Raw genomic sequence first — 144,179 nt, 5'->3', positions numbered from 1 at the left:
ACACCACAAAAAAAACCCAAAACCCAACAAAACAGCAGTTCCACTGAGCCATTATTACTTGCAGCCTTACCTTCTTGCTAACCTCCCTGCCTCCACCACGACCCTACAGCAACAACATCCAATTATACATGCCCATCAATTTCCCTCATTCTAGGGAAATTGCATCTTTTAAATTCAGAAGCTCAGCTCTTTCCTTCACCTCCTCACCTTAATACACAAGGTCAAATCTAACAGTTATATGATTTCTGATCCCAGAAGTCTATCTTCTTTACTACTTTCCCCCATAGCTGCCATTTCCTGGATTGCCTCATAGCCAGTTATTTCTTTTGTAACATCCATTCAAATTCTAGTGTCCTCCATCTTTCTATCCAGTAATAACCTGATAACCCAAGACAGTAGTTCTCTTAATTTCTTCAATGCTTCAAGAAAACCATGCTTTTAAGTACCTTTTTAAAAAAGCATATTTCAGAATAAGTGAAATCCTTCTCTCTGTGAAGCTCTGTTAATTCACCCATTAGTTGTATAGTCTCATTTGGGTCAAGACAAAGAGCACAAAAAAGATGCTGCTCGCCCACATTTATCAGTCTCACTTCAGGTGAGGAAGCTGCAGTGATAACTACAGGTGGAGGCTATTGCAACTTAATTCCCCACACAAGTTTGAGACAAAGAGGTAGAGATGAGTTCAGTGCTTCTGTAGCAGCTATTTGTGAGCTTTGCCGCATTTCCTACAATGCGCAGAGAAATAGGTAACGTATTGTTCACAGTTTTAATCGAACAGTATTTTCATACACACACATAATAGTTTGCAAGAAAAATAACCACCAATTGTCAGCCAGCCAGCTCCCCAGATAATGGACTTCTTTTATGCTTTCAGGCTCTGAACTCCCACAGTCACTGCTAAAAGGTCAGCATTTAAACAATTACAACATTGTTATTTAAAGGTGAGGTTTTTACACTTTGAATCATAATTAATTATCATAATGTTGCTGGTTCACTGGCACTTTCAGAAACCACCTGATTTATTACTTTATCAGGAAAGCTTTGCTCTTAAGCAAATAATCTCCAATTCTTTGGAAACTCTCAGATTTATACACCACGAGAAATCCCACAGCCTGGCTTGGAATGGCAGGATACCTGTCTGCTGTTCCTACTTCTCTTCTTGATCTCCTATGTGACTTGAGACAAGTTGCTTCACTCTGCACTGGTTCTGTCTTCCCTGTTTGTAATCAGGGCATAGACCATGTCCCTGAAAAGTGTCTGTGCAACACCTACCACAAACAGCTCTAAGTCTTAGTATCCATAAAAGGAGATGACAAAATGGTCTGACATCTCAAATGAAGTGTCATATACTACTGTTCTGTAGAGTATAAAAACTTCTTCTACTTACTATAAGGGAAAATAATAACAATCATTTCAATTCTCATTAAAAAATAGGACAAAACCTTTTCCTGCAGAATCAGCATAAACAGTATATTTTAAATGTGTGGTAGTTGTTGCATTCAAAATATGAATAAAGTGTATGAGAAACGCACTTGTACATCACAAAATCATAAATATTTTTTGGTTGGAAAAGACCTTTAAGACCACTAAGTCCAACCATTAATGAACTACCAAGTCTGGTACTAAACTGTGTCACTCAGCAGCACCTCTCTGTGTCTTGAATACCTTGAGGTATGAGGATTCAACCACTTCTCTGGGGACCCTATTCCAGTGTTTGAGAACTATTGTAGTGAAGAAGTTTCTTCTCATATTCTATCTGAATCTCACCTGATGCAACTTGAGGACACTTCCCCACTTCTTGTTACTAGGGGGAAGAGACAACTTCCACTTGGCTCCAATTTCTTTTCAGGGCATTATAGAGAGTAAGAAGGTCTCCCCTCAGCCTCCTTTTGTCCAGACTAAACATCCTCTGTTCCCTCAGCTGCTCTTCATAAAACCTCTTCTCCAGAGCATTCGTCAGCTTCCTGCCCTTCTCTGGGCACACTCCAGCACCTAAATGTCCTTCTAGGAGGGAGTGTTCAAAACTGAACACAGTATTCAAAGTATGGCCTGGGGACTCACTAGTGCTTAGTACAGGGCAACAATCACTTTCTCAGTCCAACATATATGAATAAGATGTTTTCTGCAAGGAAGACTATATTCCCTTTCTGAACAAATCGCAATGCATTTAGTATTGGGATCAGACTCAAACAAAACAGCACACGTCAGTTCTTAGTCTCAATAAACAAGACAACTGAAAACCAACTTCAACATTTTACAGCAATGAAAAAGAGTAGATACATTTTTCTATAGAACTAGAAAAACTGAAGAGCTTTAATATTTTTGGCATTTATATTCACTCTGCAATACATCTACATCAATCACCACCCACACATGCTTTGAAGACTGAAAGTAGCTAGTAAGTCTAGCAGAACTTCATAGTGGGAGTTGCAGTTTTTTTTCTATCCAACCTTAAAAGTAGGCTTGTAAAAGATAACTTTGAAAAGCTGTTGAAATCTCAAGGATGCTAAAATTTATGAGTGACTAGTTATCTCCCAAGGTTTGAATCAGTGGATTCATCATTTCAATCATTCTTAACTGAAGGTTGGATTATTTAATTTTATTTTTTAGATTACTGGTTTACTTTAGTTCAGGTAAGTATTTAATTTGGGAAGCATTATTGACTTCATGATGGAGGCGGTCAGAATAGATGACCAGTAATTCTCCTTTCTGGCTCTGCAAGTTTACAAACTGACTGCAGAACTGGAGCGTGGAAATGGGATGGAAAAAATGGGTCTCCCTGGACCTTGCTGAAAGACTTAGATAAAGCAAAATTGACCTTGCAGCCTAGTCTGGCTTCCAACCACCTGGGTGATGGTTCATAGAAGATCACCTCGTTATTCACATGATAACTACAAAGCTTCTGCTTCACCTAACACACAGCTTCCAGAAAAAAAAATTCAAACCTCATACTTCAACTTCAAATGATAGAGAATGGAACAATCTGGCTTGGCTCATTTCCACTTGGGTAGAAAGCAGCCATATGAGGAGTTAATCCTGCAAATCATCACAATGCATCTAAGGAAAAAGAATACCAGAACAAAAGGGGCTTCACTTTGATTTACCTGAATTTTAAAGCAAAATGAGTACCTGTTCTTTTCATACATGAACTAGCTCACTAACACCAAATATAAAAGCTTATGTGGCTTAAAAATCTTGGGTCCTGACTAAACTGTTTCCACATGCATAGCACTGAGGCAGCCAAAGATTCAGGATGAGCACTTTAGCTGGCAAATCTGAGTACCTAAACCTGAAGTCAGAGCTTTTAGAATTTGACTCGATAACCATCTACTCAATATTTTCATTTCTCTATTGCATATTTCCCTCTCTGCAGCATTGCAAGAAGTTTTTATTCTGTACTCTAACTTGTACAGAACAGAGCAAGGCAGCCAGCTCCCTTGTGAAGGAGTCCAAGATGATAAATTCACCCATATTAATGCAATCTGACTCCATGACTGCTACAGACTACAGCAGAAGCTCACAACTGCAGTCAGGGTGGGTGGGGATGTCTTTGTTCTTTTCCTTATGGAGCTCTTCTGCCTGGGGAAACCTTTAAAGGAGATTCTCCTTCTTCACAGTTAGTGGTTAGCCCCTGCCAAAGAGGTAATAATTCTAATCCTCAAAGCTGGTGAGTTGGAGCACCACAAACTGAGCAAAGTCCTTTGCCTTGAAACAGCTCTGCAACAACATCTCTCCAGCCCCTCAGACCATGACTTTGTTGTGGAAGCTGGTCAGCATGAGAGGCTGTTAGTGTTAGTGTGGTTAATGATAGTCTTTTCCCCAGCTGCCACAATCTTTGCAAATAACATACAGAGCAGGTCCTATGACCATACTGAACTGTGGGTTACCAGCTTGGGGCTTGAGCACGTGATGACACCACCTAATAATTCTGTCTGCATGTGTGTTTCAAAGGCCAGGAACTTCATAAAAGGCATGCTAGGGTGGTACTTGATGGCAGCAAGGGTCACACCATGCAGCTTTCTATAATATCTGTTGACAGAGCAAGACTGCAGAACTGGAGGTCCTGGACAACGTATGTGGGACACTTCTGAGATACTCTAAGTATCCGGAACTTGTCCATAGCCTTCCCAGGGGAAGCACTAAGGAACGTATGACACAAGATTTACAACACACAATCTGAGGTCTTAGTTTTTAGGACACAGATAGGCGTTTGTGACAGCATCTTATGAACACAATCAGCACACACACAAAAACTTGCTTGTGCTACAAATTATTGCTGCTTTCTCAGAGCCTTTAGAAGCACAGAACACTGCAGAAAGCATATCTGAACTATTTCTAGCATAATTCCTACCTCTAGCATCAAGCACATGGGTGCAGTGACAGATACTTAGTACACTCTGGTCGCTTCCATTCAGACATGTTCTTCAGCCATATGCAGTTAGAGGTGATTGCTCAAAGGGGCTTCACTGTCACACTTCCCTCAAGCACTGTGTCACTAAGTCTCCTCCTAGCACAGGCCCTATAGGGAATTTAGCTCAGACTTAGCAAGTGCCTGGAGTCTGAGAATCTTAGTTCTTGGCTTTTGTTTGTATTGGGATTTTCAATTCAATGTGCATATATACATACACAAAAATACTGCCAGGATATTGTCATAATAATCTTATGGGAAATAATGCTTTAGAAACTGAAGGTATTCTTCCTACACTCCCACATACTCTGCTTTTAAAAGACAAAGGAAGAAAGAAGCAAGCAAAATACCATCTGCATTCCCTACTGGGTATAGATTATTTGTCACAGACTAGTTAAAAACTCCTTTTTTTTTTTTTTTTTTTTTGAGAAGTTTATCATTTAAAAAAATTGTAGTAGCCCTTCATATTGTTGAATAAACCCATTTTGGGTCTGTACAAATTAAACCCATTCAACATGATCAAGTTTTGCTTATATTTTATCACTCTATGTCCCACAGAAAGCGTGAGAGCATATTCCTGCCTTCTGCAGGCTTTACATAGCAATATAACTTTGTTTTCCCTTTGTAATCTGTAACATATTTCTCTGAAACTGCAGACACACTGAATCATTAAGATTTGTGGATTTTTTGCAGAGAATAACAAAAACAAATTTCAAGCACTGACAACTTTGTAGTGCTTTCCTTGTATTTTCAGTGTTTCTGAATGATACAGTTTTAGTCTGCCTCATTGACGCCAAACAGAATTAACAGGTAAAACTGCTAGTCATAAATTACTTACTTATCCCAAATATCCAAGACTGTTACAAGTGTTAGCAAACAAGGCAAGTCGCTTATCTCTGATGTGAACTGTGAAGGAACAATTCTGCTCCAATTAGCCCCCTAAAACCAAGTTTTAATCAACCTGGGTATGGATCCAGGTCTGGCTCTGATGTAGGCAGCTCTCTGATGACCTTCAAGACAACAATAAAAATAATCAACAATCTTCTGGAGGGTACATCACATCCAGTAATGGTTTTCATAGAACCAAGACGAAATAGCAGCCGCACATTCAGCAGAGTCTTGACTAGGTGGGCACAAGAAGAGCAGTGTGGTGAGGAAATTACACCAATGATCACTTAAAAAAAATTAAATGTGAATTTCTGTCCTTAAAGCCTCAATTTAACAGAATATTTCAAAATGGAAGACACTTTTTATAGCTGTGATACTGCAAGGGGAAAGTCTGCACACCTCACTAAAACCCTAACAGGTATTAAAAGCTGTGAAGTTTGTCTGCATCAGAACTAGGAGGACAAAGACGGCCATTCATTGTGTGCAAGTAAATGAATAAGGCTCCAAAATCCCCAAATAAATGGGGGGAGAAAATAATCTCCTTGGTAAAGTTTTGCAGTATTTGAGCATCAGGAGAAAGTCAGAAGCAATATCATTGACTAACCAAGCTGACATTTGGCTACCGAAGTATTTAATTCTTACAGTTTCTGCTAGGTGAAAGGACACCATGTCCATCTCCAAGTCATAGTTTGGCACAGTGAACCAGACAGAATATCAGCATTTTTTCCCTCAGTGAGTTAAGAAAGAAAGAACCATCCTAGAAGTTTCTCATTTGCCCATTGTCCTTCTTCTCACTTGACTAATAGAATTTCAGCAGCAGCTGAGATCAAATTCTGCTGATCAGCCATTCCTATATTCCTTCACTCCTGTGAGGATTTAGGTGCAGAGATGGATGCCTAGAAGGACATGTGTGGTGGATGCTACCACCAGTGCTTCCTGCAGCTGGGTCAAGCCATAGCATCCACACAAGGGAGACTGGCAAGCTGGAAGGAAAACTTCTTCCTGGGGAAAAGCACATGCACAGCACAATGCATCAAGCTGGTGTCACATTCATCCCCCAGCAAGTGTTCAAGTAAGACCAGGTCTTCTGGCCTGGAATAAAATCCTATGTAGCAGACAAGTGTGAAACACCTACAGAGAGGTAACACGGATCACCTAGTACTGAATTATTGTGGGATGTATTTGTTGACATAATCAAGGTTCAAAGACTACGGTAGCTATAATTATAAATAATTATATCTGTTTCCTGAGAAAGCTCCAGCAGGATGGCAATTCCTACTCAGCTACCTGTGTTTCTTTGGCAAAGCCGCAGCAGTCCTTTATAATGTTCAGCCACAGATAATATACTGCATCCCTGTAGATATTTCACAATAAGCTGCCTAAGTTATTCTCCATCCCCTTGTTCTTGTTGGCAAGCTACCTACAAGCAGAGTATAGATTTATTATTATTTTTTTCCCATTTTATTCAAAGGGTGTTTGGTAAGATTTCCATGCACACTCTTTGATCCATGGATTGCTGCACATATTTGAAATTCCAAATATGGTCTGCGTCACTTGCTGACAGGGAAATTTCAGCTGTGGGACTGAAAATACAACTCTCAAGATCAGCTTTATTGTATGAATATTGAAAGTGTGGGATAAATTTAAGAAATTATAATCACTTTGGAAAATCATGGCATGAAAGTCATCAGGTTTACTCCACAGACTCAGCTGTCAGGAACATATATAGGAGAATTTATTCCAGTTCTCATTTTTTTGATTCATTAGCTTTCTGTTTTACCTGGCATTTCCCTTTCTTTTTAATTGACAACACTGAAAATCTCTGTTAATTTTCTTGTGACTTATGAATTCATGCCTCCTTGCCCTATTGTTTTTTCTTAAAATAACCTCTCTTCTCTGCACTTGACAGCCTCCCTTCAGGCCATGTTCCACACAAGAAGCTTCTTTGCCTATAAATATATGCTCACAGTTGTTCACTGAACTCTCCTAATTTGTCTTAATTCATCCTTTGTGCTGACCCATGCTTCAAAAAGGGACAGCATCATTCATGGGAAGCACATTAACTGCCTTACTCCATCTGCCCGAGAATGAGCAACCATATTACAAGCCATCCTGCCCATTTCCCAAATGGGAACCTAAGGTGCTTGTCTGATGCTCAGGGCCATCCTGTCCAGGTGAGGACTCGGGAAGCGGGGGCAGGACAGGTACACGACAGCCAGCCACATCTTCACTGGTCATCCACCCTCACCAGACTGCAGTCCCTGGGCTGTCAGGTTCAGCACCTTTCAGGAAAATTAAATTTACACCCACACATTTCCCCACTCTCTCCCTTTAAATATTATTTAAAATTCTTCTTTCCCTGATGATTCATCAACACCTGGGAGCAAGTTCTGCTTTTTGTTCATCTCAGACTAAATCTTTTCTTCCCCTTAGCAACTGAACAGCAAGCCTTCAAGACTTAAAAGAAATGAGAATGAGTGTGTAAGCGTATGCTCACTTCCTTGGAGTGCATGAAAGGCTAATAACAGAAATTAAATGCTAATTTCTCAAGATTAATATAGGCAAGTAAAAGGCTTCTGTGTTGTTTGCATAAGAGGCTACTTCTAAAGCTTTCTTCCTTTTGCTGCTCACCTGCAATTTCCATCCTTTCTCTCCTTGCTGGGTTACAACAGGTCAGGTTTCTAATTGGTGCTCATTAGCCAAGCTGTAGATGATACTTCTCTGGTCAGTCCCTTTGCCCACTGGCAACTGCTGGCTGCATCTCTGTAGTTCTAGGGAGAGGAAAACAGGCTCCCACTCCCAGCAACAACACTTTGAGGTCTGTCACCAGTGGATTTCTTGACATCCTACAGAGACATCTAAAGGAGAATACAATACAGAAAAGAGCAAAATTTTGCAGTCCTACTCCTCTATCTGCCAAGAAGACTAAAAACCTCAAAAGCCTGCATTCCTGAAATTTGCATTATTTTGTTGTGCTTATTACTGGATACTGACTTCTACAATTTCTGTCACAACTGACCATGCTCAGAACACTCCAGTTCAACACATTCTGTAAGGTGTCCCTTAAAGCAAATACCTCCATATATGGAGAGTCTAATAGATAGTTATACATACATATATTTTTAATAAGTTTTCTCATATAAAAGATTTGTCCAACACCATGGAAGGTCCTGGGGTATCACACTGAGTACAGGTCAGACTGATGAATACACGTAAAAGATCATAACTCAGATTGCCACTCTCAAGCACAGGAAAATACATTATTTCACTTGGATTCTCTAAACCACTTTTCAGCAGAACACCAACTCAGTGTAACCTACTGTCTAACTATGTTGACCAGGACTCTAGCAGGGATGATCTTCGAGGTCTGAAAGAACTCTGTGATTCTATGATGACCCTTCAAAAGCATCAGGCCTACATCACAGCACAAGTGGTCACTTAAGCAAGAGCAGAAAGGACCTAAACATATTAGGGCCTCACTCCATTTTGTGCCAGCGGGAAACAAGAGGAGGAGTGAATGTAATGTCTATGCTGTTCTCTTCTTACAGCACCTTGCGGTTTGATGCACCGAGCAGGAAAGTCAGTATTAGGCTTATGCTGATGGTCCTTACCCAGCAAAGAGCTACACAAATACTCCCAGGAACTTCACCAGAGAGACAAAACCAGACTGCCCCAATTCAGGAGCTATAATAAGTTAAAGGAAAAAAAGGGAAATCATTTGGCATACCTACATGCATATATTAATTAAAGATAACAAGAATAATTACACACTTGGGAAAGGCAACGACAGGTCCTCAGAATATCAAGAAGCCTATAAAAATTCTGGTGAAAGGCACTGAAACCTAGATAAAAAGGGGTGCAATTATTCCCCACCACCCACCTCTGCTGAGTGTGGGAAGGGACAAGAATCACAGCAAGAGAAAGCAAAAGTCACAGATGGGTATTAGGGACAACATTGAAAACACTCCATAAGGTTTCCCCAATAGAGAACAGCTGAGCTGCAAAGATCTGGCAACAGGATTTGCTCACAGGGCCTAGACAAAGCTGAGGGGCAGGTCACACTTCTCAGCAGTGGGAAATGAACAGGCAACTCTTGAAAAATCATTGGAAAGGGTCAAGATGTTAAAAAACTAAAATAAGTTTTTAGAAGGTTGATGATATTTGCATTTCACCTCTTTCAAGATCAAGATCTGAAAACAAAAGAGAAACTCCTACATTGCCCATCTTGTTAGAAAGCATGATACCTCTTCCCTACAATATTTCTGCAGCAGACATCGTTTTTGAGCTAGACATCAGAACAGGAAAATATCATTTACATTAACAGGATTGCATGCAAGCAACTTCTGCCTCAAGCATAAATTCAGGAAACTAAGTATACTAGATGATAAGCAACACAGAAAGAACAGGTTTACTGAGATGATACCCTATACATGCCTTTCTATATTCATTGTCCAGTAACTGCAGCTAGCTCCATAGGGACAGTGAAGAAGCTGACATCATTAAGAATGGAGAAAATGAGGCTTATAAAAAGACATCTTTTGAGCACCAGGTGGAGAAAATTTTCAGCAGTAACTTTAAACTCAACTGGATGTCTACACTGAGTTTAATCCTTGAATAATATACATTGGTATAAAATTAAACTCCTCTTACTTGATTCAAACACTGCACAGCTTCTCAAAACAGTTCACAGAGCAAGGAGAGTTGTCACAGCTCAGTTTGACAGTCTCAGGGATTCCTGTTGTTGCAGAACAGACAATATGCTACAGCAGTTTTAATGCTTGGTGCCTTGAGCAATTTATGCTCTTGCTAAAATGTACATTGTCTCTTACATACTTACAACTTAGCCAAAACCATACCTCATTTCCCCAAAATGTTGCAGAGAAAGTCTAAGTCCAAAGTGAAGATTATTAGCTCTACCAACAAAAAGCATCACTATGTGTTTCTGCTCTTAATCAATCGCCAGTTAGTAAATGTGAGAGTTTCCCTGTAGCCTTTGGACTATAATAACAGGAAGAACAGAGGAAAACATCCATAGGTGACAAGGCCTTGGTAAGACAAATACAGGATGGCTTGTTCTGCCATCCAACAGAAGGCTCAGGACATAACTGTGTAATGTGCATTGCTCAAAACAAGGATGCCAGAGGATTCTCAGACTTGACAGCTCTTAGTGGTATCAGGCATAGACACTTCCAACCAGCTGAACAACCACAGATATGCCCAACCACCCAAACAACACTTAGGAAAATAAATTCTGCATTATATATCCAATCTCCTTGGTTTCCTTAGGACCTATTTCAAAACAAAGGGCAGAATATGAGTCTGATGTCTGATTGCTCAGAGACTGTAAAAAACATGAGAGTTCTTGAAAGGTTTTTTTGCCAAATTACTGAATTGCTTTGCTTTAGATAGTATCTTAGGATACTTTTTGGCAGCAATTATACAGCATAACATACAGATGAGATGTGGCACACATTCCACCATATGGACTAGAAAAAAGCAGATGTCTAGAGAGTATCTTCAACTAAAAATATTATGTCTTATCTGACTAAGAGAATTGTAAATATTTTAAACGATAGTCAGAATATTTAATTGCACTCTTTGAAATACTTGAATTTACATGCAAAATAAACTGACAACTAGATAAGACACCTTGAAAATGTGCTTTCCAGCCCTTTTCTGTGACTGCATTACCATAAAGATATAGTCAATGTGTTAAAAAGGAGCAGAGATCTTCTGGACAATCTTCCAGTAAGAGCAGAGGCAAAGTGAAATCCTAACTTCTTCCAAGACAGATTTTGGTTGCCTTCTGGAAGACAGTGAGAAAGACCTGATGACCCAGAAGTGCTCTCCCCAGTGTCTGCCAGTGTGTGAGCTAAAATTAGTTTCCCTTGGAAGGCAGCTGCAGAATATTTGCGATTCCATGACTTAAGGCACATCACCCATATGCTAATTTAACAGACAAAAATGATTTGTCATGGAGGGTATCAGAGTGAGTCACAATAGAAATTAAAAATCACTTCCTACATGAAGATGCCTTGCAGAAACTGACTTGTGCCATCTCAGCACCTGGGCAGAGAAGGCTCAGTATACCTTACAAACCCCTATTTTTTCCCCAATGCCAAGTGGTACTTGTGCAAACAAGGAAATTAGGAATCTTAGTCATTATTTGCTCAGGCACTGATCTGTTTTGCATGTGAAAGCTAATGCTTATAGACAAAGGCATAGGACCAAAGATATTTGTAGACATCAAATAAGCAAAAGCAATTGCAAATATTTGTGTTATTTTAGCAACTAAGCTGCTTGAGAGGGACATTAAGATACAAATCAAAATTCAGTAGTAACTGAACACAACACCCACAGATCCCTACCCTTCCTTTGTAAACGTTTCAACTAGAGATTAAATAAAATTATCCCAGGTGTTTCATGACGAGGTAGATATGGATGCTGTTAGAGGGCTGGAGTGGTATGACCTTTGACATCCTCTGGAGAGAGGAGATGCAGCTCGATGTGTTTTCTACACCAGCTTCCTTTCTCTCCAGTGAACCACTGCAGGCAAGCACACTTACACATTTTTTTCTGTGTTTTTTCAGTTTACTATAATGGTGTTAATGATGTTTGTCACTTTTGGTGCTCAGAAGCACCAACTCTGCTTTTCTCATCTGTTTTTTTTTTTTCTCTGCACAGCTGGGCACAGGAAAGCAGAAGAATGGCTTTGAGATGCTGCTGTACTTCCAGATGTGACTTCTGAGGGCTGGCTCTGTATCCTGCAGCTGTGACAGCCACTGCTGTTCCTCCTGCAGCCCTGATGAATCGAAGCACACCAGTACAGCCACACTTCGCTGTGAGTTTACAGGTGCAGCAAGATAATTTTTAGCACTCAGAATATACAGTCAGTTATTTGCAAACCCTTTTCCTCCATCCCAAACTCATGTGTCCATGGCTCAGAAGATGCTCAGGGAAAAAAGGTTTTGCAGAAACACCTTTCACAATTACTGTGTGGTTAAATATGTACAGCTCCTTTACCAATGGAAGGAGTTGCCTCGGTGGTATTACTTTAGCCAAATATCTTTGTCCATGTGGAACTCCCTACTGAACATCTCACTGTTGAGTATCTTGTACCTGGCTCAGATGGATCCAGGCCAAGAAGAATATTTCCAGTTTCATTTCACATTTCTTCAAAGTAGGCTCCTCGTCAGGGATGAGCTATGAGCTTGATCTTTTTGAGCTAAGTTTTAGACAGGTGAGATTACTGCTTCTTCAACATATTATGAAAATATTCTGTAAAATGAAAAAAGAAATACATTGGCTAAAATAATTTAACAGCTTGTGATTGCAGTTTAATTTATTATGTCATAAAAACGCAGCAGCAGTGCAAAGTATCAAATTAGTAGTACAAGTTCAGGACAGTAAAATACAGGATTTAGCATGACACTCACTCCTTCATTAGAAGAGATTCCTGCAACAGCTCATTCCTTCTGTCCATACAATAGAATTTCTCTAGTTTGTCTGATTAAGGAAACAGAAAAAAACCAACAACTTTATGCTGTTGTTAAGCTGGTACTCACATCTTGAAATCAACAGGTTCAGCTAGCTGAGCTTTAAAAGGGAAGTTTGTGAATAGAATAATTTGCTACCCTTCTTCCTCAGTCTCAGACACAAGCATTTATCCCACTGGGCAAATATCCAGTTTGGAAGGAATCAAACCACATTTTTCTTCCTGAACTTTATTGAAAAGCGTGCACAAAGGGTGAAACATGAGCCACAGGAAAGCCATTTTTAGTCCCTCACACTTTCCTCTGAATTACACAATAATGGAGCAGATGAACACTTACATTTTCTTCATGAAAATACAAAGAAATTCAGCATTTAGAAATGACCCCACAACTTCATCTTTAAATTCAGAGCAAGCTGGTGAGGCTGTCTGGAGACAGCTCATACCAGATATCATTGAAGAAATTTAGGAAATACACCACTAACATTAACCTGTCCAATAAATAAAGACCCAGAGAGTTGCCAGTGTTTACTCCTGCATGAAGTGGAGCAGGTTTTCAGCATCACTGTGGACCTGCTTGTGCATCTGAATGGGCCAGAACTGCTTGGGAATAAAATATGGGATAGCATCCACAAGAAAAGCAATTGTACAGCCCCACTTCATGCTCTCAGCAACAATGTGCTTTGCTGTTGTGTTCACACCTTATCAGTGGAGGATGAGATTATTTTTATCAGAGTTAACACCCAGTTTGGCCAGTAATATCAATAAAGCCAAGGCCAACACTAAACAATTGAAAATTTAAATCCTATGGCTGCTGTTCCAGCCCAGTGAAACCTCATGATAATCTGTATAACAAGTGGACACAGACGAAAAGCTAATTCAATGCTGCCAAAAAGAGTCATAATTAACAAATTTATTTCCATCCTTATCTATGGAGCATAGACCCCTTTTAAAGGAAGAGAAGGAATAGATAGACATTTTAAATATAAGGTTTGGTTCAAAACAGAGCCTTTCCAACAGGTTTTAATGGGACAGAACACCAATAACAACAACCAAAAAGTACCTGGAGAACAAAAAGCATAAAGCAGAAATTATAGGAAACTAAAAGAAATAGCACATCAATCTCAGAAAAATATCTGAAATACAAATAGACACCAAAACTCTAAGGAATATTGAGAAGGAAAATAGAATCAAAGTGATTTCATAAATTAGTCTGGTTTTCACTAAATAGTTTCTTACTTAAAACGGCTTTGGTACTAAAATATTGGCTCCTCCAGAGGAGGTTTTTCAGCTACTACAATTAAGGCTGGACCTCTCTGCACCTCAAACACACTTGTTCCACTCTGCATAACACCAAATTCCAGAAGTACCTCAGACCTATTTCTATGCTGTGTGATGCAACAAGCCATGTCATCCTGCACAGCAAAAAAAAAAGGGGATTTAATCCCTTTCAATTTCCACTGCAGATCACTGAGTCATTACTGCTCTATTATGTTTTCAGGGCAGTAAATAAATACAGTTCAAAGCCATTACATATGAAGTCCATGAAAATAAGTCTGCTGCCTATGTCATCTCTTATTGTGTTGAAAAATCTCAGAAGGTAACTGAATGAAAGACCAGCTCAGAATTAAAATAGAGTAAAATAGACATTTCTTGAAGTATTAAGTTGGTTGCTCAGCCCTACTTCTGAGGTTTCAGTAGCTTTTCCATATTTATGATGGAAGCAGATGGTATAATGCACTGTGTAGCTCAGGTCCTCTGCTGTTAGAGAATCACAGGATCACAAAAAGATGAGGTTGGAAGGCATTTCTGGACACCACATCATTTAATGCCTCTGCTCAAGCAGAATCAGCTAAAACAGGTTGCCCTGTTCAGCTACTCCATAATTTTGGCAAGTCCCTGCACCCATCTTAAACCAACACAAATAAAATTATTCTACAGCAATTAAGAGATCTTAGCACTGAACTCTTAATGCTTGCTATTTCCACTTGACATTTAGTCACACAAGGTTTCATCAATGATCTCTGAAATCCTCCCTAACCTGCCATGGGACTTCTCTTTGCTTTGAGCCTCGTGTCCAGGAGTGCTTCAGAATTGAGCTCTCTCTGCAATGGTGCCTTTATCACTTCATACCACATGAAGAAAAGGTGATCTTGGAGAATCTGTGGTGCTGGCCTTCCCCAGCTGCAAGCAAATGAGCTTTAGTGTCCACACATTCTCAGCTAGGAGAAATAAAAATATTTATCCTGGGACAAACTGTCTTCATATCTAACTGGTTTTCCTGCAACTCTCAGCTCCTCTTTGTGAGGTAAAATAAGAGGCTCGTATTGACTTACTGCACTGATAGTAACTTCTGAACTTAAAGAAAAAAAGAAAAAAAAAAGAAGCCTGTATTAACTCTCTTGGAGATGATCAGGCAAACCTTGAACAAATTCCTAACACTCTTCAAGAAACCCTTTACCATTGGTCAGGAGCCAAACACTCTCAGTTAAAAGGACCTCTATTTAAACCACTTTTCCACTAAACAAGAAGTGATACACTCTGTTAGCTTTCATTTCAATTATTTGGCAAACTGAAACCTTCCTTTAATATCCACTTGCTCAGGAAATCCCTAACAGAACTGCAACACTGACCATAAATTTTAAAAAAACAAAAAAAAAGAAAAAAAAAGAAAGAGTGACTGAAAAATAATAGAACTGCAGGATAGATTGTAATATTCTTGCTCAAGAGTACCACTATACTGCTCCACATAACCAACACAGCATTTACATGCTGTCCATCAATGAAATGAGAAATTGTTACAGTTCTGTCTGCCACAAGCAATCTGCCCTTTTGTAATCACAGATCCAGTTTCTGTGGCACTGGGTCACAGAATTAGATGAAAAATCTGCACCTAGGTTTGAGGTACTGTAGACCTTTTCTGAGCTGGTAGTCAGCTTCTCTTAGCTGTATGGATAGGAGCCACTGCCAAATACAGAAGAGTTAATGTATGGCAGTGTTTGAACTTCAAATACAGCCAAAGCTTGTAGGTGTTCATAGCCAGAGTAGTGGCTTTATTTGCAGGTGAACTGTTAGCCCAGCATTTGTGGAGATACAATTGATGGTGGAAGGCACACACATGAAGTCACTTTCTGAAGGCTGCAAACCCTGAATTACTGATACACATTCTTCATTTCTGAAGCAGATGTAGGTATGAAGAGTGTTGCTCCTGGGCTAAAGAGAAAGAAAGATGCTTTGATGCTTTTACCATCAAGCAATCCTCCTTCAACTGGGAATTTCAAAATTCCTGATGGGAACTTCCTGAAGGGAAGTTTAGCATCCTTTGCCATTCCTGAATCACTTGGCCCCTTAGGCAAAGTGTATGAAGTCTTGCCCTTTCAATCCATCTGCTATGCAAAAGACGTGTTAGACCGTCACACTGACAATTCCCCAGGGCTTTGCTACCAACTGTATCCCACAAACTGGTATAAATTTGGTATCAACTCTGGTCCCAGCGCAGCACAGTGCAAGCTAGGGCTGGGGGCAGGAGGGGAGGGCTGAATAGTTCTGCTTTTATCATGGTCATCCAGTTTTTCCTGCAGTTGATGCCTTTTTTGCTGCAATCACTGCATCTCAAAACGCACAAGTTTTTACTTTTCTGTGCCTCTAGATAGTAGATTAGAGCAGCCTGGCTGCCAAACATGATTAATAACTCTGTGAGGGCCTTTGTACTGTATGCAATATTTGCCAAAAATGGCAGAAATCAGAAGAGAGGAGAGTGCACTGCAATGACAGCTATTTCAGAACCTGATGACTGGGGGGGCTTATGATTAAAGAACAAACCCAATTACATGAAGAAAACGCAGTGACATAAGTTCTTCTTCATTCCCTCCTCCTTTGGCCCCATCACCCCTCCTTCTTTAAAGTGTTACTTCACATTCCTGAGATTAATTTCAAGGCTCTAAAATAAACAATTCCAAAAATAGTAAGAGGAAATGGTAATCTTGGGAATTGGAATTTGTTAGCTCATTTTCCAGAAACCAGAAGCCCTGCCTGCTTGAAACCCTTATTGCTCTGCACAGCAAGTCACAAGAAGATAAATGACTTTCTGTATCAGCAAAGAGCAAACATGCTGCTGTTCTGGTGCACAGGCTCAAGCTTCAAAGTATGTGAAAAGCAAGTGAGCAACACAGGGCTCGAGGGGGCCTGGAATAAACTCCAACACAGAAGACAGTCTCTAGTCTAACAAACCCCATTTCTACTTGATGAACAGGTCGGCTACCGCAAGCCTAATATGTTCCTCAGAGCCATAGGTAGTCTCAGAGCCATATATGCTCCCATCAGCATCAACTTCAACTTGCAAGAAACCTTTTATCCTGGTCTGCAAGCACCAGCTATGCAGGTCACTATAATTTGTAGACATATGCACATCCTCATTCCCTACCATTTAAACTCTGCCTTTCCCTGTAATTACAAGCCTAGCACTACTTGTCTCCCCCACTATGACTTCATTATCTCTAATGTGAGAAAAGGAGTCAGCTTATGATGTCAGTCACTCCATCCTCCAGGATATCAAGCAACAAGGCAGCAATCACTGAAATGAATGTGGAAAATGTATCACTTCCCGTGTGATGTGAAGTTTCCTCACTCCTACAGCCAGTTGGAAGCAGCCACTATCCACCACATAATTACTTCAATCAGAATCATGGAAGAAAAAAATAATAGGGAAGAAAAGAAAAGGCAAGGGCTCCTAGACTGCTCCAGGCTTTAATTATTAAATTGTCATGTTTCAGCCTCAAATACCCAGCAGAGCTCATATAAGCTTGAGTGGTATTTGAATAAGCATCAGATTCTGTGGGATAGGGGCTGACATTTTTGTCTAAAGTCTAAATATCTTGTACAGCTAATTCTTCATCATATTTTGAGGCAGTAGAAAGGATCTGTTCTGCTAATGGAGCATCTCCATCTACTGTTGGAGAGTGGAAAGGGAGCAGCACATCCCCCACAAGGAAACAAGATGCAGAAGCAGAATCTGCTACCCAGCAGGACTAACAGGACATCTGTCAAAAGAGGGGAGAAGCAAGTGAGACCTACACAGAAACTTTGCTTGCCAGCTCTGCAGTGGCCTTCACCAGAGCTTGATTCTATTATTTATTAAGAAAATGAGTTCTAGATGTCACCATTTTGAAAGCATAATTTTAGAGAATGAACTTGCATGTAAGCAAAGAAAAAGCACTGCTTTCCTAATCTTGCCAATAGCCTCAAATAATTTCTTAAGGAAATTTGAAGTCTTGAAGGGGAATAGCCGATGGTGACACTTTATATGTTTAAGCACATTTAAAGGTCTCACTGCTGCTGCTGCGGATATGAAAGCTGCAACAGCCAAGAAATTTTAGCCATTAAAAAAAACCCAAACTTATCAAGTTTCAGATTTTTCTAAAATAAAAAAAAAAAAACACCAAAAAAACACCCAAAACCCAAAAACATAACAATCTCCTCTTACTTAAGTTTCAAAGAGTTTCCAAAGTGTATCTAAACAGAGATAAAGGATTTTAACCTTTTCATGCTTCTGAAGTTTACTAAATTCATACCTTTATCTTTGGTCATCTCCCAACTAACAAGCAGAACATGATAAATGGTCAGACTAAGTACTGCACAGCAAGGCATGGATTTAGCAAGGAGAAATCACAAAACTGAAATTAAGATATTAATGTCTGCCTGTCAGAGAAGACGTGGAATGATTCCAGGCTCAAAACTTCAACACTGCTTTCTAATTACAGATTATTCTTCATCATAGCAGCATGATGAAAACAATGTTGATAAAGTTACCTATTCATCAGTTGCTGTCATTTCCCCATCATAATAATCCTGCTTCTTACATAGAAAGAGACAGCTCAAGATCTGTCACTGGTACAGAATGAACAACTCCAGAAACTCAAGGGATGTATTCTGAGAAAGCAAACTGTTTGATGCTTTTCTATGGCCCTTTTTTATTCTGTGCATGTGAAGGAGTAGTGGGCTCAAAATTAATGAGAAAAGACCATTAACTAAAAGGTTCCAGGTGGTCAAGGAACTTGATTGTTCACTCCTATACTAAACCACAGAACAACTGGGATCTCCTTCCTTGTGTAAAATAAGGAAATAATTCCCTTTCAGGTATCTCAAGAAAGTGAGATAGTCATCACAGTTTGTCTCTAGGCTAAAAATCACATCAAAAAAGAACAAGGACCATCTACTGAGAATCTGCTCTGGTCTCTCTCTTGAAGCCAAGGTTTCAGTTGAGGGAGATGAGTACTTGTGCATGGCCCATGTGTCATGACATTACAAGTCCAGATGTTATTACAAGTCCTTCCTCATCACAGTCCCCTCACCTCTCCTGGTTCATCCTTTGCAATTGATACCTCTCTGTCTTAGGAGTACTTCTTGCTTCAAGATGCTTCTCTTGGTCTGGAGAGCCCTAGCCTCACTCACACATTGACTGCTTCTGCTCCAGAACATCTCACCTCCTCCAGGACCAGATTCCTGTCTTCATACCAAGGATCAATCTCGCACTCCTCCAGGCAGTAGGACACCTCTGTTGCACATTGCATCTGTCATGTATCATACATGCAGGAGTGTCACAACGCAGACTCCTCATACATCTCTTACTCTTGCAATTTCTTGGCCAGTAACTGAACCACAGGAACACAAAACGAAGCTCCCTGTTCCTAGGTCACCTCTGCTCCTCAGAAGTAGCATGCTTTAAAAAGAATCTCTTCTTAAAGACATTACTAGATCACCTCGTGGTAGAGAGGATTTGCATGAAAGAAAGGATTTGATTCCTCAAAAGCTCACACAGGGACAGTCCCAGTGAAATTAATTTGTAAAATTAAACACATGAATAAATGCTTGCAGAAGTTAGGCCTAAGAGACTGCAAGCACTCACATAGCCTGGGAGAAGCATATCCAGCAAAATATATCCTACTTTTGAGTGAAAATAGATTTCAATATACTTGCCAATTCCATATAAACATTTTTACACGACCATCTCCATTTACTGCTGGAAGGATATAAAAGCAGCAAAACAGCACTGGAAATTATTATTATATCCTTATGCCTTAAAAGCAATTCTTAAGAGCATCCAAGAAGTTGAGAAAATTCTAAGCTAAAGTTTTATGAAACCCTGAAAGAAGGTCAGGAGACCAAAGAAGACCAGAACAACTGCACAGAAGCATTAACAAATTCCTACAAACACTAGGTCTGGAAATCCAAATGAGACTAAAATAATCTAATTCTCTCCACCATCAAATAACAAAGGCAAAGAGAGAACCTCCAAGGTTTCCTGAAAAGTGAAATATTTTTCTCCTTTTATTTTGGAAAAGTAAGGATAAGTTGTTTAGCCACATGGGAAAAATGGGACTTTGCTATAGAAATGGCAAACTTCCAGCAGCAGCGAACTAAGAAAAACAAAACAGATGGTGAAACATCAGAACTTCTCACTCAGAAAAGCAAAAAGAGAAGACCCTGAACCTATAGGGGCAAAAATCACCAAGTGGTGATCAACTAAGCTCCTGCATCAGGACTTCAGAACCAGAGAGACAATATCAGCATGCTTAGGTCAGTGTAGCTTTGACAACCAGACCATACCTCTTTTAGCAAGAGATAGGCCACAGAGAACTTGGGGACCAGAGAGCAGGGCCCTAGGCATAAGGATGGTTATGGGGCTGCTGTGAAGAATATCATTAAAGCCAGACAACAGATGCTTCTAACACCATGGGAGGTTCCTTATGCAGCAGAAAAGTCTCATCAAGGAGGAGTTGCCCTGCACACTTCAGAACTCCTCACAATAAAAACACACTGAGCTCTTAAATGTTAACCAGGATCAGATGCATTTGCTTTGTGTGAGCATATGATGGGTAAAGCAGAGAGGGATTTTGTTCTTCTGAGAAAACTGCCTTACAGTCAATTTTAAATATAAGATATCTGCAGAGAAGTCAAAGCTGATGGGATGAAGTTACCTCCATTAAACTGCAGAAAACTGCATGCAGACAGGCAACAATCTCCTTACAACATCAGTTCAGCAGATTGCTTAACCAAGAGTGCCATTTTGATAACTGCACAGGAATCCAAACCACAAACACTTTCTAAATCTAAGCAGCTTTACTAATGAATAATGAATTAATTTTTACCTTGTTCTGAATATTACTAGGGGGGTCTTAGTAAATCTGCAAACTTTCAGACACACAGTGCTTCTTGATGAGGAACCGAGTCTCTGAAGCTAAAAATCATGGTCCTATTCTCTCTTAAGATTGTAAGCCACCCTCAGCCATGTCCATCCTCATCCCCTTCTGCAGAAGATTCATATATGAAAATAATGGCGCTTTTAGGAATGAGAGAAAATTGGATCAAAACTAGAGGATTATTTTTCTAGCATCTTGTTGCTACCAACAGCCAAATACCATCTGGTTCCAAAAATGATACAACAGTGTTCAAGCCTTAGAACAACCTACCTACCGAAAAGAAAATAACTCCATGAACTTGTTTGACATAGAAGCAAGTTCTGTTCTGTTCTATTATATTTTTGCTCTGTCCACTGTAATTATCATGGTCTCTACCACTAATGTAGCTGTCCACCATGACTCAGCAAAAGATTAAGACATCTGGGGGGGTGGGGGGGAGTGGGGTTGGAGCTTGATACATTAGGTGCGCAGTGTAATATAAGCAGTGTTCTCCATAACTACAGTGATGTGTCAAACATGATTTCTTTGTAGGCTATGAAAGCCTTGAAAACCAACAGCTACAGCAGCAGAGCAAGATTGTTTTTCTACATTACCAGAAAGAAAAGGCTTTAGATTGTTATGGATTCTGGGGAATAATTCACCTTTCAGAAGCTCCGTTGAGCACATTAAAATTCACAAACCACACAACCTGTGGCATTACAAACATTAATATTTATTGCTGCAAAAGCAATATTCTCATTTAATACAGTGATAGTGACTGCCATGACCTCTAACAATTTCACCTAATGTTAATGAAAGCTGGAGCCTTCACGACATAGAGATAGGATCAACACACATCTTCCCATTGTTTTCAAGGGGAAAGCATTTTGAGTCGAAAATGTGGAGTAAAAGTTACAATAAGACCTAGACAGGTCTCTAATTGTGTTGATGTTAAATATTCTAATACCAATCTCTTGAAACTGAACATTAAAACAGAGGCAGATAACTGCTTAAGCTGAATAGCCATGCAAGGCAGCAGGAGATAGTAATTGCTCTTCCCTTTCAACATGAAATATCTGCTAACGAAGAGAGCTAGGAGAGCAGGGCAGGCTTTGTTAACTTTCCAGTCCCCATTAAGTCTCCCCCCAAGACTGACCAGAAGCTGTCTGGAGGTATGGCACTTAAGACACAATGTTTATCTGCAAGACAAAGAAACACTCACCTCTTCCTTCTTCATCCAGGCCTTCATACACGCCAATGCAGTGTTCATGACAGGGATGCTGGTTCTGGTGTGCCTAATGAAGGAAGCTATCCAGTAAGGGACATGGGCTCCTGTCAGCTTCAAATCTTTTTGATTTCAAGTAGCATTCAGCAACCTGTAGGAGAGCAAGTTTACAATGCTCAGCAGCTCAGGTTCATAACATTTGGGTTGTTTAGTGTGTTTTCACTAACATATCAACATACAGTCACACCACGAACACATTTTTCACCTGATAAATGTTCTTTTCTCTTGCCTGATCAGATCACTTTCTTTTTTCAAAGAATATTTTTCCTCAGCAGTGAAAGTACTACTCCAGCAATTCACTTTTATTGTCCTTTATATACTTATCTTTCTTTTCCAAGACTATAAATCATCCCCAGTAAGATTTTTAGAAGTCTGTAGGCACTCTTCAACAAAACTATGTCAGGCTAACTTGTACTACTCAGAGGTTTCAAAACAAAGTTTCGCCTCCCAGGTAGAAATCACCCAAAGGGAAAAGAAACTCCACATTTGAAGACACAGTGACATCAACCCAAAGTTAGCAAACGTTTCTTAAATCCATTGGGGATGATGTCACGTAAAATCAGCTGTAGAACTGACTCATTTAACTTACAAACCTGACCTCAGAACCACACTATTTTTTCATTTCATCCATTCAGGAATCTTAACGTTAAAACTCTGAGTTCACCCTGAGAGAGGCACTTTCCACGACCAAACCACAGCTCAGATCTGCAGCTGAACCTTCATTTTTAGCCTGTTAGGGACTCATGTTCAGATGACCCAATATTATTTCAGAGCAGGCTCCCCTGGATAAACTACCTCCATCCAAACCTATTTCTTCAGTGTGGAAATCCCTGATGACTCTTCGCTGCATAGCAATGCATTACACTGCATTGCAGTGTCCAAATACAGTACTCGTATTTTTCCTCACCTAAAGGCATCCAGGAATCAGTTTCACATCTCTGGATAAAATAAATTCTGTAAGGTCCCTGAGAGCATCTTCCCACTGGGAGGCTGGCCACTGCCCTGCCAACCTGCTGTTATGCTGAGCCTTGGTGTCCCTTCCCTTGCTGCAGCCAACTCCAGCAGCCTCCACCCCTGAACCACTGCAGGGATGATATATTTATCTTTGCAAACCAATGCATATTATTATTCCGTATTTTTAAGTCATGTGTTTAAATATACAGATAGCCCTGAAATGTCCTGAGTTTTCACATACTTGCAAACATAGAGTTGCTCATAGTGCTCTCTCATTTCCTCTCTAGACTCTGCTCAGTGTTTTGAGATTTCCATTCACTAATTAAAATGTTTTCCAAAGCAGAAACACAGAAACCCCTCACAGCAAGTTTTATTAGCTCTGATTCACAGGTTTATTACGCTGTAACAACAAATACTACTGACCATGCATGTGCTGTATTAATGCTTATATGCAGGAATTACCTCTGGGATGATTTTTCCTAATGCCCAGCAATAAGTACATGTGAAAAATTACATCTGACCAGCAAAAGTATTTTCCTTGTATGTGATCTTCTAGGTGGTACTCAAATCTCCATTTTTCACTATAATCAGAAAAAATAAAATAAAAAAGGGGTGAATTTTGCATGAATAATAATAAAACTCAAATTTGCAAGTGCTCAATAAGTTGCTTGGTGGGGCAGAATTTCTGGGGAAGCTTCACATGGAAGCTGCCTTGCAAGCAGGCGTCAAATGCTGCTAGAGTGGGATGTCTCCAGTTACGTACCTTACATTTCTCTGCTGTAAGGAAAAATTAATCCGATCTAGAAGTTCCTGTTCACAACGGAGACAGAGGAGTCCTGTAAAATTTTATTTGAATAAAGGGTGAGTCCACAAGACAATTCCTTGTGGGGTCTCTCAAAGTGCTGAAAGATGCAGTTTCCCTTTTATCCTAAATTCCCAGACAAATTTCCCTGTCCCTTTTCCCATCAGCTGGTACTGAGGTTAAAGAGGTACTCAGGATTTAGTCTTTCCCAAAACACCTACCGCATGTCCCCCTTCCCACATAACTCCCCCTGCATCATACATCGGATGTTCATTTAAGTTAGGTTCTTCACTTCTCTGGGTGGAGAAGTTAATATTCAGTAGTTTATTAAGCCTGCGCTCTGTCCTAAAAGTTCTCAAGTTCAGGCTGTGTTCAGTGACTGCTATCTTCAGACAGACCCTTACTGACTTGCAGCAAGATTCAAGGTAAGGTACTTAGCAGAGGCCCTTTTGTGATTTACATACACATAGATAAGGTGGACTGTCTGGTTCCTTTCTATTCCAACCCCCTCCTAGACAATTCTTCCTTTGTAAAAGCACCACCTCCTTTTACTCCCATCATCTGCCCTGTATTTTCCTGTTTTGATTGTGATTCTTTTTGTCAGTTCTGGTGTATGCCATTGCTGTATGTTGTGGTAACTCTGGGTTTCTTGAACAAGGGCACATAAAGAAAAACTTCAGAGAAATGTGAACTGATCCAAATGAGCAATACATGCCTAATACTTACATGAACAGCCTCTTCAGAGAGAGATGAGGAGCAAAATCTACCTGCCCTACTTCAGAGATGTAGGACTGAAGAAGTTAGAGATATTCTGACAACCAAATACATTTCCCCTACAAGCCAATTTCTAAATGTTTTGCTATATCTGCTTTCTCCAAATTATATAGAAGAATATGGAGGAAGAAAATACAGGATGCAAAAAGAGTTTCAGATGTGTTTGTTACTATTCCCACTGCATCTAGAAACTGCACTGTCATTCAGTGGACATTTCAGTAGATAGTAGTTTGTTTTCTTTTGGGCAGATGTGGACAAATCATCATCAGTATCAATACATAGTATAGTGTATTCAACATACTTTAGAATTATATGTGGTAAATGTTGTAACATCAGTGTTCATAAGCATGAGGTTTGGGGTTGGCTTCATTTTCAGTTCCTAGAAAGTTAAGAACACAGGGTTTTTTCTGTGTCTACAATTATTTTAGTTTTACTGGAGCTATACAAAAGATAATCCTCATTTGGCCATATCTCCAGGAATATATGATTGGCTAAGCTTTTCTTCCTTCAACAAGAGCTGCTCAGTTCGAGAAACTGGAATATTAGATGGGATCCCATCAGCTCCAGATTTTTCACTGCCTGTCTCTTCAGTGGTAAGATTTCTTGTCCTCTCTATGCTACACACTCTTTCACTCTTGCAGACGTGTCCTTTTCAACACATTCCACTTGAAATTCTATTTCAGGATCTGCTCCAGCACTTTTCACATTCCTTTTCACTCAACAAAGTTCTCCTAGTGTATCTTCCAACTTAACTGCAACATAAGCAGCATCTTCTCATTCCTATCTTGTAGACCATTCACACCTAAGTCTTTTTTATCAACTTCCTTGCTTATCATCTCCTAATTTTTTCCCCATAAACTTTCCTGTTTTAATTACTACCTCCTGAGTTTAAATTTCCATGCTCTCCTTTAGAAGACAAGCATAGATTTTTTTTTTTTTCCCCACCTGCATTAATTTCACCTGAAGATCATTTAAATTCTGCTCCTGAATTGCCTAACTCAGTAGAGCTTTCAGCTGTGGAAATCTCTATATCCAGCGATTTGACTTCGTGGTTTTGAAAAGGAAGAGCACATGTAGGGAGATATTTTGGTAAACTGTTTTTCCTTTGGTTGTTTAAGGTGGGTTTTTTTGTCAGTTTATGAAGCACTTATTTCTAGTTTCAACAATTCTGCTGAAGACAGTGAATTCTAAAGCATGTATTTTTGTCCACCATCCTTAACTATATTTTCACATACAACTATGTCTAGGTTCGGAATATTCACTCTAATCCGTATTTTCTTTGCAAATAATAAGTATCTCCTCCCATCTATGGCGTGCTAAAACAAGAACTGTTCAGAGTCTCTGAATTTTGGAATCCCTCCTTTTTTAATTGTAATTTTACTGGCTGCATAGGGAAAGTATTTTCAGGAATATTAGTTTCAATTTATATTTCAGCAGGTCGAATGCCTACCTGAAGCTTTTGCAGAATTCTTCCAGCACCAACCTCTTCTTTTTTTTTCCTTTTTTTTTTTTTTTTTTTTGGTCTTGTCTTTGGGTTTTTTGGGTGGGTTTTTTAGTTGATTTTTTTGTTTGTGGTTGGTTGGTTGGTTTGTTTTGGTTCTTGTTTACCTTCCCCTTTAAGGGTGTCCAACCTAATGCAGGCGTTCTGAATTCTGGCATTTGAAAACATCTCTGGTGTTCCTTGATCTCAACTACTTCAGCTTTTATCTCATGTTCTCCTTTTAATTTGATTCCCTTCTCCTCAGTGCTGTCAACAGCTCTCTATTCACCAGGATCTGGCATATCAAATTAAAATCTTGATGCTGGAACTCACACAGAAGTGTCAGCAGTTTCTGGTGTCATTTTTTTAGCTGGTCTAGCTTTGTTTCTGATTTTGAAGAGCTGATATCAAGCTCTGGCCCTTTCCCTTTTCTTTATTAGGGGGATTTCAAACTTTGGCTCCTGAAATTTGGGTGTTTTATTTTCCTTTGAAGACCTTTCAGTTTCTTCTTTCTTTCATCCACAAAATAGGACCTTTTAATTCCTATTTGAGGGTTACTCAGTTCCACTGAAACTTCAAGTAATTTAATACCTGGGTTTCTGAATTTAATCTTTAACAGCAGAACTTGATTTTTTTTTCCTCCAGGAAGTTTTAGATTCCACTTTAGAACCACTGTCACTTCCTGACAGTTTTCCCTTACAGCAAGAAATTCTAAATTTTGGGTTACAGGTTTTATGTATTTTAACTGTACATTTTGTATCATGCACAGATATTTCAGGCCCTGCTGTTTTTCCTCCTGGCTTCAGACGTTTTTGCTCTGAAGAACCTTCTTCATTTAAAAATTCAAAATCTGTTGCACAAAGTTCGTATCAGCAAGAGGTGAAATTTTTGATCCAGATTCTGGAATGATCATTTGAAACATAGTTAAGTTCCATCCACTTTCAGCAATTCTGTTACAGTTTCAGAGAACCGATATCAACTTTGGACAAGGCCAAAACAGAAATTCTAAATATAGAATTTGTAGAGGCTCTGTCTTGAAGACAGGAAGAATTTTAGATTCAACACTTGTTGAAAGACTAGAAGCTGTTTCCTCTCTTTCTGCATGAGAAAGATATTCTGACTGAAATATTTCAGTTTCTGACCTACTCTTAGCCATCTTGGAAGGAGATGTGAAATGGTGCTTGACCAATCTAAAACATGGAGCACGTTCCATTTTTCTTAGCAGCACCATTATATGACATGTAAAGAGGCTTCATATCTTCTGGAACTTCCCTTGAAAATTCCTTCAAAAGTTTTCATAGTTCCACAGAAAGTGTCCCCATCTCAAATACCTCAAATTTTGTTTCCTGAATTATTAACATTTGTTTGTTATCTGCTACTTGTTTTTCTTTGCTTTCCAGCATGTCAGATGTTTTGTGTAATTCTCCTTTAGCAGACCTCCTACCTGTATGGATCCTTGCACGGTGTCATCCATTACGTCTATACAAATTCCACCTTCTCCTTCTCTTTTGTTGTGTTTTGGTGTTTGTTTTTTTTTTCTTCCCTTCTTTTGTTGTTGTTGTGTTGTTTTGGTTTATTTTGGATGAGGCCTGCGGTGTTTGTTTAGCTGGGCTTTCTTTCAGATCAAGTGTTTCTAAACTGGGCTTTGATATCTGTGTTGTTACAGCTGGCACTTGGTGCAGTAAACTTTGATGTCAATTCCTCATCTTTGTTTTTTAATGCTTATTTCAACTCCAGGGTGTGTTTTTCATGACTTGGAATGACATTTCTCATTTCTTTCAAGTCTTCTGTTAAAATTTCAGAATGCTGCTTGGACTCCTAAAGCATTTACTTTTCAGTTCAGGACTTCAAGGCTTAATTACAGCACTGATCCCTGGTGGCTGCCATTAATTCTGCAACTGGAAAAGAAAGAAGAAAGGATTACCTGAAAGGATTCTTGGGTTGGTTCAGAGCTGCTGCTCTTGTTTTACTCTAGTACAACTTCAGTGACAGCCTATAGATATGGAGCAATGCAAGCCTGCAGTGCTCTGGGCTCAGGACTCTAATGATCATATATAGTTTTTGTGGTTGATTCATCCCACATCTGCATCTACCTACTTGTTATAAGATAGGTGAAACTTTTTAAGCCAGGTACTTTAATCATAAGACAGCCAGAATGATTAGCCAACCAATACTTTTGAAATATTTCTACCAGCAAGAGTGGGCAATTCAAAAGCCCCAAGCAAATTGGATGCTCCACCACTTCACACAGTGAAATCTGAATTTTTTTTTCCCATCAGAAAACAGAAAATTACACTGCCCAGTCATGTTCAGCATGGATGTGAAAAGATAGACCAATTGTCATCACTTCAGGTATCAGATCAGGAGAGATCATATGTCTTATTAATGAGAAGGAGGAGTAATTGTAAGACATAAATAATAATAATGTCATTGTTGGCATTTGACATGACAAATAATTGCTATGTGCAGGTCAGCAGTTTTCATAGGTCCCCACCACAAGAATATATCTTATTTTAAATAAGGACTTGCAGGGCTGAAGGATGTGCTTCAACTGACTCGGTGAAGCAATGGAATAGATAGGGAAAAAGTGAAGTCAGTTGTCATGTAGCCAAGAGCAAGTCCTACTTCATAAGTCCTTTAGTGCTTTAACACTCGGTAAGTGTGCTATGTAACATAGATAAATATGTCAAGTAGATAAATATGATAAAGCTATACAACTTTATCAGAACATCTGCCCTGCATAAAGGAGAGGTGTGAGGAGGAAAAACCAACATAGGTCAAGCTTAGTAAGAGATTATTTCATGCAATTGTAAACCATTAAGAATGGAGTATGGCAATCCGTAGAAATTTCACAGTCTGTGTGCCCAGAACGATGCAGTGACAGCTAATGCTCTAGTATATAAAATTATCATTCACTAAAAAAGAAAAGAAACTGCTGGGCGGAATCAGTTCCACACACTGTTTGTCAAACTGAGCTCCAAGAATGTAAATGAGAAAACAAAACTATCGATATCTGCTCAGTTCCTGCAAATCATAGTTGCCTTTATTTTTCAGTCTCACATTAGGATCCCCTGGAAAATGGAATGGAAAGGGGTCTGCTGTTTCAGTCAGCTTATCCCTCAGCAATGCAAACCAGCAACAACTTCACCTTCCCACCAGCTCAGAACTTCCAGCTTCAATGGACTTGAATAGAATTTGTTCCTCAGTGAACTGCTTTTTGAAGATAGACAGGATCTAATATTTTCAAGTTCAAGCCAATTTCTCTGGCTAAGGCAAGCATCAGGAGTAGTGTTAAATGCCAAAATATGTCGTTTTTTTTTTTTCCACAGTGCCTGATATTCTAAATGATGGTGGCCTTGGAGAGAGCCACAGATGATTCCCAGGTTTTACTGGGAAAGCTGGTTAAAAGCAAGTATTGCATGCTTGACTCAGCACAACTCCTGAAGATTTGTTCATTGAGGGTTCAGTTTTTCATCTCACTTTAAGAAATTGTGCTCTGAAACTCATTTGCTTCTGACAGTGCACAATCTGCTTCAGACTTCTTTTACTGGTAGCATGCTGTGCTGCAAAAAATTAAGTACATTAAGAATTTTTCTTTCTTTTTCTAAATGCAGAAACCCATATGAAATGTTGGAGTTTGCTCCTCTTCATATCCAAATCTTGCACTCTGTTCTCCTGTTTACAGGGAGCAGCATCATACATCTCTGCCACAAGCTCTAAGGATTCAGACTACTATGAAAGTTCAGGGTTACAGTTTGCAGTGACTTGTCTGAACTGGAGGTCTGAAATTAAGAAAGAAACTACCTGCTTTTTGCTGTACCATTGGCCCTCATGAGATTTGCAGTTGGACAGCAAATCAGCAAAGCCAAGCAATGTGTGCTAAGCAAGTGTGCAGATCGAACAGGCCACTGAAAAATTAATGTTTTCTAATTAGCTACTTTGCTACTGCAAAGGACTTCCAATTGGTCAGAATATAATTTCATTTATATATCTGTCATGAGACTGTTGTCAAACAAGCCAGGGTGGGGGAGGGAAAGACAGCTGCCTATTGAGGAACAATTTAAAAAGTCATTTTGAGCAAGACTAGAACCCCAAATATTCCATAAATGTGGAAGATGAGCATGGACAGAAAGACTGACTGGAGAAAAAAAATCTGAAGTTACTGGAAATGTACATTTTAAATTAATATAAATATATATTTTTGAATCTTGTTCCCTGTGCAGAACAAGAAACTTTTTCTTATGTCTTTGTCAGAGAAATTGTTTCTGCATGGTGTCCACATTGTCTGATGGTGTCAGAACCTCTTACACCTGCAAATCCTGCCTTGTTGTGTGACTCCCCCTCCGGTAGTTAATGAAATGCATGCAGTGATACAAGAGAAATTGTCTGGTAGTGCAGGGAACATGGAAAATACAACTAGATCTTAATACATCAGAAAAGCAGAGCTCCAGCCCCAGCACTGGGGCTAACCTGCTGATCTTGTACCCACATCCCTTCACCACCTGATGTCTTTTCCTCAGCCCATTATTGTTGTCCCACCAAGGTTCCCAACACCCAGGCTGGGGCTGTCCCACTCTCTGGCTGGGGTGGTGGTATGTCTTGGCTACAGTACCCTGTGTCCTGTCATCCCAGGGAGCCTCACTGCATCCTGACAACTGCAACATTAAACTGCAAGTCAGTTTTAACAGCCAGAAACATTGTTCAAAACTGAAGCCAAGCATTTTGTTTCTATTCCTCACAATGAAGGCTAAACTGAAAGTTTCCACATAATCTATTATATTGGTTTGGGGTTTTCCCGAGTCCCTTTTTACAAGAGTAACTGCACACAGAACTGCCTCAAGATCCCTCTGCCCCATCAAGAATTTTAAATGATTTATCAATTACTAAAGCTTGACCCTTTATGTTCACTTCAGATCATCTTTACTTTGACAACAAATGCAATGAAACCTTTGAGAAGCTATATTTGTCCCAACACATCCTGTCCTTTTATACTACATTTTCTACAGAAATCTGTCACAGAGAACCTGTCCTACAATCTCCAGGTTGCACTTTTGCAGAAGTCAGCAGAACAAATTATAACAAAAAACTTGGCAACTCTTTCATCTATAAATTACATCTTTGCCAAGTGTTTCCCTGCTGCACAAAACAGATTGTCACTTCTCACTTCAGTTCCTTGTGCTTTGTCCCACATATTGACAAGCATTTTGTGAGTGTAACAAGATGGGTTCTTATCTTTTCAGAAGGGTAGATGCCTTTTTCATGTGCAGAGTAGGATGTGAAATGGAGAACTCTCCACAAAGGGGACTGCCAGACACTGAGTGAAATTTGGGGGTTCAGAGAGTGCAAGAACCACAGGTGTGCTTACAACCTTGATCAATACACAAAAACAGGGGAAGATGACACCGAGTTATCCAGCTTCATGTTTCTTGCTGCCGCCACTACCACACCCAAAAGTTTTCCAGAGAGCTAGAAAGTCAAACTGCTCTACAATCCGTGTGGGTTCTTTGTCTCTTTTCTTTATCCCTGGAAAGGATTTCAGTGCCTAAGAAGGGTGTTTGATAGCAATGCCATTCAGGCAGAACAGCTTTAAATCAAAGGTTTTGCATCTTCTCTTGCGGTTATTATATCACTGCCTCAACTGCTCTCTTTTTGAAGATGTTTTCACAAGCAAATCCAGGAATGCTCCAGTCCCTAGTTCTTTACTCCTCTTTGAATCTGTCTCAGAAAGCATCATTGTCTCTGCACAGTCCCACTGAAACAGGATCATTCCCCAAAGAGGTCTCACCTTGAACATGCCTTCCCTACATGTACAATCTCACTTCTCTGTTATTGTCAGTGCTGTTTTTTTTTCCCCTGCAGGAGAGTTTTCTTTTTATTTTCATGCTTTAAACAGCTAAAGACAGAAGTGCTGCCTTCTAAAATGCCCAGAGAAAAGTCCTGGGATTTGCTTGGTGATGGGAAAGAGAATGGAACAAAAGAGTCACACGGTACTGAATTCTGAAAGGGTGGGGGCGGGGGAATGTCCATAAGCTTACAGAAATATCATGGAAATTAATGGATTTGCACAATGTCAGAGCAGCTAAGAACAGAATCATAGAATTGTTAGGGTTGGAAGGGACCTCAAGGATCATCTAGTTCCAACCCCCCTGCCATGGGCAGGGACACCTCACACTAGATCAGCTTGCCCAGAACCACATCCAGCCTGGCCTTAAAAACCTCCACGGATGGAGCTTCTACCACCTCCCTGGGCAGCCTGTTCCAGTGTCTCACCACCATCATGGTGAAGAACTTCTTCCTAACATCCAATCTAAATCTACCCATTTCTACTTTTGTTCCATTCCCCCTAGTCCTATCATTACCTGACACTCTAAAAATTCCCTCACCAGCTTTCTTGTAGTCTCCCTTCAGATACTGAAAGGCCACAATAAGGTCTCCTCAGAACCTTCTCCTCTCCAGACTGAATAGCCCCAACTCTCTCATTCTGTCCTCACAGGAGAGGAGCTTCAGCCCTCTGATCATCCTCATGGCCCTCCTCTGGACATGCTCCAGCACATCCACATCTTTCTTGTAATAGGGGCTCCAAAACTGGATGCAGTACTCCAGGTGGGTCCCTCTAGATGCCTTCCTTTGCTTTAGCATGTCTGATGCACCACACAGCTTGGTGTCATCAGCAAACCTGATGAGGGTGCACTCAATGCAACTGTTCATGTTGCCAACAAAGAAACACTTGTCTGGGGGGGCTCAGCCCATCCTGCTTTTCACATTTTCCCCATCTCAACTTCATCACTGCTCAAGCTTCAGTGCCAGGGAAAACAGATGCCAACACCACACGCAGACTGACACTACAAAGTCAGGATCAGACCAACACTTCTCCAGGCTAAAAAACTGTTCCTGTTGCCACTTTCCAAGAGACGGAGAATTCTGAATCAAGGCTAATGAGTATGTGCTTTAGAAGATAATTTCTACTTCAGTATCTGAAACCCCTTGTCACAGTCTGTGCCTGAGACTGGTTTTGGTACTTTGCTTCAGAAAAAAACAAAGCATATTATCCCATAGAGTTACCAGTCCTTACTATCAGGTGGAAAGGAAGAGAATGTCAGAAATTCAAGTGCAACTCAGCACTTCACTAGTAAAAAAACAACATAATGAGCATCTTCACCACAGATTAGCAAGACTGACTGTATTGGCCATTGTATAAACTACATCAGTCAACAACTCTGTAGCGGCAGCCCAAGGTTCAATTGCCTGCCTGTGCTCATTTATAGCTGTGTAAAATAGGTTCTTCTTTCCTGGAAAACTGCTGAAGAGCTGCAATATTCTGTATGCTAATACCATGCAAGACAGAGAGAGGAAAGAGACACAGAAAGGAAGTTACCAAGATGATAACCGTAAATCAAGCACACACAGAGAATACCAACACAAGAAGCCTAAAACCCTCAGGACCACACACCAGAAGATGGAAACTGAGCAAGATGGGGAACTGTCTTTTTCGAAAAAGTAGTACATCCCCACCTGACTGTTGGGCTGCCTGGCCAGCAGAGATTCATAGGGTGCCTGTATTTCTCTCTGCCTGTCATAGATACCCTGGCTGCAGAGTAAGTGGTGTCATTCAGCAGAGCGGAAATAACCAGTGAGAGAGCAGTGCTGATGAGGAAACACAAGTCAGGAGGGGCTACAGGATCCTGATAGGTAGACTGAAACAATTTCTCAAGCAGAGAGAAATAACAAATTTTGGGACAGCAACAAAGAGAAAGACTGTCTTGAGGATGGCACTGGCACTGGTTGCAGAGGTCGCAGATACCCCATCACTGGAAACATTCAAGGTGAGGATGAATAGGGCACTGATCTAGTTGAAGATGTCCCTGCTCACCACAGCAGAGTTGAACCAGATGACTTCTAAGGGTCCCTCTCAACCCAAACCATTCTATGATTCTATGATTTCCATTATTTAAGAACAACTTCTCCCCTGCAGCTACCCCAAGCTTTATAAATTGCCTTTTTTTTTTTTTTTTCCTCAGAGGTGCAGACCTACTACAACACAAAACTCCCTGGTAGGGAGTTATATCTCATTCAGGAGTCATTGCTTCTCAAAATGAAACCATGCGGCTGTTAATGACTCCAAACCACTGCACCACAAGACCATCAGACTGTACAGTTTAAAACTGAAATGCCTGGCAAGGTCTCACCATAAAACACCTGCCTTAGAGACACAAGGCCCTGGTTTCATGTGAGCATGTCCATCTGCATTAGTTCCAGAGTGAGCTCTCTCCTCTTTTAAACACATTATTACGGAATTTCATATAAGAAGTGTTGTCTGGGAGCCTTTTGGTGTTTGTATGACATTGGTGATCCCAGATTTTGACAAAGGAAGATTAATGCCTATTGCAGCCACGCAAAGGTTTTCAGCCTCTCCACATATTAGGGGCAGTGCCAAGAAAGAAGAGTCCTTGTCACTAAGAAAGTACAATCACAAAGGCTCCCTTCTGCCCTTTTCTCTGAAGGTTGAAGTTTGCTTACCTAGACGTACTAATGCGCATTACAGAGTTACTCAAGGTAACACAGGAAGACTACCAGAATCAAGAACAAGATTCAGGTCTCCATTTCATATAAAGTATTTCATTATTTGTTTCCCCCCCACACACACTTCTTATAAAGACAGGTTTAGACACCAGATGCCAGAAATCATAGGAAATCTCCCAAATTAACAGTTGCATCCTAAACAAATAAACCCTTTACTCCACTGAAGGCTGCCATTTCAGAACATTTACTCCACTTAATTAGAGAGGATTTGAGAAGTACAAGGTAGCAAAGTTGAATCCCACTTTTAAAAAGGAAAGGGAAAACCATATATAAAGACCTTGTTGATCCCTTACCATGCCCTAGCAGGGAAAAAAAAAAAAAAAAAAAAAAAAAAAAGGGGAGGTGGGGTGTGGAAAGGCAGCTAGGGGAAAAAAAAGTTTAAAATTCTGAACGTGTCAAAGCCATCCTCGACTGATTTTGTCTGAAGAATTTAAGGACAGGTTGAATAACAGAGGCTCTACCTCCTATTCCAATTTTTTGCTATTCTTAGAGACAAAATTCTCATGCTAATTTAAACCTCCCTTGTTTTAATTTAAATTCATTATTACTGATTCTACCCACCATGTACTTGAACAGATTATTCCCTCATTCTGAAGCCACTTACACGCTTAACACAACTGAGGACTGTTTTCTGTCTCTATCAGTTTTCTCTGTTTTTAAGACAATCCCATTCTTTCCATCTTCCTATGTAAAAAGTCCTCATTCTACATCCATCATCATCACCATGCTTCCCATCTAGCCTATATCTCACTGATGACATCCCTCTTGAATGTCTGTGCTCCTCAGGTTTGTAGGGTTTCCCTGATTGTTACCTGTCTTCCTGTGACCGTTTCTTTGCATTTGTGTAGCTGATGAGTCCTAACATGAGCCTTTAACCTGCAGCCTGTCCTTCCCATTCTGCCAATGTACATACCCCACAGAGCACCAGCACCATGTTGGTAGCACCTGCATTTCCTGTCATGCCAACACACCTCACTGGTCCTGTGTTCATTAATGATTCACACCTGGGCACCTACAGCATTGCTGTGACTCCTTAGCAAATTGAAATAGAGACAATTGAAGTTTGGTCATGTGCCAGCTCAGGCAAGTGACATCCCAACGGCAGGAGATGTGAACAGTTCAGGCTCTAGATTGCTGCTTTAGGTAAAACTGGTTTAAATTTCAAAACGTTGTCATGCCTGGAGGATGCTGCTAACTGTCAGTGCTTTGGCAGGGGCATCGCTTGGCTTTCGGTGCCAATCTGTCTTTAGACATCACAGCCTATAAACCTGCAGATGGAGTTTTCCACAAGCAGAAGACGACATGTCAGAAGCATTACTGTAAAATCCAATGGCTACAATCCAGCAGCAGTGTCTCTCCCTCTCTATGGGATGCGGGTTGAGTGAACAGTCAGATAAAGCTACCTTCTTTGAGGGTTTGTGCATATACCAGCAGCCCTTCTTCTCCAAGAAAGGAAATGTAACAAGCTCTTTGAAGGAAGGCTAAGACACAAGGGTGTTTAGTGTCATGCATTTATTGGTACCATAGTCAGTCAGCTGACAAGATTACACCTTAGTCATCAAATGCATTCCAGCCTGTTGCTTCACTACACTGACAAGGAAAATCAAGTTCAGTTGTCTTTGTGTTTATTTTGGTGGGGCTTTTAAAATTACCTTTTGGTAATTGGGACTTTACTGCCTTCTGTGCCAAGTGCTTCACTCAGAACAGGCAGGACAAAACCAGGTGCTGCATGCAGCTTGTGCTTTACTAGGAGCAATCAGATAATGGTGTAAGGGTCTCTTCAACACTAAAACCGTGAATGAGTGGAAGCAGCATATGTGAAATGTGGAGTCTGCTCCATAACCCAGACCTTATACTCAGAACTGCACAGGATGGACATTAAACCTGATATTGAAAAGCAGTACATCAAAGAGCTTTAGATAAAAGCAGCCTAGAAAATCCATGATGTTGAGTGAGAGAGCAGCACATTTACTTCTTGTCTCACAGACTGCCGAGTACTGAAGGTAAGTACAAACCAAGGTGTAAAATGCTGGGAAATATATCAACGTTCTCCCAGCCTGAAAGAAAAATAGTTCAGAAAATGTTTACAAGCATTCCTTTAAGAGTGTCTTATCTTTGACTTTTGAAAATGATTCAGATATTTTTCATACAACTACATTACAGACCACAAACAAAAACTCCTAACAAGTATCACTACAATAAGAGCATATTGGTACTCTCACTTAGATCTGTTCTTTCTAGTTACCAAATATACACTCGTGTCTAAATATTCGGCAGGTGATTTGATGTATCTAGATGTGGCATTATGAACAACATTGCTCTCAGAGTGGTGGGAATACATTATGACTCACACATGACATCTGCCTTAAGCCTAAGGAGTAATTTAAACTGGAGTATGTTATCAAGGGATTATTAATTTTGGAACCTCAATTAATGAGCATTAGCCTGAGTGAATATCTGAAAAATATTACAAATGGGTAGGAGGGAGAAAACCTACTTGGTGACTCAGAACAAAGTTTAAAATATCATTTAAGGAGGTATAATGAGCATAGTAATGAAAAAAAAAAACATTAAAGAAAAGGTTGCTAATGAAAAAATTAGTCAAATTATGTCTGAGATAAAATTCTATTAAGGGTAAAAGCAGTGCCCTCTAGCATTGCAACAGGTCTTGTATCAAGTCACCAAAAGCAAGAAACAAAAGCACCTACGTATTTTTCACCAGCCTGAGTTTGTTATGATCTGAATGGGAGACTGCCACAGTGCAAAATTTTAAGAACACATAGAACACCTAAGAACTGAGTTTGAGAGATGGAGTCAATAAAAAATATTTCTGAGGCTAAAAGACTTCAATTCCATCTGTAGAAGAAATTTGATTCAATTGTGTCACACTGCAGCAAATGTTATACTGGCATTCACAAATAGGAGCAGTGCCTGTAGGATGCAGAATGTTCCTTTTCCTCTACTCCCCACTGACAAGGCCAAGCTGGGATTTTCCCCATGTGCCACACTACAGCACAGTCAGGATGCTCAGTAGCTGAAAAAACAATGGAGGAGACCACAAGATGCAGATATCTAGCAAATATGACCTTTGACAGAAAACACAGAAAAAGTTTAGCCTAGAAAAGAGAAACTTAAGAGGATATAGAATCATGTTCATGCATATAAAAGGCTGCTAAAATACAGCAGAAAAAAACCCTTCTCCACATCTAGGGTGGAGGGGGGAAGGAGTGGTGAATTTAAATTAAAACAGATGGAAATTACATCTGGCACAGATTTAATATTACTAAGACACCAGGGATGTGGTTGAGGCCCTGTCCCTGAAGACATTCAAGATCAGACTTGATGTGGCACTCGACAGTCTGATCTAGTTGGAAGTGTCCCTACTCACTGCAGGAGAGTTGGACAAGATCACCCTCAATGGTCCTTTCCAACCCAAAGCAAACTGTGAATCTGTGAACACTCAGCAAAGCAGCTGATGGGATGGAGAGGAGGCACTGGGATCCTCTTGAAAAAAAGTATGGTGTCAAGCAATTGGCACGTTAGGAATGCCAAAAGTAGAACTGATTATGTCTTAGGGAGAATGATGCCCAAAATAACTGTTTGCTATCACTGAAGAGATGAACTTTGAGCAGTCATTTCCTATCATCAGCAAATGTGCAGAACCCATTTCCTATTTGCAAGAAACCCATTTCGTTTGGGAGGACCTAAGAGGACCTGGGATTTAAAAATAAAACATGTAGCTTGGCAGGTAGTAATAGCTAGTGAACATTTCCCACAGTCTTTAGGGAATTTATGAAGTACACTGTCAGAGGGTGACTATCTCACATATGGGAATATGTCTAATTTGAAATGTTTAACTTTTCCATCTTACAGTCAGAATAGCCCACCCAGGGCTCAGCGCACAGGCAGCATCTGACAGGCTTTAAATGAGAACCCAGCAAGCCCTCAGTTGTTTGGAAGTATGTTTACTAAACTGAATTTCCAAGCTATATTTCTTGTCCTTTATGAAAAAATAATGAAGTTTTTCTCTGTGAGTATTTATAGTAGTTCATGAATTTGGGATGAGTACTAGCAAATAGTTTCAGAGCCAGCGAAACAGTAGTAAATTAATACATAAAGACTTGGATTTAAACTTTTGATGCAATGGTTTCTCCTCACATGACTCCAATTAGCAAAGGTGACCTCACATGCCAGGCCATTAAAAATGCAGTCTCTTACATAGAATCATATAATTGTTTATACTGGAAGATACCTTTAAGATCATCAAGTCCAACCATTAACCTGACATGACACAACCATTACATTTCCAGGGACTAAAAGGGAGGAAGCTCCCACTCAGCTTTTTCCCTTTCTTGGTAATCATTGATCTATTATAAAGCATTAGGGACTACGTTGGTCATCTCATGTGACCTTCTGCTTAATGCATCTGGCACTAGAAACTGCAAAACTCAGAGGCAGTGGGAGTGCACTATTGCTTACTCTCTTCATTTAAACTGAGACAGATTGCTTTACCTCTTCTAAAAGAGGCAAAAGAAAAACACTGACACAAAGGATTGAATTGGAAAGCTTAAAGGGAAACTATATTCATAAATACATACAACAGTACAACGCATATAAAATACACAAAATCCATAGACTGGGTTTAACACAGAAGCTCATTAAACCAAAGCTTCACACAAACCTCCCTTTAAACCAGACTAACAAACCCATGCCTTCATGCCCCACTCCCCACCATGTCTCTCTATCCTTCATACCACACTAAAATTTGGCATGGCAGGTCCAGGCCCCAATTAGGCCACTCCGGGTCAAATTGGCAGCATTGCCAAGGCTGACACCATGCCTCCCCCACAAGAGATAACAGCCTGGGAGGGGAAAGGGCAGAAAACTGACTCTTCAGGCAGTTTTATAGGGATGCAGGACTTATGGGAATGAAATACTCTTTACAGTCCACCTCTTGAACACACTGAACCTCCTGGAGGTCTGTAACTTCATGGTTCTTAAAAGCACCTAGCCATAAAGCCATCACACTTACAGACATGACCTAAAGGGATTTCAAGTTTGTTCAGCCAAGTGAGAGCTGCATAGGGAACACTCACAAAACTAGCCCACAGTTCCTGGGCTCCCATTTAAAACAACCCAAAGTCCAGCAACAGCCTGCACACAAACCCACAGCACTGATTCGGATCATTCTGCTGAAAAAAAAAGCATATGTGAGATTAAGTCCATGGAGTGATGACAAGGCCAGGCAGAGGGGTGAGCAATTAAATAGACCAGAGGATTTAAGAGTAGAAGAGAGATAAGTAGAAAAGGAAGGAAAATTTATATTTGATCTACAGAAATTTCAGGACTACCTCCTCTGTGTCTACCAGTAAGGAATCTTTTTCCCATTTCTAAGAGGATAATGGGTGCCAAATAGAAAATCTCTGGGCAACCACTTACACAAATTCACATATAGAAAGTTCAGTCTCGTGGAGAACGTCACCTCTATTCTGAAGCCTCTGGTGGAAACCCATTATGTGGAGCATTCACAGGGCTTAGTACATGTCGCCTGCCTGAAGGATGAAGAAAAGGTACCACTCTGTGTTGTGTTTATCAAGAACCACAAAATCAAGTCATATAGAAATCAAAGTCAACTCAGATCTCTGCCAAAACACCCCTTGTTTTAATTGCTCTAACAAGTACACACTTCTTTCACTCCCTCTCAGAAAGTTGTGGGGAGGAGATGCATCTTCATCTGATCCAAAAGCACAGAGTTTCTTGCTCTCTACAAGTCATGGCTTTGTGCCAAATATTTGAGAAACTGTATTTCAATGTAGATCCAGGAGCTTTTCATAGGGAATAAGATGAAAGAAGCAGAATATTTGCTTTAGTTTCTACCTTCTGAGAAGCAAAATTCATGTGTGTTGTCCGTGAATCAGATGGCTGAAGAGGACAAAGCCACTTCAGTGCTTGCTTTCATTCTTGTGCTGCAGAACAGTAAACCAACAAAAGCCCATAGGCGATGTGTTTTGTTCTCACTGGTGCTTGAGAGTCACCATTCTGGAGCACAGTTCTGCACAAACCAGCCAGAGAGAAAACCTTGGCAGGCAGAAGTGGAGGTCACTGCAATTTTCTCCCATGCAGAGTTGAAGCCACAGGGAGATGTCTTGAGGAATGAGTTCTTATGCTTATCCTGTCCCTCCTCAGTAGCATTACCTTGAATCTCTCCATGGAAGCAGAGTAGCCCTGACATAAATAGCAAATGAGCCTGCTCTGAACAACCCCAGTCCAAAGTCTACCCAAATCTCTAGAGTATGAAGAATATCACCAGCAGGACATCGCTATGTAAACACAGAATCACATCATTTTAGACTCAAAAATAACCCATGTCAGGTAGCAGCAGACACAGGTGGTGCTTGCTGTGTGCTGTCCTCCTGAGTGCCTCTTTTAGTGGCACAGAAGCACCAACAGGTTATTTTATTATTAGAAATTTGATTATGTTTGGAATATTGCAATATCAATGGCGATTACAAGCTTCCACACAGCCTTGTTTCATTTATGAAAAAATATCAGTTTGATTTATCAATTTTGTTTCTGAGGAGTCATGTATCTGGGGCATGAGCAACAGTAAAGCTTGCTTAAAGTGGGAAGAGGAAGGCCACCAAAGCACAAGGCTGTGGACTGGAAACAATTTTGATCTGAAGCTTTGTTGAATGTCATTATGAAGCATTACTGCCTTTCGCAAGAAAACAATGCCTAAGGAAAAGGATATTTTAAAAATACTACCCAAGCACTTTCACAACAGAAGCAATAAGTGCATGAAAATAAAAACAGGCACAAATATCTCACTTATGCCAGTATGCCAGAGCTCCGGGCGGGGGGGAACTGTTACTGATCTAGTGACCTTCCTCCAAAACCACCCAAAGTTATTTGCACTATGACAGTGTGATGATTAAAATGGAGATGAGGGTAGAACCCTTGAAACTACCTGTTATGCAACCCTGAATGTGCAAAACCCTATTTTGTAGATCAGAAGGTATACCTTTGGGAGGAGAAAGAAACTTCTGAGCCCCAAGCCCTTCTCCAAAACAAGTAGTGGGAAGCACTGTCTACATGCCTGCCACATCACTGTTTTCCCTTATTCACTGAACAGCAAATCTCAAGATGGAGAATTTTCCCTTCTGATATAATACAAAGCTACTTTAGTCAGGCTAAGCTACAAGTCCGGGCAAGAAGCATTTTGTATCCAGTATTGCATTCATAGTTGGCATCACAAAGGAGAGAAAAACCACATCTGCTCCACAACTGGAAGATATTAATAATATCGACAAAAATCAACCTATAAGCACTGCTAGCTTTTTGCCAGCCTTACTGCTTCTTCTCCAACCTGTGGATATGTTAACAGCCACTCTCATATTTCAAAGTGCTGCTGGTGGCAGGAAGGATAGCTGGCAGAGCTTTCCCTTGTTAAGAAAGGTTGGGTGCTGGTAAAGCTCTGACTTTCCTCTCTGCGTAGCTGTGGTTGGATGCTTTTATTGATAATTTTCAACTACTCATTAACATTTTATCTGAAAGCTGTAGAACAACCTTTTCTTAGCATGGAAGCAGGCATCTGGCAGCCTGCAAAATAGTAGATGATACGCAAAATGGATTGAGCAGCCAAATGGCGCAAAAAGAGGGCTGGTAATGCCCTATACTTCCTTGGCAAGAGCAAACAGACAGAGCAACCTCAGGAGGAGGTTATGGAAAACCTTTGGCCAGGTCAAGAGCATTTTCATGGCTTACAGATATAAGAAAGCTTGTATCTCTACATTGACTTGAGAGCAAGATGAAGTTAGCAGGGCTTGAATTTGCGGATCTGTCATACTGTTTCAGATCCTGAGAATCTTGACAGAAAACACGTGAAGTCTTGACACAGCTCCCATTTGGGCTCAACATGCAGTATAAGCACACACTCCATCACTAGCTTGTCTAGTTCTGACTTATTTCTGAAAAATTAGGAGTCTAGGTAGCAGGGGGAGTAGAGAAAAAATAAGATACTGTTATAGAAAAGAGTTTTCCTCAAACCCTATGTGCCACCAGTCTGGTACTTCTGCTGCAGCCAAGTCTCATTACTCTAAAGGAGTAGTCCAGGCAAAAGTAGCAAAGCCAAGCTAAGCAAAGCAAAAGGAGCGGGCAGTGCTGCTGACAGAGGCAGGTGAACACCAGCACTGTCAGCGCAATCCTGTATTGCGGTTCTTGCTTCAAGAGCAAGCGCTAAGCTTGCACTAATTTTTATACTCTGTTTTCTTCCCCCTTTCCTTGCCTGATATGACTTAAGTAGTGTCCAATCCAGAACGAAGGGGACATAATGAGGTTTCAGCTTTTCAGAAGCCCTTTTTAAAGACAATCTAAATTGCAAAACTCAGCTGATGCCCTCCGTCCTACCCTCCTCTCCCTTTGCCCAGCTGACCCAGTTTAAGAAAGCAGAGATGCCTGCATTCAGCCATTATGCTGCTAAGAGTCTGGGAATAACACTATAAATATCCAGTATTCAAACACTACCGTTGAGCTCCTAGAGAACAAACTACCTTGATTGAAGAATGGGCTCATTAAGGTAACAAAGTGACAGCTTTGAGTAAGCTCCCTTTGCAGTTTCTAAATGCATCTGCTCTGATGGGATTAAAGATGTGCTCCAACTGGGAGGAAAGAATGGCCTTAATGTCAGGTCTGCCTCTGGCTGCATCATTAAGCAATAAGACATGACAGGCAGTACACTTCTAGGGGATTTTTTTCATACTTAGGTATGCAGTGAGGTATAATGAGCAGAGCAAAGCAATTTTAGCCCCCCAAGAGCTGTGATCATTCCACCAGTATGTATTATACACATCATTCAGCCAGCCAACCCCTACGTATTTCCAAAGCAATGATTCTAGAAACCAACCGGAGTGCACCATTTCTTGCATCCCAAACCATTTTGCTTGAATTTCATCCCTGCTGCCTAAAGCCCAAGTAATCAGGCTTTAAATTAAACACATACAAGTCTTTGTATCTATTAAAAAAGATTTGTGAGCAATCATCACTTTAGGACTGCTAATAACAGGCCAAATCCTGGAGAATTCCCTGAGCAAGCACAGTGCCAAAATATTCACAGATGGACACAGAGAGCCAGCACTGATCCCACAGGTTTTTGACACCAACTGCAGCAAACCAATCTGTATCCCCTTGGGCATGATTCTCTCTGAAGCCTGGAAAACTGCTACATGCATTGACAGATGACACTGCTTCTGTGTAAAAGTCCCACCTATCATCACTGAAGCAAATGAAACAGTACTATAGCAGTTCATCATCTGCTACTGGATACATGGCTGGGGGAAGAAAAATATTTCTGACCTTGTAGGAGGGACAAGTTCCCTGCTTAGTCATTCCTGAGAATAGGGAGCAACCTCTCCAACCAGAAGAGACCTGTATCTGGCACAAATATGACTATCAAATAGAGTAAGGCAGGCCTTGATGACTGGCTTGAGGATGATAAACCCATCTTAAAAAGAGTAGGGTGGTCCTGCACCTCTTAGATCTGATATGGTGGTGGAGGCATTAATGTAGCAGGCCCCATCTATTCCTGCTTCCAATGTGTCTGCCCTCCATACTCTGAGTTTTGTACCTCTTCTTGCCTCTGGTGTCAGAATTGCTGAAGTCATTACTGACTGCATTTGGTTGAATTTACCCATACTCTGTTGCTTACGAAAATAAAATTTTCAGAGCATAAACTCTTTAAAAAGCTCTCAAGCCATACACCTAAAAAATGAAGATGTTGAAAATACCTTCAGGGTGCTTTCCAGAAGCTTACACTCCTGCTTTTGGACTGCTATTAATGCAAAATATAGGCTACATATATCATATATTCACAAACCAAAACCAAGTCTGCTCTATATACAGTGTGAATGTGCGATTTATACAAGGAATTTAGGAAAGAAAACCTACACAAAGAAAAAACAGTAAATGTGGAAAATTATTCCTTGGTTCACTAAAGGTTATCATATAATTGGATGCCATACCCTGAAAGACCCAGGTGCTCACAACTGCTAACACAATCTGACCACTGCCAATGGTTTGCACCAAGCAAGAATCCTCACATCAGATTTCAAAGGTCTATACCACCTCGGCAAAGCTATCAGCTGTGTAGAGTTTCTCTTACAAGTCAAGGAACTTGTCTAAGTTGCTTGAATGAATGAATGTGACAGGGGTTAGAGCTGGCCTGCCCAATACAACTAGCAATTGACAGCTTTGGACTCATTCAATACAGCTAGAGGCCACCTCTGTTATGTAGGAGTTTAACACTGCATTCCTGAGACAGGCTTAGCCAGAATATATAAAGATTATTTGTCTGCTTTGACGAAACACATAACCAAAGCAATCCCCAACAACAAAATACCACTTTAAAAGTGCAAAGGAGGATACATATGACCCTTTTTCAGATGGAGCAACTAAAGGTGCACAGATCATTACCATGATCTGAACTGATGAACTCCAGTTACACCCTAGCAAACCATCTCCCATATTCTTTTGGTACGTTCTTATCAGCCTCACATTGAAGCATGAAAGTTTAAACTCATCATGTTTTGTAATATTTACAAATCCATAAAAGTAATGTAACCAAATAGCAATTTTCTATGGCTGAAAAAAGCTGCTGAGATGGGATATTTTCCACCAGTAAATATGTTCCCATCTTTTATTTAAAGGAATTTAACAGAATTCATTAGTCATAGAACAATTCATATTTTAAGACAGGTTAGAGCCATGCAAGAGCCCATTATCTCCTCCAAAAGAGCACTTGCTCACATTTTTGTAACAAACAGACACACTGAAACATTTCAGGCCAGAAAGCCTTACTGAAGAAACCTAAGAACAGGTGCCACTGAGGCTATGTTACACAAAACTCTGCCAAATGGAAGATGGCCCTCTGTAGAGCCAGGAGCTGGACCTGCAAATGAATCTGCCTCTGCACTCTCATCCTTTAAAAACTTGGACAGTCCCTTCTCAACTATTTCCTACTGGCCTATTCCCAGAGAGAGTACAGCCTGGCAAAGGAAACCCCTTGCTAAACTCCTATCTGTCCAACTTTCTGAAGCCTATGCAATACAGGATTATCTTGCAGCTTTAACCTGAGCTAGATATTTTAAAAGCTGTTTAAATTCTGTGCCACACAAACCATTTTAACACATTTGCCATGACATTTCTAGAAACAGAAGGGTGACATTGCAAAATTATTCCCATTTCTTATATTCATGGGTAGCTTTATATTGCAGGTTCCTTTGGCAAAAAATACCAGTAATACATTGGGATAGGTTCTCTGCCACCAAATGGAAATAGGATTTCCTTGGTAGCCATCAAAATTCATCCCATCATCCACCTTTTTGTAAACATGTACCCCTTAGAAATTAGACAATGGAGGGAACTGGACATCCCATGGGCAAACTGCCTTACTTCTCTGGATGTCAGCTTGCTATTAGATAGGATGAAGTACTCTTTGGGAGGAGAATGCTGCTGAAGAAAGCTACATAGGAAGATAGGCAAGTGTGCATTTACCAAGAGTATATGATTATCCTAAGAATCCTCTTGTCCAAGGATCTCCAACATCATGGAGCTGCGAAATGTTCAAACTTTTCCAATTTCAGAAAATCATCAGAAATGATGATTTTAAACAAGAGCTTTTGTAAATGGAGACTGTATAGATAAGGCAGATAATGGGAAACACCCTGGAATTTAATTTAGATTTCCTTCTAGTGTTACTGAGGCTACTCTTTTCCCTCCTTGTTTCTTACACCTTTTCTTCCCATCTCATGTCCCCCTCCATCATGTGTCTCTTCATAACGCCCATTTCCTGAACCAACCCTGGGAAGCAGGGGAGGTCATGCTAAGATTGGGGTGTGGCGTGTGTCTATCCAAACATTGCCTTTCCATGGTACTGTTACAGTGGTGTTAAAGAGGGAATTCATGCAGAAATTGTCTCTTTTCATTGTTAAGCCATCTGTTGAGCCATTCAGGCCATCACCCTGTCTATTCAAGTCTAGGTCTGTCACACCTTGTTTGAGAAAATAAGAGTTATTAGGGGCTGACAGCCCTGCCACATATGCCGATTCAAAAAAAGAACTGGCCTACCACAATCTCTTTCTCAGAACACTCTTCAGAGCCATCTTAAAAGCCTTATATGTCTATACAGCACATGCTATAGTAGCCCTGTTCTTGATTCACCCATAGATATTACTGGAAAGAAACAAAATATAGCATCCTTGCTAGCATATGAGTTATTTCTGGAAGGCTCAAAGTTTTTCACATCAAGACAGGATTGTTTTGATTATAGAGGCTTCATAAATGTTCTCCTGACAGCTTTTCCACAGCCCAAGCATAACTTAGTGAGACTACTGTTCTTTCCCCTCATCTTCTCCTCCTTATGGAGTTTCACAAGAACCATAAAACTGCTTTATTCCTTTCTAAAGGCTTGATGCTGCTCTCTCCTGACATTGGAAATCCAGGTAAACACAGTTTGCATTCTGAAAGATATCTCAGATGGACACAAATCTCCTGAGTCATCTTCAGTCTGCAGAGAACAGTGCAGATACACATCCTACCCAGGACAAGGCGTCTCCACACAGCCCATATCTGGGGCTAAACTATAGCAGCTTTCCTGTCATCTCCCCACAAATAAATATCAGTCCTGCAGAATGGTGTTTGCAGGCCACAGATCTGCAAGGAGTCCCATAGTAGAACTAGGAAAAGAATATCTTACAAGATGGAATACTTGACTTACTCTAAGGCTGTCTGACAGTTGCAAATAAAGCAGCAGTTCTGAATGTCTAGTAAAGTTCCCACTGTTTATCTCAGTGTTCCTAAAGACTTTCTGCAAGAATGAAATCTACTTGCTGCATTTGATGTGAGTGGACATCTAAGCACACAACTGCTTGTGACTGTCAATAGCATCACATCAGGGATGCATCAGACTCCAAACAAGGTGGATATTTCAAAAGATGGGACTGTTTTGAGACTTGGAATGTGTCTGGACTGTGCTAGAAAACAGCCTTCTCCCTCACGCCTGCAGGTGTTGGAGGACTTCCACATGAAGGTCTCATTCCATCTTTGGATTTCCTGTGTTCAGGAAAATTCAGAATTTCTGCAGCTGGAGCTGGGCTGGAGATCAGCTGGCTTCAGCCAAGCCTAGTAGTCAGAAACCACATTAAAAAGAGTTTTGGCCAGCACCACTGTGCTGGAATACATACAAAGAGAGAGAAACTCAAATTCTGGCACTCACACAAGTTAGCAATATAGAAGACTGTCAACTTTGGACTTGAAAACACTCATGGCTATTTAAAATGGAGACATACTCCTGAGCCATATACTGAAGAGGAGAGCTATTTTTGCTGGGTGTGTTATCCCTTCCTCCACCCAAAATGTTTTCACAATATTGCTTCTAAAAGAAAAAAAAATAAATAAATATCCATTTCTCTCCATTAGCAATGAATTCTTCAATTTGTTTACAAGACAGCAAGAGAATTACTCTATTAAGAGCTAAAATGCTTGCAGATCACCATGAGTTCAAAGGATGTAGCATGTAAATACATTGGGGAGAGTTAGTCTTTCTCATCAACAAGATAATAGCAGGCAATCCACCTGAAGGCTAGAACAGCATATTTGGAAGAAGGTATTGCTTTTACATTTCTTTATAGCTTGACATGAAAGCCCTGAAACTTCTCCTGCATGTGACCCAAATATGAATAAAGCTCATAACAAAACATAACAGGAGAAAATGAAAAATCCCTGGCTGATACAAAGGCACCTAAATGTGGCTAAATTATAATTTGTTTTTCAGCTCATTTGTTCATTCCTCCAAACAGCTACTGACCACATTCTAGAGCACCACAAATTTGCTGAGGTCCTCTTGACTTTGCTGCCTTCCAATCATGGAGACTTTAAATAAATCAGGCACTGTCATTGGCTAATAAAGAAAAAACCCAAACAAATGAACAAAAACAAGCCCACCAACCCAGAAAATGCAAGCAGCATCTACAAATAGCTGCAGATATACAGAAAGCTGAATTCCCTATCCATGATACAGGTAATTCATCTGCAGAGCTATGGGCTTCAATTGCTTAAACCAAGTTTGCTAGAACTCTCACAGCTTTGTCTGTTTGGAATCTCTTGCAGCAATTGAACCAGTAGTAACGTGATCAGGCTGTTGCTTTGCCAAACTCATTGTAACAAAGGAATACAAACTGAGTTTAGCTGGGAAGAAGAGCAAGGAAGTATTTCCTTCTCATGTCAAGACCGCATGTCTTATATTTCAGGTCTGTAAGTCCCTAATCACAAATGCATTCACTGGACTCCATTACAAACAATTCTGGCACTCATCTGGAGCTTTGCACGCTTCTCACTTCAAGCGTGTGTAAGATGTCTCTCCATCTTAAATATCAGAGTGTCTCTTTGCTCAGACCCAGTTTCCAAGCTCCTCTTGGAATTCAATGTCTGGGAGTCAAAATGCCAGGAGACTGAGAAAGGCCCTGTTTCACTGCCTGGTATCATGCTAAAGCTGGGGTGGCAAAGGCCAGACAATCACCTTAGAGGTGATGCACGTCCAACAGAAGTGTACTGTAATAGATTTAAGCAATCTGACATCCTCCTAAGCATGTTTTACTCTTCTGCAAATATTTCTTGTAACCAGTGCAGATTTTTCCTGTCAGCAATTTCTCAGCCAAGCAATGCAACTAAAGATACCAACTCCCACCATGTTGTGGGAGCACAGCACAGCCTTGGGCACTAAAAGCTTTCCAAGAACATCCCCTAGGGGATGTTATAATCTTAAAGAACTGGGGTTGGGAAAGGGAATCCCCTAGAGATGCAATGACAGCAGATACTCTGCTAAGCAAATATTATTTTTATGTTCTCACAATCCATTTCCATACAGTTCTAAACTTTTCTCCCCATAGTATTCAAAGCTTGAGCATCTTTAATGAATCATATTTTTTTGAGCCACGGATGAGGAAGGAATAAACATACTTGTTAATCTTTCAGAGAGCTCACTGAGACACCGAACATGTGGGAAGTGAGATAAACAGACCTAGCTCCAGATCAGCACATAGATGAGCCAATGCTGTTGTATTAGCAGCAGCAAATTAATACCCACAACAGACTGTTGCTTCCTCCAGGCCTCAGCTGGAGCTATGCAACATAGGTGTACTGGCTGTCTGAATTCCCCTGGGCTCTGCACACTGTGCTGTCCCAAGGGCTGAGACTCCCCAAGTAAGGATCACAAAGTATGTGTCAACTGTAAGACCATGGAGCAGGATCATAGCTATGGAAGAAAAAAAGTTTTCTAGGCCCAGGAAATAACAAGTGGACTACAACAAACAACCTAGGAACATTAAATAAGTGTTTTATGTTCCTTTTCTCAGAGTCACTGTCTCATATCTCCATGCACAAAGGCACAAAAAGCCCCAGGAGATGAGATATGCAAGTCACCTGCTGAACAGCTGAGTTGGGCAGGCTCCAGTGTCTTCAGATGCTTCACAGCTCTGTCCATTTTGACAATCTGCTCAGCTCAAACACACATCACTAACATACCTAGTCAAATGTGGCAAAGCAGGAGTCAAGCTAAGACAAAACAATACAGCTCTCAGGATCAAGAGGAAGAGATCTGTCTCATGCTAGAATGCTTGTGGTTTGGCTACCAGACCAGCTTGGTGAGACATGCCTATAGGGTGGTTTTCACTATAATCAAATGGTCAGGCAACCCACAACATCAAAGATCCCAGGGAGACTGTAGCCAGGTGGGGGTTGGTCTCTTCTCCCAGGCAACCAGCACCAGAACAAGAGGACATAGTTTCAAACTGCACCAGGGGAGGTTTAGGCTGGATGTTAGGAAGAAGTTCTTCATAGAAAGAGTGATTTGCCATTGGAATGGGCTTCCCAGGGAGGTGGTGGAGTCACCACTGAAGGTGTTTAGGAAGAAACTGGATGGGGTGCTTGGTGCCATGGTTTAGCTGACTAGATTGTGTTGGATGATAGGTTGGACTTGATGATCCCAAAGGTCTTTTCCAACCTGGTTATTTTTATTCTATTCTATAACCAGCACCTGGATGAATGAGCAAAAAAGTGCAGACATTAAAAAATTATACACTGCAGTGAGCCACTCAATTAGCAACCTTTCTGCAATGTTTAGTAGACAGAGAAGGGCTGTCCTGTCTGGTAAGTGACTCACAACATGACAGAACACAATAGAGTAGTGATCAATCAACAGCAGCAGTTTTGTACAGAAGCTGAGCTACATCCAATATGTTCCATGCTCCTGTCTCTTTCTACTTAGTTAAATGAGCCCTACTGACACCTAATCTGGTTATATCGTGGCGATCAAAAAGCTTCAGAGGGAGAAGTTTTTCAGGCACTGCACACAATCTGACCATTGCCAAATCCCTACTGCAACAGTTACCTGACTCCAGATAACTCTTCAGAACAAGGGAGGAATCATACAAATTCTACCTGAATAGAGACTTGGATCTACTGGAAAAACAAAACAAACAAACAAAAAAGTAATTTTAATCCAAAGCAGCAGTTTCTGTCATTTTTTCCCACAGATTAATCCTACCCCTTCTCCTACCCCTGCATTCTCATTCTCTCAATTTTGTTGAAATGCATTATGCAAAGGCTTTCAGTTCGGGGATCCAGTTAGAGCCCAGCTTCTTTCCACCCCCAATTCAGTTGTTCTAGCAGGGTAAATGTGTGACTGACAGCAGAGCAACTGTGTGACTGACATCAAGGCCAAGTCAATTTAGTGCATTCTGTTGAGAAAGGACTCTGTTTTACCTGTTTCAAAGTGGATGGGAAAGGTAGTCAAAATTTAAATTAAAGTAAGAAAAATCTAGTTACTTTGGCCATTAGCAAGCTCAGCAGGTGAAGCATAATCAAGAAGTTAGCACTGATGGACATCCTGCAAAGGAACCTATTGTTTGGATCCCCACAAGCCACATTCCTAGTAAAGCTGTTTCTAACATGTAATAGCCTGAGGAACACACCCTGATGTAGTACAAGGGGTAAACATGTACTCCCCATGTCAGCCTGCCTCTCCTAATCAAAGGCCTTTCCCTGACTTTCACTGCAAATTGCAAACAGGTTTGCACATAGGGCAAAGGGGTTGCAATATCTGAGAGGGCAAGCATGGGTGAAATAGGGTAGCTACACATCACAGGAAAGACATCAAAAGGAGATAAGCTTACAAGAGATGCCCAGGGAGGCTTGGTGTATCCTCCTCCTATACAAGTTTTGAGTCCCCCTGTCTTTTCCATCCACAAGCATTAGAAAGTGCTAGAGGGCAGCTGAGAAAGTAAATCTCATTTCCTTCTAAGCCTTTGTCCACAATGAGTGACAACCCAGCCCTGCTGTCAATTACTGTAACTCAAGAGCTGAGCAGCAACATGAACTTCAAGACAGCAAAATCAGGGTGGAAGGTAAGGTAGTTAGTATTTCTCACTTAAAAAGAGAAAGCTGTCACACACCCTCCCACACTGCAGTTTTCTCAATGGTCCTGAAAGCCAAGGACAGCTGGTGGCTACTTGGGAAAAGCTGGGTTTGCATAGCATCAGACAGGAATTCACCAGGCAAATGGAAAATCTGTGTCATCAAGGCACCCTCCAGTTGTCTAAAGCCATGAAATCATCCTCTTTCTCTGTTTTTGTGAAAGGCAGGAAGACTTTAAAGAATGCAGCATAACTGGAGAGAGATAGCTGCTCAGGTGGGCACTTCCTTCAGTAGATACAAGTTGCTTTCATAATGCTCATCTGCTTACCAGTGTTCGATGGATCCAAGCAGCATAGGTGAGCTCATCCACAGAAGATACATGACATCAGTATATAACTGCTCAGTCTCTTTGCTCTCTTTTTAAAGGAAAACTCATCATTTCTTCATACCACAGGGAGAAAACAGAGCCAAGTTCACCAATACTGAAAGTTTGACTCTACAACCTTTGTATTTTTTTCACTTCTTTTCAAGACATGCAAATACAGATAAAAATACTGTAAAGATGCTTATATAATATTCGCAATGCTGTGTCTGGGGTGATCACATTATTCATAGGTTAGCAAGCCTTACATGAATAGTGCAGCTATTCAGTTGATTTCTTATTCAGCCTTCATACAGGAGTACATAATGGCACAGCATGTCACAAACCCTGTAGAAAACTACTTTAATGTCTTCCCCAAATATTTCTAACTTAGCATTACAACAGTTGATTACAACTCCTGTGACAAATTCTTTGGAATGCATGAACACAAATGGGCAGAACTCAGAAACTGCCTCCAGATAACCCAAGAACCAAGGGGAAAAAAAAAAAAACAAAACAAAACAACAAAAAAAAAGCTTTTTCACACTTAAAGACTGTATTCACTCAGAATTTCCAAGGATAACAATTCTTCCCCCCTTTGACAGAACACAAGGACCAGATCCATCTGCAAACCAAAACAGCTCATATTGGAGTGGGGTCTTATGGGGGAGACACCTTGAGGTCTCTTTTTCACTCCCCCTTCCCCATGTTGTAAATCCATTCTGCTGTGAAGACATGAGATAAGGACTCATTAAGCTTTTTTACCAACACTAGAGGCAAGATGAGTCTAAATCCCATCGTTTCATCATTAATGCAGAGGTATTTTTACATACAGCAGTATATTAGCTTGGAGCTTAGCCCAAGCGCTTCCATTCCACATCAGTGCCTTCAATCTGTTAATTAGACAAGAAAAAACCTAACTACTCTCCTTTACCCAGACAAACTCTCACTTTGATAGACGTCTAACTTTAAAGGGTTGCACAAAAGACTGTTCCAGGTGAGGCTTCCTATTTATCTCAGAAGCTGTCCCCAGTATGTGCTCCTGACATCTCAGACAAAGATGTGGGCAAAAGGCCAAATTCTGAAACAGCTGCTGTGACCCAGTTTTAATTTCAGCATTCAAGAAACCACAACCTGTGCATTACTTGTACATTTTTACTTAATTAGGAGAAATCCTATCCAATCAAAGTTTAGGTAGCAGGGCATTTTGGAGTTACAGCCTCACCCTACAGGGCATTACAATACAATTTCCCTATCAGGTAGTGAGCTGAGTTCAAAAGGCACTGGCTTTAGGTCTGTCTTTCTTTTGGCCAAATGCAGAAGGAATTGCATTTGTAATACTGCATACTCTCCTGGGCCTGTTCTGCTCAAACCCAGATTATATTCAGCTTTGGAAAAATGTCTTCTAACTTTTCTCAAAATAATGGAATCAAGCCCCTGAGATATTCTGCAGACCATGCCTGAAGAACACCTGTGTCAGATTAGGATCTTCAGACTTCAACTATTCAAACCATATTTTGTCAGAAATGTGTCAGCTCTTCTCCATCACAAAACACAAAAGCACCATTCAGTCAATTATTTAAGGATAATAAAGCAGGTTATCAGAAAGTATATGTAAGCAGATCATTCTTAGATAGGAACAGTTGCACTCTACTGAGATTTTGTTGGCAAAAGCCACACTCTGTAGAGTTATGAAGCACCTTCTTCCAATTCTTTCAATTAGAAACAAGGTCATTTGGATGCTACATTCTACTAGTCTGAGTAGCAATAATCCCCAAAGAAGTATAAAGGAATATAATACTTATGAAACGCAAGTCAGATCCATAATGTATCAACTACTTATTCAGCATGAGACTCAAGTATTTGAGTCTTTAATGTTTTGGTTATATTAATTCTGCCTTCAGAAGATCATTAAGCTGCAAGGAAGAACATAGGATACCTGGGTATAATGCTGCAGCTTGAATCTTTTAATCTCTTACTTCATACAGACAACATAATCACCAAAATGCTATGCCACATGGGAAAAAAAAAACCAAAAACATATGGTTTCCAGATTTTCAGAGAGACCTTAGTTATATATACAATTTTTTGCTTAGCTGGTCCCCAGATATCCCAACTTTACATCAACAGCCACTTAAACAACCACTTAAGTCCTTACACCTCAGATCCAACAATAAATATCCATAACTGGTTTTCCTTTTGTAAAGAAATAAGCATCAAAGTCTGAAAGTGGATCTAGATACATTTCAGAAATCAAACACATGTTAAAGGAGGATCAAGTGCAGAGGCTCATGAGTATCTCAAAAGAAACCTGCCCATTTATAAGCCAACATTACCTTGGCCACAGACTTCAAAGGGACTTCTGAGGCTTTCCACCAGTTGTTGCTTTTTCCATGTTCATTAGTTAGAATGAGATCTCCAAGTCAGCTAAGAAAGAAAGAAAGAAGATGCGAGTTTCAGCTCTCTGTAAATCTGATTGTTGAACATTTTCAGCTGATTGCATTACCCTCTGGCCTAAGTCGACTAATTGCTTTGACTCAATTGAACAGTAATTGGATTGTTCCCCATAGCTGTGGATCAATGTCACAATACAGTACTATCCACAATACAGTGAAGGCCTACTAAATCCATGGCCTCGTTGTGGAGAACAGTACCTTTAAAATACATATTTGTTTCTATTGTGAATATTAATTCCATTTTTCTTCTTACTTAAATCATTGTAAGAGCATTACAAATATTTAGCAAGCTGCAGCAAAGCAAAAGAGCAAAAGCTGGGCAATGGTTTCCTTCCAGACATCAATTTTAGAAGGCACTTTTGTAAAGTTTATATATTGAAGAGTTTCAAAAACATATTTTAGACCCTTTGCCTGAAAAACTGCATTTAAGGAATTGCATTACAAAGATTTTCCAGTTTCTTTAAACAATAGCCAAAATCATGAAAGACAAGTTTCCACAGCTCTAACTCCAGCTGTCTGTCATTTACCAATAAAAGAGGCTTCCCTGAGCCCTCTGCAGCATGCAGAGGCATCTAGAAGCTTAAATAGATTCAAGATGAAAATTGCTATTGGACAGCTTTCTACAATGCAGGAGAAACTATCTTTCTCAAATGACATAGTGTTGACCTTGGTCTGTTGACCTTGCAGTTGCAGAGCTCAGTTGTGCTGCTGAGCATTGCCCTCATCAGGGTGTGATGAGTTGGAGGCTCTGTGCACATGTCAGCAAGGGCGGCACACCCATTGAAAAGCTGTGCTGTGATTGCAACTCCAGGTGACATTTCACAGGCCACATCCAAAGGAGAAAACACTCAAGGACTTTCCATCCTTACCCAGAGGGAACTTCTCCTGAGAGAGATGTAGAAATACTCAAAAATAGGCTGAAGTACATGTTCAGCTCACAGCTAAGGACACATTACTTCTGGCAAAAGAGTTCTTAAAATACAGATAATTTGAATTAGAAATAGTTATAGATATCTACCTGTAAAACTGCAGGTGGTCTTCTGTAGCTTTTGTCATGAAGTTCTTTGTAAATTAACCTCAAAAAATACTCTAATGTTTTATCATTTTCAGGAACCATCTCAAGGAAAATGGGTTCATTTCATGGTTGAGAACAGTTTGCCTCTCTAATAAATGAGAACTTCAAATTGTCCTGCACCACTTGAGATGAAGACTACCTTCTCTTTGAACTTATCTTGACTTCTCTTAGCTTGCTGACGTAGTATTGAGCACAGAAGATGGGAAACCAGGATTCGTCCCTCCCTTGCTGCATAGGACAGCAACACAAAGCACAGGGTAAAGGCTTTGTTCTCAGGCCACTCATGATGAGCAGCTTTGCATTTCCCAGTGTGGATAAAGCATGTTCTGAGCAGACAAATCTGGAATTGGCAGTGAACTATACAATGATATTTTGGCACAGCTTGTTTAAACCATACTCCTGTTCCAAGAGCAGGGACTGAAGGTTTCTAAAACTTTTGCCTGAGGTGGTTAATTAGATGATTATTCATACACAGAGCTTAATCCCAAACCCATTGAGACTTGTGGGAGTTTACAGACCAATGATCTCCAAGTTGCTCTCCAGGGACTCCCCAAAGATTAATGATGTGCCAGACCTGCTCAGATTATAGGCCTGATTTACACCACTGTAGCTCTTGCTACTCAGCTTAACATTAAGTGTTTTTGCTGAAGTGTTCATATAGCTGCTTCAGGGAGCATTTTTGGAGAGCATTTAAAGCCAAGCAGGTTGGTGGCATCCAAGGGAAAAACAAACAAACAAAACAAAACAGGAAGATGTTGGCTTGGTCCTTGGTGACAAATCTGGGAGATAGGATAGGATTTTAAAGATTTTATTTGAAAGCCTTTAGCACACCCATGCCGTGGAATGTCAACAAGTAGGAGGGGATTAACATTCACCAACACCTATCATTATGTCATTCTGTAACAGCCTGTTTCCTTCACCACATGAAGATCCACATTTGTTCTTTTTGGTATTTCAGTTTCTAAAATAGCCAAATGCCCTGTTTTCAGCTCCCATGGAACATGAGATTTGCCCTGCTATTTCAACTGGCCATTACTGTGGGCAGGTCCAGGTCTGGATAGGATTGATAGTCCTCTCATCAACTACATGTGCTCCTGGGCCTTGGCATGCTTAAGGAAGAGGAAGCACATCATCGTCTTTCAAATGCAGAAGTGGTAAGAAGTGGAAGAGGAAAAAAATGAGAGATTAATGTGCAAGGGGCAAATTACAGACAGGGATATAAACTGGTTAGGAAAAAAAGAAGGCTAAAACCAGGAGGCAGAGAATATGATGAATGAGAGAAAGAGAGAAGAAAGAGAGAAAGAGAGAAGAAAGAGAGAAAGAGAGAAGAAAGAGAGAAAGAGAGAAGAAAGAGAGAAAGAGAGAAGAAAGAGAGAAAGAGAGAAGAAAGAGAGAAAGAGAGAAGAAAGAGAGAAAGAGAGAAGAAAGAGAGAAAGAGAGAAGAAAGAGAGAAAGAGAGAAGAAAGAGAGAAGAAAGAGAGAGGAGACCAGGTGGGGATATGAGGGAAATTATACTTGACATCTTTAAAGCAAGAACACAGAAATCTAAATATCTCCCAATATTTTGGATATTATATATGAATACACAAAAGAGTTAGCTTCAATATTTGCATTGCATTCCATACTTACAATCTCTGTATTCAAAAAAAGTCTTATCTTGTTGGTTGATGTCCTCTTCCACCTGCAGAAGAACAGTCAGAATCTTAACAGAAGACGGAAAAGCAGGTCATTCATGCTTGGATCCATGACCCACACCAGTACTATCCTTCTGCCTGCCCATCAAGTCAATGCCACCCAGTGTCACACGGATGTGGAAAGAATAAATAGAATAGAACAGAATGTGGGGAGGTGTCCAGGAGCAGTGAGCCTCACCCACACAAATTAGCTTGTGGGTGCAGAAAAGCCTTTGTTAGAGACTTTTGGAGGGAGTTTAACTTCCTGGCTAGCCTTACTTGGATCAATACACCAGGAGCAGGATCAAGGCATTTACTAGTTTGTAACAGATATTTGAGCATGTCAGAACAGGGCCATGGCCCAGTGGTTTCTGTTTCAGGCTGTGCTTGGCTTACATCTGCAAATTTGGATATAAAATACTTTCAGAGGGAGCTTTCAGAGTCCAAGCTTTTACAGAGATTCATTAGGCTGAACCTTGTAGGCAAGTGGTGCCATGAGACTATTTGCAAAGGTAAGATAGCATATCTAGAACAGAGTCTGTTTCACCGATAACATGGATTACTGACTGTGTTGCAGCCCTCTATCACTTAGAAGTTATGAGTCTGCTGTAGGGAGCAGTCTGAAAAGCGAGACATACGTCAGGGATTTCCCCAATAAGAGGATTACTCATCAAAACAGCAAAAAGGAGCAGAGCTGACGATCTTCTCCCAAGCAGGGAAAAAAAAGTAAAAGTGACAAAGAGGAAGTGAGCATGCATAGGTGCAAAACTGTGGCTTCATCAAGGCTGGTCTTTCCAGTTTCTGGGGGGATCTGGATTTCATCAGGCCTCTGCTTGCACGCTTCAACTCCTGGACGACCTATAGAAGACCATTTAGTCTGTGAACTGGATTCCTTCAGCTGTATGGGATGGTCATGTCAAGTCTGCATCCTATCACCAGCCCCAGAAGGCACAAGTCAAAGTACTGAAATTAACAAATAGAATGTGTTAGAGCTGTGGTTATTCCTGCTCTCCACATCATATTGAGCAGGAAAACACAGGGACCCTAAATTGCTTTGATCTTCAGCCTTAATTGGTCACAAATTTGTTTGGTCAGGAACAACTGTCTTCCAGAAATATACTGCAGCATCAGTCGAGGGCAGCTCACAGGCAGGACCAGCCAGACTGTCCTCATCTGGCAACACCATCCTGAATGGGCATTGAGTCAGCAAATTAGGAACTGGATTTGGGGAAACCTGGATCTACTGCATTGTCTTTCTAATAATCTCTCTGACTTCAAAGCTCAATCTCTGTTGTGAGGTGGGGGGTGGTTTCTAACTTTAGTTGACCCAAATCACTTCCAGCTTTCCTGTGCAGCATATAGAAACAATGAATCTTCATGTCATGCCTTTGATCACTGTGTCTCTGCAATAAACTGACCTGCACATCTCTGCAAAGAAATCTTTACAGGCAAAGGAATCTAGATGAAGGCTGTTGGTGGTTCAGCTGTCCTTAACACCATTATTCTCTGATTTGGGCTTCAGGTGTGAGAATTTTCTCACCTAAAGGGAATAGTCATGATCTGGTTTTCCATACGGTGATCCTGTAGGCAACAGAAACAAGCTTTCACAGAATCACAGAATGTTAAAGGTTGGAAGGGACCTTTGCCAAAAGCAGGATCACCTAGGGCAGGCCACACAGGAATGCATCCAGGCGGGTTTTGGAAGGCACCAGTGAAGGAGACTCCACAAAGTCTCCGGGCAGCCTGTTCCTGGGCACCCTCACCTTAAGGAAGATTCTCCTCATGTTGAAGTGGAACCTCTTGTGTTCTAGTTTATATCTCTTGTTCCTTGTCCTATCACTGAGCATCACTGAAAAGAGACTGTCATCTTCATCTTGACACCTAGCCCTCAGATATTTATAGATATCAGTAAGCTCCCCTTTCAGCTTTGTCTTCCCAGCACTGACCAGCCCCAGCTCTCTCACTCTTTCTTCATAGGAGAGCTGTTCAAGTCCCCAAGGTGAATGCAGACCTTGTCCTTCAGTACTGGGATGATTTTTGGTCATTGTCTAGACTTACAACTCTGATGACGTAGCTGCAATGGTAGGAAAGTAACTTTTACAGTTACTTTTACAGTCTCAGAGAGATTCGAGACTTTCATTTCTGATATTCAAAGAAAAATGAAGCTCAAGTGAAAAAATACTGAATCCCAGAAAAGGTTAAGGCCATTTTTAAACACACAAATTAGCTGAATATAGCAAAACTCAGGCTTTTGCCTATTCAGAGGTGTGACCCTTCTAAAAAGCAAGAAAAATGAGGAAAAAAAAAATCAGACCTCTTAAACAGGAGGATATTATGTACCTGCTATTAATCTCCATCTGGCACTAACCCAGCAAGTAACAAGCCAAGGCAACCTTTTATTTTTGGGGGGGGGGGGTGGGGGGGGGTGGGAAACCAACACAATCCCCCCCCCAAAAAACCACCCCAAACTCCCAACCCCCCTGATTTTAGCAGAAGCTGTAGAAGCAAAAGTTATTTGAACTGTTTCTGCACATCCTTTCATCACACACTCACAACTTTTAAAACTACTTTAAAACAAGGTGATAAATGTGTTAAATAGGCTGTTCTCTGTGTCCAGCACAGAGATAAGAGGCTGTTTATAACTAGCTGCAGAACTGACATGGCAGGTCCCCAGTGCTTGCCCAGAAGGCAACTGTTACAATCAGAGACAATAAATAAATCTGACTGTTCTCGTGTTCATCCTTGCTCCATCACAGCAATTCTTCTATATATGGCATCCCTGAAGCTCTGGTACACAGATACCACAGAGAAGTACATGATGAGTTGGAGAAGCAGTCCAGAAAAGTTAAAGCGTTAAACAAGGAGGCAAATTGGATGGTTTTGCAAGAGTAAGCTGGAAGTAAGTGACACTTCTGCCAAAGACAGCTTGGGTCCTGCAGAAGCTTGCAGAAGTGACACACCATGACATGGCTTGTTTGACTCAAACCCAAAAATATACAGAAAGGGTTTGTAGGAGAGATGCAACCAAGAGACACAGGAAGCAACCCCAGCATTGATCCAGCACTGCCTAGGCCAGGATAAAACTGAAGATGACTTATGCAATATACAGCATGAGTGCATACTGCACTCATAGGCACAGCCTTGTTAACCACCAAGGAAAACATTCTGACCTATGCATATGATGGAGGAGCCAACAGAGTGTAAGCAGAGACCAGCAAGTCTGCCTTTCCTTTTCTTTGAGGAGACGAACCTCAATGGCTAATATCACAGCCTGGGTTGAAGTATGATAAAGACTTCTGGTGTCTCAAAGTTCCAGGACTCTTTTTCAGTTTTTTGCAGAACAGCTACAATGTGGCTCCTCGGGAAACTACAGGAGCTCACAATGGGAGCTGCAGAGAGGAAGCTCCAAGAACTGAGTCTCTACCTGTAGACAAGAAGGGACCAATCCACCCCTCAGCCTCTACAGGTGCCACAGAGCCAGAAGGTAAAACACTGGCCCCTAGGCAAGTGGGCAAGGTGCCCAGTCTAATCTGTTCAGGCACAGGTATGCCTCTGCCAGTGTCCCTACAAGTGGCAGTGCTACCAGAGCAGAGATGGGTAGAGCTTTAGCACACTGTGGAGATGCCAAAAAGTAATGTTGGAGCTTCTCCAACGTGACTGGTAATTCAATCCAATTAAAAGTAGGTAACTGCCAGTTAGCTTGCATTTTCCCCAGTGCCAGAGTGCTGTATGAGCCAGAGCAAGCAAAGGATGCCTTTCCAAGAGCCATGGCTAGCCTGCTGAGAAACAGATTTTTACAACTGCAGTTTCTGCAGTCTGAAGAGGATAAGAAGGGATGGGGATGGAAGAGGCTGCCAACATCTAGAAGATAATACGTAAGCAAAGTTTGCAAAACTCTTCTGCATACTGGGGATGGACCAATGCCCTTAAATTCAGTAAGGTCTAATTCAGCTGTCCCTAAGGCTCAGCCTTCAAATGCTAAGTAGAATGAAACACTGGAATATACCCCCTGGAAAAGGTGGCAGAACCTTCATCTTCTGCAGAACACCATAAGCAAGGAATCAAACAGAGTCAAACCCAAGATAAGCAATTAAATTAGATCTGTAGAGTTCCTTATAGCCCTTTCAAGAGTTGTATTTTACAACTGGCTAGAGCCACATGTCAGCAGTGTCTACTATCCTACATAAGTGCTTCTACATCCCATTGGGAATGCTCATATCTCTAAGTTGTTCTAAAGCCTCATGAAGATTGTGACTGATACCTGTAAAGAGAGGATTAAAAAAACACAGTCTCTGCTTTCTCTGCTTCTCGTCCTTCTAGTGGCACTATTTAAATCCAGACCCCTAAGTTCCCTAAGAATCCATGACTTTGTCATAGTCAGTATAATTTTATAGTAGACCAGTAGTGCAGCAACCCATCTGTGGACTATGCTGCACCTTGTTTGCCATTCAGGAGTGAATTCTTCAATAGGGTGTATGTAAAAGGGGTTTAAACACCTCTCTGATTGCTCAGGAATTAGCTAAACCACTACCTACCTTCTTTACAGGCCAGTTGTGCCCAAAGGAAGGAAGTAGTCTGGGAAGCTGTGTTGTACCAAATATCTGAAAGCAACACAGCACCTGGTCCAAAAATATCTCACTTTATGAATAAATGCTGTTAGAGATATGGGAGTTATCAAGGAACACTGGCTAAAATATTTCAGACAGAGAAAGTCAAAAGTTCCAGGTGATGGCTGAAATAAGTTTGTGAGAATGTTTTTGAGAAGCAGGAGGCCAAGGGATATAGTGACTAAGTAGGAACAAGGAATCAATGAATCTTCTAAGCCAGCATAAAAATATGACAAAAAATATCCAAAAGTAAGACCTGTAGGTGGTGAATGATGTTCTTGATCTTCACATATCTGGTGTTCCTCTGCCCTTTTGTTCCTGCTTTTGGGCACAGCAAGAGAATTGTGGAAACAAATAAAGAATCAATCGTACACAGGAGGAACAAAATCTCAGACAGCAGCTAACAGGAAGCAGAACATATGTTTACTGTCACCTTCCTCCCCACATTTGAAAAGCCACCTGACTTCCAAGGGGGAGAAAAATCCTTTTGCAAGTCTGTTGGAAGGGAGGAGAGCACCTCATCAGCTGGGTGCTGGCTCAGCTCTCAGCAGCGGTTCATTTTCCTTCATCTGTGCCACTCTCCCTAGTGCACTGATGGAGCCTGTGATTAATTCAGCTCTTTACTAGAGTTTAATGCTGTTCCACAGTCATTTTGAGGAAGTCATTTCTCTCTCATGGCAGAAAGCATCACATTTTGTATGTGCATCTGTGGGTTACTGTTTCAGACTGATGGCTTGTACTGCTGTTACTCACAGAAATGCCCTTTCCACTGTCTACATCTTGTTAACAGCTCCATCCCCATCATACAGAATGGCCAAGAGCTCATCAGAGGGGCAGGACTGACCCAGGCTGATGCAGAGATTTGAGACAGCACAGCACCCTGAACCCAGACCACACAAACGAGAGCACAGCTTGAAAATGCAGAGCAACCTGCACATTGCTGCCTGGGGAGAGAGAGGGGAACAAAAGGAGAGTTCAAGAGAAGCAACAAATTTTGCTTCTGACACTCATTTAAGCACAAAGATGTACTTTTATTCCACAACCTTACAGATAGCCTTCAGTGTAGCCCACAGAGGTAACTGTTCCTATCCCAATGCAGTTTGTGCAGCCTGCTTAGTGCTCATTGCACAACCAGTTTACTGGTGTTGCTCATATCTGAAACTGCACACAACTGGCATTCGGTCTGTAGGACAAGGAGGATTAAAACTGGACTGTACACAAACTATGAGCAAATGACAAAGTGCAGTTCTAGGGCTCCTGTGTATAACACAGCCCTAAACACAAATCCCAAATCAAGGAGCATTTAAATGCATTAAATTCCTTCATGAAAAATGTAATAAACAGACCCTATAGGCCTCTACCATCTGATTCTCTGTTTTGTATCATCTTTTCCCCAAAAGTTCACTTGGCCACACACCAAAGTTATCTGAGGAATTTACTGCCACAGAGGTTCCTCAGGTCTGATGGAAGCACTGAGAAACAGAAGCATAGATCCATAAAGTGCTTCAAAAATAGGCAAATATGAAACCAATTATATATATTTAAAAAAAAAAATCAAACTTGTAATTTTGCATAACAGGATGAGGGTCACCCTACCGTCACACACCAGTCACCTTGGAGAAGAATTTACTGCCATGAACAACTGTGGGCATGTTCTGGACAGAATTAGTATAACACAAGGGATTCCAGGAGAAGCAGATCCAGCAATGAGAATCAGGATAGATTTTTAGTCTCAGTGTGAATAAAATTGTCTCCTCATCAGTCATAGCACTATAAATACTCATATTGATTTAACAACCGTTTCTCCTGTTCTTGCTCTACAGCAGCGGCTTCTAGAATTGACAACAGAAGCACCCAGATTTTCTGAAGTTCATGTTGGAGGGACAGAAGATGATTTCCCAGGCTTGGGATTTCTTAATTAACAGTGATCCCTACCACTTCTGCTGCCTCACAGAGCCCTTGTGCTGGCTGCAAGTGCCAAGGCATTTGGGATTTGCATGACCTGCTGAACTCCAGCGCTCTCCAGGCACAAGAGGATAAATTACAGACAACAGCCTGAGCAGCACTCAAAGGGGAAATACAAGCCACTGCTCCTGCCTATTTTCTTTCTTTTTTTTTTTTTTTTTTTAATTGTCCATCTTCTTTTTTATTTTTACTTTTTCATGTAATATGCAGTGGGGTTTTTATGCTCTTGATGTAGGGGTAAAAATGGATATCTTACCTTTAGAGAATTTCATGTCAGAGCTTGAGATACTATTTCCCCAGCAGAGGTAAGGCAATGAGAAACCATTCTGATCCCAATAGGGAACCAATACAACCTTTGTCTGACACCATGTGCCCTACAACTCTCAAATTGGCACTTGCAGAAGGCAGACTGAGCTTTACGCTCTCTGGAGTTCAAAGCTCCCTTTTCCCCAGCCCCTGCCAGCAGATATGTCTGTCTTCATTTCCTTTCTCCAGTAGAATTTGAAATTAATGAGAAGTGTTAATCTGGTCCTGATGAAGGCATCTGCATCCCCAGCCAATGCAGCTTTCTCCTGACATTGTAGAGTGATAGATCCAGAATCAATTTTGCATCTCAGTGTCCAAAATACTGAACCAAACATAAAAAGGCAAGAGTCAATAAACTAGATAAAAGAGACTTCACTGTATTGTCCAAGAAATCCTTAATGCTTCATTCTATGCTTTAGAAAATCACTTTAGCCTAAGACTCACTTAGTGATTACAGTCCCATTTCAGCCCCAGATACCCAAGAAAAGCTCTGATGGAAAGTTAAGAAAAGGCCTTTTAGCCACAGTCAGAAAGATCAATCTGTTTAGTCTCAGAAGGGAGAGAGTGGAAGTCAATTTGATTACACTGTCTTCACATGGGGAAGATAAGAGGCCCTTAAAAGGGATTCTTAATCTAGGAGAGAGGTTTAACCAGAGCTTCTAGCCACAAGCTAGAAGCTGAGTCCAGACCAGTTTGAATTAGAAATTATACCCTTAAAATAAGGAAAAAACCCACTGAAAGCCACCAGTTTAAGTGGTTGTGACCACTGGTACAGTCAGCTTGGAAAGGAATGAGTCTCCATGCTAAGACTGGATGTTTTCTTTGAGGAGTCCTGCAGTCACCACTTAAAGAGTCCAAGAGGGATATCTTGCTTGAATTTACCAAAATCTCACCTGCCATCTTCTTCTGATCTTAGATAAGCCCCTAAAACAGTTCCATAAATAAGCCTAGCAATGACAGTGCAGTGCTATTTTGACCCATGTCTACCGGAGCTTGTGCATTGAACCACCCTATCAAAACTATCCTTGGAATGAGGAGACCACCCAAAACAACCAGTTCAATTCTGTTTCACTGTGTTACTACCTTATCCCAGCTGGGTCTTGTCTGCTATCATCCTTTTACACGCATGTTTGAACTGAAACAGAAGCTGCCTTGCACAGAAAAGCAATATATTTACAGCTAACTATAGTACAGCCTTCCATAACACTTCCTGCACCCACCATCCTATAGACAGGAAAAGTGGGTTGACTAGAAGCATGCATAATGCACAGACCCACATTTCACTCCATTTATGCACATTCATGCTCACTGTGCTAGATAGCAAGCACTGCTGGCCTTCCCCGCAGCAGTGTCCATCATTACTCAGTATACAGGGAGATGCTGCCACCAGCTACACATCTATTAAAGCTCCAGATGATCCAGAAGGGGTTCAACAGGAATAAACTGAGCTGTATGGCTGCTTCTCCTGGCACATTTCTACCCAGCTTCTGTATACTGAAAAGAAAATAATACCTCAGTAAATGAAGTGACTCACTACAAAAAAAATGACATGCCAAGAGGACACAAGACATATAATACAACTGCTTCTCTTGTTACTACTGGATCCCTTTCTACAAGAGGCTTTAAGGAACCTGTTTGCTCACTGACCAGCACTGGATCCCACTAGCGATTCTGAAGCACGATGCTGTTTGATTTATTTATCAAAGTTGATATTTCTAAAGGAGTGAGTTTAAAGGAAATGTGTCACATGAGAGGGGAGGGAGAGACACACAGAGAGGTGCAGAATTCCTCTAGAATGTGTTTTCAAACATGTGAAGCTCCATGAAAGATACCTTTAAGAAGCCCTCAAAAGCATTCATTGAAACACTTACCTACCCAAGATCTAGCAAGAAGCACCAAATACACAGGTGCAGAGGGGTTTGTAGGCACATTGCAATCCCTTGCAAGCAATGCAGGGAGGACTTTTTCCATGAAGCACTAGCCTGTGGTTTTAACCTGGCAGTCCTTCTTTGACTGCTCCTCTGTCTTTTCAGGAGAGGGCACATACACATGTGTGCATGTGTGTGAGGGGTAATACTTTAACTAAATTGTAGCCTGGGAAAAACAGAGTACTATATTTTTTTGTACATTCTCCTTCTACTCTGCTCTGGTGAGACGTCATCTGGAGCATTGTGTCCAGCTCTGGAGTCCTTAGCACAGGACAGACACTGACCTGTTGGAGTGGGTCCAAATGAGGGTCACAAAAATGATGAGGAGGCTGGATCACTTCTTGTATGAGATGAGCTGAAAGAGTTGGGATTGTTGAGCCCAGAGAAGGCTCCAGGGACATCTTTTGATATTTCTTTTTACCAGGGCCTGTCGTGACAGGACAAGGGGAGATGGTTTTAAACTAAAAGAGGGGAGATTTAGACTGGGTGTAACAAAGAAGAGTTTTGTACCACGGGTGGTGAAACACTGACACAGGTTGCCCAGAGAGGTGGTGAATGCCCATCCCCGGAAACATTCAATGTCAGGTTGGACAAGGCTCTGAGCAACTTGGTCTAGTTGAAGATGTCCCTGCCCTGCAGTAGGGTTTGGACTAGCTGACCTTTAAAGGTCCTATGAGCTGGCAAACATTTCCACCAGAGCTGTGGAGAAGAGCAATGTACTATACCAGCAGTCAACGGGGAGGACTTGCCTGCTCTACCCACACTGGCTGGTTCTTCACCCTTGTACTGGAGCTCCATTTCTCTCCTCAGCTGCAGCAAACGTCTCCAAAATAGCTGCAGCTGCTAAAATTAGCATGGGAGAAGTCTACTGTATTCTGAACAGTTTGCTGCCCTCTGCAGACCAAGCACAGCTTTTTATTCAATCCATTTCTGCTTTTAACTGAATCCCTCTGCTGACCCTAAAAAGTGTGGGCCCACGATGGCATGAGAAAATGGCAGTGATGAAAAGTCCAGCTGGGCAAGCAACAAAGTCACCCTGCTAAATGCATGTCATCACTGAGGGAATCATCCTGAGGGCTTCCCAGCACCATGGAAGCATTTCCCAAGGGTAAATCATAAAACTTCACTGGAATCACCTGCATTTAAAAAGGGGACAAACACAGCTTGGGCCAGTATCTGCCTTGCTCCTCACTTTCTAGAAGCTTTGCTCTGTCTGTAAGCTATAGGAATTGCAACCCAGAGTAGAAATCTGCAAAGGTCTCTGGGAAGCTGAAAAAACACACCACAGCCTGAGCAGAGACCTTCAGAGGCACAACTCTCTACCATACTGTAATGCATCTGCACGTAAGATGTTGCCTTGACTAAGCTTAGATGTTCACCTGTCACATTTCTCTCTGGTGAGTTAACCAGAAAAAGGGAGCTCAGCCCTTCAGTTAGGTTCTACAGACACCTACCCAGACTACCAGGGCTGAGGTCTGGAGATCAGAGGGGCTCAGCCACCAAACCAGAGGGTCAAGACCTAAATAAATAGCTGTCAGTATGTTCAGGAGATCAGGCACCTCTGTCAGAAGATCATGGCCACAGTACTTAATTTATGAAAGAGAGAACTCAGCCTAAAACACACTAAAGCTCCTATTTTCACAGCCTCACTCTCCTGAGGCAATTTTCCCCTTTCCTTCACAACCCACTGCCTTTATTAAAACCAACCACAAAGCTTCCCACACAGGGGGGAAAAAAAAACAAACCATCCAACCAACATGATGAAGTCTACAAACAGATTTTTTTTCCCCCAAAGAAAACAGTTTCTGCAGTTCAGCCTTCCCCAAACAGGCTGGCCCCACACATTTCTCAAGGCAGCAGGTACTCTGGCTTCAGTGTAACCTAAACAAGGGTACATGCAGCCCTCCAGTGGTGAGCATAAAGACACACAGTTCTGCAGTTTTACTGTGTGCTCGGAGACAGAACCATCATAATGGGCAACGACTGCTGCTTCTCCTTTCTGTTAATAGCATCGGGAGGGTACCAGCCCACAGAAGACATTAAATCCAGCCTCATCTACAAGTGGATACAGGGGCTCTTTCCCACGAGGCCCATGGCTCGGAGGCTGATGACAGACAGGAGCACGAAGCTGAGTCACCTGAAGCTTCCTGAGGAGCAAGGCTTCTCTGCACAGCTTCACTAGACTCAGCACAGTATCCTTCTACCAAGGAGCCCCACAAACCAGATGCAGGGTGTGCCATACCCTGACAATCAGAGCACCCTCTCATCTTAATTCAGGCCCAGTCTTACCTGTTCAGTCTCTTGGATACAGGGAATGGCAAAACCACCAAGCTTAGGTTGGACACTGCCTTTGGGCTACTTCATGCTCAAGTTCACTCCCCAGAGGACATTACTGTCCTTTCATCTACCATAACTGCAGTCAGACTCCCATCACCTTTGCATTGAAATAGTCAATATTGATGCTCAGATAACAGACCTGGAAGATCTCAGTCAGCCAGGGGCATTTTCCACACTGTATGAACTAACTCTCATTTGAACAGTGTAGGAATTATTTACTGCTACTTCAGGTCCTTCTAGAGATGGGGCAGGAGCAGCAGGGCACAGTGTCCAGGACAGACAACTTTATTCATACCTCGTAGCTCTGGTTACCACTGCTTTAGCTGCTGTTAGCTCGTGAGCAGAGCCTGTGTCATGTTTCTGTCCACACTCCTGACGCTGGATTATGAGGGTCTTTCATGAATAAGGTGGGGCAGCTCCCTGCATTTTGTTATTCTTGTGTTAGACCTCTGCCATGCTCAGCAACCAGTACCCCTCATACTTCTTAAGAGAGCAGTAGAGAAAGTATTTATACAAAGCTAGCAAGACCTGTGTATGGTCTGGGTCCAGTTGCTAAGGAAAGTTAAAATGATGCAAAACAGGTCTAGAGTGAGTCTTGGCTTGAGGCTGCCTGTCCTTGGGAAATAGGGTACAATCCAGACAGCACCCATCACTGCACCCGTAGTTGAGCTCAGGTCCACAGCTCTTCCAGTCTAGTTTTACACACAGCTCTAGCACAGCAGTTTTTCAGCAATCCTTCAATGTATCAGTGCCATCTTCAGGCAGAGACACTGCCCTGCATCCTCTGCTAGCACAGGTGTGCTGCAGGGCAGACTCCAGCCCTCAATCAGCATTCAACTCATTATTTCCCCATGTTAGCTGCTGCTTACTCTCACTTTTCAGCTAGTCCTCAGCCTTCAGAACTGCAATTGCCAGATCCACGAGGGTTTCTTTTTGTGAAGTCTCCCTCCTAATGCTCACAGCAATTATTTATGTTTTTTATCTGAGGTGGAACCAGGCAAGACACTATCAAACTAGTCCATCAGCCCTGGTCACTACTTCGCTCAGATTCACGTCCCAAGACATTCCTGCAAGCTGACACCTTCCACCTTTTCCAATCCAGATTTTTGCCCTAATTCAGCTACTCCCACAAAAGGCTTTCTACACTTCAGCCCACGCATCTGACCGACAACTAGACAGGCTTTGGTTCTCCTCCAGAGCAGCCATGTTCGCACCTCAGCTATCTTCATACACACTTGTTCCCCCAAAGGGTACCAAGATGCTCATCAGACTTAGACACAAAATTTTGCAGGAAAAATTGCTATAATAGCTACAATAATGCTGTCAGCAAGGGGCCAATCTCATTGGGATCATCAGTAATGGGGCTCCACAATGCAAAGGCTGCACATGTTGCGGGTATCAGCCTCTAGCCCTAGCATACAAGACTTCAATTAACATATGCTCCCAGGACGCAGGACAGTCCTTACAGCACTGTTATGGCAGGCATACTCACAACATCCCACCCTGTGGCTCCATGCACAAACCAAATCCAAGCATTCCCTGTGTGACACCGCCTCAAGCTGCAAATCCTGCCTGCACTGTAGAGCTTTGGGAGAGGTCCTGTCTGCCTAGAGCAGTGTGTAATCAGCCTTTGGGAATGTTTCCTGGGTATGGAACTGATGATTCCAGCTGTGTATGGGGACATGCTCAAAACTCCCATGGCCCACCCTGGGCTATGGGCTTGCCAGATGCCCAGATCGTGCTGCAAGCACTAAGCATTCACATTAGAGGACACCACAGGGGATGGTGTAATGGGATCATCTTGCACAGCTGAAATTTTTGCATTGCCATAGAATTATAGAATGTATTGTGTTGGAAGGCACCTTCATAAGGTCATCTAGTCCAATCTCCCAGTGATGAGCAGCAACATCTTTAACTAGATTGAGTTGCTCAGAGCCCCATCCAATCTGACCTGAATGTTTCCAGAGATGGGGTATCTATCACCTCTCTGGGCAACCTGGGCCAGTGTTTCACTACCCTCTGCATGAAAAATTTCTTCCTTCTCTCTAGTATCAATCTACCACCTTTTAGTTTAAAATCATTACCCCTTGTCCTGTTGCAAGAAGCCCTGCTAAAATACCAATCTTAGTCTCTCTTGAAAGCTCCCAGTAAGTTCTGAAAGGCTACCATAAGGTCTCCCAGGAGCCTTCTCTTCTCGAGGCTGAACAACTCCAGCTCTCTTAGCCTGCCCTTATAGAAGACCTCTCCTTCCAACTCTCTGATCATTTTTGTGGCTCTCCTCTGGACCCACTCCATCAGGTTCATGCTTTACTGTGCTAAGGACTCCAGTTATGAACATAGGACTCCAGATGAAATCTCACCAGAGAAAAGTAGAAAAGCACAATCACCTCTCTTTACCTGTTGACCATGTTTCTTTGGATACAGCCCAGGATATGGTTGGCTTTCTGGACTGTGAGCATACATTGCCAGCTCACGTCCAGATTTTCAGACACCAGCGCTCTCAAATCCCTCACTGAAGAGCACTTTTTAATCTCTCCACCCCCCAGCCTGTATTGATACCAGGGATTGCCTTGACACAGGTGTAGGACCTTGCACTTGACCTTATTAAACCTCATGAGGTTCACCTGAGCCCACTTCTCAGGTCCTGAACTTAAAAGGACAGCTTGGGAGAGCAGTATCCTCTCGCTACGAACAAGACATTCTGCACTTTACAGGAAGAAAGATACTTACCTTCCCAGCCATCTCTCCTCTTCCCTGACAGCAGGTGTTACACACAGTGCTTCTTGCTGCAAATTGACAACAATTTCCTCTAAGCAGTTTGTTTCAGCAGAAGCCTTCTTCCACATGTTAGAGCTACAATTTGTCACCATTCAGCCCAGTTGGGGATAATTTACCATCAGTGGCACATCAGCCTGCAGGAAGCAAGGACATGTGGACACTCCTGCTGTGTTAGAAAAGCAAGGAGGCTGCAATGCTCTGCAGCATGCGTCATATGAAAGCATCTCCTGGTTTGGTGAATAGTGTAGCTTATCTTAGGGCAAGAATTAATTAAGCCCTTAAATGCATGGAGTGTGGGATGTGGTGGTGAATTACAGCTTCCAGCTGGATTTTCTGGGTCCTGCATCAGCTGCTCCACCAGTCTGAGCTGGCAGTGTCAGGGCTGGGCATCCAGGCAACTGCTTTGGTTCAAACTGGCTGCAAAAGGCCATAAAGAGCAGAAAAGAAAATGCAGATGAGAGGAAAGGAAGCCCAAGGTGGCCTGGCTGTGATGTTTTCACCAACTCCATTAGCAGAAGAGAAACTGGCACAGAGGGCCCCACCTTCAGTCTCCAGCAGAATTTGCTTTGTGGCTTTAAAAATATCTCTGGTGGGAAAGTATTTGCATGGGTTAGACAACATAGTGTGACTGCACCAGGAGGTGGGAAGCTGCTACAACTGCCTTTAATTTCCACACTAAAGCAGCTGTCTCCACAACTGGACCAAGCCCAAGGCTCAGTGTTTCCTACCAGTGTGGTGTATCCTCAGAGGTAGCAGCTCCCACCCAAGACCTAGGAGGAATTTTGGCCATTTGAATACATGTCTCTGTGCCAGGGGTACATCACCCCAGAGTTCCTTGGCCAATCACATGTAATACAGGGTGCAAACAGGCCAACGATGAAGGCACGCAGCCTACCTCTTTTAAGCAGCCCATTCCTCGAAGTCATGCACGTACCCATGCCAAAGTCTAGGTATTGCATCTTGGTTAACAAGAGGAGTGGCTCAGAGAAAGCCCTTTCAGGTAAAGGGCTATGTCCAGTGAAGAACATCTCAGGATTTGAGTGGTGCTGCTTAATTCTGGTAAAATCATAATAAAATGAAGTATGTGGAAGACTCCAGGATTGGTAGGTTCAAAACTGTCCTCAGGTTGACCACATGCAGCTCTTCTCTCCTAATGCAACACCGTTAGAGAAGGTGACTTATTTACTGCTGTGCCTGCAGCAGCTGGTTGCAATGCTAAGTCTTTAAAAAACCTGAGCTCACAGCCCTCAGATGGTACCAGAGCTCTGGACAGAGGTGGATGAGGAAATACCTGGTCCTGAAAGATGTTTCCCTGTATCTGCTTTGGAAGCTTCAAGTGCAGCGAGGAAAGTTCGTCCTTTCACAAATAGTTCTTTTCAATAGCCCTAAAATGCCTTCAGGGTTTTCTTTCAGTTTCTTTGGGGAAAAGAATACCAAAGAAAATCCTTAGGGATGAGGGAGCTATCTCCATTTTGACCATTTTTTTTTAATAATATCCAGAAGGTCTTCATTAAAGACCTATTTTATCTTTCACCTTTCTGCAGTATCTGGAAGGTATCCTGCAGAGTATCATTAGAAAGATGATTCTTTGCAGACTTTTATGTAAAGTAAATAAAGAGAAGAAGAAAGGGTTTTGCAGCCCACAGGCAACATGGGATGCAAATGGTGGGATCAGGGCAGGACAAGCGAATGCCAAGATCTGCACAGCATCTGGAAGAGTAGCTCAAGCTCCACCCATCAGATATGTCAGGTGGGTCCAGCTTCACCCCCAGGATCCAGATCCCACAAAGAATCTGTGGTTTCTAAATTTTTCAGGGGATTGAGGGTGTTCAAGAGCCATTATTTGATAACATGTTTACTTGCAAACCAAAAAGCATGTAGAATCCATCTGGTTCAATAGAAATAGATCTTTATTAATACATGCACATCATATGTATATTTAAAATACATATACATTTTTCTACTATTCACTTTAGAAAACAACTTCATAAAAACCTTTAATCAGGTCCCAAGTAATTTTAAACATTAAAAAGCCATTTATTATTATTATAGAACCAGTAGCTATTATCCCAATTAAGTGGTGTATAATCACCATGTATTTAACATAGTGCAGGCTCATGCATTTCCATGGAAATAGGTGGTCCTTTTTCTGCTTTGTTAGTCACGTCAAATATATGGTGATATACTTGACAACACCTGCCACAGTTGTTATATGCAGTTGTGATTCCCTGCTGAGGGCGTGCTGTACAGATGGCCTTTAAAAGCTGGAGACAACGTTTTTACAACTTTCTGAGTTCTCCTGAGGGGTGCCTGGCATTGTAGGCAACCCTGAACCCAGAGGTGACAGAAACCAGAAAAACAGAGCGGCATGAACAGTGAAGAAAAAAAGCAATCTGAAAAAGAAGAAAGAGGGAACTGCCATATCCCCTCCATGTTCATGGCAAATTGAGGTCAGGGTCTTGGCTCCCAAGGCCCTGCCAAGTGCTGAACCAGGCCTGTACAGAGCACACAGAGTTATCAGCTATAGACAGTTTGCAGATTTACAGAACATATACAAAGGCTCCTATGAGGATGGGACTTTAAGGCACGATAGTCCATATACTCAACACATTCATTGAAAACAGAAGTTCCATTTACAGTGCAATATAAATGTATTCAAGAACTCAAGCGGCAGCTGGATAATCACTTTCACTGATAATTAGGCAACTGAGGGGTGCTTCTGCAGTGCGCAGCAGTCCCAGCCCCGCACACACTCACACACATGCTGAGTATCAAGTACACAAGGAGCCTCTCCGGCTTCGGCAGGAGGATCGTTGCACAGACATTTAGATGATAACTGAAGCATTTACAGGATCAAAGCCCTAATATCTTGGGGCATCTGCACTAGGTCGTGCAGACAGAGAAGGTGACCTGCTGAGCCAAGCTGCCTCTGGCATATGCACCCCTTCAGCCCCAGCTCCAGAAGGTGACCCCACACACCTCCCCACCCATGCTGCACCTCCCACAGACTCACCACTGCCCCTTCTGCATCCAAGATCAGGCCCAGCACTTACAGCCAGTTAGGGAAGAGCAGCACAAAGAAAACTTAACTCATTGAAATGCCAATTACAGTCGAGTGTGCTGCTATTCCCAGACAAAAATTAATTGTCCTAAGCCAGTAATTTGAAAAAATGATCAGCTGTCATTACCAAGTCTGCCCTTGTCACCCAGCTTGTCTATATTCTCTCCAATGAATATATTCTCTCCAAGGCAACTGAGTCAAAGGGAAGGAAGGACTTTCTTTACATCCAGTGCAAACCTAGCCCATATGTGGGAGTTCCTAATGCAGTCATGATAGAGTGTGTATATATATATGTATGTATGTGTCACTGAAAGTTGACCACTCGCACATCAGAAGCCAGAAGAGCTGAATTGTAGCTACAAGCCCCAAAAAAGGAAAAAATCACTGTATGTAGCTGTACTAAAATGCTGGTACCCGGTAACTTGGTAACTAAATGTTAAATGTGTCAAATATTTCAGGAGTAACTTGCAGTGTTATTGCACCTTTATACTTCTTTGTCAGCCCATAAACTATGGTTTTCAAGCACTAAAGGAGAATATTTTAGACCCACTTTTCAACAGCACAAATCACTGTGCAAATCAGAAGGCAGTAAAAACTTGAGCAGATCTAAAACATTTAGAACTGGGGACCTTTGCTCCAATTTCATATCAAAAAGTCAACAATAAAAAACCACCCAAACTGTTTTCTCAAAGAAATAATCCTTTTTTAGCAGATCCAGGGAGAAATTAAAAAAATAAATACTCAGACAATGGTTTTTGTTCAAGAAAACAACACATAAGAAAAACATGAGTAAAATATTGTCCTCTTTCAGAAGCAGCCCAAGGAGTTTTGTTATCTGATACGGGTTTTTGTCTGTTATATGTGTCCAGTTAGGATAGAATAGAATAGAATAGACCAGACCAGGTTGGAAGAGACCTTCAAGATCATTGCATCCAACCCATCATCCAACATCACCTAATCAACTGAACCAAGCACCCTATCAAGTCTGCTCCTAAACACCTCTAATGATGGTGACTCCACCACCTCCCCAGGCAGCCCATTCCAATGGCCAATCACTATCTCTGTGTAGAATTTCTTCCTTATTGTAACATCTTATCAGAGAAGCTGATAAAAAGAAGAACATATCTGTCTCTGTCAGCAGGCAAAGAAGTTACTCTTCAAAAGTAAGTATGACAGGGGCAATATTTTTTTTAAGGTGAGAAAAAGGCTTTAATCATCCTGAGCTTTCTCATTCCATTTAAACATTATTAATTCTATGTAAAAATGTTCTATTTATTCAGAACCATCCTATGAATATAATAAAGTAGGTCAGTGAGAGAGAAAGGTAAAAAAAAAGACAAACATTTTATCATTTCATGGTGCTGCTAGATCATTATGAATTCAGGTGAAAATGGACCCAAGGAAAACAATATGCATAAATCAGATCAATTCAGAGTGGAAAATGACACAGTTTGAAAAATCAAAAAGGCAGAAGCAATTTTCTTTTACCACCTAGCAGTCTTCTGGTGCCCCCGCCTGAGGCCCTACATCCGCATGAAGCATGCGAGTTACCAGCCAAGGCCAAGAGCATTGGAGAGGATGACAGCACCTCTCACAACAGACATCATATCATAAAGCCCACAGCAGACAGCTTTTACTGCCAGCTTTTACTGGTGGCATTAGAGCATTAATGCCACGCCTGAGAATTAGCCTGGCCTTCCTCAGCCAGTCCTTGTCAAGATGGACATGGCCACTTCTATATTTCCCAAACTACATCAAAAGTGAGCAAAATCCCATGATTTGGGGCTGGCAAAAACCCACGGACTGCAGGGATATAACCACTGAGACAAGCAGCTCTGACAGCAGATTACACTGACCAAGGGTTTAAAGACAGCCTTTTGTAAGAGACAAGTAAATATGCCTTGTCTCAAAATAAAAACAAAACCCTGAATATTCATCATGACTAACAGCACCTCCCAAACAGCACTGCCCTGTTTTTCCAGTCTTGCCACAATATCTGTGCTGTTTATGTTCTCCAGTTTGCAGGTTATCCTCATGTTGAATTAGACTGTAGTTCACTTAGTGGTTGGGGTTTTTTTTCATAAAAAAAAATATATGTGAATTTCACTGTTTTCTTCTGTCTCCTAAACCAGTACTGCCTTCTAACTACTGCTATCAGAATTAACTTTGCTCTTCACAGCTCCTGCCTTTGCCTTTCTGTCTTTTTTCCTGCACTCATGTGTGTCTGAGAGCTGTGATGACAAGTGCAACACATACAACTAGGATGCTCTAAGCAGGGTTACAGGAGGAATCCTACACGGAGCACGTCCCTGGCGAGCAGTGGTATTTGTTCATACTTTATAATGCTTCAGAAATAGCATCAGCCACATCTGCATGAGCAAAGCCTTCCAAAATAAGAAATCAAGTTCTCAGATACAGATCTGCCTCCAGCTGAGTGTGTGCTATTATTTACTTTGCTTTAAAGCTTTAAAGGGGAGATGGCCAGAGAGGCAGACTGTTTCTTCACTGTAAGCCAACAAACCTTTAGGACTTTGACAGGCTTGGATTATCTCATGTATCTGTTCAGCAATTCTGGGATGAGTCACCCACAGGTGAACTGTGGGTGTACTGATAATGGCCAGTTTTCAGGCTTGTTAATCACATTTCTCCAGGTTATAGTGCAACCTTTGCTTTTGACCCCATTTCTGGAGCATCACCTTTTCCCTTATATTACTCTTTGGTATTTTCATGACATAGTTCTGGCAGCTATAAAACTTTCCACTTCTGGTCACCTATTTGCTGAACATCTCTCTTGTCATAGCTCGTGCAATATATATTTACATATTCTATAGTCAATTCTCAGACTGAAAGTAGACATTTCACTTCACCCGAAACACTATTATTAATGCTGAGCAGTTTCATCAGGAGAACCTCTGAGGTTTTACTAGCGTATGCCAGATACATTCATTCATTCTCTATCTATGAGTTACCATTGTTTTCTTGCCTTTCATATTCCACAGAAAAAGAAATTACTGTCTATTCTCAAAGTGAACCTCTGGCCAAACAGCAAATTAGCATGCAAAGAAGTATCAGAGAGACAGCTAGGGAGAGAATCAAATGAAGTTAAGGAAACATTGAGGATGGGCTGAAAAAGCAATCTTTCCTGTGAGTCATTCTGGTTTATATTAAAATAGCAAAGTAGGTATCAGCTAAGAGATAATATAAGTAAAAGGTGAATGTAATTATAAAAAAAAAAAAAATACAAAACCCCAAACAAACTAAACAAAACAAAACAAAAAAACCACCAAACCAAAATCCCTTGCAAATCTCGGTATGGAGTGTCTTGTACATAGCAAGCAAGTGAAGTCTCTGAAAATCCTAGGCAAAAGGTTGTTTCCTTTGGCACTAACTCTTTCATGCTCAAGGCATTTCTCAAAGAAACTTTCTATCTATAACTTCACAGTAAATAACTTGCATTTCACTCCTCACTGTTAAACAACTCCACAATGTTGGGGCTCCCCATCCACGGGGGTTGGCATAATTTAACTGCAAAGTGATTTGGAGCATCTGTATCTACACACAGATAACTTAAAACATGCTGCACACAGTCTCTGTGGGTAAGGACCTCCATACTGCACCAGCTCTGTGTGTAAGCCAAGGTACTTCATAACCAGGGGGTAAGAGCAGGGACTGCAGAGCATTATTCAAAGTACCTTCCACTCAGCTCTCAACGCATCCACCTTTGATCACAAGTATATCTGCAATTAGTGCCCCATCTTAACCTCTCAACAAGCAGTTCAAGCATTCAGAAACAAACATCAGTGGGTCTAACAGCTACTTTTAATTCATTTTATAAATAAGCAATTGAGAATTTTGCTCCAAGTGGCTGCTCGTGTAGCCCATTCCGTAAACGGCGTTCTCTGCAGAGTAAGGCACGATGCGATACGAATGCAGCTCTTCATAATAGAGCGACTGGGAACAGCACTCCTGCACCATAAACTTCAGCCGTTTTCGTGCGTCAGAGTAAGCAGTCCTGTAACACGGAGCCTCCTTAAAGTATTCATAGCTCTCCCTCTCTGTCTCTAGGTGAATCTTCCTCAACAGATTGTTAATTAATACAGACCTTCGGAGATAGGCTTCAGGGTCATCCAGGAATCGGAGTTTCTGGAGAGAAAGTTTTAGAATACAGGTCCGGTCCTCAGGCAGTATCAGGTGCTGGGGAGTAAGGAGGAAGCAAACGCGTCTTTAGCATCAAAGAATGAGAGCAGGGGAGGATGTGGTATGGAATGAGAGGGCTTTTCTCTGTTATGGAAACGAACTGGAACACAGGAAATGCCACCTCAACATAAAGATAAACTTTGTTACTGTGAGGGTGACAGAGCCCTGGGACACGCTGCCCAGCGACGCTGTGCATCATGGACTGAATGGATGCTGCTGCTGTTATTCGTACCATGCCACAGTCATGACAGCTTCAAAAGTGAAAGTGCTAACTGGAGCAAAGTATTATGGGGCTTGAAGTTCAGATTGTAACATGGGAATTTCCTTCTCTGGAGACTTGCAAGACCTGTCTGGACACATTCCTGTGTGACCGGCCCTAGGTGATCCTGCTTTGGCAGAGCAGTTAGACTCATTGGACTCCAGAGGTCCCTTCCAACCCCTACCATTCTACAATTCTATGATTCCAATACTCACTTTTGAACAATACTCATGGTAATCTTGATGTAAATGTTCTTCTTCTGCATATTTTCTCTTAAAGTAGGCTACTTTCGACGTCGTTAATGTCTTTGGTAGGCCCCAATCAGATCAGCTCTGCACAAAACAGGAAGAAAAAAGAGGCTCAGTAACGCTCACTGCCACAGTGGCTGTAACATAATGGTCCAGGGTGTGTAGGGGAAGGAGAGGTCCAGAGGGGGGAGGCATTCTGGTCTGCAATCAATCTCAACCTGCAGCTCTTAACCCACTGGGGGGGAAAAAAAAAAAGAGAGAGAGAGAGAGGTCGGCAAATGTGAAGGCATTTCTGAGCAACCACTTTGAAGCTTGACAGTACAGCAAGCCCTGCACTAGAGTGACAATCACAGCACTGGACATATACTGCCACTACTAGGCAAGATCTCCAGGTCCTACAAAGTCAGTGGGGTACCCCTGGAGAGCCACAGCATCACGGAACAGGGTGAGAGAGGTGACCAAGCCAGGAACATCTCCATGCACTGCAGGAGGGATCAGGATGTGGTCACCTGTCTGCAGAACAAGGGTCCTTGGGCCATGCTGGGGTGTGTGTGGAATGAGGGATGGGGTTTAATTTCCACACACCAGGCACAGAGCTGTGTGGCTTCAATGGAAGACCAATACAGAGTATATTCACTAGATGGTAGTGTCGTCCTAGAGAAACAGGAGAGCCCTAGTTTGGTGGGAAGGTAATGGAGCTGTTTTGGTCTCTTGAGTTGCTGCAGTTTTTCAGGGTTCGATAAGGGCTTTTGTTCTGTGACAGGAGCTCAGTGGAGGTCTGATCCCTTGGAGGAGAACCTTGCAGGGGACGAGGGCTCTCTGCACAGCCATAGCAGGGCCTGGCTGGCTACTCTGAGCTTACTATTCTCTATGAAAAGGTGACATGGTGCTTGCTAATTCAGCATCTTAATGAGATCCGTAACTTTGGTGGTATTCAATCTGGTGAACATCAGGTCCTTGTAAAAGCCAGGACTTGCTTTTGCTTTTCTATTCACTAATAGACAATACAAAGAGGCATGTACCTTTGTAAGTGGCATCATTGCCTTTTTTATATGAAATTCCTGTTGTTTGCCTTTTAAATCCACTAAAACAAACAAACAAACAAACAAACAAAATAACCCACCCTGATTATGCTGACATTCAAAGGCAGTCCAGGGGAAGAATATATCTGGAGACATGGTTTAGAATAAGTCAAAGTCAGGTTCTATGGGACACACCAAAAGGTATTGCACAGTTGAAATATAGATGTCCTGTCACTAGAAGAATCCTGCCACAGGGCATGAGGGAGCTCCCTGATTCTTAGCTGCAGGTGGGAGTGAAAAGATACCCACACAACTATTTCAGGAACTGATGACATCTCTCTTTCACTGGTATAAAGGAGTAATACACTCTCACTTCCTTCCCCTACATCAAAATCCACAAGAAGAGGCTGAAGGAGAAATCCCCTTATGAGAGACATTTCTTGTGTTTTCTTCCTGAATTTCAAGTCTGTGACAATGGAGGTTTCTCATAAAGGATGGTACAAATCAGGACAGAAAACTCTCAACTGGTGGATTAAAACCTCATTTGGAGCCAAGACCCCAGCTCTGCTCCAGGATTCAGCCCAACATGGATTGCACAAAATAACAACATTACCCAGGAGAGGGACCATTGCTCTTGCAGGGGGACAACATTACATTTAGTCAGCCTGGACCACCTCTTGCACTCCCAGTGCTGACCTCAGATCTCAAGGGCAAAGGTACAGCTGTGTGCTTCACTATTCTGTTAGCACTGAGTGGCTGGTTTAAATTGATATGCAGCAACCTTCACCAATTGCAAGTTTTATTCCAGTATCTGAATGGACAGCCTGGACATTAACTACTCTGATATTAGGTTCTACTAGATGAAAAACCCACTGCTGTGTTATTTGAGCACAATCACAAATTTATTTATCCTGTTGGCACCACGGGCTGGGAGAATGTTGCAGTTTTTATCACATTACTTTGAGGAAGACAAAGGAACATTCCTATGGCCACTCAGGCTGTCAGGGCTGGGAAAGGGGCCAAACCCGGTGCACAGGTTAATAAGCCAACCATGAGCCCCTCCTTCTCCTTTAAATCAAGCTTCTAAATGCTAGAACTCACTCCCTGGTGGGTTTTGGTGAAAAGGCTGGAAGAACAGACCTAGCAGCACCTGTGTGCAGCACAAGCAGAAAATCATAAAGACAGACAATAACAGTGTGCAGAGCATCACAGCTCAGTCCTTTGGCTCTGCCAGCTCCATGTAAACCTCTTGTCTGTTGCTTCTGGATGTAGGCATCCCTCTCCCTGTCCCAGGTGAGGTGGAGGTTGACATTAAGGCATTTAGCATCCCTTGAGCATGAGTGATCCTGGAGACACCAGCAAACAGCAGAGATCTAGGATAAGACAATGAGCTCTGGAGTGCTGGAGCCCTGACCCTGGGAGGGAGGGAAGCAGGGAGAGAGGGATGCTTTTTGGTACACGCTGAAAGCTGGGACCTGCTGCTGGCTGAGAGAACCAGATGGAAAGAATTGCATTTTGCAGAAGAACACATAAAACCATCCTGTCAGTGGGTTCTTTGAGCATCCAGCTGGCATCTTTTTTCTGAGGTTATGCTCAGCACCAACGTGGAAGAAACCCCTTGAGAGCAAAGTAGTTGGCTGTATTTAAATTCCTAAAAACCTTACATCAGACAAAGTGGCACGGTCATAACAACCTTCATTATTTGCTTTGGTAGTGAGGGAAACAGCCAGCAAATGAGCACCAAGGGCATCTCTGGGCTGTATTGTTGGTTTTAAACGTGTTCCTGCTTCTAAGTGGAAGGCTACTCTCAAAGTGCACAGTAGCCACAAGCAGCTCAACACCGCTCCAAATGTGATCAAATTCTAGTAATTCCAAATCTGCAGAACTCAGGGTACCCAGTTCCCCAGGCTAGCAGCTCCCACAGCTTGTCACAGGTGGTTCAACTTCTCCTTCCTCTCTCTAGGAAGGAAGGGGTGCTGCTTGCACAAATGCAGCAGCAGGACTACACAGTGAAAGGCAAGAAAGTCCCATTTCAAGGCTGCTCCACCAGAAGCTCGAGTTCTGCACTTGTGAACAGTGTAGCTGCCATTCCACCACCACCCATCCCATCATCATCTTTTGTGGCTGTCCACACATCTCTCTGCAGGTGCAGGGAAATGAGAGCATGATCTGTGCCCTTGCACTGTGCCCTCAACACCAGTGCCAATGCTAAAGCCTACAAAGGCACATCTCCCTTCAGGACTCTTGCAAGGAAGTCTGAGCAGAGTAGGTCCATGCACGCCCAAGGACTGCTTGGCCGGGGTTACAGGCACACAAGGCTGTAGTAATGCCGCAGTGAATCAGACCTTTAGCGTTTTGTTTAAATATAAACATATTGAATCAGTGCTTTTTGGGTAGAAGGCTATTCCCTGTGAGCCAAGTGTTTTGACAGTTACAGCAAGGTGGTATGAGTCACTGCCTCTGCCTCAGTCAAGCTCGGAGACAGATACATCTTAATCCATTACATTTTTTTTCAGTGCTACACCACAAATCAAGGCACAGGGCCAAATTTCCCCACAGGGGCTAACCAGCATAACACTGAGTCCTGAGCATGAGGATTGTCCTTCCAGCCTGGATGAACCTCAGAAAAGCACATTCAGCATCCTGACAGCATTCAGCTGCAAGCCCTCAAGTACCCACAAAGGCCTGGGTGAATTTATCATAGTGTGCAGCACTGCCAGAGCTTGGAAGACACAGGGCAAGTGCTGCTGGCAAGTGCTGGCCAGTGTTTACACCCCACCAGTGCCAGTGCCTGCCTGTTCCGAATGGACGGCACATGGGAGCAGAGCAGCTGAAGCTGCCATTAATGCTAATGGAAGTTTGAAACATAAATCCCACGTGGGGCAATGAGGGAATAGAAGCCTCTTGTCTCAAGTCTGGATCCCTCAGAGGCAGCTTCACTAAGGCTTTAACTGTATTTTCAAAAGAGGAAAATGTGCTTGTTCCTATTTATTTCTCCCAGAATAATTGCAGTGCTTTACAGCGTGGTACTCACAGAGTTATTAGACATGTTTGGACAGAAGGTTATCTTATCTAAATTGGATTTGAAATAGATTTATAACACAGCAACTTCATAGTTGAACTACAAATTGCAAGAATTTATCTTCAGGTGGACCCTGTGCTTCTGCATCACCCCAGCAACAGGAGCCCCTCTTTGGTATGAATTAGTGCCGGGTGACTTCCACAGGGCTGCAAGCTAGCCCAGATAGGAGGCAATGCAGGGTTAAACAAATGATTGAACAGCCAGGGCAGGGGGAGAAAGGAAAAAAACAACTGACAACAAAGCTTGTGCTTTTCCACCTCAGGCAGCAGAGAGGGATCTGCAAATCTTATGCTTACACAGCAGCACTGCCCTAGAGATCATGCATGAGACCTTGGGAGCATTCCCACACCTGCCTGTGCCCCCACCTCTCCTATCTTTCCTCGGGATGAAAATCCATCCCTGCCTGCTCAGTGCTGCAGTGAAAGGGGTTGTACGAGCAGGTGCTATTGGCTTGTTGCTGCAGACGTCTGCAGGAGGTAAGCAAGGAGGCTCTGGCCAAGGCGGACCTGCGAGGCTGGGCACGGAAGGGGGTGAGTCAATGAGCTGATGCCCCGCAGGGTTTCCTCGTGTAAGGTGAGGGAGAATAATCAATATGCAAGATAAAGCTGGCTGAGAAGGAGACCAATTCTGAATGTCTCCTGCATGCACAAATAGAAAACCTGAGGCTTCTGAGCACACAGAAATTGGCATTTATTATCAGTAGGAGATGAGACTTTGACATGACAGGAAATATCACCATGTCCTTGCGACTGCTGGCAAACTGCAGTGATAAATTCCCCTGCCTCTAACCTTAGCAGCACTCGCAATTAGGCAGTGCTCAGCTGAAACCTTCCTCTGATTTCACATGCTATGCTGCAGCATTGTCCCTCTTCAGGGACAGGAAAAGCAGCTGGTCCCACTGTGGGATTCCCAGTGGGAATGCAAAGCTACCAGACCACAGGCAGATGAACATGTGGATCAAAAACACATGCCAGCCCCAGGATTCCACATGGACTGCCAACTGATCACAGCCCTTCCAGAGTATCAAGTCTTATTCCTTTCTGAAGCAGAGACCCACAGACAAGTGGGGACTCATAGCCCTGCTGCAGCATGCTGGCTACAGCTGCCTCACTTTTAGCTTGATAATTTCTTTGCATCTCTCCCTAACTGCCGGTTCTCCCTGGGCACATGTGTGAGGCACAAGCATCTGAACATCTCTCATGAGTGCATAAAGACATAAGACTTAATGACCAAGTGGCTATTCCTGTCTTATGACCCATAGTCCCACTGCTTTCATCAATAGAATAAAACTGTCTTTCCAGCTTCACCCCCTTTCATCGCTAATCCATGTAATTTTCCTCACCCCTAAGGCAAGCCCAACAAGATGAAATCTGCAAACTTGTTACTTACCTGAGGATGCAGAGTCAATCTGCAAAGGGTCTCTCTGGGATGATCTCAGCAGCTTTAGTAAGATTTCCTGCTTGCACGGGCTCAGTGAGCATTTCTGGCAGCACAGCACTGCTGAAGGGTTACCTGTCAGGTGGATCAAGGAGAGACAAGCATGGTTCAGGTGGCAAAGTCCGGACATACACCGTAAGCAGCTGGACTATGAGAGAGGAAAGTGCTATTTCAGCAGCCCCCACAGAGCTTAGTAACAGGAAAAACAGGAGTTCTGATGTCACATCCAATTCTCTAAGTTCAACCTTGCTTCCTGGACTCCCTTTCAAACACCAGGAAAGCAAAAGATTAAATGAAATCACTTCAGTCTCTCAGTGGTACAGCTGTAATCCTCTCGGAGCAAATGCTGCAAAAATACAGCTTGCTCCTCTAAACATCCGGAAGTCTCCTGAGCTAGAACATGATTACTGCCCTGAACACTGCCTCTTAAAATGGCACATTATTGTCTCCATTAAGACTTGTCAGCCTTGGAGGAAAGCTAAAGGGCTACTATTAAAACCACACCATTATTTTGAGTAGTAGCATTAATTTCCTATCATCATACACACCCACACTGCCTGCAGAGTAACACAGGGCTGGGGAATGTCAGATTTCCATTTTTATTTAACAGAATTATTGCACTGTGCATGTTTCAGCCTTTGCCTCACAGACAGTACAGTTCCCAGGCTGCAAGTAGATTCAGCAGCACCTGGCTGATGCTTCCCTTCAGTGTGGGGGGAGTATCTGGCACACCGTAGTAAGAATATTTCACACCCTGAAGGGAAAACAATCACAGATATAGCATGTGCGCAGCTCAGCTCTGCATTTTCACATGTGTATGCAGAAACACTCACACTTTTTATGTCGGTGAATGAAAATAAACAGCTCTAAATCCTGCAAGAGAGACAGCCAAAGAGAGCAAGGATGTGTGCGTATTCATGTCTCGCAGCTCTATGACATCTATATTTAGACAGTTGTCTCATCTCACAGGATGGTACACTTTGCTAACAGGCAATGAAAGAGGAGCTGTGGTTACTTTTCAGAGTTCAGCTCTGAGTGTAAAAAAATAACTCTAGTTAAAATGATCTTTCAAAGGACAGGACAGAGTCCATCAGAGCAGCAGGAACTTCTGCCTGCAGCCCATAGCACTGCAGGACTGTGCTGAGCCTCCGATTCAGCTCCTTGCCCTCTTCCACCATGCAGCAAATCCAGAGCTCACAAACAAATACAAAACTTACACCAACAGTAACCAGCTAAAGCTGTTTAGGCAGATCCCACTGGCCAAGCCCCACACCAGCTCACTGCCATGGACAGACGCATGGCTAACCCTAATGGCTCACTGTCCCCTGTCACCACCAGCTCAATGCACTCACCCAGCTAGCCCCGGCTCCAGAAGGAGGGTTGTTCCCGTCCTTCCCTCGATGCTTGCTGCTCCTGGAGGAGGTGGAGGAGGTGGTGGTGGAGGAGGTGGTGGTGGAGGTGGCAGCTCTTGTGGGTCCCTGCAGCCACTGAGGAGTGCATCACCTCCCGGCCGCAGCCCGCGGAGGTGGGTGCCCAGATGTTCCCGGCGCGGATTGGTCCAGCGGGAGTAGATGTTGCCTGGTTGCCAGGAGCGTTGCTAGGCGCGTTGCTAGGAGCCGGTGACGCTCTCTCCATCACTGGCGCGACTCGAGGCCGCCGGGAGGGAAGGAGGGAAGAAGAGGAGGAGGAGGAGGAGGTCCCGCTACCGGGATGCTCCTTGGCGGGACGAGACAGGGCAGGCGGGCCACTAGGCTGCCCGAGAAGCAGGAGGATAGAGCAGAGGCCGCGGCTCAGAGCTGGAAAGGCGGTGAGGAGCTGCCTGAGGCATCACAGCAGGCATGGGGATGTGAAATGCTCGATATGGAGGTGGGGGAGCATAAAACCTCCTGTCGGGGCAGACTGGAGGATGCAGGTAGCAGAATAGCTGCCATAGAAAACGAGTTGAGAGGTACAAGTGCCTGTTTCAGGGTGAGACTGGGAAATATAACCACTTAACCTGGTGATCAAAAGAACTAGAGGAAGCAGTGAGTCCAGTTTGGAACCAGTGGCAATAATAGGTGAGAGTAGAGCTCTACTGCTCTGAGTCAAACTCCTCTTCCTTTATGGCTTGTGTGCTCCCTCCTTTCCCCATGCCCACCACCACACCTTGGCACACTGATCTTCCCCTTAGCTTTTGGGATGCTCCACCAGAGCACCCTAGACCTCACCCTGGTGCATACACCCACGACCCCAAAGGAGCACCACAGCACTCTGAAATCCCATAGGCAAGAACAGGGACTGCTGCAGGAACAGAAGTGACACAGTAAAGCAATCCAAACCTCCTCTTCTCCCAGACAAAACAGCAGGTCACTGTGGGGTGGGGCAGTTCCTGCATCTCAGACAGACAGGAGGATTACTACTGAGCACCCTCCTTATGGCAATAGGTGAGGTCTCAGACTCAGCTTACTCTCATAACTGAGGGTCAAGCCAGAAATGCTCAGAAAAAAAATTGAAAGGAGTAAGCAAACTCTTACTACTGTAAGGTGATGAGCACAAAGAGGGGAAATCCCCTCCCCAAATATCCTAACTCTATAGGTAGATGCTGGTGGATAGGAGGATATTTAAAAAAAAATAAAGAAGATTCAATTTTAAACCCAGCTTCTCCAGTCAGTTATGTGCAAGGGTATTCCCTGTAAGAGGTCTGCCACTCCCAGACTTGAGAAAAGAAGTTGTTCAAGATCAGATTTTTTGGAAAGGCAGATTGGTGCCAATGGCTGCAGTTTGCAGCACAACACTGTCTTAGATTAGCCCCTGCATGAAGCCTGGGCTTTGCTCATCACCTTACCCCAATAGAAAACCACCTTAGACAACAAGTTTTCTTCTCTGTCTCCCAGCTATAACACTGCTGTTCCTGGGAGCCTCATGGTCTTGCCACAGGTAGCCCCATCTGAGCAGTCCTTTCTCCAACCCATGCCCCACTCTACAAATGAAAGTGACTCAAAGGCTCAGCCAGTGCCAAAACCAAGGCAAAGTGCTATGGAAACATCTGTTTTGGCAGCATCTGAAGCTCCTGGGCATATCATATGTGGGCATGTCACTGCTGGCAGGACAACCAGAGACAACCTCCTTCTGGCTGCTCCAGAGTCTCCATGAAGGTTCTGAGGAGCAGTGTGCAGAGGCTCTACTCTTACCCAGCTGGAATGGAGGCACTCTTCATTTGGCATTCATGATCTCATCCAAATTTTAACAAACTAAGTTTTGGTAGGCTCAAGTCCCAGCTAACACATATCAACAGTGCAGCCTCAAACCAGTCAGTCCATGGACTTTGAATATCCAGTTGGACTTGGTGCTCAGTATATACTGACAAGTGCATACACACAGATAGCTCCTCTGGTCTTTGCAGTTTGAGAAAAGATCAATCATGGCAATATACTCACTTCAAATTATCTCTGAAGCTCTACTTCTTTTATTGAGAAGTCAAATGAACTCAAACTAATTTCAGATTTGAATTTTCTAGGACAAAAGGAAGGCACTGGAACTTAATTGATTTTGAACACCTGCCTTATTATTATGCTGCCAGTAGAGATAGTTCAGGTTGGTGTAATTTTAAATTTACTGCAAGATGAATCTGACATTTCTCTGCTGCTGAATAGAGGACTTGAGCAATTCTTCAGTTCTTCACAAAGATGTCATAATTAATTCAGTAATATCACTTCTGTAAGCAGAGATAGAAAAGCAAGACACAGAAGCACCTACTCTACATCTAAGAGATGAATGAATGGCAGGCTTCCCTACTCCACTCTTCCTGAAATTGATTGTACTTTTTTTTTAAACATTCAACACAATTTCTGCTGCAAAGACACAGCTTCCCCTCTCCTGTCAGCACTCAAGCAGGACTTCTTAGCTGACAATAATTTACAGCCAAAAGGTCAGCTAATCTTTCCCCATCTGGCTCCAAGAAGCATTTCCATTCCCTGATCAGCCCAGAGCAAATTCTTCTGCAGTCAAAGTCTAGCTGTTTTTCTTCATCCCCTTTCTGAGGGGGCAGTGAGTGCAGGGAAACAAATCTCCTGCCAGTATAAACCAGCATTGATCTGCTGCCTGAAAGTGACCTCCATCAAGATGAACAGCAGGTGATCCAGCCCAGACCATCTCATCCCCTTCCTCTTGCCATGGGAGTATGAAAGATCAGCTCCCCCTCTCTTCTGAGGAGCTTTCCCCTCTGCTGGGGATGCCTGGATGGGAATCACTGCCTAGCTAATGTTATAACACAATGGAAATTAAATAGAACTGTAAAATGGGACCACAGTCTCTGTTGACAGTGATATTATTCAAGAAGATTAGACTTTAAATGTGTACTGTACAAGATAAAGCCTGGACAGGCAGATAATAGAAGAGTAGCTTTTTTCCCCTCTTTTTGTTTTTCTTCAGTCTTTTGAAAGCAAGATTGCCAAGCATAGTCGGTGCTATCACAAATATATGTTTTTAAATGGTTTAGAGCAATTGAGAATAAAAAACCCCAGAACATTAGCATTTACTTTACTTTAACTGCCTCATAGAATTAGAAAACAAAAAATAATCAGTCCCTTCATTTCAAAGCCGTTAGAGCTCCTCAAGCCAACTGTTAAAGAAAAATGAATTAAATCCACGTGCCCTTTTGAATTTAAGCACCAAACACTTAGAAGATGAGTATCAAAGGACCAGTCCTCCCAGGCAGAATGTACCTGCACATGTGCTGTATTTCTGAACACGGCACGTAGAAGGTATCTTCAAAAGATAAAAGGTACCTGAAATGTTTAGCATTCGTACCTGAAACACTGAGCAGCATCAGAGCTATGTCCTGGACCAGTTTTCATCCCTGGCCTGGCTCACGCAGCTGCCTCTGACAGACAAAGACCTTCAAAGGCTTTCCCAGATGTTGGCTTGTCACAGCAAATGGAAATGAGTACCTCAAGTTTCTGAACCCAGTTCATGCCTCCCAATAGTTGGCCAGCCTTCAGAGGGACTGGGCAACTTGGGAGGCCAAACCTGCTTGCATCTAAACTGCAACCTTTGCATTTCTTCCAGCTCTTTCTGTTTGTCCAATACTAGAACTCTATTTTTCTGCTCTATCTGCAAATTTCTTGTACAAGAAAGTTTGGGTTGGGTTTTTGTGGGTGTTGTTTGTTTTGGTTTGGGTGTTTGTTTGTTTGGGGGTTTTTTGGGATTTGTTTTGGGGTTTGTTGTTGGTTAGCTATTTGCTTTGTGCATTTCAAAACCTTCCAAAAAAATCTGAAACTACTTGAGCAGGATTAATGAAGCCCATTTTCCTACCTACCTGTGTTCTTTATCCCCTCTCTAGTAACTAGTGATAGTACATTAAAAAAAAGTCCTCTAATTGTGCCAGGGGAGGTTTAGGTTGGATATTAAGAAAAAAATTCTCTACCAAAAGAGTGCTCAGGCTGCCCAGGGAAGTAGTAGAGTCACCATCCTTAGAAGTGTTCAAAAGACATTTAGATATGACACACTGGGACATGATTTAATGGGTATGGTGGTGTCAGGTTAATGGTTGGACTTGATGATCTTTGGGATCTTTATGATTCTATGATTTCATCCTCCCAGGCACCATCAACCAAGTACCACAACATCCCTTTGGACATCTCCAGCAGCATAATAAGCACCATATGCTGTTGCCAGTCTGAAGCTGCATGCCATCATGATGGACCAGCTGACCAGCCCTTGGTCAAACCTACTTCTTTTTGTTTCTCTGTAAATGATCCTCTTCCAGGTGACAAAATTTGGAGAATCATAAATGTCTTTGAGACATTTGATTGAAATTGAAATATGATTGAAATTGGCTAACCTATTCAAAATCATGATGGTGGAAGGGAGACTGGCAAGAAAACAGATGGCAGACAGCTCTGCTTCTTTAGCCTCAGCTGAGCTGCTTGAGAAGTGGGAATGCTCTCACCCTCTCATGAAAAATGATATCACCCTTCTGTTGAAACACAAAAGTTAGTTTCCGGACATTAAAAATGTGATTTTTCCAACTGGTCACAATTAGGATGACATCAGGGACGTCTTGGCAAAACAATACTTGGTGCTTCGCCAAGGAACGAAGCTGCGCTAAGCAGGGAATTAAAATGCAGCTGGAGGCAGAACAGGGTAATCAGAACAATAAAACAAAGCAGAGCCGACAGCCCCCAGGGAGCATGGCAAAGCCCACATGTGCTTGTGCTGAACAGCAGGAGTCACAGCAAGAGCAGCACAAGTGGATTGCTAAGCCTGCCATCGTACCTGCACAGCAGTGCTCTGCACCGAGTACAGAGAAAGCCCAAGTAGTTTACCACTGATTTTATGGGTGACCTCATTCAGGCCAAGCTGCTCAAACCTTGGCACCAAGACACATGGCCCGTTTCCTGCTCTCCCTGAGTTCAGCGCCAGCAGTTTCACCATCGTGTATGCTGAGCTTGCATGGGGAGACAGGCAAGTCCCACCTGATGGATGACAAAACCCCCATCTTGGTTAGCCCCACACTGGTAATGATTGTGAGCAAACTCACCCACTGTGACAGTTCTGCCAGCTCCTTTGTCACCATACAGTGATATTCCCACAAGAAGGTGGTGAAGCTGTAGACATGGTGAAGCAAGTGCGGTGTCCCCAGAAGTGCCCTTAAGTAACTGCTGGTACCCCTTGGTGCTGAGTTTGCATGGCAGAAATAGGGTGGAGTTGCTAGGCCAGCTGATACGCAGAGTGAATTTTAAGTGGTTTTCAGAAAAATGCATGGGATGAAACAGTGTTATGAATAATCAGGTCAGGAAAGTGCTGCCCTCATTCCAATTGAAGCCCTGCCACTGCCTTGGCAGGAGCACTCACCAAAGCTCCCAGATCCCAGAGCAATTTACAGATGGTGTTGTGTTCTGCATATCCTACTCTGTGTCCAGAGGAGCTGTGGAGGGACTGACTGCATCCCAGAGAAAACCCCCAGATTCCTTCTGCAGCCATCCCTGCTGCCAAGGTCTCCAAAAACGTAAACTTCACCAGTACCTTCCCACCCCCACTCCTCTCAGCTGAGTCTGATCATTCCAATGTTAGCTTTAGCAAAATGCATATTTCATCACCAGTTTACAGCTTTGTGTTTCTCTGAGCCTCCCAGCGTACCCCATATCCCCACCGTCTTTCAGATAAAGAGCTCTGGGCTGGGTTTTCCATGTACCCAGATGCAGCTCATATCAGCTGCTGTTGCTGAGCCTTCCAGGGACTGAAGCTACCAACTGTTACCAGAATAAGAAACTCTATTTCTGGGTTGGTCCTGAAAAGCCAGTCCTGTGGATGCCAGCAGGGATTCAGTTTCTTCTGTCTTCCTCAAAGACATCACTGCTATTCTGAGAAGAACAAACTACCCTCAGCTCAAAATCACTGCTTTGGAAATTGTTTTAGCTTCTGTCGTTCTCAGTCTTCATGTAGGCATGGATTACATCAGCAACCTGGCAGAAGTACACCAAACACACAAACACATCATGACCAAAGGTACATGGAAGTATAATGGGATGAGGTTTAACAATGGGATGAGGTTTAACAAGGCAAACAGGGTCCTACACTAACTCCATGTAGGGCTACAGACTGGGCGATGAGTGGCTGGAGAGCAGGCTGGCAGAGTGCTGCTTGACAGCCAGCTGAACGGGAGCCAGCAATGTGCCCAGGTGGCATGGAAGGCCACTGGCATCTTGGCTTGTATCAGGAATAGTGTGGCCAGCAGGACTAGGGATGTAATTCTGCCCCTGTACTCAGCACTGGTGAGGCCTCACCTCAAGTACTCTGTGCAGTTCTGGGCCACTCACTTCAAGAAAGACATTGAGGCGCTGGAGCAGGTCCAGAGGAGAGAGACAAGACCGGTGGAGTGGAGGGAAAGTCATATGAAGAGAGGCTGAGGAAGCTGGGTTTTTTTAGCCTGGAGAAGAGGAGACTCAGGGAGGACTTTATCATACTCTACAACTACCTAAAGTAAAGTTGTAGTAAGGTCAGGGTCAGGCGCTTCTCCCAGGCAACAAGTGACAAGATGAGAGGGCATGGCCTGAAGCTGCACCAGGGGAGGTTTAGGTTGGTTAGGACGTACTTCCTTACAGAAGGTGCAATTAGACACTGGAATGGATACTGTCTCATGACCACTCCAACTGCTAAGCAGGCATCTGTGGTGTACATAGGATACACACGGCCAGGATGCCAACAAAACTACATACATCTACACACAGAGGCACACTGGTTAGACTGACCTGCACGTGCCCTAGTGCAGGTTTTCCACACATGTGAGTGTAGATGAGAAACAATGGCTGGGGGACAACCGCAGAGGGAATGTGAAGGGCTGCTCCAACTCCAGCCAGGATGTAGATGAGAGATGGGAGAACAGCAGACACCAAATGCACAGCCAGTGCTTTTCCTTCCCTATGCAGAGCTGAATGAAAGGCAATATCCAGGGGTAGGGAAACACAGCAGAGCACAGGAAGCTCCTCAGTCCCCCAAAGCCCCCCAGCAGCCTCTACCCACTGCTACAGGGCCCTTCTGTCCAAGTGGATGGACAAGAGAAACAGGAGAGAGGCCATTTCCCATTCCCCCTTTATTCATTGTGCACAGGACACCTGCATCTTTGTCCTGAACAAAACACATCCACCTCTCCTAGATGCATATTCACTTGGTTCTGCCACAGTAGCACAAAGAGGAAGATAGGCTGGGTTTGCATGTCTACATGAGCCATCTGCTTCTATTTTATTGATAAAAACCTGTAACAGCAGTGTTCACCATAACAAAATCACTGTTTCTAAGGCGTGGATGGTTGTATGTATGTGTGGATAATTTCAGGCCAGAATTCTGCAGAAGCTGGGTTTAATGTTCTTTTTCTTCAGTCAGATATCATCTAGACATTAGTATTCCTAACGCAGCATATAATTAGCAAGAGGCAATATATTGTATGATCATGCACGTTAGCACTTAAGCAGAATAAAAATGTTTCATTGTCAAGTACATGAAAAGCTAAGAATAAACCCATACCGCTCTCTCTGTTGAACACCCAAACATCTTTTCATCGTATTTTTCATCTTTTTTATCACAGTTTTGCACTTCAGATACCTCTTCCACTCAGATGCACAGCAAGTGCAATGATGCTCGTATCATTCCGGTGGCCTCACCAGTCAATATCAGCCATTTTTGAACTGGATTGAAGGTACAATTCTCAGTGCAAATCTTTGAACTTCACAAAACAGAGTCGGGGATGTGAATTTGGTTCTTACAACCTCCATGGTGCAAACAAGTCTCCCCTTTACAGAGGCATTTACCATCAAAATATTTCAGCAATAAATCCAAGTTTTAGAAGACTTGCTTCTGCACTGACAGAAGTCGGAGACTTCACATTTCACAGAATCACAAAGGTTGGAAGAGACCTCAAAGATCATCAAGTCCAACCTGTCACCACAGACCTCATGACTAAACCATGGCACCAAGTGCCACATCCAATCGCTTCTTGGACACCTCCAGGGATGGTGACTCCACCACCTCCCTGGGCAGCCCATTCCAATGATTAATGACTCTTTCAGTGAAGAACTTTCATTTTATATTAATTTGTATTGTTATTTTCTAAAGTGATCCATTGGTGTCAAAATTTTGTGCCTGTACACCTCAGATTGGAAAAGAAGAGCTGAGATCTCTATTACTTTTTCTCACTCTCAGCCACAGGCCTGAATTAATACCAACCGTCTGTAAGAGTCTACTCCTGGTGTGACTCAACAAAGATAAAATCACTTGCTGCTTGCCCAGACAGTACCAATCCTGGATGCAAATCACCTTGCGATTGCATCGTGATAACACTGGACTGCAGCTGGCCTATAACAATGACCCAAGGACCCAGCCATCATGCCTTCAAGACAGCTATCAGATACCCCCAGGAAGGGAGGGTGATGAGTCAATGGACTCTCCACCTGTCTCCTGATGTGTGTTAAGTGGGTAGGCAGGGAGATGGAGAGGAAGGAGGCGGAGGCCCCCCCCCCCACTCCATCCAGACCACTTTCCAAACTCACATGAATACACAAAAAAGACTTCCTGGGGAACGATATCTGGATACTTATGATTTCCTGGCTCCTGAATTCCTGAGGGACAATGCTTGGACACATACCTAAGGACTAAAACCTGTATAAAAGACTTGACCACTACTGGCTCAGTGGGAAGAAAACCGCAGGGGAAGAAAAACACAGAGAGAAAAACGCTGAAGGAGGACCATGCCGCTGAGAAGGAAGGACTGAACCCCCTCTCCGAGTCCTAAGTCCCGCTTGCTGCCACTCATGGAGCTGACCCACGCTGCCCAGAGGGACCTCATCTATTCTCCAGCCAAAGCCTCAGCACCCTTCCTCTACAGACCCAGGCTGCCCAGAGGGATCACATCGCATCTCCAGCCAAAGCCTCAGCACCCTTTCTCTACAAACCCAGCATCTTTCCTCCACAGACTCAAACTGTCTTGGGGTGGGTGAGGGGTGTGGTAATATGATTCCTTTCCTCTTCTCTCTCTCCCTCTCTATCTTCTCCCTCTCCCCTTCTTATTTCCATTTTCTCTATGTAATAAATAGTCTAGCTGTTGATATTTTGGCCTCGTTTGTGCCTCTCATTTCACAACACGGGAATATTCAAAAGAACTAGTCTCCTTCCCTCTCCGGACCGAGACACCGTCTCGCTACTTGCCCATGGTCTGTGCTGAAGATGTGACAGCAGTCAAATGACAGCCCTTAAAGGTTGATAGTTCTATGGAGCACCAGGAGAGAGATGCAGTTAATGGGCTCAAAACTCTGTCCTCTACAGCAATGCACCTTGGCACCAATGGATGTCCACCTTCACAGATGGTGGAGGGGAAGGACCTATCACATCACAGGGCATCTACGTAGAGGAAGAGGAGGCATATGCACATTCCAGCCACTGCATCACCAGTGTCCACCTGTGAGACAAAACAAGACTGTACCTGCCAGGAATGGTATATCCTGCCAATATAGAAAGAAGCCAATACACACTAAAAATAACTTACTATATTTAGTATATTAAAATCAATATCCAAATATATACTGTGCTTCATGCAAATGCCCAGGGGAACTCTACCACAAAACTATTTTTATATACATACATATAAATGCCACCCAGTATTTAAAGACTGAGTCTACCAAATGATTACTTCATTTACTTTTCTTGACAAACAAAAGCCTCTGCTGGCAAAAAGACAACGAAGTTTCAGCTGAGAGCACAGCCCAGCAAGACAAAAACCACAGCAGTGCCAGCAGAGGTCTAAGGGAGAGATGGGGCACTGATTTAACTGGAAAACTTGTGCTTGAGATGTCACACACTGGAGGACAGGTTTTCTCCTAAGCACCATGAACATAAAATATTGCCACCAAGCACGGGTAGAATAGACCTCTACAGATACTAATGAGAGGATGGGAGATGGACACAGCATGAAAAAAAGCACCTGCAAAGTGTTAACAAGACACACCATGGATGAGAGAAACTGGCAAAATTAAATGATTTTGCCTCACTGCTAATGAAGAGAGAAATTTGCAGCTCTCCTAAGTCTGAGAAATAAAGTGAGAGGGAAGTATTTGGCACAATCAAATGCTTTCCCTGGAGACTGAGGCTAATTAATTGCTGTGGGACTCACAAAAGAATTTGGCTTTTGTCTGAATGCTGAATCCTCCTCATTCTCCATCTATGGCCAAGATCTGCTTTTTGTCTCTTGTTACTCAATGAGATGAGCCCACGCTGGGTATGACGTTGCAGGCAAGAGACACCTCCAGAGTATTTGATATCTCTTCTGTGGTCATCCATTAGAGACAGGAGGAAACTCGAAGAGCCAGGAGGTAATGTTCTCACTTCCTCACACCTGCAGTTTCCCAAGGAACTGAGAAATTTGTCAAACTACTTTTGCTAAGTAAAACCCAACAATTCTCTTTCTAGTTTTCTACAGAGATGAGCAAATAACAGCTCTGAATGGAGCTTCACAGCTCCCATCTGGCTTTTTCTTCAAGTTTTTCCAATCTCAGCTGCCTAATACTCGCTGGATGCAACAAAAAGACCATACAGTTTTCTGTTGTGCAAGTTCATATGGACCACCACAGCTTACCTGCATCAAAGCCAAGTGGTAGACTTCCTTCTGCTTCATGATGGCACCTCATAGGATTCAAGTTTTTATGCTCTCCATGATGGGAAATATCCAAATGTCATACAGGTTTCCATGTTAAGATCATAAAAAAGTCTCAGTATTGGGCTTTTATCTGCCTTCTACAAGTCTTGGGGTTTCCCTGCTCTGTTCAGAAAGACCTCTCTAGTAACAGAGCTTTTCTCAGTCTGGCTGGCTCTGCAGCAAGATCTCAAAATTCACTCTACCACAACAAATTCAGGAGCAGAGGTGGGGGAGGAAAATCTCACCTTCAGCCTTCTGTTTTAGGGGAGCAGCACAAGGAAAGCCCAGCCTGCAGCTCTTCTCTTATATTCTCATTTGTACAGCTGACTTGTGTGGAGAGGAGAGGGATTGTAATGTTAGAGAGATGAATGCTATCTACCAGGTTCTTTATTCAGGCTACAGTATTGACCTATATCTGCTTCACAAAGGTGAAAAAACATGGATAGCTGTGTGGGTTGAGCAGGAACATCTTCCTGTTGCCAGCTGGCAAACAGCTTGGGGATTACAGCATGAGGATTAATAGCCTTTGTCATTTGTAAGTGCAGATGCTAACCTTACTCACATGACAGGCTGATCTTCTTTGGATTCTGTGCCTGTTTGCTGTTCCAGAAAGATGACCTTGGGCTGCTGTGAGAGACAAAACACTTACACATTCATTTCTTAAGGCCTACAGCATAGGCTGCAGAAAGAGAAGTCACTCTGAACTGAAGAAAAAACAAAACAAAACCGTGCCTTGAGCAGAGATGGAGCTCAGGAATCATACAGAGAAACTGGGTTTCAGCTAGGCTTTTTGCCACTGCAGCCTGGCTATGTTGCTTTCTGGAGAATGAAGTGAGTAAACTTCCAGCTCTGTAACAGCACAAGCACACTGAGTGCCTGCCCTCCCCATCACCTGCCAGGCCACTACATAGGGTTTTTAGTTCTTGCATAACAGCTTGTTAAATCTACACCAGATTAAAAAAAGCAAACAAACACAACAAACAACCCAAAACCCAATGCTCAAACTAGCTAGGCTGAGTTACCCTGTATGTCTTTCCAAGCTTTAGGATCTGACAGCTTCTGGCTGCTTTAGTCACAGAAGCAGATCATCTGGGAGCCAGCATCACTGCCTGGGGTATGTGAATGTCTTTGCTGGGGTAGCACATACTGAAGAGAAAACCTTGCCTCATTCAAAGTGTGAGCTCTGCTACAAACCCTGGCTGCTTGCTGCTTTTTTTTTTTCCCCCTTCGAACCATAGTTGCAAACATCACACTTTGTACATTTTAAATGGAAAGCTGATGCTCCTGCATACTAATTCCTTCAGGCTCTGTTGTCCTTTTACAGAACATCACACTTATGAAAAAACAGAAGGAAACAAATACAGAACAGTTTGTTTCCTCTGTCATTACCTTGGTACACATTGAGGTGAACAAGTGTCACTACTTTGTAATTACTGAAGTATCGCAGCCCAACCATCAAGCTTCAAACTTCACAAGCAGATTAGAGATCAGGCACACAAGGTCTTGATAATGAGCGTCATAACTTTCAGATGACCCCTCCAGGAGTCAGCTTCCCTTGAGCCTGGGGGTAATGCAATAGGGAAGGTTATAGTCTTTGCTCAGCCTTTCTGTCCACCTTTTGTGCTGAAGGGCAGAAGGCAGCTGAGAGGCAGAGAGATGAAATGCAGTGATCATACAGATTAAAGATGATGATAAATATGGGAGTGGAAAGAAAGCTCTGCAGGCACACTAGCTCCAAGGTCATCACCAGCTTTAACTGAAGGAGAAAATGAACTGTCACCAGAGGAAACGCTTGTTCCTCTGCCGAGCTGCCACCTCTCCTTTATGCTGGAGAAATGATCAATAGCAGCTGGCACCCTTTGGTTTCATGCATCCAAGAACATCTAAAGACACTCGTGACTGAAGATCAGTCGACTACGTAAAGCACTAAATAACTTCTTGGGATCTGCAGCTGCTAAAAATATTTCTAAGTATTGTCCATGTACCCCAGGAGCTGCACAGCCCACATTACCTTGCAAGAGAAATGCAGACAAGCCAGAGCAACAGGAGCAAGTAGGCCACAGTAGGGTCCAGGTAATTAAAGGCACTGGCAAAAAAGAAACCCAAACAAATCAAACCACATAGCAGATGATCCAGATAAAGCCTTTACAAATGTGCACATCAGTAAGCTATATCTCAGTGGGCTAAAAGAGGCACTCATTTCTGTGGGCATCAGTTGACAGTCACCATTATTACAGGAATATAAACACGGTGAGGTCATTCTGTTCTGTTGCTGATACACATTAAAAACAATAAAATAAGAGCAGAGACTCTAGCAGGACAGGGGTGTGCTGGCTGGAGAGAGCCCAAGGAAGGAACAGACTGCAGCTATTGAACGGCGCTCCACAAGATACAGAGATGTATCCAGAGCACTTGCCCACAATACTCTGGGCTTATACCAGTGCAGTGAGTACCTTCCCACATGGTGCTTTTGGGCTTTTCAAGCTTCTCCCCCAACACCCTAACAGAAGAAAATTCAAATAAGCTATAAAGAGATTCCAGACAGTAGTTTCAAAAGGGAATGCATTATATTAAAAAACATGAGTGCTTTAGGAAACCTCCATCATTCGGATTTGCAAGTGCCCAAGAATTCCCAAATCCAGGTCAGCCATTCATTCCTTTCCTGTTTGCTGAACTTTCTATGGCACTCCCATTGCAATTCTCACAACTTGGAGCCCCAAAGAAGCAAAGATCAGGTTTTAGCGTCAGCAACCACATGGATGGAGGCCAGTCGAGCACAGGGCACCAAGTCTACTGACCATCACCAACTGCAAGCCAAGTGCAAGTTAAGATTCTCAAGGAATGGAAATCTTTCTGGAAATTCAGTCTTGTCAGCCACTTTCAAAGGAAACAAGGGGTTAAAGCAATGACTGAAAGGGCAGTGGTATTTACTTATAGTCCAAGATCACAGGCCCAGCCTGTATCAATATTAGCAGTGACTAATTCAATCTGTCAATGGGAAGAATTATGGGAGCTTTGGAATATGGGGGAGCTGCTGCAAAACTTCCATTTCACAGACAGTCAATACTAGAAAGAAAAATGAACCACAAAAGCAACAAAAACCCCACAATTCACCTAGCAAGCATGAGCACTCCCAGCAGTGTGTCCATCCCAAGATTCCTAAATGTCTCCATTGCTTAAGCAGGAATTTAATGAACCCCACAAATGTATTGCTGAAGGCATGGATGTGCCATGAGGTTTAGCAGCATCTTCAAACCCCCAGTCCTCCCCTTGTTTCATACTTTTTCCCTTCCCTCCAAATTTTTCTGGTAAAACAGGAGGCCAAAATGTTATTGCAAGAATGCAGCAAGCTGCTTCCACTGGAGAGCAAAGTTTTAACATGTGTTCAGATATTAACTTACTCTAAATAAACTGTTTTCACCTTCTTTCCTCTGAATTCCAATACACTACACTAAAATTGTATCTTAAAATTCAATTCCCTTAATGCTGTACCGTCAGAAAATATCTTGATATGAAAACAGCCTGGAAGTCCAAAACCAGTTTACTCATTGCTTTTTTGTTAAAAATCTGGCTTATCTCCTGTTCACTGCTCAAATATACTATCAGCTGATACTTTTCCCTTAGCCAATCAGGAAGCACAAGCAACACTTCACAGGTTCAAGAAGTTATGAAGAGAATTTCAGTGAGTTTATTATACATACATATCCAGATAACAAAATTCATTATAAACACGTCTGTATACATTATATGCTGTTCAGGGGGAAAAAAAAAATAATTAAAAAATTCAAAGATCACCAAATACACCTTGTTTCCTCTACTTTTTTTTCCCAGAAGAAAATGACATGATAAAAAAACTTTTCTATTCTGGTGGTAACCACTCACATGCTCATTTTCTCTCACGGTGCTAATACAGCAGCATTAACAGTGCAGTCCAAAAAGTATTTGTTTGCTGAGGTGTTAGATCCTGCTTGGTGACACAAAGCCCCATTAGTGCAAAGCAGAGATTGTGCCAGCTTATCTAGGCAGCGGAGGACAATCCTCCTGCATAGGATACCCACCAGTCTCACTGGAAAAATGATGTTTGGACAGGTAAGTGACGACAATGTACAAAGCTATGGCCCATGGAATAATTTGCATGTCCTTCTACACACAAATTATTCTGTCTGCCTCACAAGCACAGCAAAACCTGTGTCTGTGACACCAAATGACAACCTGGTGTGGATCGCTTTGCTTTGGATGGGATGTAAACCAGCACACGGTCAAACAGGCAGCGCCAAGACGTGTGCTGGTTAGATTTGCACAGCACCCTTGAATGAAAGGCAGTAGGAGGCAGAATTTGGTGCCAGGTCTCAGTAATGACACAAACTATGAAGTGATTCAGTACAGCAAACCTTTTCAGCAAAACGTTTCCCGTGTCCTGCTGCCACCAGCAGGAATGAAGAAATGCCAGCCCTCTCCTAGAGAGCACAGGGAATGGGAGATTGGGCAACTGGTAGCGTCTGAAGATCATTACCTTACTGCCAACACACCACCACTACACTAGAGGACGAATATCCTCTGCTGTGTCACGCAGCACCACAGCAGCTATCAAAAACTAAACTTTCAATAGTTGTGTAGCAGATTAAGACACATTCCTCTTATCCATCATCTCCATGACTTCAACTCACAGAAACAGGAAAAAAGATTAACATGGAAGATGACAATATAGTCTAAAGAGTAAATACATTAAAGTGTCATCACCTCATCCAACAAGCCTGCTCCTTGCTTGTTTGCAGATAGAGGCAGGAAGTGCAATGCTTTTCTCTGGTGTTAGTTTAGCAGAGCCAGCAGCCCTTTGAGGAGGATCTCCCAGATCCTAGTCCTCGCCTACAGGAGAGCTCGCCCTGAGGATGAGGTGACATGGTCTGGCATTTTCTACTGCTCAGTCTTTCAAAACTTGTCCCCTCTCAGATCGCAATAAGATAGCACATTTGAAGAAGAGCCCTCAGCAAACTGAATTGTGCTTAATTGAGTGTTAGAGAAAGCAGGGATCTGAAGCCTTTCTGTGTAATGCTCACAGAAATGCTTTTCTGAATGAACCTTGCTTCTGAAAAGTTACACATTACACATGAGCAAAAAAAAAAGATGCAGAAAAAGTGATTCAGGCACAAAGGTGGATGTGCAGCTTGTCCTGGTCTTTTTTGGTATTCATGATGAGAGAAGCCATGAACTTCCAGTAAGCATCTAATCATGCATTGTACACTTGCAATATGAAACAGATGCTCATTATCTCTCATGCAGGCAATGCAGGCTGCAATGGCAAGGCAGGATAATAAGTGCAAAGGATGCCTTTAATTAAAAACACCGGTAGTGTTTAGTTCTAATAGCAATTGTTAGTACAAGAGAACCATAGTACTGTCTAGGCACTTAAAAGTTGACAGAGAATTCAAGAGTGCTTTCCCATGCTGCCTGGAATCATCCAGTCTACAGTGGTATCAAATGCTTACTTGTAGGACTTAGAAACAAGATAAGAAGAGGGTGAGGATGCAATCTGCATGCAGGTTAGCCTCACCGTTAGCTCTCCGTGTGACAAGAATATTTGCAAACTTTGTTAATATAAATAAGAGGAAGGATGGGAGAGTTTACTCCAGAAAAAAAACAGCATTAAAATCAGTTTGTGATGATTAAGCTTATGACAAAAGCAGCAAGGTAATGATCAAGGCAAGGATTTTGTAGATGTTCCCATTGCTTCTCCCTAGGGTTAATTATTTGGATGCAGAAAATGCAGGACAACCTGGAAAAACAAGAGCTAAGCATGTTTCCCAGGCCTTGCCACCCTGACAATTGTAAAGTCAGGTTAAAGTGCACATGACCTGTCAGAACATGATGCTTGCCATGGGATAGCTGATTTTTACTGAGAACAAGGAAAAGCAGCCCATTGTCCCAGAACCCACAGGCTGCCCTGGTAACCTCTAGGACTCCAGGAGTGTGTGCCACCGGCAGACCTGTATTCCCTTTGATTCCTTCATTTCCTGCCAATGACTTTGCTCTTCCTCTCCACTGCTGTTCTGACCCATAGAAATCCAACCAACCATCTCCTTGCGCTTCATGCTTCGTCTGTTGTATATGGAGATCATTAGTGTGACATCAGAGAGCTGGAAAAGAGCAACCTGGAAGATGAAAGTTTCCTTGTAGACAGGGTTGGGCTGTCCTCGACGGATGGAGGTCTTGCAGCGAGATATCTCCTGACCCACAGAGTCAAGCAGGCAGAGCTTTCCATAGGTATCTAGGGGGGGGAAAAAAGGAAATAATGTTTGGCATAAGTGACAGACTAAATGAAAGCCTTAAACAGTCAAAAAGCACCCCCAAGAACTCCAAGTACAGATATTTAGTATGTAGAGGACTCTAGATGAGGGCTGGACTGCTCTCCTTAGAAAAATTCACAGGATGAGGAGCACCAGATGAAAACATCTCTTGGATTTCTTCATCTAGGGAGAAAAAGGAAGGAAACAGATGTGTGTTTCAGCCCCACTCTCTTGGAAAGAGCAAGGAAATCTGCTTCCCAAACCTAGCAAACCTGTCTAAGACTAATCAAAACTATGAGCATATCTATGGATGCTCCACATCAAATGTGTGTCTCCACCTTCACTTCTCTCTCACAATCACCGGGGATGCCTTACCAGGGCTTCCCTTGTCTGCACTTGCCTCTGTGCCACTTTTCTTTGGAAAAATGCTTCTGTGACAAACTATGTGAGAAAGCAAACTGAAGGTCCTGAAAGAGAGGGAAAGGAACCTGCAGACATAGTGAAATTATTTGATCTCACATGATAGTTTCAAGGCTTTTTCCAAATTCCCATCTTGCTTTTTGGTGGACTCCAGGTCAATTTTATTCACTCTCTATGTCAATACAAGGAGTGAAAATAATCAGCAGACAGAGGGAAGGGATAGTCCAAGTCAGTGTTCCTGTGAATCCACCCTTAAAACTCTTGCTACCTCCTTTGTAAATTGTCTCCCTCCTGGTAGGTGGTTGCTAATACTGTGGTCTCAGGATGGGCCATGTGGTTCCAATGCTCTGTAGATCCAGCTCAGAATAAGTTTTTCCCCTCTGCATGTAAGGGTAACAAATCATTTGGCTAGAAAAGTCCCCTCCTAACCCCTTCATAATCTGTGCCTGAGACTCTGCAAGCGAGTATTATTTCAGGGTGTGCTGAAGATAGGAAATAAATAATAAGCCTCCGTCTCTTGTCTGCAGCATGTCTATCCTCTTCTGTTCCCGCTTGATGTGCTATTTTATGCACTTCTCTACTGAGCAACACAAGGTGTGAAATTACACTTCAGGTGTGAAAACACTTGTGTGTCTCCAAAGCAGGGCTTTCTGCTCCTCTCAAACTGTTCCACTGAAAAAGCTGTCAGGAGACTGACAATTGAGGAGCAAATTGTGAGCCTTCACAGCTGTACAGCTATCAAGTTACTGCAGGGAAAGTTCAGTCCAATCATTAGCTGGGGGTGCCAGCTTGGTTCCCAGTGTAACGCTGGAGATGGAGTAGATCTTGCCAACACAGACCTACTCATTAGGCAGAAATACAGAGTTTTGACATGAGAGACTGATTGTATCTGATAAAGAAAGATCTGCTTTATCAAGAGGTAGACTAATTCCCACACCAATATTTAATGTTGGTGGTGCTGAAGGACTGAAATCTTTAACAGCCTCAGACACATTAGAAACACAAAGCCCAAGAGTCCTCACTCTCTTTTCTAGCTCAACTCAATGTGAAACCATGCAAGGTAACAACCAGACACAATCTCTTGCAGGGGTTGTAGAGATGTCACTTTGCTTTGCTTTGCCAGATCATAACATGCACTGAAGCATTCCTCACATGGAAGTCCTGACTGCTGGTTTGAGGCTACAGGTAACTCCCTGGAAATAAAGATAAGTGGGGAGTAGGAGCTTGATGAAATTTTTTTACTGTATTCTCTCTCTTTTTTTTCAAATGGGAGAAAATGTCAAAATAATAAAAACTCTCTGCCAGGCTGATTTTTAAAGATAAATAAGCAGTTAATTAATACAAGCCTCTGTTTGGATTTTCATTTTTCCCATTCTTTCCAATTAAAACCTTACATTTTTCAACTCAATCATGTTTACAAACAGAAGGCTGAAGTTGCTCATTTCTACTTAGATACAAGAAAGGTGAATGCTGACACTTCATCATGAAAATGAGACCCTCTCTATTTGCTCCTGGCCTAATATCTCCAATTGTCCTCCAGTTATGTCCTTCTTGTCACATTGCTTTCCTCATGACTCTCTAAGAACTGCTTTTCTGAGGGTGAGGGCATTTGATGGGGATCACAATAGGGGCTGGGAATGGTCAGCAAATGCAGAGCTGGGGCATGGATCAGCAGTGAAAAAATCCTGCCCCTGGATCCCTTGGCACCTCCTGGGAGGGTTTCCTCAGGCACTGAGGCAGGTGATGGGCAGAATGGAGAAGCAGTATACAGACAAACACTGTCTCTGCCATCCTACCTCTGAATGTCAATGTGCAACATAACTAAGAGCAGACAAAGTACTTTTTTAGATTGTCTTCCCATGATACTTGAGACAAAGGTCACCCACACATGACTATCTCTTCTTTTGAGAAGACAGGGAGAGGTCTAGATTTTCCTCTCAGTAAACATTTCTATCATTCTTCCCTCTGACTAATGCCAGTTTTGGCAGCTCACATGGGATTCATCACACCTAAATGCAGGCAGATTCAAGTGGTCCCCAAAATGGTCAACCGATTTATTATCAATATTGCCAAAGAAGCACACAGCATAATTCAGCAGTGACCTAGTAGACAATGCTACCACTACAGATGATTTAGGTTTTAACACCAAAATGAATGCCACAGCTAAAACACCTCCCAGGATACTGTTTCAGGATGTCCCAGTTAATTTTCCAGGCAATGAATAGATTGGTTTCTTGTAGTCATAAATTCTAGGATGTCATATCCCTGACTGAGGAATGTATTGTATGGATCAAGAAAGAACATGCAGGCTGGAAGGAGACTACACTCAGAGCAGAGCTAATACCAGGAGCCCTATTCATCCCCATGTAAATGGAGGCACAAAACCAATGCAAGTCCCAACTAAATCACACTGCTAATTTTTCTCAAGTTACTTCCACTGGTTGTATTTTACCAGCCAAAAGAATCAAGCTTGCCTGAACAGAAATAAAAGAGTAGGTGTAGAGAATATATTTAGCGTCTGAATTTTGCTTTGCAGATCTGATATGCATGAGGCTAGGCTGTTATTTTGCTTCACTAACTACATTTTAAGATTTGCCCTTACTGCATCGTGCTTCTTGCACTTCTTTTTAGTGTCTCATCAAGAAACACTTCCTAGTTCCCTTTGTGGTCCAGTCTGGTCCTTCAATATGGAAAGCTCCCCCTTCCAGCTGGCTTTGCCAAAGAAAATCCATCCCTGGACAGTCGGTGAAATTAGGAGGACTACAGCAAGGATGAACTTGAACATTTACTGAGGAATGTGTGTGTGAGAGCATGTATTCATTATGAAGGCAAACATTTTTCATCTAATTACATGCTCAGATTCAGTAATGGCCTCATTACTGTGGTATCTCAGCACTCTACACTCTCCAGTGTATTTACTTTCACGCCACCTCTGTCAAGCACAAAAGGAGAAGAGAGATTAAGGCTTGAATTCTTTACAATGCCTAAGTGCTCACCTTCCATTGAGGCACCCATCTCATTGACATGAAGAACAAGATTCTTAATATCTGGGAGTGTCTGAGACTGCAGCTTGCAGAGAAGTCTGTGAAAAGGCAAGAACGAAGTCTAATTTTGCCAAAACCAATTTTAGCACTGCATCCACTAGGCTCTCCTTTCCACATAAGCTTTGGAGAAGAAATTCTTGCTACATATAATTTTTACTCTAAACTCATCTTTCACCTCTGGTGTGAGTGATTTGAACAATGTTCACATACGCATAAAATATCAACACCTCTGCATTTAATACCAAAGTGAAAAGCACTAAATCAAGGAATGCTGCAAGAAGCCAGACACATTTTGGGCTGGAGTTGCATAATCTTACTCCAGAGGTTTGCCCAACCTCTCCTCGTGCAGACTGCTCTGTCTCCATCAACACTGCCCCAACCATAAAACACCTCTTGAGAGCTCATCTGCAAAGGCAATCAGTTTATCTGTGATTCTGCTAATGACCCATTTCTGTCATCATCCTTCTCAGGGAACTAACTGATAATGACAACCCAGGGGAATAATCAACTATAATTTATATGTTCCTCTGTTTGGAGCAGGGACCATCGTAAGCATTCTGCTTTCATTTCCCCTAAGCTCCAACACTATTAATAAAGCTGACCCGTGAACAAAACACTGCAAATACAAAAGTGTCTAACCCCCTGCTTGAATTTATATTCAGAAAGCAAACAACCAAGCAAAGACTCCTGACCCCTTGGGTCTGCGGACTGCAGGGTACAAGATAGTGCCGTATGGACTTTCCCAATTGCACTCCAGGCAAGCTAGCTCATTTCCAAAAGCAGCATAACCATGTCAGCATGCTGCAATCCAGACTAATAACATCTGCAGTAAAATAAAGCCTTGGGCCTAGAGCTTAATTTCACCCAGCTGGCAAGCCCATGCTACTAGCCTATATAATAAACGGCAGCATTTCATGGCAAGGCAGCCCCAAAGCTTGACTCTGTGCAGTGTGGCTCAACATGAGGTCTCAGTTTGAGACCCAGAAGGATGTTGCTCCATTAGTCATGGCTTTACCTCCCCGCTAAACTCAGCAGTGGGGCACAAATACTCTGACCCTGGCTCACTGCAGCTGGATGAGGAAAAGCACAGAATTAGGCCTGAGTTTTTGTTTCCAACCCCACATTATGAAAGCCTGAATTAGGCCAGAGGGAGCCTGTGGTATACTCTACATCATAAAAAAGCCAAGGGCTCCCTACTTCATTGCTGAGGAGCCAACATTTCTTCCCCTATTCCACCAAGTCTCTGCTGCTCATTTTCTCTCTCCCGTGGCTGGCAGCTCTATAGCAAGGGAGCAGCTGAGATTTGGCAACCTTCATGACATGTGAGTCATCAGAGAAAAGACCAGCAGTGCCTTTAATTTAGAATGCAGCAGAAAGGAGTGCACTGCTCCATGGTTTGTCCTGAGGGGAAGGAATTTCAGGCATCAGTGACTTGTTTCATGCAAGGAAATGGGCTGCAGAGGGGCAGAAGACAAGGGATCCTTGAAAGTAATATCTAGGTCTCTTGGGAAGGTCTCTGACTCTCCTCCAGAGAATCTCTGAGCTCAGCTCTTCGGTGATTGTCCTCTGCTGCCACAACACCCCATGCACCCTCCATTTTTAAATAATGGCTCTCATATGGGCTGTGAAGCAAGCTTTCCAACTCCCAACACTCTCCAGCCCCGAGGAGGGACAACTTCTGGCTGGGCTTGCACAGTGAAAGCAGAACACAGACACCCTTCCAGACCCACAAGGTGATTTTCCTCTGCTAAGGGCATTTCAGGACTTCTCATAACATACACTGGGCATTGTATGTTGCTGCTGCCTTAGCAGGAATGCACATCTTCTCAACCAGGGTAGCAGTATGATGTAAGGATGCTTAAGCCTGCTTTTCTCACCTCTAGCAGTGGCGCCCACAGGCATAGCTTTATTATACAGCCTGTCATCAGATCTCCTGCAAACACTGCTCTGCAGAGTCACTGTAGATTTTCACTGAACATCTAACTCCAGCTGAAATTCAGCAGAGTTCTGCCCTGGAAGCAATGGCTTCTGCTTGTTTTGGGGAGGGGGAGGTTCTGAGCCTAATCAGAGCCATTTCATGTGGTTGGAAGAGCTGTACCAAGCCAGTCCCACAGTACGCAATACCATATACCTATAAAAACAAGGCAAATATACAGTATATGCTGATTCTCTCCCAAATACTTTCCCAGTCTCCAGTGATTTGTGACTCAAGAACTTCCTCAGTCAGAAGCAGCAGCTTCAAATTTAATGATCCTCAGTGAATTTTGCTTCATGAACCCGTCCTGTGCTTTGTCAAACTCAAGTAGAATTCTAGCATGCATGATGCACTGTAGTGAGGAACTCAACAGTGTAAGTGAAGAGGTGCCTCCTCTTCAGGGTTCACAACCTCCTCCCTTTGGTTTTGTATCAGGAGAGACAATGAGTAATTGTTGTCAATTCTCTTTCTCAACAAAACCTATGATTTCACAGACCTCAGTGAAATCTTCCTCCATCTCCCTTTGTCATAGCATTGTAGGAGGTACGGTCTATTCAGCTGGTTTGTTGGAAGCTGTTCCCACACCCATGGCTGACACTCCTCACCACATCTATCCAGTTCAGCCATATTCTATTTGAATAAAGGGAACCAGAACTGTTCACAGTATTCATTACACTGGTGACTATGTATTTACATCCAAATGTCAGTTTTTTGTTTTGTCCTCTGCATATTTCTAACATTTAATTTGTCGCTTTCACTACTTCTGCTGATATTTGAGTGGACATTTTCCTGGAGGTATTTACTATAATCCTAACAATTTACTCCCAAGTGACTCTGAGATGATCTAGATTAAGTCTGAATTCCAATCACACCCCCATGCAATACCTGACATTAATCTACACTTCACCTTCCACCTCACTGGCCAGCTGCTTATTCTGGAAATACCCTTCTGAGGCTCCTTGCATCTGGTCTCATCTTTACCACCCTGATCAAAACTTTTGCAGCTGTTTATTCAGGTTGCATTCGTGGATAGTCAATGAAAAGATGCAGAAGAGACAGTCTTGTGCAAGCTTACTGTGACTGACTGACAAGTACTCAGCAGCAGGGATCTGCCCAGCACCTCTACTGTTCTGCTATCCAAGCTCTCTAGAGGACTGAATCTGCTCCAGTTTGCCCTGATACAGACCCCCCTTCTGTTACTGATGAGATGTAAGCATGAACTACAAAGCTTTAGGAGCTCAAGCAAGTTCCCCATTCAGAGCAAGATACTCAGGTTAAAAGCTAATTCTTTTATTCAGCTTCCTGATCTGATTTGGAGTAATTAAAGAAATTAACCTGAGCCTTAGTTCTTCAAGAATGAAACAGGAATAATAACTTTCCTTCCCTCACAAACAAGCTTGTAAAATAAAATACACTAACAGCTTTCAAGCACTCTGATACCAGAGCAACAAATACAAACAAAGGGTCTTAATTTTTCTGTGGGAGCATCTTCTTTACTTTTTGGCATTATCTGTAGCTCAGGTTTTCAGAGAAGTCTTTACTCCAAGAATTTCTCCTGTTCACAACAGAAATCCTGATATCTTGTTCTCTCCCTCCTGTCTCTTCCAGCATTAACTCTATTGTATTTGTTTAATGGGGTTAATATGCTGCTGGTATAATAATGATCATGTATGGATATAATTATTATGTGTGATTAATTCTGCAGCAGCTGAAAAGCCTGGAGGAGTTTTCTTAGGCAAGGGAATAACTGTACAATAGTCCTTCTCAAATTGCACTACACAATGATGTAAACCCCAAAAGAAAGGCAGAAGTGGAACAAACTAAGGCTGGATTAGAGGAGAGAGTGCTGCACCCAGCAGAGCAGTTGATGAAGGTTAAACATCATGTGGGGAGAGACCAGTTCTCTGTTCTGTTTATACACTGACTAGCAGAAATGATTCCTGGTCCATCTCTACAATCCCAAGGTACTACAACCATGCACAGAGAATGTAACTGGTTATAAATTTTTAAAGATGTGTCTGCCAATGGTGTAGTCTTCTCTTGTTACTTTTTTATAGTAACCATGCTTTAAATGAACACACTGGGTTTTGTTCTAAGAAGATAAAATACCACAGACCAAAACATGAACCTCTAGCACAAGTTAGTGATTTTTACGAGAACCAAAGAGAATGAGGCACAGAGTACACAAACCATTAGCACTAAAATACCTAGGGTGTCCACAGCTGACAAAAATGAAGGTGCTTTTCTGCATGAGGCTTTTTTGGCACACACTTATAATTTACAGCCTAATGCTGCAGCCATACTCTTGAGTGCTCTTAAGTGCTTTGAGTGATAATGGACTTATTTGAGTGATCAGGCCTATAAGTCAGCATGTTCCCCTGAACAATACCTAGACACTTATCCTTGATCCCACGTGTGACCTCAAGAGAAGACACTGCCTGCAAAATTTAAGTCTAAGATGTCCAGCTATTTCCTAATCTATTTACTCCCCATGTAAGCACCAAAGACTTTGATATTTACCTGACTCCATTTAACTATCTGCATCCCATTTAAAGGTTTAAGTGAAGGAGAACATGAACCCAGGAAAATTTGAGATAGGCACAATCTTCCTTTCCTTCTCTAGAAAACCATCTGGTTTAGCCTCTGCAGTTTCCAACACCTAAAATCACCAGTGCCTCAGTCCAGTTCTTTCTTTTGCACACAGTGAAATCTCTGCACAAGGACACCAAGAAGGGAGCACATATGCTATAGGAGATGCTTAGCTCACCTCTGCAGGACCCCAGGTGGCAGACAAGGTCAAGGTGGGCAAAGAGCACAGCTGGAGAATTTGCTATTCTGCAAGACTTTCTTGCCATTCCCCCTAGCTGCAGCTACCAGCGGCAGCAATATGAAAGCCACATTGACAGGACCACATATGGGTACTGCACAGGCTCTGCTCATGCAGGGCTGGGAATGGAGATAGATCCTCCCCACTGACTTCTCTCAGTTTTACCATAAATGGCTGCTGTCAACAGCAGTTTGGGCTTGGTATGTGAGTGTTCTGAAGCACTAATATATCTGAAATCCCCATGATACTTTGAAGAAATAAATCACTCCCTCTGAGCTTCAAACAACAGAACCACAGCTAGGACATATTTGAGAAAACACAAGGGCTATTTGCTCACCCTCCAGAACAGGAGATAACAGTTTGAGTTTTCACCTGGTGAAAGACTTATAGAGCATCTCATTCAGCCACCAGCATGTTTCAGACAGTAACGATTGGACCTCACAGCATTCCTCTGTGCTGCCTGCAAGAGTTATGCTACCCCAACATCTGAGAGAAGCACTGGTTTTCTTCCCTCTTTTTAACTTGTTTTCATTTCTGCTTCACTGGGTTTTCCATTTCTCACCACACTGCTGGGAACTTTATAGGCACAGAACAATGCAGAATGTACAAGAAACAATGTGACTTGAAACTAATGAAGCAGATTGTGATAGGTTCAAGATTGCCTATAATCATTTGTGAATGTCTATGCTTCACCTAATAACCATTCTAACACTGAGAGATACTGGTCTGACATTGCTAAAGCTAATCCGGATGCAGAAACAATGCAAAGAAACAACTCAAGATAGTCTTAACAGCCAAGATGGAAGAACATCTATGAAACAAATGTCAGGACTATTGTTCAGGTGGCAAAAAACTTTGGCTAGCTGATCAAACTTATTTAGCTCATTTTATCAGAAGCCCTACAAACACAGAAATGAAAAATTCAGGCAGAATTTAAAGTTAAAACTCTATCAAGGAATGCAATTCCCCCCCTTATATAAAATCCCTCTTCTCATCTCATCAAACACTAAATGCTTCACAGGTTTAAAGACACTGCCAACCACACTACAGCACTCTGGTGCAGTCACCAGCTCAAAAAATGAATGCAACACCTAATCGAAGCAGCTGAACTTTCCCATGCTGAAAGCTAATTGTGCACACATGGCTAATCTGCCAAGCCTTATCCCACCAGAGGCCCAGGACAGAAACAACTCCCCAGCACTCACAATGAGTGTTAGGGTTGCTCAGCTTACTGCAACACATGGAACTATACAAAATGCACCCAGAAAGACATTTGTTAGAAGAGTGACAATAAATGTCAGTAATTTGGTTCCAGTGTTGCAGGTAGTAAGTTGGAAAGTGATTATTTGATTTCTATGCAATGAAGACGTTTCATTTATGGGAAAAGAGCAGGCATTACAGATGGCTGACCCAGTCAGATACATGACAACTTGCACAGAGCCTGATTTAAGAACAGAAGTGCTGCATAATCCACATCTTCAAGCAGCTAAAAGGCAAAATTCTAACACCACAAGTAGATACATGAAAACATGCCAGGGGAAAAAAAAAAGTATTTGCACTACTTTATCTTAGGATGTATCTAGATATTAGAAAGAATTTTTTTTACAGTAAGTGTGGTAAGACAGGTTGCCCAGGGAGGTCGTGGATGCCACCTCCCTAGAGGCATTCAAGGCCAGATTGTAAGAGACCTTGAGCAGCCTGGTCTAGTGGAAGGTGTCCCTAACAGTGCCAGGGAGGGCTGGAACTAGATGATCTTTAAGGTCCCTTCCAATCTAAACCATTCTATGAAGCTATACTGCAGTATATATAAACATCAGGGAGCTTGCTTGCATGTGGTAAAATTCTCATCTTAGTCCACCTTTACTATAAATTACTAAAAAGGTCCCAACTTGAAACCTTTTAATGAAGCATGTGCATGCAAACAAGAAAACATCTTCCACTAGCTCACATTTGAGGCTTGTGTTGCCACAGCTAATACAAGGCTAGCTAGGGCTACTGAGACTGGGTTCATGTCTTTTAATGTTGCATAGACTTAATTCTTTGAGGGACTGACTGATGGTACAGACTATTTCTGTAATATACTGAAGAACAGTTTAGCAGAAACCTAAGTTTTATAAATACTGAAATTATACTGAAATATGTTGCTAGCTGTGGGCCAAAGATACAGCATCTTGCAAAAGCAATCTTGGCAATTTGCAAGCTGGGGATACAATGTTAAATCCAGCCAGTGCAAGGAACTGTTAAAGCTTATTACCTTTGACAATCAGGCAACCAAATCACAAAAATCAAACACATCGACAAACAAAAAATATTACTACTCATTGTCATTAGCTGCTGGTTTCAGACAGGAGACAAAAGGACAACATGAAATGAACACAGCAGTGCATTCAACCCTTCAATGAGGCACCATGGCAGCAAAGCAAGTAGTATCATACACTAAGGCTGCATGACCCCATCTTTAGTGTGAGCATTAGGACCATCCACCCACTATCCATCTCAAGGATTAACCACAGCTCAAGCATTAACTAAACCTGCTGTAAGGCAACTTCCACGGTTTCTCTTAGGTATTGGAGGAAGGGAGCTCATCTTTTGCACACCAGAAAAAATTTCAAATGTTCTTTCTGTAGAAGATTTCCTTGTGCAGCAGGGACTCCAACAGAGCAGGATCCCCAAAGGGCCTAAAGCACCAGGTCACAGAGTGCTCAGCAGCACAGCAAGGGAACTAACCAAAGTATAGCTCTGGGAAAAATCTAATGGCACCAGGCAGGGCCTCTGTAGGTCACATGGTAACATAATCACTTGAAATGCTCTTCTTACATTTTACAGATCTGCTGAGAATTACTCTCTGCTCTGGGTATAATAGCACTTTTGCCACAATCAGATGCTGTAAAGATATATGCAATAAAAGAGACATTCAGGTATGACTGCCCCATCAGCTGCTTCCAATTACACTATAAAATTTACCAGCACATGTATTGGAAATGATGCTTTTAATTTTCAGTCAGAAACTCTGCAAGGAAACCCAGCTCAGAAATTACATAATTGAATAATTTGAGGAAGAAAATAAAAAGTGAATTTTGACTCAATGGTGTCATTTAATAGCAGTGACAGTACTTACCAGGTGGCCTATTAATTGCGAGGTTTCGGAAGTGACTGCCTTTGATCATCTCCACTGACAGCCGCCCTGTAGTGGCATTGTACGACAATCCCACGAGCAGCTCTGGCACCCCTCCATGCGACAGGGACTGTGTTGAAGAAGCGCTATCACTGTGAGAGATTGCTGACAGACTAAGCTGAGAGTCTGCACTCTGCAGGGAAAGAGCACTGAAAGTCTCATCAGAATGTTCACCACCACCCTCCTTTAGTTTATACCTTCTAGCCTTGTTTAGCAAGATCTCTCTCAAGAAATGACAATGACTAAGAATGAACTATGATGGGGCACCAGAGGAATCAGAGCATCACTTTTACAAAAACACATCTCTGAACTTTCTCTGTAACGATGAGGAACTCTGCATAATGTGTTATCACTAGTGTAAATCAAAGCCTCTGAGATAAGCATACATCCTACTACATCAAATACACAGTAAATCTCCTTGACAATGACTTTTGGATGGAATGCATTTTGCAGTTTGGGGATTTTATTTTTTGCCCACATACTGTGTATTTTCTTACTTTCTTTCCTTGCTACCATGATGCTCTCTCTACCGCCTCTTCAGAAAGAGTATCATGTTTTATTCATTCCATGTGCACAGCCTCTCACCGAGCTTTTTGCAGACAAAGAATCATGACAGAGCCCAACTACACAAACTGATTGGCATAGACAGAGCTGGATACAACTGTGATGTGCATGGAAAACTATGAAGCAGCACAGCCAGCTCCTCCTCACATGACCCACCTCTCCACTTCCATCTGTCATGAAAAGGAGCATTACTAAGCATTCCCAGTAACACAGAAAATGCACAACACAGAGATCCACAAGCTAACAGCTAGTGCCAGATGATGCAGCACTTGCACTGGCAGTAGTACAGGTCCACAAGAACTACTGTCCTTGTTGAATTTAAGGTGTAATTAGCCTTGGTGGTTCCAGGACCAACATGCTATTTCTGCATGGTATGGCATTTGATGACTTGTGAAGATGTCTACATGATTTTGTGTAAGCTTGCTAGCTGAGCAGCTATTAATTAGGCACAGCTTTGTGTATGGAAAACATACCCTGTGCTTCCCCTTACGGATAACATTTGAAATGACAGAAGGACAGATCCACCAGTTGTATCCTAACAGCCCTGAATGAAAGATATCAGGTACAGCTGGTTCCCATTCACCAGACAAACAATTTCTGCAGACTCCATATTTCTGTCATCAAACTTACACTCAAGTTACTCCTTGGCTCCAAGACCATTGTCAACTTCACTTCTCCTTCCTGGCTGATGTTGCTTAGGTAAAATAAGTGCTCTCCCATCATCTTCTCTCCAATCATCTTGTGCACTGCATAGAGACGGAAACGAATGGCATGGCTGCTTAACTCCTCTGGCTCCAGCTTACTGAAGGTAATTTTATCCTTGAACATGGGGATGGGTCCTCTCTGAACACTTGTTTTACCCCTCTGTTTCTTGCTAGGCATCAGGACTGTGTGCACTTGCCAGGTGTTCACACCACTGCGGTCTTTGTCTGGGATATCTCTGGCCTCCAAGATAGTAATTACTAGCTTTTGACTTGAGGCTTTATAGTTGAAGATGACATCTAGATCACCACATTTGCAAATGGGTTCATGAGCACTATGATGAGCTGGTATACTGTTCACTTCATTATGTTCCTGCAAAGAAAAAGAAGCAAAAGCTCCACTGGAGTTCAAGTGCCTCTGTGACTCCAAATCTATTTTAAAAAACAATTGTTCTCACTTGTGCTTGCAAGTGTAGGCAGTTGCAAAATAAGGATCCCACTGCTTCTTGAAAGGCCACTAATGGTTAATTGCCCAATTTTGGATAATATTCCCAATACAATCTAGTAAGCAGCAGCACTTGTTGCCACATTAACAACAAAAAGTTTCAGCAGTATTTAAATGATTTGTGGAAGACTGTTAATTTGGCAAAAATTCTACATAGGGAAAAACTAACAAAAACAACAAAAAAAGGGGGGGTGTTAAAATTTTGTTCATGAGGTATTATTAAAACTTTTTGGTTTCATCTGGTTTTTAAAAAAAAAGAAGGCCAAGCAGCCTATTACTTCGAATCTTCACAAGATTATTTTTTTTTCCCCCATAAAGTCTTTTCTTTTTTACATTACCAAAATCAAAATATTCAATCAAACCTGCTAGTTTTTTTTGAGATTTCATTCTACTGGAAATCAAAAACATTAAGCACTGCGTTCTATTTGATGCAAGAGGAAATCATCACGTCAGAATTTCTTTGTGGAACGTAAATGCCTTTTATAAATGCTACCCTGTAATTCAATAGTTTTTAAACAGATAAAGGAATGAAAAATCAAGAAAAACAGTCTGATTAAATACACATTGATCTTTTATTTCCTTTTTATATATCCCAAGAGATGTGTCAGTTCCTTCTGCTCAGTTTAGATACTAATACATGCAGAATAAAAATTCAGAATAAACAATCAAAACATGTGCAGACCGATTCACACACAATCTTTCACCTACTTCCAAAACAAATATCATCTTGATAAAACAAAGTAAAAAACATGGATGCTCACCTTGCCTTTTGATGAGTGGGTGTGTGCATTTCTGTTCAAAAGTGCTTTTCTATCTTAGAGATAGAATGTGCTCTGTGTGACAAAGGGGTTGCTATAGTGATAAATGATTTGTATTTAAACATGAGTATACACTGTACTAGGGAAAGATTTTCAGTTAATAGCCAGGAGGTGAATTAAGGCTTTTCACTAGTGGTCTGAGTCACCCTCCTCCTCAAACTTTTATCTTCTTTCCCATTTCAAGTAACATTTCTTTTCAACATAAGTATCTTATTGTTTAGAGTACAGATAATGGGCCATAGGACTTCTGATGTAATTCTCTTGAGAAGTGTCTAGGGTGGTATGTGTCTCAAACAAGTGCTTGGACAAACCTCAGCATTTATATCTACTTCCTCTCAATCTACTTTTCAAGTGCTCAGGCTCATCTACCATAACAAGTAAAGCTCCGTTTTTTAATGTTTTCAAAGTTGTTAAACATTTGTGCATGTGAATAGGAAAGTCCACATTTGCACATTAGTGCTGGAGACTTGCTGTCATACACCTTGCAGAAGCAATGTCAAAGAGAAAGATTCCCCCCTGGGCAACACATGAAATGACCTGGTTGCCCAGAAAAAACACCTTCTGTAAGAACAGCAGGCTGCAAAGACAAAAATGCAAGGCAGGCCAGGTTACCTGGAGAGAATGTGATGGCATGTAAAGGTTAAGTGCCGCTGTGTAGCTGTCAAGTTATTGTGGTCTGGTTGATGAAATAATATTTAAGAAGGAAATGCGATGGGATTGCAATTGATTCATGTTCCCCTCCGCATGTTCATCCCACCCCACTTTCATCTGCACATTTGCTTTGAGGAGATGGAATCAAGGCACATTTGAGAATTGCTGCTGAAGTGTGGAGACAACTGTGCTTGAGGTATAGCTTTGCTTTCATCTACATGCCTGAGACAAAGAATACAAACTCCCATGCGTCATCATAAACCCACAGGTACAAAGATCCAAGAGGCACTTTGCTCCCCCAATAGGGCTGAATACCTCATCTTCTGGCAGCTTGTAGGGCAGACTGAAGGTCAGCTATCTGTTTTTTGACAGGACAGCTAGAAGGTATCTGGATTTGAGGAAATCTCAAATTGTGCTACTATAGCTGCAACCACATCCACTGCAGAGAAAACTGCATGAACTACAGACAGAGAAGAAAAGAGAAATGCCTAATTGTAGTAATGACATTTCTGTGGGCAACCAAGTTTTAAACAACTCCTGGGTTGACACTTTCAGAGAGCACCGTGCTGTCTAGGACTCATTCCTGCACAGGTATTCAGACCACAAAGCTAACAGATGCAATAATCTTTCTGTGGAAATCATTGACAGAATTCCCCTCAGCTTTCAGAGTTCAGATGGGGCCATAAGTCCTTTGTGAAGGTACTGGTTAAAACTGGAATTCAAGGAAAGGTACTTCATCTGAATTTCTTTCTCTCCCACTTCCCAGCACAGTTGCTGGGAGGTCAGGCTGAGTATACTGATTGATACTGTATGTCTAAGCTGGTCATTCAGGACAGCCAATATCCACTTTACAAGGTAAAATAAATCCATTTCTGACAGAGGAACCTGAAAGAGTAGCTGATCATGGACAAGGCTTTAAATGGTACTTGTGGTTCCACTGCAGGGGCATAAAATTATCATTTTTGTCTCTAAAGAGAGGTCCTTTGAGTTAAGCATAATAATGCTTGGACATTTCTGGCATGTCAGAACATTTAGTTCCTGCAATAAGAAGTCTTTCATTAATCCACACAATACCTTTGGATGAGAAGCTGCTTGTAAGCAGATAAGCTGAGATCTGGGTATATCTGTCCCCTGATGCTATAACCCTTTTTTGCATTTTCAAAATGTAGATGCCAGACGAGAGATGTATTCCAAAGAAATACAGGAGGACAGTGGAGACACTGCGGCACATGCAAACCATGGCAAACATACATCAAATATGGAAAAGGAGACATGAGCTTCAGGTGGGCAGACAAACTGTGAGGTGAGAGGCACACAACAAAGAGGCCAGGGCTGCCACCACACTGAGTTCCCACAAGTTACGCAGTATTTTGTGGGGCTGGATTGTGCAGCAAACCAAAATGTTACTCAAAACATCCTTAGGACTGGAGCATGTGCACCAAGGAGCTGCTTTCCATCTCTTTATTGGCTGCAGACAGCATGCTCTGAGGAAAGGAACCTTTTCCTCAAAGCTTTGTTGCTCCAAGTGTGATGGAGGTATTAATTTCCACAGCTGAAGAACAGCCTCTTTTAACTCAGACAGAGGACGTGACCTTTTAGCTGATCTTTTAATGTCTGATGCAAGCTGATATTTTTTCAGAAATTTAATTTTGTGGTAAAAGAACAAAGAGTCATGCAGAAAGATTACGAGAGAAAAGAGGGATGCTAAGTCACCAGGTGTTTACCATGCCTTAAAACCTATAATGCTTTCTTAAGGCTTCAAAATAAAAATACAGAAGTAAGGGAAAGCAGAGAAGCTTTCAGGCTATCCTCTTCCCTGGAAGGATGCCTGGTATCAATTGAGATCAGCGTGATGGTCACTTGGCCAAGTCATGGGCCACCCCCACTCATTGCCTCCAGCTTTCCAGATGTTTCCCATTGTCCAAGCCATAGAAACCACCTGGGAAAAGAGGCACAGATCTGACCCAGTGACCACACACCATGTCCCTAGACGCACCCCCTGCACCTAGAGCCAGTCACAAAGTGCTGGCAACCGGAGTGCTTTTAGCTAAAAAAAGGCAGCTAGTGGCTTCAATTTCAATACAGAGATTGCAGTCAGAAATCAAACAGTAAACCAGCTTCACTGAATGAGTGCTAGTAGCAAGAGGTAAAATACCAGAAAAAAGGGACAAAACGCACAGAGGTGCATGCTCGTGCACACAGGAGTACCATTATCTTGTGTTGTGCTGATCCAGTTCTCACTTCATTTCTCCTCCTTTTTGGCCCCTGATATCCTTCAATAGCTTACACTGTATGTAATAAAGGACAATTCACCATACCTCAGGGCTCCAAGCCGATGAGCTGTCAGTAGCATCATTTAATTCAAATCCCTGGTTGGTAAATGCTGTCTCCATTTCCAAATGTCCTTCTGTGGCTTGTTGGCTGACACCATCAGCAATGCCAGCCTCCATCCTAGGCCCTTTATGCTGCCCAGCGCCCCTACTCTCAGCTGTTGTTCTTGAATCAACAGATCCACGGTCATCTTCACGACAGGATAGGTTGTCTTGGTAACTCAGTTGGCTTAGTCCATCCAGATCTAACAATGTTCAGTAAAAAAAATAATAATTTCAGAAGTATTAGAATAAATTCCTCCCCCTCTAACTCCCAAAATGTGCCTTTCTCTCCTTTCCTTTATCCCCCCCCCCCCCCCCCAATTTCCAGTGTATGCAAGAGAGAGTTTCTGTTTCTGAGTACTACAGCACTGAACTTACAAAATAACAAATCCTATATAAATCAGCACCTGATGGAGTGGACACAGCTGTTTCTCACCCCATCCTGAACTGAGAAACCAGTTGCCTTTACTTGAGTTAATCATCAAATCCAGTTATCAGTGGAGTGTTTGGGATATTCAAGTGCCTTGGGGCTTCTCTGCAGCCTCAGAGCAATCGCTTCTATGAAAACACAGCTCAGACAAATTACAGAAAAGCACGGTATAGGCCTGATGAACAGCTACCAGCAATTTCCCTCTGTGCAGGAGGAGGAGGAAAGGACAGAAGTTAGCATTGCCCTTAAGGGGATGATGTTGGTGAGGAAAGGATTTTCATAGAGACAAGAAGAACGCCTCTATGACCCTATCACCCATTTCTGTGAGCCTGGGTGTGCATGATCAGGCTCATATGACAGCTTGGGATAAATTGTCCCAAGGGCAACTGAAGGGATATGTGTTCTCCAGTTTCCCATCTGCTTTTACTAGTTTTAATTCATCTGATCCTACACACTCACTTCATGGGATAAAGCAAGGTTCATTAAGGAGAATAAAATAATCTTCTGTGATTCACACCACAGATTCCTTCTCTGCACCACTGAAGTCTGTTTTGAACACAGGGTACTTTTCTCTACTTGAAGGCATCAGTAAGAGCTCTCTGGGTGGAGTGATACAGATAATTATATGTGCAGGGATACAGATAATAACATCATGATTTGGCCTTGAGTGTGTTCTGTAAGCACTTTCAGAAGGAAAACAGGGACCTTCCTCCTCCTAATGCATTTGATGCCAGCCCTTGCTTTAGCAACACAAAGAGCTAGATTTAGCCTCCATCTCTTTCAAATAAGTGAGGAGCAGATACAGTGAAAGAAAACAAGTTGTGCTTCCAGACAGCCATCAACAATACTGAAAACAGAACGACTTCCTTTGCAAACACAGCTATTTGGAGTTTAGAGGTTTCAGAGAATGGTTGAGGTTGGAAGAGATCTCTGGAGATCATCTTGTCCACCTCCCCTGACTAAACAAGACCACCTGCTTGTTTGTTCTCAGATCTGCAGATTTTTTTCCTCAAGAAGGCCATTACTATAGAACAACTTTTTTTCTTTCTCATTTTTTCCTCAAATTTGGTCTCCAAATTTTTGCTGCATTTAATAGAAAACTGATGTTTTCACTCCCGACCTGATAAATAAGACAAGGAACCTGGTGACAACTGACACAGAGAAGGCTGAGGTAGCCAACAACTTTTTTGCCTTAGTTTTCACTGGCGATTGAGGGTTTCACATCTCTCAAGACCCTGAATGTCAAGGCAGAGACTGGAGGAATGAAGTCCCAGGTGTTGCAGAAGAATAACAGGTTTGAGACCTTCTGAGGAACCTGAAGATATGTAGGTCCATGAGACCTGATGAGATGTATCCCAGGGTCCTGAGGGAACAGGCTGATGGAGTTGCTAAGCTACTCGCCATCATACTTGAAAAGTCAAGTCAGTCCAGATGAAGCCCTCAGTGACTGGAAAAATGGGAACTTCACACCCATTCTTTAAAGATTAAAAAAAGACCATAGGAACTACCCATCAGTCAGCCTCACCTCTGTGCCCAGTAAGATCAGGAAACAGATCTTTCTGGAAGATATGCCAAGGCATATGGGCTGCAGGAAGGTGATTAGACACAGTCAATATGGCTTCACAAAGGGCAAACTTTGCCTGACCAATCTAGTTACCACCTACAATGGAGTGACTGCATCGCTAGAAGAGCAATAGATGTCATCTAACTTGATTTCTCTAAGGCCTATAACATGGCCTCACACAACATCCTTGTCTCTAAACTAGAGGAAGATGGATTTGAAGGACAGACTGTCTGATTGACAATGAGTTGACTGCAAGATCTCATACAAAAAGTTGCAGTTAGTAGCTCAATATCCAAATAGAGATCAGGAACATACCATGGTTTCCCTCATGGGTCCATATCAGGACCTCTTCAATATCTTTATTCATGACATTGGCTGTGGGATCAATTGTGACCTCAACAAGATGACATCAAGCTGCATGGTGTAGCTGATACAGCTGAGGGAAGGAATGCCACCCAGAGTGACTTAGACAGCCCTGAGAAGTGGGCCAATATGAACCTCATGAAGTACAACAAGGCCAAGAACAAGGTCTTGCACCTGGGTCAGGGCAATCTCTAGTATCAATACAGGCTGGGGGATGAAAGGAGTAACCCTGCTGAGAAAGACTTGGGAGGTACTGGTGGACAAAAAGTTGGACATGAGCCTTCAACGAGCACTTGTAGCCAAGAAAGCCAGCTGCATCAAAAGCAGGGTAGCTAGCAAGTCAAGGGAAGTGATTTTGCTTCTCTACTCTGCTGAAACCCCACATGGAATACTGTGTTCAGTTCTGAAGTCCTCAGCAAAAGAAAGATGTGGACCTGTTAGACCAGGGTCATGAAAATAGTCAGAGGGCTGGAAGATCTTTTCCATGAAGGAAGGCTGAAATAGTTGGGGTTGTTCAGCCTGAAGAATAGAAGGTGTTGGGAAGCCCTTATTGTCCTTATGGGGACAGACTTTTTAACAGGGCCTGTAGTGATAGAACAAGGGGTAATGGTTTTAAATTAAAATAAGGGAGATTTGGAGCAGATATAAGGAAGAAAATCTTTACTATGAGGTGGTGAGGCACTGGAACAGGTTTCCCATAGAAGTTGTGGGTGCCCCTTCACTGAAAGTCAGGTTGGATGGGGCTTTGAGTAACCTGATGGCAGGAGGAGTTGAACTAGACAATTAAAGATCCCTTCCAGCCCAAGCTATACTATGATTCTCTACATAGCCTTCTGTCTGAAACAAAAAACACTAACCTTTCTGAGCAGAAGTTTAATGCTTAACCTTAGCAGCAAACATACTGTTTCTGATTCATACCTGCTCAATAAAATAAACAAACAAATAAATAAAGGAATCCAACAAGGGGGATGGGGATTATACTCAGGAAACATTTACTGGAGATGTGCACAAGTTCCTGCCCTTCACCAGGGGGGCTCTTTCAATCTAACAGTTCAGGGATTAGGAGAATAACTTCTTCCCCTTTCTTGAAGTATGAATAATCTCACACTTTCCCTCCCAGTAAAATAGGCACTTCAACAGAGCAGTTTGAGAGCACCTCACAGCTTTGTAATTATGGTCCTCTTCTGAGATATGGGAGATGTCTTTCAGGAGAAAAGAGGGATCCAAATCCAGATCTCTCAAATTCCAAGTGAGTGTTCTTCTCACTCCCTTCTGAAATGGAAAACCTACCTCTTCTCCTCCTCAGCCACCCATCTGGCAGACATAGTCCTGAAACCTCATTGTGTTGCCTCTGTTCTAAGCTGAAACTCTTGAGTGAGGGTAGAAATTAATTTGATTTTTTGCCATTACTCCCATTCTTCTTTACAAAGTCAGAAAACAGAAAGAAGTGAACATAAGAACATAAGTATGAAATAAAATAACAGAAATCCCACAAATTTACTGAGACTGAGTGGGTACAGGCGCTCCTTAAGGCATTTAATTAGCAAGCCAGTGTCTAATACACATTTTAAACAGTGGGTCATCCATCAAAGCACACAGCACACAGCAGGCTTTCAGAATAAAATGCTACTGTAGTAAGAAATTATCCTCACACAATTGTCTTGTGGTTTTGACTCCTGCTGGGATAATATCTAGATCAATAATAGAGGAATTTTCAAAATCTACACTAAAGCCATAAAAGGCTATTCATAAGAGGAGAACTCCAGAAATATATTAATAGAGCAAGTCATCTTCCTGAGACAAACTGCACAAAACACAAAGCAAATGTAGTATTCAGAGAAAGGAAGGGAAAAGGTGATTCACCAAAACCATTCAGTGAAACAGTCTGACTTTTTTTCCTTTAAATTTAAAGTAGTTTGGTAAAAGATAATCACTTATAAACACCAGTAGTAGAGGATCATTTCAGGTAATAGCTCAAACTAGAACAACTACACCTCTCCAATTACAGCCATTCTAACAGTACGTTCACCCAAAAAAAATGGTGAAAACAGAAGTTCTTCATGTAAAGGAAAAGGTCAGAGCAGTAAAATGCCTGTAATTTACCCGAGAGATCTTTAAGGAAGAAAATGTCAACTGTCTTATGCATACCTGACATGAATAAGCACACATTAGGGATATCCATTGAGACAGCATTATCTAACTATCTGAACTTTAATGAGCCAAAAGTCCCTGCAAAGCAGTAACAGCCAACTGTAAAATTAAGGGCAGCTAGTTCTGTACACTGAGAGAGCAGGATTAATTTTTTCCCAGTCTTTCTCCCCAAACTTTCTCTGTTGTCTCACACATATTCACAAGCCAAGAAAGAGGCAAGGGGAATACTGGGAAACAGAAATCACCAATACATCAGGGAAATCTGTATTCAAGGTTGGAGAATTGGCTAGGAACAAATCTGTGACTTCTGTTGGATGGAAGGATAAACACCATCTACAAATAGGACTATAACAAGTACTGGGCTATGGAAGCATCCTTCCAAAGGTACAGGGAGAGGCAGCACATCACACAATGAAAATGAGTCTGGCAAATACCATGAAGCACCCCCTCACATTGGCAGGTAAAGGCCTGGTTAACCTACAATACCTTTCTTCTTTTTCAATGATATACAATCTCTCTCTTCTATAAAGCACTACAATGTAGCAAAGAAATGTCCAGCACAGCCTCATTACTTCCTAAAACACAGTGCCCAAGTTCAAAGATGGAGCCTAGTAGATTATGCAGAATTAACACCACACAGTTCACTGACTAGCAAAGAAACATTGAGGAGGATTTTAATGTGTGCCTGTGTCCTGTACTGGTCAAGGTGATGTTTGCTATACTTTTTCTTATAAAAGCATGGCTTTTTGTTGTGATTTTCCAAAATGAAATAATTTCATACATTCTTCCAGACATAATCACATGCTGAAAGCTAGGAACCTGTTTAAACATAGTCCAGAAGAAAAAAGGGATTTCATTATGTATCTAGGTACTTCTGGACTTGAAAATGTCCTAGCTACTAGCAGTGATTTTCAAACTTCCCTTCCTGAAAGACAGTAACAGCAGCAGAGATACAAGTTAGTGAGACTTCATACAGCAGTAATCCTCTTGCCCAGCTCTTGCTGCAGCTCAAGTTCCAAATCACTCTGCAGTGCCACAGCACCATGTCCTCCCTTGCACCGAACAAACCAGATGCAGGGAGATTGAGCACTGTTCCTGCCCTTGGGTATTTTGAGATTAGCCATCAGAAACTGCTGAAAAACTTCCCAGAAGAGCCTCATGGGAACAGAATCATTATCTAATTACAATAAATCTAAACAAAAAAGGCTGGTAAATTTTTAGGGTTAAAGAGAAAAGGGATCTTAAATTTCAAGTGACATTATGCAATCAGGCCAAGATTGTTTAATTTACCACATGCTGGGTAATAGCCTGAGAAGACTCTGTGTTTCCAGAACTAAAATAGGCTCTTTATTAACAGAGTGATTTGTGGAGAGGTTGTGGGCAAAGCTGGCATCCAAGCCATTCAGCTCCCCAGAGCACCCTTCAAACACTTCTTTCCTGCAGTGCGCACTCCTCTTTCCAATCGCTGTTCAGGTTTCTATAAAGATTTTTAACAGGTGAAAAGTTAAAGCTAAATGAATCTAAAGTGTAGACTGTCACATTTATAAGAGAAACATAGGGTCAAGCAAGAGCTCATGTAAGAACATGACGTGAGAAGACTTTGCCGTATGTCAAGGCTGAGTGGGAGATAAGCTCTTCAGGGCCCTTTGAGATGCTCATCTTCACTGAATGATTAAGTTTGTTGCAGATTTCTGTTTCTGTAAGAAAAGAAAACTACCGGCTATGAGTAAAAGTTCTGTTATAAGAGAACATAAGGAGGAGAAAATTCTCAGTATGAGTCTAAAGAAAGTCTGAAAGTGCCATGATTCCACTTTGGACTCAGCACTTTCAAAAGGTCCTTCATCCCTTGCACCCAGAAAGGTTCACAGGATCTGTTCAGCTGAGAAACAGTGTTTGAGACAGCCTCGTGGCACAGAGATGGCTTTACACCCACAAAACTTTCTGTGTTCTGTGATCACGGCACCAGCTAGGGGCCAGAATGGACACTTACACATGCAGAGTTCTCAGAGCAGCAACTAGGGGCGGGGGGGAAGGAGGGTAACAGGGTGTGGGATTATCCAGGATTTACCTCAACCACTCTTTTTTTTTTTTCTCCCATATAAGTCTCTCGTATTGGTAGCTGTGGGTGTGTGCAGTTGTCACTGTACATCCAGTAACAGCCACTCTACATGCCTCAGAACCTTCTCTGGGGTTGAAGGAGATCTGCCATACTCAAAGATAGATTCTATTCATTTGTTCCTAACAAAGGGTCTAATCTTGAGTTTTGTGAGGAATGAGGCAAAGAGCCCAATGTCTTAGTGAAAGGAGGCTTCAGCATCTGGTTTCAACTAGTTTCTGAATGGCTTTTAAACAGCATTACCTCTGCACCACGTCATGCCAGAAGAAGAGTTCAGTGGAAATCCATACCTTGACATGATTACTCCAATGAGAGGGTGCACTGAAACTAAGCAATAGTATTTCAAATTTTAAACATTCTATGGAACTAAAAGCAAAGGGCACTTTCACAGCTCTTCCCTCTAATGAACTTCTTCAGGTTTTACAATATGTTCAGGCCAATCTTCTAAGTAGCTACATTTTAAAATGCATTTCATCTGTTTGTACAAGGGAGTCATTACATTAGTCCATAGAAGATCATAAAAGTCTTCCTTTCTGTGCCATAAATTTTTAGTTTGTGTCATTGCCTGACATTTGGCGTATGTGCTGGCAAACGACGCAGCATAATTCATTCACTGTTCACCTTGTGTTTGCAAAGCTGTTACAAAAGGAGACATTCAGCTTCTGCTAAAAGGCTTGCTAAAGGAATGACTGAAGTGGCACAGATCAAAGACAATTAGAGTGAAGTCCTGCAGGCTTTATTCTGGCAAAATTGGCAATAAAATCCCTGCGGATTAGGAGCCAAAATTCAAAAGCCATATGCAGTTAATGGAAAGACCTTCATGGATTTCAGCAGGGCTTAGATCCAGACTCTTCCCTCTACATATTTTAGAAATGAGATGCAGTTAACCAAGAAGGAAATTGAGTATAGTAAGACAGAAAGCAAGATTCAGGGTTTGTCCTCCACAAAAAGAGAACCTCTCCATGTTGAAGCTGCAGATCTTAGACTCCAACTTCTTTAATCTTATTTCAGGCAAACAATATCTTTGCATTTAGATGCTTCTGTACTGTACTCCTCATGGCTGGATAAAAAATAGCTGAATTTGGGTCTACACTCCACACCTGCTGATGTTGCTTTTTCAGATACTTCTGATCAAAAACTTTGTGAACATGACACTGAGACAACAAATTGGGCTTTAGACAGTCTGCTGCCCTTGGCCAAGAAGCCAGATGACATGGCACACTTCTAGCTCTCAGGTGGACCTTCTGGGGACAAAAAGGGAACACAGGTTTTAGGGAGGACTGGGGAATGAACTTGAGAATTGCCTACTTCTTCAAACCTCTGGAGAGCTGGTATCCTATTTTGTATCAGCAACAGTTACATGCTGTTAGACCTTGTCCAGCTCTGCATGCTACCCTACTTATTGGGTGAAAAATACAAAAACAGGAAAAAAATTAACAGAACACAAAATTCAGACACAAAGGGAACCACTTGTAAAATCATTAGCATGTGCAAAGACAAAGTAGTAAGCAAAAGACGTGCAAACATTTTCATGGTTCCATTCTCTGCACCTCTCTTATGGTGGAGAGGGAACTTCTTTTGTGCAGAAAAAGCATCTCAGATGTAACTTGCTCTGGGTATTTATGTTGTGAAGACATAAATACGTCACGTGGCTCGCAGGCACTTCTGACTCCATCTGCTAGCAGCAGAGGAACTTGGGAGACCAATGTAAATTGTAACCTTTAAAAGTGAAGATACGCATTTGAGCACATCCCATTGAGTGCCCTTCCCCTCCTGCTACCCACACGTGCTTGGACTATGAGATGACTGCACCCTCAATTAGTGCCTGAGTATCTGCCAGATGAGGAAAGGAGGGTTCAATACATACTATATATACTTGGCCTTGCTTTGTCAGGATGAAAATGCAGAGGCATTCTGCTGATCTCTCTGCCATTGGCATCAAGGAAGCAGAACAGAAGGACATTTAGGCTTGACGTGCACAGGGAAGGGAGTGGTGTGGACAACAGGCAGTCAGTGTGCATGTTTATGTACACAGGTGTGAAGAAGCCAGCTGCCAAGTGTGGTTGGTCCACTGCTTGCTTTGAGCATGGAGTATATGATACAGTTGCCAAGAATCACTTTGATAATCACCATGGCAAACTCAAGCAGCTGAACAAATGAGCACTGCAGACAAATGGGTCAAGAGGAGCTTTCTCAGTGACACAGCCTGGTTTGGGAGGGAAAGTAACTTCTTCTAACACAGTGTGTAAAAGCAGGATCCAGGTAGGTCTATTAAAAATGTGCAGTATAAACTTAATAGCAACTGCTGTCACTGCTTCATAAATTTATCTGCTGTTGCATGGAAGACAGCACTCAGCTCCTTGAACAGAGAGGGCAGAGCAAGGAAGCTGACAGTACTGTAGCAAACTGCTCCCACCGGTAGCCCAGAGGAAGCTGGCTTCTTCCATGCCACCATGCTGGCAGATTTGACCCTTTGCTTTGATTTGCCACAGTTTGACAATAAGCCTGCTGTTCCTTCTAGAAAATTGCTCTCAATCGGAGGAAAAAGCTAAGTGCTCCTATACTGATAAAAATGAAGAAGTGTTTAGTTTGTAAGTGGTCAGTGACCAGCTATCATAAAAATTGATTATTTTTATGTAAGCCGTTAAAAAAAATCCAAAGAAACTTATTTTTAAATAAAAAGTATTTCAAGTTGTAACAACCCTATGGCCTCAACATGCTACGATCTATTCAAATAATTGAAACACATAAACCCAAACATTCCTTTTCAGCCTACTGTACTGTTAATTCACTACTTGCAGCTCATGCAATCTCTACAAAATTAATTTAAATGCTGCTAAGTTCTATTTATGTGTGTACATTTTGGGGCACTCAAGATAAAAATTAAAAGTCCACCTTTCACTCTAGCAGCTTGCCAAAAGTCCTCAGCAAAATATAATCTCTAGTAATTAAACCACAACTTTCACTATTTTCTAAAAGAGCTGTAACATTGAAATCTTGAGTTCGTGGCCACAGGGCTGTATACTGCAATAAACCTGCACTAACATCACGTGCAATTCTTGTTATTCAAGAAATTTCACAAAGGCCACGTGAATGCGGCACTCGTGGACCTCCCCATTAAAGGCACTCCTGGGGTGACCCGCATGCAGCTCCCTACAAAACAGAGGAGAGCCTTTTCTATAAGATAGAGGAGGAAGGGTAAAGGGATGGAGGAGAGGAGTTCAGCCTTCTTTGATGCATTACTGGCCACTTGGCTTTCACTTCATCTCTACCAGTCGCTAAAGTGTGGCTGCATCACTTGTGATGAGGCTGGATGCTACTCCTTACCAGCATTTGGAAGCATACAGGCTAATTAAATGGTGGCACTGGGGAAGCTGTAGCAAACGCTTCATATGTCTGCTGCTGAATCTCTGCCTAAGCAGCAGACTGCTCCGTGTCAGCTTAATATCTCTGTGTTAATAAAACTAACTTTACCCATAGGAGAGGGAAATGTTCACCATTCAAACATACAAGTGTCCTGATTAGGAAAGGACAAGGGGGAACATTTTCTGTATCGCCATGGAAACTTAAATAAAGGACCCATAATTACAATCTCAATTCTGGAAGGATAATGAATACATCTTGAGATCCGCAGATGTTGTGTACCCTGTACATATTTCTAGCAGCTTCAACTCAATTACTTCTATACAGCATCTGTTTTACAAATCAACCTCCCACCACTCATAAGGAGGCTTGTGGGAATTTTTGGGGGTTGTTTGGGGGGATTTTGGTCCCAAGGAGACAGTGCAAGAGGAAAGAGGGTGACCTCTTTTTCTGACAAGATATTTCAAACTACCACAACTTATTCAAGAAATTTCAAACACCCAATCACTTACAAAGTTAGCTTATGGGCATCCAAATACACTAAGCTAAAATGCATGATGTAAATAATTCAAGAATTCTCTGTAGTGTTACCAAGTTTAAAGAATAACTTACTTGCTCAAAGCTTACCCAAGAAAAGAAAGACAAAAAAACATGCATCCTGTCTGCCTGCTTGAAAGTAGAAAAACAAATAACAGTCATTTTGGCTGAACAATGAAGTTTGCAAATGCCAAATTTCTGCTTTCCTATACATTTAACACTGCCTTTTTGTGTCTACTTTCTTCTTAGATTTCGATTCTGCTTTACAGAAGTCAGCAGTTTCAATGGGAGCATCACCAAACCCTGAAGGAAGCAGAAGTGCCATACAAGAGAAATGTATTTGATCATATAACCAAAGACAAATACCAGTACATCCATGCATAATGCATATACTCAGAGGATCCCAGGAGTGTTCTGTGCCATGTTCTTTGCTGTTATAGAAGCAGCCACATAGGCCTGGCCTTGAAATTTTCATGATCAGGATGACACAGAGAGGCAGCAATCAGCAACAGCTCCTAATTCAGCAAAACACAGAACTGCACACAAAAAGAAAAGGGCTTTTCTCTCAGAAAAATTGAAAGGTTTGACAGAAACAAGGGGTTTGTTAAAGTTTCACAGAAGAAAGGAGGAATATTTTGCAAACATACAGCAACACATGTGGAATTGCTACTATCAATTCCTGTGTCACTACAGCTCTGATCTGCATGCACTCTCTTCAGTCAGGAGCCTTCCTCTCACTCCTGCTGTTAACCATTTGAACTGGGAGTTCAAACAGAAGTACAAAATAACACAACTACCCAATTTATGGGCTTGACTAAGGAAGAGAGGACCCTATAGCTTCATTTGTGCTCAGAGCTATTTGGAGATACAATCTGATCACCAAAAAGCCTTCTTTTTATAAAACAAACAAAATCTAAACCATCCTCCTAGACCTCAAATGTGTTTAAAAGTGTTGTCAAACATACCGTGAAACAGTAAACCTGTGCTTCTACACATGTCATTTTGGACAAAAAGACTGTGCACAGTGACCATGCACCATTGACTAACAGCAACTAACTGTTTACTAACTAATAGAAGGCAGCCTTCAGCTGGGCTTTCTCCTTGCACCCAGACATATGTGGTTTAGTCCCTTTCTGGAATTATTTGGTGCCCAATGTCAAAGGTAAGGCCCACCACTCTTTTCTGACTGTCCAGTGACAGTGTCTTACTTATGTAATAGGTCCATCTCTACCTTTCCATCTGTCCTCAGCCCATGATCAAACCAACTGGGAAGTTCTCAGAGGCAAACACATTTGGGTGTCTGCATGCAGTGTAGGTTAGAGAGAATCACAACTTGGCAGCTTTCATACCAGAGGACATTTCTAACAAAACAAAACAAAACAAGCCAGACGGTAATCAGAAACAAGACATTATTTGGCTCTGACCATCAAGCAGCTCTATAGCCAAGCAGTACAGCAGTCAGAGCAATAAACTCTAATTTTCCACACTGCTGTGCAAAGAAATAGAGAACTGCCTACAGAAAACAGCATGAAAATCAACTTTTTTTCCTACTATTGCTTTTGTCCTGCTATCAAATTTGGATTTTAAAAATAGGAACATGGGATGCAGCTTCCAACTAACTCTCATTTTGCTGCCTAAGGGTCTTCCATAGCTAAAGGAAATGGCTGCCAAGAAGCAGAAGCACAATCTTCCCTGCTTTCTTCAATCACCTACTCCACATTTTACATGTGGAGTAAACATGAGTCAGGCTTCTTTTGTGCTACTGGGTCTTAATAGCACAGGTCTAGGATCTCTGTAGAAGTGGTAGAGAAAAAGAGATGACACACTGTAGGAAACACTGCTAAGCCCAGAAAACCCCTGGTGGGGATGCAGTTACAGTCACTAGTCAGTTTACCTGCCTTTGCCAACCCAGGTTAGGTTGCTTGAAGCAAACATGCAGCTGCAGAAGCAAAGCACCTCCTGTTTGCAGATGCTGTGTCTATACTGGGGACACTGCATGGCACAGGTGTAGCACTATATGATGTGAGATGTAGGACTGTAAATGCTCATGGACTCAGAAACTAAACAAGTTGCTAGATCCCAATGGCCAATGAGTTAGCAAACACTGATCCTTCCTCCCAACAAAACAGCTTTCACTTTATAAGCATTACTTTTATGATGGTTTTCCTAGTAGCTTCCATACCACAACGGGCTGAATTCCTCCAGGTTCCACATCAATTGCCTCATCTCCTTCCTTCCTTGGCTCAGACAGACGCCACTTCTAAACAGAAGGGAGACACTTCGTAAACTCTCTCCACCACACTGAGGGGAGTTTCTCTGAATTACTACTAGCTTCTTCCAGGAAGTGGGCTAGAACCCAGAAGAAATCAAACTGGCCAAGGAATGCTCATGGAACCTGGGACACTGGCTGTTGCTCCTCATTAAAGTGGTTTCACTACATCAGGCTTGCAACCTTCGAGACCCAGCCATACGCACACTGATTACACACCATTCATAGCACCCCAGCTGTAAACGTTAGCTTCACACCCACAAGTCTTTGTCTGCTGATTAATGGGGTGGAAATCAACTCCTGCACAAAGATATTTGTTTGGGGTTGCTACCGATAACAACTGCATTGCAACAAGGCAGATATTTATTTTCCCACTGATTTTTCTAATTGAAACTTTCTGTTTGCTACCAGAGGGTTGATTCACCACAGCCCTCCTTAAATGCTGCTGTAACACTACCGTTTCCATGGCACTCCTGGGAAAATCAGACTTCAGCAGCAGCAGTGGGTGAGGATGTGGTGCAACAAGACTCACACACGTTCAGGACCAAAGCTGTCAGCCAAAAGCAATAATCATCTTCTCCTTCCCTTCCCCTCTTCCACTCATTTCAGCTTTATCAAGCATGTAGCCTACTCACCTGGTTCAAAAGTAATAGGGAAGAGGCTGATGACTCTCAGCTGGAGCAATGATCTGCTTGGGTTCACCACACAATAGCATGCTCGTGAAGCCAGATATGGAAAGTAGCACAACTGTGCGGCTGGGGAAGGGCAACATACCTAAGCTACACTTTGACAAAAACTGCAACATCAAGCTGAAAGGGTTTATAGATACATTATTTATGGCAATAAGTCTAGCCCTCAAAACTGACCCTGCAACAGAGATCTTCAGCAAATCTCAGAGCTCTCATTATTTCATAGAAGTATAAAACCATAGAACTGTTGAGGCCAGAAGAGACCTTTGAGATCATCAAGTGCAACTGCTCACCTAGAGCTTGCAATCCCACTACTACTTCTGAATCCAAATGCAGGACTTTTTCTCCAGCACCACCACCCATACTATTTGCTGGAAAAACCTCCCACACAGATTATGCTGTTATGTATCAACTGTATATGCTTGACTCTCTGAGAAATGTCTCCAAGCACCCAGCATGCACAGGCAAGTGGGCACACTCATGCCCAGTACAATGAGTCTTTCCAGGAAAATTTCATCTCGTGTCAATACTGAGCTCTCTAGGCAGGGAAGCACCCATATGAATGTTGGGGAACTTTTAGGTTGGGTGATGAATCCATGAGAACATCAGCTATTGTCATGGTCATTATAAGGGATTTTATACAGATTTTGCTATGGACAGATCTAAGATTCAACCAAAGTCATTCACTTTGGTCTGCAAACAGACACTGATGAAGCCTCCCTAACTCAGTTTGAGGAAACTGCAAGAGAATCACATTAACAGTATCTGCAGAGATAAAGCCCAACCACACTTCCCTTATTACCTGGAAGACCCACACAGCCCAACCATGCCATTCACTGTCTGTAACACTGCACATTTTTCCCCTCTATGACTGCACTCTCCTCTTTTCTTTCATAGCAGCCTTTCTCTTTGGTTATTAAAACTGTTTCAGGAGTCTACGAGGTTACTCAAAATGATGGCTGTTGCCAATGGGTCATTACAACAGCTAAAAGTTATCTCGATGTAATGAAATCATATGCACACCCCTGTCTGGCAAGAGCTGAGAGCCAATAGCAGCTCACCTTTTGGCAGAGTGATCTCATCTCATCTAAGCTTACAATAGTGGCTTTTGGCTGTTAAGTAACGTAACGAGAAGAGGAGGAATTGGAGATGTTGCCCATGCTTCCAAAAGTCCCAATGGTGTCACCCTCCTGCCTGTCATTGGGGTTTAGGTAAGTATCCTTCTACTGGGCTAGCAAGCCAAGCTAGCAATACATGCAACTGAAAACAAAACAAAACAAACCCAATCCCCAAACCTCAACAAACAAACCCCAAACAAACAAAAAAAGCCACCAAAAAAAAAACCCCAACCAAGCAAAAACCCCAAAGAACCAATGACAACAAAAAATAAGCATGAAACCACAACCAAAGAGCCAAAAGACCAAAAGTACCACTTTTTGTATCAGCACACGGAAATACTATGTTCCAGCTCTGCACAGAATGCTGCTAGTATGCCTGCACGTAACCTCCACCACAACGCAATGAGATCATTCACACCTGCCTTGCCTGTTGTAGGAGATGGAAGGTGAGGAGGCAGAGTTTCTAGGAGAGAGGCAGCACTTCCCAGATGCTGCCAAGATGCTGTTTATTGGTAAATGAAGCCTCTCGAGTCCTAAACAACCTTCCCAGAGGAAGATAGAGTCACAACTGCCATATGGGGAGTGGGAAGAGGATGCCACTTAGCAAAAGTGGATCAGAAAATACATGCATGCACACGCTCACACACACAATTTGTTCTGTAACTGCGCTGAATGGCAAAATCCTCCTCTCAAATACATTCTTCTCCACACAGCTTATGCAACCTTCTATATGGCAAGAGCACATGACTAGTAGCCCTGACAGAGTATGCTTCCCTGTGCCCCATAGGGAGCTAGGCACAAGGAAGTTCTTCTCACCAGGCAAGGAACTTGGTGAAAACTCAGACCACTGATCCACACTGGACTTACAAAGATACTGTATCTAAAATCACCAAATGATGAAGAACAGTGATGTTGGTAGGCCTCAGACAGAGCACACAGCACCACCACCTTTGAAGACAATGCTTTGAACCAGTCTTTGGTGTTATTCCTGCAGCTGCAAAGCTGACACACCTGCATCCATTCTCCTCTCAGGGCTATTGCGTGTTCTCATCACCCCCTACTTCTGGCATCATGGATGAAGACCCCTTATCATTTTGAAGCTTTGAAAAGACTGAACTACAAAGGAGAGCTTTAAGTATAAAAAAGAACATGGTACTACCTTCTCAAGGACAAAAGTCTGTACACAAACACTGAGTGGTTCTGAATTTCCCAAAGAGAATGCATTCAATGCAAACTCACATCTGTACTTCATTTCAGAAAGCTGTGAACTTGCACTGTGTTGTTTCAAGACCAGATGCATACCCCTAGTCACATTAGTGCTTTCTCCCACTCAAGTAGCCAGGAGTATTTTCTGTGAAGTGCTTTCATCCACCACTTTTGCCTTTCCTTCACTCAGTCCTAGTGTTGCTATTGATCCAGTGTAGCCTCTTTAAATGTCCTGCTTTGAGTACAGGCACTGATTTTTATCATGATACATTCTGGCTAGAGTATTGGCTGGCTCCCTAGGTGAGAAAATTCATAAACACCCAGGATTCTCACATGGAAACAGACCATCTATCTATTTTAGTCTCAGGTTCAAGCAGAAGTTATTTTTCACACAAGGAGCATCTTTTGCTATGGGTATATTTTGCTATATGTGTTTATAGGATCTAATGAAAACTCACTCCTTGACTAGGAATTCCTGGCTGTATGAAGGGTCATTTACTGAGGTCAAGAGTGCTCATATACAGCAGAAAGAATAATTTCCTCTACTACAGCAATTACTGGCAAAAATCAATGACCCCTGCTAAGCTGGAGGCCAAGGAAAGTAAATGCAATAGGTTTTTCTGGTTTTAAAAACTCCCAGAGCCTCAGTTGCATGCCTCCCCTTACGCATGTGGTGAGGACAACCCTCTAGCCATCTAGGCAAGATTCCTATTAGGATATCAAACTTTCTAGCATTCCAAGGTCAACATTTATATTAGTGCATCAGAAATGCAATCTTCAATTAGCATTGATGGAAAAAAAATAAAACAAATCTCCAAAGACTTGCAGTTTAAATGTAGCTCCCACCTGTACAGTATGCTGCTATTAGGAACAGTGTCAGATAGCTCAGGAGACTTTTCCCTCATGGAACTGGCTGTGCACAACCAGTTCAGCTGTAATTCAGAAGACTCAGCTGTGCTGGTGCGTCTGTCCCCATGCCTTTTCAGAGCAGCATCTGCTGAAACTGCTTAGTAGTTACTTTGACTTTTTGTTTGCAAAGGACACGGGGCCCAAGGAAGAAGCAGGTTAAAGTCTTTGCATTCACAGAACAATTACTGCTACTCTTCACCGGTTTCGATGTTACTTCCCCTCCTCCTCCCCCTCCCCCCACAGATTCAGACTGGGAAGCTGAGGGACTGGCCAGCTCTACCCCTCTTCTTGCAGTGCACTACTTTTAGTAGTAGCTCATTGCTCCACTGCTTTTTTTTTCCAGTTAAGCCAAATGTGCAATGATGCATTTGGCAGCCACATTCTTGCCAGCCACCCCCAGTCAGCTGAGCAGCAGTATCTTAGCTGCAGAGGTGGGGATGTAAACGTTGCTCTCCCCATTCTGTAATGGTAGACAGTTTCCCTGTCAAAAACACTGAGGTTAGACAATGAAGGAGGGTCTCAAGGAAGCTGCAAAAGAAAGTTCATCCGCATTTCCAAATTTTACACATACATGATGTGCAAATGGTGGCAGGGATCTGCATGCATGGGAGGGTCAGTCTTGAATCATTAGCCTCTTAAAGTAATCATCTGGCATTGCAGTAGTTCCTGCTGAACTACCTCCTTATTTTTAATCCATGGACCAAAAGCATCCAAAGTGAAAAAACTTCCCCCTGCATATGTTTGAAACCCTGACATGTTGACAGCATCATTCAAGAAAAGACCAGGACTCAGCAGCAGCCAAACCTGCGCCCTGCTGATTAGCATGCCTCACAGTATCTAACAGATGTTTGACTTAAGAACCCAAGAATTTCATTGCTCAAACACTTTATTGGATCCCTAAGCCTAAAAATTGTTTTCAGTAATGAGTGTGATGCTTTAGGGCCTCAGAAAAGCTACACTGGGAGCTAGGAAACATTTCCTAGGAGGCAAAAATGTGATCAAAACCATATTTGATAAAAAGAAGAAGGGGTAAAATTAATTTTTAGCTGGATTTTATTTCATGTCAGAAGCATGCTCTATGTTTAAGAGATGGTAACAACTATTGGATTTTCTTTTGCTTTTTTTTTTTTTTTTTAAGCAAAACAATTCCCATCTAGGGTTGGTGGCTTCCCCACCCCACCCCAAACCAAACAAACTACAATATTGGAATGACCTTGTAACGGGTTTCTGTGGCTCTTTAATCACCAGTGGCTGCTAAAGGAAGCATATCTATTTTCTCTGTTACATTACTATTGGCAACCAGGTCTTCAGAAAAATGCCCAGAAATATTTCCATGGCAACAAAAAGCATTCAGCATTGCTGCTGTTTTGTGCCAATTTAGCTTTAAAATATTCTATTGTGGAGAGAAATACGGTAGATTAAGTGAAATAAAGTCAAGATGCAATGTTCTCAAAAGAATACAAGGATAAACAGGAAACATGTATTTTGCAGAAACAGGGAAAAAAGCCAAATGGAAGGAAAAATGTCCAAAGCTAATATTGATGCTACTGAATGTCAGCAAGTCCATATGCTCACTTACATTGTGACTTGGGGTTAGGTACAAAGCTAACAGAAATAAGGATACCTCAAATATCTTCTCTTGATCATTTTAATCCATGACTGAGATTTTAAGTTGCCAGGTTGTTACAAGCTCTCTGCATGTCTAGGTTACCATCAGAAAAGTTCATACTCTCAGTGTTAGAGGATTAATCTAAAGGCAAAAGAGGAAATAAAGAGTTGGAAAATTAAATAGAAAGAGCATGTGTGTGTTTTACACACACATGTGGAGGGTCACTTAGAAGAACAAAATGAGTTCTTCCACATCAAAAATCTTGGAAGACATTTTCAAATCACTGTTCAGCAATTTCTCTCCTATTGTACAACTTAGATAGCTCGGGGAAGGGGGGCAAGGCATCAGCTCCCAGCCCTCTAATTCCCAAACAGCCAACTTTCATGACTATAAAGTCTTGAAGCCATTGGATGGTCCTGGCCATTTGTACAGTGTGTTGCAGATAAAAGATTTTTTTAAAAGACTATTTGAGAGCATTAGGAGTAATGTTCCCTCTGGGGTATAAAGCTATACAATGCCCTCTGAAGTGCTTTGTATGGAAGTAGAGAGCTCTAGACAGCAGCAATGTAGGTGCTGGGGAGCTCCATGAGGCCAGTCTCTCAGTCCAAAGGAACTCCAACAGCTTATTGAGAAGGAAAGCCAAATAAATACTAAGAGTCCAACAGCGACTTGATCAGTACTTGCTCTCCACTGGGAGAGAGGTTCAGAGTGGGCCTCTCCTTTAGCTGCATGTCTCTCAGCAGAAAAATTCATCTGGTCCACAACACATCCTAAGGACCCTCTTTCTCGGATGTCCCTGCAGACAAGACTGCAGGTGAGAAACTGCTCTGAGAGGGACAGCAGCCCATTCCTGGCCCTAGTTTCCCTCAGAGCTCACCGCTTTCTCTCATCCACTGTGAGCAACAGCAGAAAGATCTGGAGACCACCATTGGAATAATATGTTCAGCACATGGCTGCTCCCCAGCCTGCTCTGAGGAGTTCCAACATTTTCCATGAACCACTGACAGTCCCTCTTGGGGATACAGGCTCTGCAGCAGACAAGGCTGTGCCCTGGATAGGGCAGGAGGATCTATGTCCAGGAGGATCTATGGCCCCAGCACTCCCTGGAAGGACGCTATATGCCCTGCTCCATGGCATCTGTGCACACACTGGACACACAGTCTAAGCACACACAGTAAATCCAGCCCTGCAGCATTGACATGGTGCTTATGAGCAAACCCTCTATGCACAATACCACATAGGCAATATAGAGGGGTACTAGATGGTGGAGGATCTGTACCGGTTACAAGTTGTGCTCCAAGAGATACAGCTCTGGGGTGCTTAACCTGAGAACTGGCAATCACTCATTTGGAGAATGAAACAAGCAGTCCTAGTTTGCAAGACGGAATGGCTAGACCAAAAGCTTTTTAATTATTTACTTCCTGGCCATAACAGTGTGAGGAATAGTAATAAAGAAAAGAGCTAATTTTAACATTCATTAAAGAGCACCATCAAGGTTTATACCCCCTCAGTCTGATATTTCTATTAAATATGAAAACAAACAGGCTGATCTTCTGCAGTCTGCTCAGAAAAGGCTAAATATGTAAGACTTCCCTAGAAGCCAAGAGTGATGCAAAGCTCTTGGTCATTATAAACCAGTCCTATGCAAGAGTATCTACTGCCTGCCTCAAAAAAAGGCATTTAGAAATTTGAAGCCAAATTCTGAAGACTCTCAATGAGTTTCAAGTTCTTCATCGGTTCCACACTGTAGGCCTACTCCCCCCTCACCTATCCTCCCTTCTCCCCCTTCCTAGGATGTTCATAAAGAGCAGCTTTAGAACATCCAAGGATATTGTCAGCAGGACTGCAGCTTTCCTGCATGTGGTCAGGACATACACCTCTGTGAATGACCTAGGTGGCTTCCAACCACATTCACAGTGAGTACAAGTCACATGGCTGAAATTCAGTCCTGAACACAATCCCCTGAAAAGCTGTTAATGTCACTTAATGATCAGAAGTCATAGTTAGGCCTATTTAAAACTGAAAATATCTCCTTCTCATAATCTCCTGCCTGCTGTCCTCTTGAGTCTTATTTGAAAAGCCTGTGGGGGTGGTGGGAGGAGAGGAAAGCGATTTGGGAGCCTTTCATCCATAAAATCATGAGATATGGCTGGCTTTTTAGTATAGCATTTCACAGCACATGGCACAGTAACATCTTGAGATTCCTGGCACAAAGAAACAAGGTTTGAGATTATATATATCTTTAATAGCAATGACGCAAAGGCAGATGGTTCTCAAAGCAAAGGCTTGAGGCTAAACACTCCCTTTGAAGGGTCCTGCTACCAGAAACAAAATAGGGGACAGCAAAAAACTCCTTGCTACAGCAACAGGGCCCAATTGCCTTCTAATACACAGCATTTCACCCTAGAGATTTTCACTTAGTTCAATGAGATTAATCTCGCAAATGAGAGCAGAATTGGAAACAGAAGAGGAAAGGTTAGACTTTTCTTTGGGATTTGGTGAGTTTCACTTTCACTGTGGGAAACAAAGCCAACACATAACATAATTAGCAGATTAGCTACCAAATCAATATCAGAAAAGAGAGGTCTGCATATACACTATATAGTGTCAGGGTGCATGCTAGCTGCTTACCTGTAAAACTTGCCTTGCCATTATTACTTTTTAAGGAGCCACACAAGCTGAGGTTGAGCTTGTGACCTCCCATCGTCTTAGAGGGCTCACCTTCTTCCTCAGCAATGGGAGGAAGCTGATCAAGTGGCTGGAGATCTTCATTCATCCAGTAGGACCCATCTGCTGTCAAAGACCTGGTGCTTTCGACATGCTGGTCTGGTAACCTGTTGGTATTTTTAAGCCTTTTTTGCCTCTGCAGACCTACATCAGAGCCATGAAGGAGGTCTTCTGAAGCAAGATTAGGACCCTCAATGTGACCACTAGGATATAAATATTCCGCATCCCAGAGGTCCAGGTGTTGTTCATCATCTGATTCCACAGAATAATCCTCATAAATTCCTCCATTATTCTCCAAGTCCTGGTTCCTTTCCTCTTCTGACTTACGACCCACTCCACTCAAATTCAGCAGTGAAGCAGATATGGAGTCTCCTGCTTGTTGGATAGCTTCGTATATTTGAGACATCCAAGAAGACAGTGGCTGAAGGAAATTCTGAGCAGCCTCAGAAGCCATGTTTAACACTATGCCAGTATCTGGGGATCAGTTGTTCAGCTTTGCCAGCATGTCACTTACAATTCAGGGAGCTACAGAATAAGCACCATAAGAGAGTACTGTAAATTGCTTGTCCATCAACACCTGTCGACACACTATCTACATAAGATGTCTAGAACTGAGAGGAGAAATGGAAAAAGCACTTCCACCCATGGAGATTACCACTAGAAATCCAGAAATGGTGAGCAAATTACACATATTCCTGTGGAGATCTGAAAACCTTTAATTCACATAACCTCATATAAAAATCAAAGTACAGAACATAGGAACAGAAGTACCTTTCCTGAAGTGCACACATTCTGGTTACCGCTGTCGACAGACCTGGTGGGGAAAAAAAAGTACAAAACAACTTAGAATCAGAAATCTCTAATACTCTCCTGGCCTTGACTTCTACCACAGGCTTAGCATTGCCATGTCTGGATGGGAAAATTGAAGGATGAAGAATATGGAGGGAATTATATTTTAAGTGTCAGGCCTCAAGCATGCTGAACCAGCTCATGGCAGACAGCTAACTCAAATGCTTTGCTCCAGAAAGGCTCTGAAGAAGCACTCTGCCCACAGAGTAACAAGAACCTAAAGGTGTTTTACCCCTCACAGAAATTGAAAGAAAATAAACCACAGGAGGTGGAATATTGTAAGTGGGAAAAGAAGCAAGTTAACAAAAGGACTGGTGTCATGTTGATATGTTTTCTCAAAACTCATTTAAACACTAATCAAAACAACAACTGGTAGAAAGTTAAGGAACCCTTTTGCCTGATACACATCTTCCCACATCATCACAAGACAGATATACTTTTAGGAACTCTGAAAAAAAGAAGAAACCTACAGACAGGATGATGGGTTTAGAAAGAAAAAATTAAGTAGGTGCACATTTTAGGCTGAATAATAACTAAAGCAAAAAAGCTTCATAATTTAATACCAGTTTCTTGCTGAATTTAGAGGTCAAGGAGAAATCAAACTATAAAAGGATAAGCAAGTATAAGCATCAAGAAAATAAGCTCAGCAGCTCTGTGTGTTACCTTGTGAAATGATCTCCAGAGACATGTAGAGGGAATGGCAGCAATCTGGATTTTTAAAGGGAGCCGGGACTAAGGAGGTCCCACCTTGCTTGGTGAGTGGCTTTTCTAGATGAGATCAGTGACTTAAGAAGTTTTACCTTTTGAAATAACTGTCCAGTGATGTCTTATGCTGCAGACACTTCCAACAAGTTTATTATCAGCTTCAGTATGTAATAGGATTACAGTCCTACAAGGACAGGGAATAAATGTAGGTTACTAAAACCATTTTAAAAGCTGGTGGCTGTTACAAACTCTCTGGGCTTGGGGCACACACTGTTCCAGTATCTACTTGTCAATTGCTGGCCTCTGGCTCAGCTGCCAAGACCCAGGAAACACTCCCTGCCACACATTAAATATTTGGCAACGAACAGACAATGTCATGGCAGTAACCTACCAAGTGATCTGTGCCCTTTATTGACTCTCCACTTCCCAACCCTGCTCTTGGTAAAGCCTCCATGCTTCATGCAGCATAATTTTACACAGATCTGAAGTGATTACAAACTTCGAGCAACACATTTTCAGCATAGTGCAGATTTACTACTGGTATGTCACAGCACTGATGAAGTCACTGGGCGGAGATGCTACTTGTCTTCCTGCCATGGAAGGAGAGAAATTTGGGTGGGCAAGTACTGGATAATGGGTCCATTCTTAACTTGTCAGTTATTTACAGGTGATTTTAACCTGTCATTTACAGGCAACAGCAAATGAATTTCTGATTTCTTATGAAACCAGAACTTCATAATGCTCTGTCTCAGCAGCAAGATACTCGACAGCACAGCCCTTGGAGAGATGCAGGCACCCAGGAGTGACAGCTCCTGGATATGCAGATAAAACACATGGGTGCTGAAATTAAGTGCCAATCCATTCTAAAAATCAACAGAACATAGGCTTGCGATAGTTACATCAGGAATAATTAGCTCTTCTTTTATCAGATATTAGCAATAACTTCCAACTGCTCCAACAGGGCCATCCAACTTCTCCCA

At 42.3% G+C, this 144,179-nt stretch overlaps 1 protein-coding gene and 1 long non-coding RNA gene across 5 annotated transcripts; both read right to left on the bottom strand.

The window, feature by feature from the left end:
* Positions 1–78,130: 78,130 nt before the first annotated feature.
* On the bottom strand, positions 78,131–87,497 carry LOC128897241 (uncharacterized). Its single transcript, XR_008462254.1, has 4 exons — positions 86,448–87,497; positions 85,048–85,170; positions 79,522–79,638; positions 78,131–79,044 (listed from the first exon to the last, which is right to left on the bottom strand). It is a non-coding gene; the product is annotated as an uncharacterized LOC128897241 (long non-coding RNA).
* A 15,659-nt stretch (positions 87,498–103,156) lies between these two features.
* Positions 103,157–143,354, bottom strand: SYT16 (synaptotagmin 16). Of its 4 annotated transcripts, none has more exons than XM_054161730.1 (8): positions 143,295–143,354; positions 142,417–142,459; positions 141,550–142,170; positions 120,541–120,797; positions 116,408–116,621; positions 116,178–116,293; positions 114,927–115,116; positions 103,157–103,523 (listed from the first exon to the last, which is right to left on the bottom strand). In XM_054161730.1, the coding sequence occupies exons 3-8, from the start codon at positions 142,097–142,099 to the stop codon at positions 103,210–103,212; spliced, it is 1,641 nt and encodes a 546-aa protein (XP_054017705.1). In that variant the 5' UTR covers positions 142,100–142,170; positions 142,417–142,459; positions 143,295–143,354; the 3' UTR covers positions 103,157–103,209. The 4 variants fall into 4 exon arrangements, with proteins under 4 accessions (XP_054017705.1, XP_054017701.1, XP_054017704.1 ...); XM_054161727.1 differs by adding an exon at positions 106,959–107,044 and having other exon boundaries at positions 103,278–103,523; positions 116,178–116,621; XM_054161726.1 differs by having other exon boundaries at positions 116,178–116,621.
* Positions 143,355–144,179: the final 825 nt, after the last annotated feature.

Source organism: Dryobates pubescens, chromosome 5 (assembly GCF_014839835.1).
Source record: "Dryobates pubescens isolate bDryPub1 chromosome 5, bDryPub1.pri, whole genome shotgun sequence".
Lineage (NCBI taxonomy): Eukaryota > Metazoa > Chordata > Aves > Piciformes > Picidae > Dryobates > Dryobates pubescens.
Note: the sequence above shows the minus strand (reverse complement) of the source record. Positions and strands in the feature narration are given on the sequence as shown.

What these genes read in the sequence shown, in the direction of transcription:
- SYT16 (XM_054161726.1), bottom strand. Translation starts at nt 142,099, where the DNA reads ATGGCTTCTGAGGCTGCTCAGAATTTCCTTCAGCCACTGTCTTCTTGG. An exon ending in CATCGGCTTGGAGCCCTGAG is followed by an intron (nt 116,622 to 120,540) that starts GTATGGTGAATT and finishes TTTTCTTTGCAG; the next exon opens with GAACATAATGAAGTGAACAG. An exon ending in CGCAATTAATAGGCCACCTG is followed by an intron (nt 103,524 to 114,926) that starts GTAAGTACTGTC and finishes TCCCCCCCCTAG; the next exon opens with ATACCTATGGAAAGCTCTGC.